The sequence below is a fragment of the Coregonus clupeaformis genome, chromosome 37, assembly GCF_020615455.1.
Source record: "Coregonus clupeaformis isolate EN_2021a chromosome 37, ASM2061545v1, whole genome shotgun sequence".
NCBI classification, from domain to species: domain Eukaryota; kingdom Metazoa; phylum Chordata; class Actinopteri; order Salmoniformes; family Salmonidae; genus Coregonus; species Coregonus clupeaformis.
Genome location: NC_059228.1, coordinates 14,430,587 through 14,574,765, shown reverse-complemented (window position 1 = coordinate 14,574,765; position 144,179 = coordinate 14,430,587). Strand labels below are relative to the sequence as shown.

Sequence of the window (144,179 nt, the reverse complement as noted above, 5' to 3'; positions counted from 1 at the left end):
CCCAAAGTACTACAAAAAACACGTTCCCCAAAGGCAGCTCTGAGCTGGAGGATGCACTTCCGGACAACACCATAGCTGTTCCTCTGAAGAAGATAAAGTTGGAGGAACCGTGGGTGTGGTCCATGGACCAGTCCTCCACCCCACTAGGGGGCGATGATGACGATGTCTATGAGGACGCTTTGTCCACGCTAGCAGCCGTGGTGTGTTTCTCTATCACAGACAGGAAGGGTCTGGAGGAGAAGTTGTGTAGCTCCCGTTCCCCGGTGCTACACTCATTCAAAACAGAGCCGGAGGACTTTAAGGAGGACTTTAAGGAGGACATTTGCCTGAAAAGCCAATCATCATTGATCAAGCCCATAAGTCCACGAAAAGCTCTCGACATTATTGTCAAACGAGAGCAACCCTCTCCAGATCTCTCTCAGCCAAGCATCCAGTCTTTGGTAGAAGAGAGGAATATTAGCAATGACCAGGCTATCGCTATCGAGGCGCTAACCTTACTGGCAGCTATACCACAAAACTCCCCAGAACCCTTTAGACCTGACGCACAGGGTGAAAACCCCACCACACCCTCCATGCACTTATCCAACAGAAACACCCTTCTCCAGGACTCCAACAAAGTTCTAGTGATCAGCTCCCCTCTGCACCAGACCTCAGTCATATGCTCCCCTCTACACCAGACCTCAGTCATACGCTTCCCGGTGGCCAGACAGGCTCATGTCATCCAGTGTCATTCCCATAGCCCCACTGCCACTGGCAACCTGTCCCTACAGGACCTGCTAGAAGCCAGCTCGGACTGTGACAGACTTCCCTACAACAGCACTGAGAGAGGAGGACAACACCTGTACAGGAGAGCAGACCAAGGCCTTGGTTCTCAACATAACAGGGGCGAAGGCACTTTCAGAGAACGGAAAGACATGGAGAAGAACAGCAAGGAAACAACAGAGAGGACGGTGGATAAGAGCGGGAGGAACAGGGATGAGGAAGAGGTGGCGGCTCAACTTGCCGAGTTGGGGTTCATCATCCAATCACGTCATAAGCAGCAGCAGGGTTTCCACCCCTCCCAGCACTCGGAGAACAACCCTCCCAGAGGAACTCCAGTCTCGGCCATCAAGTACAACTACAACTCCCAACATGCACCCCCCAACCACAAGAAGAACCCTGTGAAGAAACCCAGGACCACACTTTCCAAACCTAGGAAGAAGAAAGGGATGGAGGGGGTGGAAGAGGAGGGCTACAACCCCAACAACCATACCCCCCTGTCCAAACGAACACCCAACGGCAAGACCCCCCACAGAGCAAGGGTCCAGAAGGTTCTGCCCAAGCCGAAGGCATCATCGCTCAGCCACAAGAGGAGCCAGTTCCTGCCTCATGCCCAGATGGATCTGAAGAGGTACCTGACTGAGGCTCAGGAGGAACGACGGCAGCTCTTTTACTACAGTAACGCCCACAGTGGGGTCAAATACCACAAAACCTCTGGAGCCGTCGATCGTGGGCGAAGTCAAGGTTATGGTCATGACAACCAACAGTGGTCGCATTTCAACGGTCACCTGGACCCTTTACAAGGACAAGGAGTTGGACACGGACATGAGTGTGAAAGAGGATTGTATTCTCATGTATCGCAGCCCTATGTTGGGCAGCAGCACGGTGCTAACCTAAAGGCTAGCTCCACCAACCCCAGTTTCACCAGTTTAGATTCTAACAACCACAGATCCGGGTTGAACCATGGTTTATCCAACGGCTATTCCTCTGGGGGTCAACAGCAGGGGTATTACAAAGTGGAGAGGTCCGGTCCGGTCACCGTCTTGTCCACATCAACTAACGCCGATTTGGATCTATCGGAGGAGTCGACGCCCACCAAACACAACGTGAACAGCTTCCTGGAATCGCCCCTCAGGTTCCTGGACACGCCCACTAAGAATCTGCTCAGCACCCCCTCCAAGAAACTCTCTGAGATCCCCTCCTGTGGCTGCATGGGTGAGTCACCCTGATGATGATGATGAAGATGATATAATGGTGATGATGATGATGGTGATGATGATGATGGTGGTGATGATGATGATGATGATGATGATGATGGCTTTCTTTGTATCCTTTGGGAAATGATTTGGTGTAATACAGCATGCTACATACTCTACTGTGGTTAACTGGTGCTGTATTTGTCACATCTACCATTTGTTTGCCTGAAATCAGCTGAAGATGTGTTCTACAAACTACTCTTTCTCCACAGAGCACATCGTAGAGAAGGAGGAGGGTCCGTATTACACTCATCTTGGTGCTGGACCCAGTGTGTCAGCCGTCAGAGAGATGATGGAGAACAGGTAACAACAACAAATAAGACAAACTGCATCAGTTATTTTATTCCATTCCATAAACAAGCTTGGGGGTAAAACAAGTGTTTCTTGTTGCACAGCCATTTTACTTCCTGCATTCATAGTCCCATTGGGATGGCAAACCTGTGAGGTGCTAATCCACTTCTGTTTTCATGACAAATCTATTAGCTGTGTAATACTGATAAGATAATAGAGTTGATATGAAAACAGGAGTGGCTCAGTGCCTCACAGGTTGGTTTACCAGTAGGCTTATAGAGCTAGGCTAATCTGTATAACTGCCTGACTTTATTAACCTACTGTATGTAGCTGTATATTTTTCTAAATGTTTGGTACATGCCTTGCGATCTAGAGGGCGGCCTTTTGCATCCCTCCAGTGGTCCAAATGGGGAATAGAAGGGGTAGAAGGATTCCTTTATCCTATCCCAGGTATTCCTTAAAGAGGTGGGGTTTCAAATGTCTCCGGAAGGTGGTGAGTGACTCCGCTGTCCTGGCGTCGTGAGGGAGCTTGTTCCACCATTGGGGTGCCAGAGCAGCGAACAGTTTTGACTGGGCTGAGCGGGAACTATGCTTCCGCAGAGGAAGGGGAGCCAGCAGGCCAGAGGTGGATGAGCGCAATGCCCTCGTTTGGGTGTAGGGACTGATCAGAGCCTGAAGGTACAGAGGTGCCGTTCCCCTCACTGCTCCATAGGCAAGCACCATGGTCTTGTAACTTAGGTCATCTATTATGGCCTATGGAGTCCCTTGGGAAACCCAACTGCTGAACCGCCCAATGATGGGATTTATAAATAAACTATCTGGGCTCCCGAAAGGACTGATCTCTATAATATATAAACAACTTTAGGAAAGCTCATATTCTGAGCTAGCCATTAAAAATGTATGGTCCACAGATCTAATTGAATCTGAAAAACCCTTTAACCCCTTACTTTCGGGTGAATTGGCCTATATGGATAGGGCTAAATTGAAATGTTTCTTTGAGAAGAAATATGGAAAGCATAACCATGGTAGCAATTAAAAGGGAACAGTTTAGAAATTATGGAAAAATTATTAGACTAAGGGTGAGGACATAACAGTTCACCTGACACAACACTGAATCCAAACATTACACTGTTGATTTTATGTGCATTTGACATTTACTGTACTTTTCGCCGCATTTGTTGATAACAAAATTGGAAAATACTCTGGATACATTCAGTAACATGATAAGAATATTCCTGTAAAATGTGCAACATAAGACAAAAAAATTACAAGGGTTTGTTTGAGTGAGAGGACTAACTGGTGTCCCCAAGTGGCCACACACCTCTCCAAAGTGTGCACAGTTCCTAAGTCATTTCAATGCACTTTTATGACTCAAAGAGTCTTCAACTATAAGGTGCTTGTTTGAGCTCTCCTAGCTGTGCTGTTGAGGAACTAGAGCAGCACACTGGTAGTTGTTTTATTTGGAACACAGCCCTGCATCCCCTCCTTTACACAATTACTGGTGTTGTTTACGCAATCCAAAATGGTCCATTAGAAATCACAATCTGGGTCAGGTGGGCATGATTTGAAAGCTTATAGAGCCAACATGATTAGCTAAATGATATAAAATACGATCTTACAGTGTTAGGCTTTCACAATGCATTTCAGAGAAGCAGATTGTAATTTTGGTGCGCATAGAATGGAGTCATGAGTGCATTCAGATGCGTGGTCCGCAGCAAATGTTCTTCACAACAGACAAACATAAGGTCATTCTGTTTAGAACAACCCAGGGTATGAAGCTATGTCATCTTGTAACTATACATCAGTGTCCAAATCTGCCATTTTTAACCCGTATACGGGTACGATTGTAAAGGGCTACCTGGAACAGAATATGGATGTGGAAGTGCCCTGCAGTTAAATGCTTCTGGGGCAAAGTTAATTTAGAAGTGCATGAATGTAAATATCCAATGCTTTACATCTACTATGTTACTTAACGATGATAGCTCCTTGAATCTCTCAATCAATCAGAGATGATTACTGCTGCAGGCAGAACTGGCGCAAAAAAACATGTTGGCTCTTAGATGGCAATCACCCCACTCTCTCCCAATTCACCAGTGGATACTAATTTACTATTAGAAGTTCTAACATTAGAATTATCGACAGCGAGAATGAATGGTGCAAGTCAAGGAACAATTGAGGCCTGGACAAATATACTTGACTATGTTTGGAGGAATGGGATGGGAGGTTGGGTGTCGAGGCCCACTTCTTTTTTGTTTTATTTTCATGTTTGTACAGAATGTATTATTACTTAAACTTTAAAATATGATCAAAATGATCAATACTTTGTAGTTATGTACCTTTTGTAATGTTTTTCATTTGATTTTTCCCTTTTTTTTATTTTTTCTTCCGAGTGGCAGCCCACAGGTACAATATATGAAATAATGACGATATATGGAATATGAAATTATAGGAATTTAAATATTGTACCTGTAACCCCTCCAACGAAAAAATTACAAAATAAAAAATGTCGTAAAAAATATAGATATATAATTCTGGAACAGCCGGCTGTACAGTCGTGGTCAAAAGTTTTGAGAATGACACAAATATTAATTTTCACAAAGTCTGCTGCCTCAGTTTTTATGATGGCAATTTGCATATACTCCAGAATGTTATGAAGAGTGATCAGATGAATTGCAATTAATTTCAAAGTCCCTCTTTGCCATGAAAATGAACTTAATCCCCCAAAAACATTTCCACTGCATTTCAGCCCTGCCACAAAAGGACCAGCTGCTTTGCACAAAAAGGGCTTCACAGGCAAGGATATTGCTGCTAGTAAGATTGCACCTAAATCAACCATTTCTCGGATCATCAAGAACTTCAAGGAGAGAGGTTCAATTGTTGTGAAGAAGGCTTCAGGGCGCCCAAGAAAGTCCATAAGCGCCAGGACCGTCTCCTAAAGTTGATTCAGCTGCGGGATTGGGGCACCACCAGTGCAGAGCTTGCTCAGGAATGGCTGCAGGCAGGTGTGAGTGCATCTGCACACACAGTGAGGCGAAGACTTTTGGAGGATGTCCTGGTGTCAAGAAGGGCAGCGAGGAAGCCACTTCTCTCCAGGAAAAACATCAGGGCCAGACTGATATTCTGCAAAAGGTACAGGGATTGGACTGTTGAGGACTGGGGTAAAGTCATTTTCTCTGATGAATTCCCTTTTTGATTGTTTGGGGCATCCGGAAAAAAGCTTGTCTGGAGAAGACAAGGTGAGCACTACCATCAGTCCTGTGTCATGCCAACAGTAAAGCATCCTGAGACCATTCATGTGTGGGGTTGCTTCTCAGCCAAGGGAGTGGGCTCACTCACAATTTTGCCTAAGAACACAGCCATGAATAAAGAATGGTACCAACACATCCTCCGAGAGCAACTTCTCCCAACCATCCAAGAACAGTTTGGTGACGAACAATGCCTTTTCCAGCATGATGGAGCACCTTGCCATAAGGCAAAAGTGTTAACTAAGTGGCTCGGGGAACAAAACATCGACATTTTGGGTCCATGGCCAGGAAACTCCCCAGACCTTAATCCCATTGAGAACTTGTGGTCAATCCTCAAAAGGCGGGTGGACAAACAAAAATCCACAAATTCTGACAAACTCCAAGCATTGATTATGCAAGAATGGGCTGCCATCAGTCAGGATGTGGCCCAGAAGTTAATTGACAGCATGCCAGGGCGGATTGCAGAGGTCTATACTGCAAATATTGACTCTTTGCATAAACTTAATGTAATATCCAATAAAAGCCTTTGACCCTTATGGAATGCTTGTAATTATACTTCAGTATACCATAGTAACATCTGACAGAAATATCTAAAAACACTGAAGCAGCAAACTTTGTGAAGACCAATACTTTTGACCACGACTGTATATACACAGAGTATACAAAACTCCTGCTCTTTCCATGACAGACTGACCAGGTGAATCCAGGTGAAAGCTATGATCCCTTATTGATGTCACCTGTTAAATCCACTTCAATCAGTGTAGATGAAGGGGAGGAGACAGGTTAAAAAAGGATATTTAAGCCTTGATACAATTGAGCCATGGATTGTGTGTGTGTAAGTGTGCCATTCAGAGGGTGAATGGGCAAGACAAAATATTTAAGTGCCTTTGAACGAGGTATGATAGTAGGTGCCAGGCGCACCGGTTTGTGTCAAGAACTGCACCGCTGCTGGGTTTTTCATGCTCAACAGTTTCCCGTGTATATCAAGAATTGTCCACCACCCAAAGGACATCCAGCCAACTTGACACAACTGTGGGAAGCATTGGAGTCAATATGGGCCAGCGTCCCTGTAGAACGCTTTTGACACCTTGTAGAGTCCATGCCCTGACGAATTGAGGCTGTTCTGAGAGCAAAAGGGGTGGGGGGTGCAACTCAATATTAGGAAGGTGTTCTTAATGTTTTGTACACTCTGTGTATATTCCTGTGTGAACCACCTGCCCTGCCAAAGGCCTGGTCTCCCACAGGGCTCCTGGTGTTCATGGAATGAGGTGGGGCTTTCAGTAATAGTATAGCTCATATATTATAGAGGCTGTCGTTGAAGGAAAGCAGCACCAAGCTGGCAACACACACACACACAGAGATACATATTCACACATACAAAAACACACACACACCCTGCGTGTTAGAACAGGAAACCTCTAGGGCCGAGTCGATGTCCATGAGGAGAGTCTCTCTGCTCTGTAGTTTCTGCTGAATGACATCAGTGCCCTAGTTTTAAACAGTTTTTACTGGTTTTGAGTTATTCCAAAAACTATTTCTGCATTTTGGCTAGTAATGTAGTCCCACTGTCTTTTGCTAACGTTCTCAAAATGTGATTTGTGGCTGTATTGACAGTCATTATAAGATTTTAGTGTTGGGAGAGATTATGTTACTGAAAGGATTGTGTGTGTGTTCTAAGGTGAGAAGTGTGAAACGTCATTAATATATGATGCATGTTATTGCTGTGGGTGTTTAAAGGTATGGAGAGAAAGGGAAGGCAGTAAGAATGGAGGTGGTGGTGTACACTGGGAAAGAAGGACGCAGTTCCCAGGGCTGTCCCATCGCCAAGTGGGTAAGTACCTTGTGTGCGTGTCTGTCTGTGTGTGTGTGTGTGTGTGTATCTGCATGTCTGTGTAGTAACCCCTCTCTCTCCCAGGTGATCCGACGGGGCAGTGAGGAGGAGAAGCTGCTGTGTCTGGTGAGACACCGAGCAGGGCACCGCTGTGAGAGTGCTGTGGTGGTGATCCTCATCTTGGCATGGGAGGGCATCCCCCGGGGCATGGCAGACAGTCTGTACCAGGAGCTCACCCAGACTCTCTGTAAATACGGCTCCCCCACCAGCCGGCGCTGTGCCCTCAACGAGGAGTGAGTTACTGAAACAACAGACTTATACGTATTATTTATAACAGGCTTACACATAAACATTTACATTCATAGAACAAATTATTGTCATAACAATGGAGTGAGTTATTTTCTTTCTAGCATTTCTAGATAGTGACCTGTCTCTTTCCCGCTCTCTTCAGTTGCAATTGTGTGCCAGGATCTAAACTGATTGTCTCACGTCATCCTCCCCATCTCTCTCCTCCCTCTCCCCATCTCTCTCCCTCCCCATCTCTCTCCCTCCTCTCCCTCCCCATCTCTCTCCTCCCTCTCCCCATCTCTCTCCCTCCTCCTCTCTCTCCTCCCTCTCCCCATCTCTCTCCCTCCTCCTCTCTCTCCTCCCTCTCCCCATCTCTCTCCCTCCTCCTCTCTCTCCTCCCTCTCCCCATCTCTCTCCCTCCTCCTCTCTCTCCTCCCTCTCCCCATCTCTCTCCCTCCTCATCTCTCTCCTCCCTCTCCCCATCTCTCTCCCTCCTCATCTCTCTCCTCCCTCTCCCCATCTCTCTCCCTCCTCCTCTCTCTCCTCCCTCTCCCCATCTCTCTCCCTCCTCCTCTCTCTCCTCCCTCTCCCCATCTCTCTCCCTCCTCCTCTCCCTCCTCCCTCTCCCCATCTCTCTCCCTCCTCATCTCTCTCCCTCCCCATCTCTCTCCCTCCTCTCCCTCCCCATCTATCTCCCTCCTCCTCTCTCTCCTCCCTCTCCCCATCTCTCTCCCTCCTCATCTCTCTCCTCCCTCTCCCCATCTCTCTCCCTCCTCATCTCTCTCCTCCCTCTCCCCATCTCTCTCCCTCCTCATCTCTCCCTCTCCCCATCTCTCTCCCCTCCTCCTCTCTCTCCAGTCGGACGTGTGCTTGCCAGGGTGTGGACCCGGACACCTGCGGCGCTTCCTTCTCCTTCGGCTGTTCCTGGAGTATGTACTTCAACGGCTGCAAGTTCGCCCGCAGCAAGATCCCCCGCAAGTTCCGCCTGCTGGGAGACGTACCGCAGGAGGTTAGGACCAGGACACTCCAGTCAAACTGTGTCAAACTCCAGTCCTCTAGGGCCAGCCACAGTGGCAGCAGATTTTCATCCTTGCACTTATTTGCCTAATTAAAGATGCACTATGCAGAAATCGCTCTGCCATTTCCTGGTTGCTAAAATTCAAATCGTTCGCCTAATTTTAGTTTATGTGACAAAACAAGCAAGTATAGTGTCGAGAATCAATGTACCATCTAAACCGCTGTGAAATATATTTTCCATAACCAAAAATATTGTATTTTCAGCTGTTTGAAGCTGGTGTACAAAACCGAAAGTAAAAGACGCCAAAACGAAACTTAAGAATGGGAAGCATAGAAATACTGCACATAGAACAGATCTACCGCTTCTTAGACTTGCTTTCAATGAGACTGACAGATCTATAACTGACATTTCTAAGTGAATTTGGTCAGGTCAGAGCTATCTTAAGGTTAAGGGAAACAGCGATAAAGCAGCAGACAATGTGGCGCTCCAGGAATTGATTTGAGAGCCTGGTCAGAAAATAAACCCTAGCCCCTTCCCTATATGCCTAGACCCTAGCTCTTTGCTTTGCTAATCTAAGTCTTGTTCTAGCTTTACAAACAATGGTTTAGAATAGATATTCCTCAGTGAATAGTCTTCTTGGCATGTTAAAATGGTTAATAGACACCACCTAGTGGCCTCAGGTGGGTATGACAACCAAAGTCAGACGAGGACAACAGTGGCTGAAACATTTCTGGGATTCTCCTTTAACATCTGTTCCTATTCGTATTTGTCCCACTCTACCTCTGATCTGTGTCTGTCTGTGTGTTGTTCAGGAGGAGAAGCTGGAGCATCGTCTGCAGAACCTGGCTACAGACCTGGGTCCTGTCTACCAGAGACTGGCCCCGGAGGCTTTCCAAAACCAGGTGGATCTGGAGCAGGCGGGCCAGGACTGCAGGCTGGGTCGGAGGGCGGGCCGACCTTTCTCCGGGGTCACAGCATGTGTGGATTTCTGCGCCCACGCTCACAAAGACACACAGAACATGAACAACGGCAGCACTGTGGTAAGCTGCTCACATGACTTGATTCACATTCACATGCACACACACACACACATATTCTCTGTCAAACAAACAGAAACATAGACACAGATTAAATCAAATCAAAATTTATTGGTCCCGTATACAGTTTAGAAGATGTTATAGCGGGTGCAGCGAAATGCTTATGTTACTAGCTCCTAAATTCAGTAAAATGTCACAGATAATTAAACAAATTTAGAAAGAAAGAAATGTTGGAACGGATCCAATTAATAACCCAAATAACACTGTAACAGTAGTCCAAATGCAATCTTTAAGTATCTACACTGGATTAATTTATACAAGATATACTAAGAATGATATGTACAGCAGTAGATATATTAGAGTGAACTGCGGTGTGTATAAGGTGTCACTAAAATGCGATGTACAATAGTATAAATATTAGAATGAGCTACAGGTATGTCGAGAATACAGTATTTAAATACACAGTGTAAACCGGGAGTGTCCAGTGGTTTAATGTCTCTATAACATGGGACATTAGGCCTCTCGAGTGGCGCAGCGGTCTAAGGCACTGATCAGTGCTAGAGGCGTCACTACAGACCCGGGTTCGATCCCGGGCTGTGTCGCGACTGGGAGACCCATGAGGCGGTGCACAATTGGCTCAGCGTCGTCTGGGTTAGGGGAGGGTTTTGCCGGCTGGGATGTCCTTGTTCCATCGTGCTCTAGCGACTCCTTGTGGCGTTGACTACGGTCGCCAGCTCTACAGTGTTTCCTCCAACACAATGGCGGCTGGCTTCCGGGTTAAGCGGGCAGTGTGTCAAGAAGCAGTGCGACTTGGCGGGGTCGTGTTTCAGACGACGCATGGCTCTCGGGAGTTGCAGCGATGGGACAAGATGGGACAAGACTGTAACTACCTCTTGGGGAGAAAAAGGGGTCAAAAAAGAAATGACAAATAAAAAAGACCAAAGACAAAAATGAATAACAATATAAAAACATGGGACATTAGCGTTGGCTATGTGTGTGTGTTTGTGTATGTGTGTGTGTGTGTGTGTGTTTGATAGCTTGTGTGTGTGCGTGTTTTGTGTGAATGTGTTTGCATCACCTGGTAGACGGCCAGTGATGACTGTTCAACAGTCTGATGGTCTGGTGATAGAAGCTGTTCAACAGTCTGATGGTAATAGAAGCTGTTCAACAGTCTGATGGTCTGGTAATAGAAGCTGTTCAACAGTCTGATGGTAATAGAAGCTGTTCAACAGTCTGATGGTCTGGTGATAGAAGCTGTTCAACAGTCTGATGGTAATAGAAGCTGTTCAACAGTCTGATGGTCTGGTGATAGAAGCTGTTCAACAGTCTGATGGTAATAGAAGCTGTTCAACAGTCTGATGGTAATAGAAGCTGTTCAACAGTCTGATGGTAATAGAAGCTGTTCAACAGTCTGATGGTCTGGTAATAGAAGCTGTTCAACAGTCTGATGTTAATAGAAGCTGTTCAACAGTCTGATGGTAATAGAAGCTGTTCAACAGTCTGATGGTAATAGAAGCTGTTCAACAGTCTGATGGTAATAGAAGCTGTTCAACAGTCTGATGGTAATAGAAGCTGTTCAACAGTCTGATGGTCTGGTAATAGAAGCTGTTCAACAGTCTGATGTTAATAGAAGCTGTTCAACAGTCTGATGGGCTGGTAATAGAAGCTGTTCAACAGTCTGATGGTCTGGTAATAGAAGCTGTTCAACAGTCTGATGGGCTGGTAATAGAAGCTGTTCAACAGTCTGATGGTCTGGTAATAGAAGCTGTTCAACAGTCTGATGGTAATAGAAGCTGTTCAACAGTCTGATGGTAATAGAAGCTGTTCAACAGTCTGATGGTAATAGAAGCTGTTCAACAGTCTGATGTTAATAGAAGCTGTTCAACAGTCTGATGGGCTGGTAATAGAAGCTGTTCAACAGTCTGATGGTCTGGTAATAGAAGCTGTTCAACAGTCTGATGGGCTGGTAATAGAAGCTGTTCAACACTCTGATGGTCTGGTAATAGAAGCTGTTCAACAGTCTGATGGGCTGGTAATAGAAGCTGTTCAACAGTCTGATGGGCTGGTAATAGAAGCTGTTCAACAGTCTGATGGTAATAGAAGCTGTTCAACAGTCTGATGATCTGGTAATAGAAGTTGTTCAACAGTCTGATGGTAATAGAAGCTGTTCAACAGTCTGATGTTAATAGAAGCTGTTCAACAGTCTGATGGTCTGGTAATAGAAGCTGTTCAACAGTCTGATGGTAATAGAAGCTGTTCAACACTCTGATGGTCTGGTAATAGAAGCTGTTCAACAGTCTGATGGTAATAGAAGCTGTTCAACAGTCTGATGGTAATAGAAGATGTTCAACAGTCTGATGGTAATAGAAGTTGTTCAACAGTCTGATGGTCTGGTAATAGAAGCTGTTCAACAGTCTGATGGGCTGGTAATAGAAGCTGTTCAACAGTCTGATGGTCTGGTAATAGAAGCTGTTCAACAGTCTGATGGCCTGGTAATAGAAGCTGTTCAACAGTCTGATGGTAATAGAAGCTGTTCAACAGTCTGATGGTCTGGTAATAGAAGCTGTTCAACAGTCTGATGGTAATAGAAGCTGTTCAACAGTCTGATGGTCTGATAATAGAAGCTGTTCAACAGTCTGATGGCCTGGTGATAGAAGCTGTTCAACAGTCTGATGGTAATAGAAGCTGTTCAACAGTCTGATGTTAATAGAAGCTGTTCAACAGTCTGATGGTCTGGTAATAGAAGCTGTTCAACAGTCTGATGGCATGGTAATAGAAGCTGTTCAACAGTCTGATGGTAATAGAAGCTGTTCAACCGTCTGATGGCCTGGTGATAGAAGCTGTTCAACAGTCTGATGGTAATAGAAGCTGTTCAACAGTCTGATGTTAATAGAAGCTGTTCAACAGTCTGATGGTCTGGTAATAGAAGCTGTTCAACAGTCTGATGGGCTGGTAATAGAAGCTGTTCAACAGTCTGATGGTCTGGTAATAGAAGCTGTTCAACAGTCTGATGGTAATAGAAGCTGTTCAACAGTCTGATGGTAATAGAAGCTGTTCAACAGTCTGATGGGCTGGTAATAGAAGCTGTTCAACAGTCTGATGGTAATAGAAGCTGTTCAACAGTCTGATGGTCTGGTAATAGAAGCTGTTCAACAGTCTGATGGTAATAGAAGATGTTCAACAGTCTGATGGTAATAGAAGCTGTTCAACAGTCTGATGGTAATAGAAGCTGTTCAACAGTCTGATGGTAATAGAAGCTGTTCAACAGTCTGATGGGCTGGTAATAGAAGCTGTTCAACAGTCTGATGGTCTGGTAATAGAAGCTGTTCAACAGTCTGATGGCATGGTAATAGAAGCTGTTCAACAGTCTGATGGTAATAGAAGCTGTTCAACAGTCTGATGGTCTGGTGATAGAAGCTGTTCAACAGCCTGATGGGCTGGTAATAAAAGCAGTTCAACAGTCTGATGGTCTGGTAATAGAAGCTGTTCAACAGTCTGATGGCATGGTAATAGAAGCTGTTCAACAGTCTGATGTTAATAGAAGCTGTTCAACAGTCTGATGGCCTGGTGATAGAAGCTGTTCAACAGTCTGATGGTAATAGAAGCTGTTCAACAGTCTGATGGGCTGGTAATAGAAGCTGTTCAACAGTCTGATGTTAATAGAAGCTGTTCAACAGTCTGATGGCCTGGTGATAGAAGCTGTTCAACAGTCTGGTGGTAATAGAAGCTGTTCAACAGTCTGATGGGCTGGTAATAGAAGCTGTTCAACAGTCTGATGGTAATAGAAGCTGTTCAACAGTCTGATGGTCTGGTAATAGAAGCTGTTCAACAGTCTGATGGGCTGGTAATAGAAGCTGTTCAACAGTCTGATGGTCTGGTAATAGAAGCTGTTCAACAGTCTGGTGGTAATAGAAGCTGTTCAACAGTCTGATGGCCTGGTGATAGAAGCTGTTCAACAGTCTGGTGGTAATAGAAGCTGTTCAACAGTCTGATGGTCTGGTAATAGAAGCTGTTCAACAGTCTGATGGTAATAGAAGCTGTTCAACAGTCTGATGGTCTGGTAATAGAAGCTGTTCAACAGTCTGATGGGCTGGTAATAGAAGCTGTTCAACAGTCTGATGGTCTGGTAATAGAAGCTGTTCAACAGTCTGATGGCATGGTAATAGAAGCTGTTCAACAGTCTGATGGTAATAGAAGCTGTTCAACAGTCTGATGGGCTGGTAATAGAAGCTGTTCAACAGTCTCTCAGTCCCGGCTCTGATGCACCTGTACTGTCTCTGTCTGTCAGACGGTAGGCGAGTGAACAGTCCGTGGCTCAGGTGACTGAGGTCCTTAATGATCTTCTTGGCCTTCCTTTGACACCGAGTGCTGTAAATGTCCTGGAGGGCAGGCAGCGTACCACCAGTGATGCGTTGGGCTGACTGAGCCACACTCTGGAGAGCCATGTGTTCGATTGCGGTGCAGTTGCCGTACCAGGCAGTGATGGAGCCTTGACAGAATGCTCTCAGTGGTGCATCTGTAGAAGTTTATGAGGGAATTTCTTAAGCTGCCTGAGGTTGTAGAGTCACTGTTGCGCCTTGTTCACTGCAATGTCGGTGTGGTGAGACCAGTTCAGGTCCTCAGTGATGTGCATGCCGAGGAACTTGAAGCTTTTGACCCTCTCCACTGCGGCCCGTCGAGGAGGATGGGGGCGTGCTCCCTCTGCTGTCTCCTGAAGTCCACGATCAGCTCCTTTGTTTTGTTGACGTTGAGGGAGAGGTTATTTTCCAGGCACCACCGCCAGGGCTCTAACCTCCTCCCTGTAGGCTGTCTCATCATTGTTGGTATATACACACACTCGCTCACTCGCGCACACAGAGAGAAACACAGACACAGATACTTACACACACTTGCTTCTTGTGCCAGTATTTTAATGGACAACACCATTGAGAGTTAGTGTTGTGTTAATGGACAACACCATTGCGAGTTAGTGTTGTGTTAATGGGCAACACCAGTGAGAGTTAGTGTGGTGTTAATGGACAACACCATTGAGAGTTAGTGTGGTGTTAATGGACAACACCATTGAGAGTTAGTGTGGTGTTAATGGACAACACCATTGCGAGTTAGTGTTGCGTTAATGGACAACACCATTGAGAGTTAGTGTTGTGTTAATGGACAACACCATTGAGAGTTAGTGTTGTGTTAATGGAAAACACCATTGAGAGTTAGTGTGGTGTTAATGGACAACACCATTGAGAGTTAGTGTGGTGTTAATGGACAACACCATTGAGAGTTAGTGTTGTGTTAATGGACAACACCATTGAGAGTTAGTGTGGTGTTAATGGACAACACCATTGAGAGTTAGTGTGGTGTTAATGGACAACACCATTGAGAGTTAGTGTGGTGTTAATGGACAACACCATTGAGAGTTAGTGTGGTGTTAATGGACAACACAATTGAGAGTTAGTGTGGTGTTAATGGACAACACCATTGAGAGTTAGTGTGGTGTTAATGGACTACACCATTGAGAGTTAGTGTGGTGTTAATGGACAACACCATTGAGAGTTAGTGTTGTGTTAATGGAAACACCATTGAGAGTTAGTGTGGTGTTAATGGCCAACACCATTGAGAGTTAGTCTTGTGTTAATAGACAACACCATTGCGAGTTAGTGTTGTGTTAATGGACAACACCATTGAGAGTTAGTGTGGTGTTAATGGACAACACCATTGAGAGTTAGTGTTGTGGTTGTGTATTGTGCGTTAATGGACATACTGTAACTGGGCCATTGGGGGCAGAATTCTACTTTATCTTACACAAATGACAGTATCAAATATTTAAAGGTTTCCATAGCGGAAACACAAATGTCACTATCAAATCATTAAAATGTGTCCATAATGGAAACAAAAATTGATATGAGATGTCATGCCCTTTTTGGTAACCTCATGTGTTTTCACTTCAACCAAGATACTATAAACTCCCAGATATTGTGTTAGTCTTTTCCATTCATGTAAAATGTATTGTTGTCTGACCCTCCTGCAGGTTTGCACTTTAACCAAGGAGGACAACCGTGCGGTGCGTAACATCCCTGAGGACGAACAACTCCACGTCCTACCCCTCTATAAGATCTCACAGAGGGATGAGTTTGGCCGTGTCCATGGCCAGTGGGACAAGATCCAGACTGGAGCCCTGCAGGTGCTGTCAGCCTTCCCCAGAGAGGTAGGTTCCTACGCTTTCCTAAGTTCCCCCTAGATACAGATCTAGGAGCAGCTTCCTCTTCCCTAATCCTAACAGTAACCATTAGTGGAGAAAATGCGAAACTGACCCGAGAGATCAGCATCTAGGGACAACTTCACCCTAAATCGGTTCTTACCCCCTGTAGCGACCAGGAGAACCAGGAGGCTGGGGCTGTTACACAGGGTGGCCAATATTCCACTTGTAGTTACTGGGTATGCAGGCTTTTGTTCCAGCCCTGCTCTAACACACTTTATTCTACTAATCAACCTCCAGTTGCTCCCCAGGAGGAGGGTTGGTCACCCTTGCACGCTTCGGGATTTAAATTAGTTGGCGTCAAGGCCATGTCAATAGGAGAGTTTTGGGTTTGATCTTGCACGAGTCACATCCCACTGGGCAAAAACTGGTTGAATCAACGTTGTTTCCATGTCATTTCAACAACAAAAAAATCAATGTGATGATGTTGAATCCACATGGAAAACTGATTGGATTTGCAAAAAGTCATCAACGTAAAGGAATTCCGTATTTTTTTCACCCAACTTTTAACCTAAATGGTGAAATTCAACCAAATGTAAATCCAAACTAGACATTGAAATGATGTCTGTGCCCAGTGGTATGTGCTGTAAATGATGTCTGTTCCAGTGGGATGTGCTGTAAATGATGTCTGTGCCCAGTGGGATGTGCTGTAAATGATGTCTGTTCCAGTGGGATGTGCTGTAAATGATGTCTGTGCCCAGTGGGATGTGCTGTAAATGATGTCTGTGCCCAGTGGGATGTGCTGTAAATGATGTCTGTGCCCAGTGGGATGTGCTGTAAATGATGTCTGTGCCCAGTGGGATGTGCTGTAAATGATGTCTGTTCCAGTGGGATGTGCTGTAAATGATGTCTGTTCCAGTGGGATGTGCTGTAAATGATGTCTGTTCCAGTGGGATGTGCTGTAAATGATGTCTGTGCCCAGTTGGATGTGCTGTAAATGATGTCTGTTCCAGTGGGATGTGCTGTAAATTATGTCTGTTCCAGTGGGATGTGCTGTAAATGATGTCTGTTCCAGTGGGATGTGCTGTAAATGATGTCTGTTCCAGTGGGATGTGCTGTAAATGATGTCTGTGCCCAGTGGGATGTGCTGTAAATGATGTCTGTTCCAGTTGGATGTGCTGTAAATGATGTCTGTTCCAGTGGGATGTGCTGTAAATGATGTCTGTTCCAGTTGGATGTGCTGTAAATGATGTCTGTTCCAGTGGGATGTGCTGTAAATTATGTCTGTTCCAGTGGGATGTGCTGTAAATGATGTCTGTTCCAGTGGGATGTGCTGTAAATGATGTCTGTGCCCAGTGGGATGTGCTGGTGACCCAGGCACGGGTTGTGCTGGACTGACGACGCGCACCCCTGGCTTGGTGCGTGGAGGAGGAACGGGCCTTACCAGGCTGACGACGCGCACCCCTGGCTTGGTGCGTGGAGGAGGAACGGGCCTTACCAGGCTGACGACTCGCACCCCTGGCTTAGTGCGAGTGGCAGGAACAGGCCTTACCAGGCTGACGTCTCGCACCCCTGGCTTAGTGCGAGTAGCAGGAACAGGCCTTACCAGGCTGACGTCTCGCACCCCTGGCTTAGTGCGAGTGGCAGGAACAGGCCGGGCCGGGCTGGCGACGTGCACCGTAGACTTGGTGCGAGTGGCAGGAACAGGCCGGGCCGGGCTGGCGACGTGCACCGTAGACTTGGTGCGAGTGGCAGGAACAGGCCGGGCCGGGCTGGCGACGCGCACCGTAGACTTGGTGCGAGTGGCAGGAACAGGCCGGGCCGGGCTGGCGACGCGCACCGTAGACTTGGTGCGAGTGGCAGGAACAGGCCGGGCCGGGCTGGCGACGCGCACCGTATACTTGGTGCGAGTGGCAGGAACAGGCCGGGCCGGGCTGGCGACGCGCACCGTAGACTTGGTGCGTGGAGCAGGGACAGGCCGGACTGGGCTGGCGACGCACACCGTAGGCTTGGTGCGTGGAGCAGGGACAGGCCGGGCTGGGCTGTCGACGCACACCGTAGGCTTGGTGCGTGGAGCAGGGACAGGCCGGACCGGGCTGGCGACGCACACCGTAGGCTTGGTGCGTGGAGCAGGGACTGGCCGGACTGGGCTGGCGACGCACACCGTAGGCTTGGTGCGTGGAGCAGGGACAGGCCGAACCGGGCTGTGGAGACGGATAGGAGACCTGGAGTGAAGAGCGGCCACAACCCGTCCTGGCTGAATGCCTACCCTCACACACTCTGTGTGAGGCATCCGCACAGGACGTACAGGGCGGTGTATCCGTAACCTGGTGGCCTTCTGAATCCGCCCCTTTTTTGCCTCCGTCAGCCCCGTCGTCCATGCCGTGTGCCCCCCCCTAAACATTTTCTGGGGTTGCCTCTCGCCTGTCCGACGTTGACCCGTTTGGCGCCGCTGCTCCTCTCTACGGCGCCTCTCCACTGTCTCACTCCATGGCCGGCGATCCATCCCGGCCAGGATTTCCTCCCAAGTCCAGGACCCTTTACCGTCCAATATCTCCTCCCATGTCCAGGCTGCCTGCTCCTCTCTACGGCGCGCCTCCACCGTCTCTTCTCCCGGCGCTTCCTCCCATGTCCAGCCCAAGAGCTGCCCCTGGACACGCTGCTTGGTCGTTGCATGGTGGGTTCTTCTGTCACGATCGTCGTAATGAACAGACCAAGGCGCAGCGTGATGAACGAACATGTTTAACTTTATTATCTTTAGTGATAATAGAACACAATCAACAAAACAAGAAACGACTCGTGAAGTCCACGGTAACAATGACCGAACACGGAACAAGAACCCACAAACATAAAGGGAAAATAGACAGTATAAATATGGCTCCCAATCAGAGACAACCAACGACAGCTGACACTCGTTGCCTCTGATTGGGAGTCACTCTAGCCAACATAGAAATAAACACAACAGAATTACCAACATAGAAATAAACACATAGAATGAACACACCCTGGCTCAACATATAGAGTCCCAGAGCCAGGGTGTGACAGTCTGTTCCAGTGGGATGTGCTGTAAATGATGTCTGTTCCAGTGGGATGTGCTGTAAATGATGTCTGTTCCAGTGGGATGTGCTGTAAATGATGTCTGTTCCAGTGGGATGTGCTGTAAATGATGTCTGTTCCAGTGGGATGTGCTGTAAATGATGTCTGTGCCCAGTGGGATGTGCTGTAAATGATGTCTGTTCCAGTGGGATGTGCTGTAAATGATGTCTGTTTCCAGTGGGATGTGCTGTAAATGAAATATGTGCCCAGTGGGATGTGCTGTAAATTATGTATGTTCCAGTGGGATGTGCTGTAAATTATGTCTGTTCCAGTGGGATGTGCTGTAAATGATGTATGTTCCAGTGGGATGTGCTGTAAATAATGTCTGTTCCAGTGGGATGTGCTGTAAATGATGTCTGTTTCCAGTGGGATGTGCTGTAAATGATGTATGTTCCAGTGGGATGTGCTGTAAATAATGTCTGTTCCAGTGGGATGTGCTGTAAATGATGTCTGTTTCCAGTGGGATGTGCTGTAAATGATGTATGTTCCAGTGGGATGTGCTGTAAATGATGTCTGTTCCAGTGGGATGTGCTGTAAATGATGTCTGTTCCAGTGGGATGTGCTGTAAATGATGTCTGTTCCAGTGGGGTGTGCTGTATTTATGTGTTTACTTCAAACCACTTGATAAAAACATCTACTAAAAGCTTTTACTAAATGACCATGTCTATATCATCACCAGGTGCGTCTGCTGGCTGAGCCGGTCAAATCAGCCCGTAAGAGGAAGCAGGAGGCCAAGCTGAAGGCCCAGGCTGACAAACAAGCTGCAGCTCAGGACAGGAAGCCTGGACAGAGTCCACTAACCCCGGGCAAGGTCAAGACAGAGAGCACCAACAAAGGTAGAGACCTCTGGTTGGTTGGTTGGTTGGTTGGTTAATTGGTTGGTTGATTGGTTGGTTGGTTGAATGAATGATTAATCAGTTGGTTGGTAGATTAATTGATTTATTCATGATTTACTAATTGATTGATTGATTGATTGATTGATTGATTGATTGATTGATAAATTGGTTGATTGATTTTCTGAATTTCTCTTACAAGAAAAAGCTTGATCCTGGTTTGTATATTTCACCTTACAGGTACCAAAAGCACTTCTTCAGCGGATCAGTCCTCCTCCTTCAAAACAGAGCCTCAGTCCTTCTACAGCTCTTACACAACAGGAAGTGTGGGTGCCTATGCACCAGAGTCTAACTCCCCCAGCCCTTACCACCACAGCACCTCCACCTACCCCACTCCTCCAGGAAGATCCACCCCAGGGATAGAGGCTCTTTCCCCCCATCGTCCCGGCATGCCTGTCCCCCAGTACAGGGACAGAGGGCCACCAGGGGCCCAGTGCAATGGTTCCCCCCTCCATTACGAGGCAATGGGAGCGGCTGTAAATGGTTACTCCCCAGGACTCAGTAGAAAGCAGCTGGCGGACCCTGAGGGATGTGGGACCCCTGGCAACTACCCCCCCAGGAAGTTTGAAATGGAGCCCAACGAGGTGCACTGCTCCCCTCTCCTCAGACCCCCCCACGGCCACAACAATCCTCCTCCATCCTCCTCCTCCTTCTCCTTCCCCCTACCCCACCCAGAGGGCCTCCACAGCAGACTCAACGGGCTCCTCAGGGCGGCGGAGGAGATGGGGGTCAGGGACGGGGTTAAAGGTCATGGAGGTCATGACCTCCCCCACGGTGCCCCCCATCCCCCTCATCTCCCCCCTCAGGCCCCTCCCCCTCTCTTCCCCAACCCAGAAGAGGTCAAACAGGAACAGGAAGAGGTGTGGTCAGACAGTGAGCACAACTTCCTGGACAGTGACATCGGCGGGGTGGCGGTAGCTCCCTCCCACGGTTCCATCCTGATCGAGTGCGCCCGCAGAGAGCTCCACGCCACCACCCCCATCCTCCGACCCGACCGCAGCCACCCCACCCGCATCTCCCTGGTCTTCTACCAGCACAAGTCCCTCAACGAGCCCGACCACGGCCTGCACATGTGGGAGGCCAAGATGGCCCGGAGGGAGCGGGAGAGGGAGGAGGAGGCTGAGAGGCTGGGGATGGGCCTGGACCTGGAAGAGGTTAGCCCTGTCAAGAGGAAGAGGGAGAGGGGGAAGGGGGACGGGGGAGAGAGTGTGGAGCCTGAGGAGGAGGGAGAGGAGGAGGGCCCGGAGGAGAAGAAGGGGGTGTTGAAGGTTCCTACCCGGCAGGTGGTGACTGTCCCGCGGGATGGGGTGGTCACTGTGTCCCCTTACGCTCTGACACAGGTCACGGGCCCCTACAACCGCTGGACATGATACTGTTATGTACACACACGTACACAAGCACACACTCACACACAGACACATACAGCGATTACATTTGAACACACACACACACACCACCCTACACACACACACACCACCCTGTGCTACTGCCTTACCTCAATCAACTTTACACTTCTACTCTCGTTTTTATGTGTTATTTCGTTGTGTTACTTTTTCCAAACGTCTGTCTGTTTATTTTTGTTTCTCTTCGTCTCTGCTTTTAAAGTGATGAGGAAGACTATCGTTTGTGAGGTTTTAACTGTGAGTTTTAGTGTTTGATGATGATTTTTGGGGTCTGGTTTTTCATGTAAAGAGATGGTGCTCAGAACCAATTTTAAATAGGTTTTTTAATTGGTTTTAAATACAACTTGATTAATAAGAACAAACAAGATGTGATTATTTATTCTGATCATTTTTTTAAATATATTTTTTTATTTTATTTCTTGATGCAAGCCTGTTTACTGCAATGTTGCTGTCATCTAGCATTTTACACTAGTAAACACTCATGTCAAGTCTCTATGGTCTTTGTTTCAGCCAAGAGTGCTCTTTTAACAAAATGAGTTTTATCAATGATTGATCATATAATGGTGCCATTTGTAGCAGCAACTTTCGATAAACAGACCACATATTACACAGTATGTAAGACTAGACTACACACATTTACTCTAGTTTTATGTGAAAATAATGTACCCATGTAGCATGGTGCTTTTCCTTCTCTTTCCATTCCTCTATTGGTGGTCATGAAGGAACTTTACTACCTTGTTTTGGGCTGGATCATTTTTGTCTTTTTGTTAAGCGTACAGATATATGATGACATATTGAAAAAGCACTTTTTTATTTTTCATAACTTGAAAAAGGTCCCGTTCCAATATGTACAGATAGAGAGATATATCTGACAGCTTGTGTGAAACCTGTTTATTTTTTTTTGTAGAATGATTTAATTCAACAATGAATTTTTAACATTATAAATTACATATCAGTCTCACACAAAAAACAGGCTTACTAAGCAATTATGAAATGCTGCATATAAAGATTGTGGTGCTTGTTGTCAACGACACTTCATTTATATAAATCTGGATAACCATGTACGGTATGTTCACTGAAGACTTGGGTTCAAATACATGTGTATTTGAGTATCTGGTATTTAAAATGCTTTTTTCTGTGTATTTGAGTATTTTCAAAATACACAGCCCAAAATAAGTACTTTTATTTGAGTATTTGAATGGTTGATTGTAAAAAAACAAATAGTCTACCAAATTGTATTTGAGAGTATTTTCAAATACTTATGTAAAATACTATTTTCAAATACCTGGGTTAAATGCATGGGAATGTATTTGCGTCAGTGTATTTGAGTATTTTCAAATACTTTCCAAATTTCCAAATACAACTACTTGTCTTTTCAAAAAATTACTTTGAATGTATGTGAAAGTAATTGAGATATTTGAAATAGTATTTTAACCCAGGTCTGGTTCACTGTCTGAACTTCCAGAGTGTTTTAAATAGGACATGTCTGTTTTTGATACAGACACTAAAAAGACCACATAAAACCTGTTCAGAAATGGTGACTATATTACTGTATGTTTCTTACAGGCGCTAACAACATCTCTATCCTCTCTTTTTAACTGACTAGGGCATTGATTGACAGTTATGTTTGTCCTTATGCTGGGTATAAATACATTATACAAGTGGAGAGAAAACCAACCAAACCCTTTGTTGTTTCTCATTGCCTCATCTTTACTTTCTGGGTGAAGCTGCTCTGACAGAATACAACACTCCTCAGATCGTTTCTGGTGCTGTAACAGTTTTGAAACGTTGTTTACATACCATTTACATAACTGTTTCACATGGGGTTCTGAATGTGGCATACAGGGTTGGGGTCAACTCGTGTCATTTCATAAAATAACTGTAATATTCTAAGAGAATTTTCCAATTCAACCTTATTCATTCAAGTTCATTTTAAACCCTGGATAAAAGGCTGTTGAAATGGAATCGACCTCGATGCTTGTGGCATACTGTTTCAGTGTCGAATTTAGTTACTTTCTGATGGTGCTAACTCGTCAAAATGTGATACTGCACTGACAAAGCCTGTGTATATTCTAAGGGTGATGTTATGATGCTTTTTGCATGACTAGCATTTACTGTTTCCCTTCTAGATGGGCATGCCATAGCTTTGTGCTCTACCGTCTCTGTCCTGAATGCATTATGTACTACAGTACTTCAATTTTGTCATTGGTCAACTTGATCAGAGTTAGAGTAGCATCAATTCTCTGCATCTTTTCATTTACATTTTACATTTTAGTCATTTAGCAGATGCTCTTATCCAGAGCGACTTACAGTTAGTGAGTGCATACATTTTTCATCATAAGTTCTAGGTCTATCACGTATTGAGTCAGACAGTAGACCTCTTCAATATACAGTATAAACCTGCTTTTGATAGGGGCAACCATGTTGGGTATTCATCAATGCTCACGTTAGTCCATCATAACCATGTAATAATGGGCCCATTCACTAATATTACAATTGACTAGGTATCTGTTGTATTGATCTGTCTCAGTATAGGCTGGATCTAATGCAGCTCAATGCAGATAAAGCAAATGTCACTGGTGCTTTCATTTGACTAATACACAGATCTGGAGATATGTTTTTGTTTGACTTTTGTCATATTTTTTTCTGTTTTTTTTCTCTTTGTTTCTCAGGTGTGAGGTTGTTCATTTACCCAGGCTTCAACCCAACTAGGGCATACACAGTCTCCTAACACAACTCTCTTTCTTCCAATAATGTCGTCAACAGATTGACAAAGTCAAACCATATACTTAGATTTTTCCTCTGAGATAAACGTTGACACATAGATTGAATGCATTTTATACAAAGTAGCTGCAGTACATATATAGTCTATTACAATATATTGAATGTAGGCCGTTGAAAGTTACTGATGTGGTAGAAAACAGTCACTTTAAAACGTTTCCAGCTATACATAAGACAGTTTGTAAGATAATAAACTTTTGTAATTGCTTCACTTGAAGATTTCTTGGTTCTACCATTATGTGTGACTTGAAAACTGTGGTAACCTACGTGTAGATCAAGGAGGAAAAACTAGCACCAGCATTTTAAAACTCAATAGTTTTTATTGGAATAAAACTGTATAAAATACACATTTCATGTGGAATAAAACTGTATAAAATTCACATTTCATGTGGAATAAAACTGTATAAAATACACATTTCATGTGAAACTGACAGTTTTACTGTACTATTCATGGTTTGTAGATAACGAACAGTCTTGCTATTTTGAAACTGATTGACAAAATTACTGTACATAACTAAGATGTATATCAATTTTACAGTTTTGAGAAAATACTAAATTCAGCATTCCTGTCAATGGCTAGCTACCCCCTGGTGATTTTGAAATAAATATGTATTTATATTTTGGACTTGTTGTGTGTCTTTTTGCTTTATTGACAATAAACGACTTCAAAGTATATAAGCTATAATACGACGTGTGTGTGATAGAATAACTGCTTTAGACACAACAGATAACAGATGGCAAGACCCCTGATTAGATATGTGTGTAGACCCTCAATAATTTACTTTTGGGAATAGAAGGTAACCAGTAGAACAAAAAAAGATAGCTTACCTTATTCCCCGGGTCCATTCCTTTGTCACAGTGAAATATTTCGCAAATTAAATTTCATTTGTCACATATACGTGTTTAGCAGATGTTATTGCGGGTGTAGCGAAATGCTTGTGCTTCTAGCTCCGACAGTGCAGTAATATCTAACAAGAAATATCTAACAATTTCACAACATATACCCAATACACACAAATCTAGTAAGGAATGGAATTTAAGAATATATACATATATGGACAAGCAATGACAGAGCGGCATGGACTAAGATACAGTATAATATTATAGAATACAGTATATACATATGAGATGAGTAGTGCAAGATATGTAAACATTATTAAAGTGACTAGTGTTCCAATTCTTAAAGAGGCCAGTGATTTCAGTCTGCAATCAGTCTGTAGTGGAGATTGAAAGATTTGTATTATTATAATTGGAATTAATAGTGATAATAGACCTGCGTGCGAAAAGTCTACTGTCTGAGATAGTGGGCTTTTGTCGTAGTAAATATATTATGTTATAGCTTGGTCTGGCTAAAATTTTGTATCCAGCTCGCCTCAGGAAACTGATCTAGACGGCCGTCAATACAAAGGTAAGCAGAACCTGTTAAAACAAAATCTGCATATTGTATTGTAGGATAAACCCAAATTATGATCAGTAGTACTGGGCGTGAGTATGGATTACTGATAAATTTATAACATATCTATTATGACTCAAAAGGCACATATGTAAAGATATCTGAATTTTTTAGGTTCTTACTGTTGAAATGTGACTCTCTAGGGGAGGAGTCTAGTTACAGGTTGTGGTTCACGAGAGACGGACCCTTTTATTTTTTGCTGTTGATATCTGAAATCTTAGGTTTTTACTGTTGAAATGTGACTCTAAGAGAAGAAGTCTAGTTACAGTGGTTTTATTTCCTGTTGAAATGCGGCTTTCTAGTGAGAAGCCTATTACAGTTTTTGGTTCACAAGCGATGGACCCTTTTATTTGATCCACAAGAGAAGGATCTGGTGACTTGATAAAAAGATTCAGATAGTCGGGTTGAGTTAATTCCGTGAGAATCCAAGTCCAGAAAAGGTTCTCCCGACTAGACGCCAGTTGAATGGTTTAAACGACTGGGAGTCTCCTTGAGGAGAATCAAAAAAATAATAAAAATACAAGTTCAGATAGTCGGGCAATTTGGTTGACGTGGCACTCAACTATATGTACTGTGAGGAACTTAAACTGAATTTGTGTGTTGATGCTGATATGTAATGAAAAATGTAATTGTTGAAATGATAACCTGAATGTTGTGTAAGATTGGCCGTTTCATGAGACTAACTAGTTGATAACTTTTAAGAGGACCACCGAGTCCTATTTTGCCTGTTATGTAGCCGCTGCGCTAAAAAGCTGACTTGAACTTTTTCCTCTTGCGGTGTTGGTATTTCAATAATTCCTAGAATTAGATTGATAATTGTTTTGGAAGCGCTGAGTTTGCTAATATATTCTTCCAAAAGGGCGATTCTGATACCTTTTGGGAAAATATATAATAATTCGAATAATTGAAAAACAATAATAACTTTTGCTAAATAATTCCTAAAATTAAATTGATAATTATTTTGGGGAGCGCTTGAGTTTGTTAATATATTGTTCCAAAAGGGCGATTCTGATACCTTTTGGGAAAATATATAATAACTCGAATACCTGAAAAACAATAATAACTTTTGCAAAATAATTCCCAAAATTAAATTGATAATTATTTTGGGAGCGCTCGAGTTTGCTAATATATTGTTCCAAAAGGGCGATTCTGATACCTTTTGGGAAAATATATAATAACTCGAATACCTGAAAAAACAATAATAACTTTTGCTAAATAAATCCCTAGAATTAGATTGATAATTATTTTAGGAGCGCTTTGGGTTTGTTAATGTATTCTTCCAAAAGGGCGATTCTGATACCTTTTGGGAAAGTATATAATAGCTCGAGTACCTGAAAGACAATAATAACTTTTGCAAAATAATTCATGGGATTAAATTGATGATTGTTTTGGGAGCGCTCGGGTTTGTTAATATATTGTTCCAAAAGGGCGGTTCTGATAGGCCTACCTTTTTGGGAAAATATATAATAATTCGAATAATTGAAAAACAATAATACCTTTTGCAAAATAATTCCTAATAATAAAGCATTGAACATTTTTTGTGTACGAGGGTGGGACATCAGAGATAAATCTCAGTCAGCGCCAAGAATACATTGCTGGATTCGCCAGTGACGGGCTAAGAGCACCAAGATAGTCTAATAAACTGTATAACCATGGCAACCACTACCGTCCCAAAACTCAAATTTAATGAATATCTAGATCAAAGAATACAGGATAGAGCGGGAGGGAAAGAACAGTATAAGACAGTAAAGAAAGTGTGGGAGGGAGTGAGACTCAAATGGACACAGGCAGGTTACTTTTAGCGGGGGTGCCCCGTCTAAAGGGCAACTCATCTCTATGGAGATAGAGCTAGGGGAGGCAGTGAGGGAAGGAACAGAAAGTGAAGTGAAAAGGAATAAGTCTCACTTATTCAAGAAGGAAGGGACTAAACACAGAGAGAGAGCAGAGGCTGAGCTAAGGATAGGTACGTGGGCAATTGAGGAAACACGACGAGCACACCCATACAAGAAACCAGACATGATGGGTGTGGTGATTGAACCCACAACTGAGACAACACCAATAGTGGGGACACAGTCCATGAGTGACATACCAGCGCCCTCAGCACCACTGTATCCGACCCTGCCACAGGAAGCGAAGAGCACACCACCCGCATACACACCCACTCCTCCAACTAACCCTTATAACCCATTCCTAAGTCCTGCAGTGGTACAAGCGCCTGTGTTCGTGGTGCAAGGAGGACACCTAGTGGGGAACATGGCACTAAGACCATACCATTGCTCTTCCAATGGGGCCCTTCCAATTTGAAGCATCAATTCCTATATTGTCCCAACTGTCCAATCAACCTATTAGGAAGGGACCTATTGTGCAAACTGAAATGTTCAATCTACCTTACCGAAAAAGGGTGTGGAGGTTTCCATTGATCCCATTACCTCCACACCAGTTCATCCAGTTAGGGTGCTGATGCTACCCATCATCCCAACTCCAGTGCTCTCCCTGACCCAAGAAATATACTGGTTGAAGTGCATCGAATCCGGCCAAGGAACCCCTGAGGTTCAATTCAAGTTCAACCAGCTGAGACAACTCATTTACACATTTCACCCATACAAGACTCCTCAAGCTGAAATCCACTGTACACTTAATGTGACTGATAATGATGTCAACCCATATACCGATGACTGGGATGAAAACATGATGCACCTGACACCAACAATCAGATGTTGTACCATAGTGTGTGGACAGGAAGGAGTGGCTGCTCCGGTTATCCTACCTTCCCATTTGAAATCCTGGTACCTACTGGGCGAAGAATCTGCTCCCCATGTTACACTGGCAGTTGGAAACGGTTTTGAAGCAAGGAGCCTTGGGCCTATGATCAGAAGAGCATCCAAACTCCAGTGGGAAACCACCCAAACTCCAGGAATAACCAAAGCCACCACTGAGAACATGTGGAGGTTTATGACAGTTGACACAGAGGAACATTGCCTTCCTGAACGTTTGACTCTCCCAAGACACCATGGTAAACCTTACACAGACCACCCCTCATCACAAGCACTGCTTTCCACCATTGATGAAGGCATATGGACACACACCCCATTTGATGTTGGACAACTACAGGTGGCACCAGTCACCATCACCTTACTCAACCCTGATCAAATTCCTATCTACCGAACACAGTACCCGTCTGAAACCTGAACAGACCAGGGGATCAAACCAACCATAGATGGGTTGTTGGGAGCTCGTGGTCATATATCGCACTGTGTCTCCATGGAACACACCAATCTTACCAGTCTTGAAAACAGGAGGTGAAACATACCGGATGGTACAAGACTTCCGAGCAGTGAACGACGTCACTGCACCCATTGACCTACCTGTCCCTGACCCTCACATTACACTGAGTAATCTCTCACCAAAACACCAATACTTCACCGTTGTGGATCTGGCTAATGCCTTCTTCAGCATTCCACTGGATGAGGCTTCACAGCCTCTCTTTGCCTTCACATATGAACATCAACAGTATACGTATTCGGTTCTTCCACAGGGTTACAGGTGTTCTCCCGAATCTTCAATCATATCCTAAAGACACACCTGGCTGAATTGAAAATCCCCTGAAGGAGTGATACTCATCCAATATGTAGATGACCTTTTGCTGGGGGCTCCCACATCTGATCTCTGTCTACAAATGACAAAAACCCTACTTGACTTCTTTGGCTGTCAAAGGCTACAAGGTCAAAATGAGCAAAGTCCAGTCCTGTCGCAGAACTGTCCTTTTCCTTGGCAGAGAAATCTCAGGAGAAGGTGCTGGTCTCTCGAAATCCCACCGAGATTCCATACTCCATCATCCACGTCCCACCACAGTGTCAGGCATGTTGTCCTTCCTGGGGTTGACAGGGTACAGCCGTACCCACATCCCTGACTACACATCCAGGACTGAACCACTGAGAGAAATAGTGAGAGAAGCAGGACCAAGAAACTTACACTCCTCACTTACCTGGACACCTGAAGCATCAACAGCGTTTGCTCTCCTAAAAACCGATCTCTCGGTGGCAGCAGCTCTGACAGCACCCGACTACAAAAACAAATTTCATCTTGATGTTTCTGAAAAGGAGGGGTTCACTTCTTCCATCCTTTTTCAGAAACAAGAGGGGGAGAGAAGAGTACTGATGTATCATTCCTCTAAGTTGGACCATATTGAAGCAGGTCAGACAACATGTTCCAGGTACGTGGCTGCAGTGGCAAAAGCTATTGAAAAAACCGCCCACCTGGTAATGTGCCACAAATTGGAAATCCATACGCACCATGGGGTTGCAGCATATCTGATGAGCAAGGAATTCACGTTCAGCGCTGAAAGAAAGAACAAAATCCAGAATAAATGCACCCAATCACACATTACTTTTGTCAACACCGACAAAAACATGGCAGACGCACTCAATGCAGAAGAAGGGTTGGCACACTCCTGCGAAGAGAGGGCGGCACAGGAACTGAAACTGCGACCAGACTTGGGAAACGAACCCCTTACCAATCCTGATCTATGGTTGTACACCGATGGATGCTGCTATAGAGGAGAAGAAGGGAACATAGCAGCATATGCAGTGGTACAGCAGCTTCCAGACCGGGTCACACGTGACCCTGGAATCAGACATCATCCCACAACCTGCCTCAGCCCAACTAGCTGAGATCATTGGTTTGACTCAAGCCCTGGAAAAGGCTGAAGGAAAGACTGTGAACATCTACACTGACTCAGCATATGCTCATGGAGCAGTCCATACAGATGGACCACAATGGGTCAGACGTAACTTCACCACAACAGGAAACCTTCCGATCAAACACAAGGCACAAATGGAGAGACTGATAAAAGCAGTCTCACTACCTGAGCAGGTGGCCATCATGAAGTGCAAAGGACATCAGCAACTCAAGAACAAAGTCAGCAGGGAAATGACGCAGCTGACAAAGCAGCCAAGAAAGCTGGGGGCTACACTCCAAGACAGATGGTGCTGCAGACTCAACCAGCTAGAACAGAACTCACAGACCAACACATAAAGGAACTACAATTCACAGCGGGCCCGTATGAGCACTCGGTATGGGGACAGATGGGAGCCACCAAAGGACCTGATGAACTTTGGAGATGCCATGACGGCAGGTTGGTGGCCCCAGCTAATCTCTGTCCCGAGCTGATACGTGAGGCTCATGGGCCCACCCATGAAGGGAAACTCAAAACTTTACAGAAGGTTTCCCATATTTGGTGGCACCCACACATTAAGGACATGACAGACTTGTTTTGTGATGAGTGCAGCATTTGTGGCAGCCACAACCCAAAGAAACCTTTCCAAACACCCATGGGTTCATACCCAGTACCTAATGCATGTTTTCAGGACATTAGCATAGATTACACTGACATGGGGGGCTGATAATGTAACTAATGGGAAAAGGTACTTATTGGTAATGGTAGATCGATTCTCCAAATGGGTTGAGGCAATACCAACAGCACGTGAGGATGCTAGGTCAGTTATTAAGTGGCTGCAGACTGAACTCATACCAAGGTATGGGGTTCCAAGACAAATTCGATCCGACAACGGGTCCCATTTCAGTAACCAACACCTGAGACAGGTGGAGGAGAGGTTCGGCATTGTGCACAAGTTTGGGTCTGTGTACCGGCCGCAATCTCAGGGCCTCGTGGAACGCGCCAATCAAACTTTGAAGGCTAAGATAGCCAAGGTATGTGCAGGTTCAAAGTTGACGTGGGTTGAAGCTCTGCCCTGGCGTTGATGGCCATGAGAGCCTCTCCAGGAGCAGGCACCCATCTCTCTCCACATGAGATTATGACTGGTAGAGTCATGCCTGGTCCACCAAGGGAGGGAGGTCATATGCCCGCCCTTGATGTACAACAAATTGTAATGTCTGAATATGTGAGAAAACTAACGGAACTCTCTGCAGCTCTCTCCAAACAGATTCACAAGGTCCAAGAGGGGGAGCTGACGGGAGATCCGGCGCTGCTGAAGGTAAAAGTTGGCGACTGGGTAAGGATCAAGGTTCACAAGAGAAAGTGGCAAGATCCCAGGTGGACTGGACCGCACTGAAGTGAAGGAGGTTACTTCACACTCAGTCCAGGTCAAAGGTAAATCAGGCGCACCTTGGCACCACTTGACACATTGTACACCAGCACCAACTCCTTCCAGAACCCTGACTGAAGTCAGAAGTGATTTAATCACATTAAATTCGGATCAAATTCTTGACACCAACACTATCTGAATATGTGGAGGAGACTCCCATCTTCAGATACTGGAGGGGAAAGACAGAGGAGGGACAGACCACCATGGGAGAGACTGGGGTGCTCTGCTCCACTCCTTGTTTTGCTGATTGTAACTATTGGGGTTACTCTAGGAATCATACTCTGGTCAGTACAGCACATGACACAGACACCCATTACACCCACTAGTAAACCTAACGACACAATCAATGCCACAACCATACGTCCGATCAACCTGCACTCCGACACATTGAGCCCAGATCAGAATGTAAGCCACAGCCACCACGTAAATAAACGACAAGTTGTCTCTAACACCCCTTTCCTGTGGGCCCAGACAATTGTATAGAAGCACCACATTATGTATACCCTTTAATGTTACCACTACTGCGACAGTGCCGTGGGTAGACTTCAGAGACCTTTCCTACTACCGTGACTGGGACTGGTATATGACAGTGGGGGACACCCATAGCGATTGGACTTGGACAAACTTGGTATGTGAGACTAATTATGACTGGTCCAGTTGCACCTCTACTACATTAGGAAAACAATGGAGGAAACTCTTGACTTTGACAAAAAGCTCTAAAGGACTCAAATTTACTATCTATCCTGGTATTGCATTAGGCTGCCAGGACTTTAGACTTGCTCCTTATGTAAGCTGTACCACTGCACCAGTCCATTGGAATGTTCGAATTTGTCATATTAATAACACAAAAGCACAGGCTATTAATGAAAATGGTAATAAGAATAATTCTATTATTTTACTTACCACTCCACCTACTTTGGATGATGTAATCCTGACCGCTACAGGTGTCTCCGGCCTTTCTAACAACTGGCTCTTGTTGACTGAGGAAGCGGCAAAGGTGACTCATCAGAGTTGTGTGGTTTGTATGGGGGCACGGCCATTGCTTCGCATTATCCCTGCCGCCATTACGCCAGAATGCTTCCTGTCTGTCATGAAACATGACAACCCTTCCGCAATTGTACACTATGGGACGTAGTTCATCCCTTGGTTACTAAAGCAACTAAGAAACCAATTTTTTCCTATCAGGTGGCTAGAGCTAACTTTACCTGTGTTAATCTCACGAAAGGTCTACCATTGTTGGGTATGGTACCTGTTGGATGGTGTCGGTTTATCTATACGCCTAATGCTGAGTTTAAACCTGTTTCCAGGGCTGATGTCTGGTGGTGGTGTGGAGGCGTTCATCTGTTTGATGGACTGCCTGGAAATGCCACAGGCACCTGTGCACTAGTCTCTCTTTGCTACCAATTTCTGTGTATCCAACAGGTGTTCAGGAGCTGGTGACCCATGTGTCTGACTTAATTCCTACCAGGACCAGGCGCGCTGTGGGCCCTACTCATGGGGACCCAACCTACATTGATGCAATTGGGGTCCCTAGGGGGGTACCAGATGAGTATAAATTGATTGACCAAGTAGCCGCAGGTTTTGAATCTTCATTTTGCTGGTGGTGCACAATTAATAAAAATGTTGACAGAATCAATTATGTCCATTTTAATGTTCAAAAATTAGGCAATTGGACACAACAAGGTTTTGAGGCGGTGCATGGCCAGTTGGCTGCGACCTCTCTCATGGCTTTCCAAAATCGTATTGCTGTCGACATGCTCCTGGCTGAAAAAGGAGGAGTATGTGCTATGTTTGGTGAACAATGTTGTACCTTTATTCCCAACAATACAGCCACAGATGGCAGCTTGACTGTCGCCCTGGAAGGGTTACTGAACTCTTAATGGCAAAATGAAGAGCCACTCAGGGGTGGATACTTCAATGTGGGACTCTTGGATGGATGCGTTTGGTAAATATAAAACGCTTGTTTCTTCTATACTTGTATCCATCTCTGTTTTTGCTGCAATTCTAGTGCTTTGTGGATGCTGTTGCATTCCATGCATACGGACGCTGACAACCAGGATTATAACCACCGCTATTGATCCGCATCCTGCAGATAACGGTCAGATGTTTCCTTTGCTTGCTATTGACGATGCTGACCAAGGATATCTGGATGATGAATAGCATCTAAGCTTTTTGTCACGTCTCTTGTGAGACGTGAAGAGGGGGAATGTAAAACTTTATCTTCTGATAAAGTTTTCCCTATTTTGCCAAATTGCAGCATTTAAGCTTTATGTCACGTCTCTTGTGAGACGTGAAGAGGGGGAATGTAAAACTTTATCTTCTGATAAAGTTTTCCCTATTTTGCCAATTACACTGTTAGCTTGTGTCACGTCTTAAATTTTCCTTCTTTACTGTTACTTGGTCACGTCTCTGGGGAGACGTGGAAGAGAGGGATTTGTCGTAGTAAATATATTATGTTATAGCTTGGTCTGGCTAAAATTTTGTGCATGACCCATCTTGTGTTGGGCCTTCGGATTTAATACAATGGACAAAGACTTCTATCTTGTCGGCCTTGTCAGCAGGTGGCTAAGAACAACACCCACGCCATAGGTCTCTCAGTCCTTCCAACTCACGAGTTCTCCCATGACACACACAAACACAAACACACACACACACACACACATTATTACTGATAACACACGCACACACAAAATCCCCTCTTTCGGCTGAACATTTTCCCAAAACACACACACACACACACACACATTATTACACACACACACATTATTACTGATAACACACGCACACACAAAATCCCTTCTTTTAGGCTGAACATCTGAAGACAGACAACCCGACTCAGAGCCAATGCAATGGAAGTGACCTCGACCAACTCATCAGGACCAATCAGAAGATCAGAACTCCTAGAATCAACCTACTTTATTTTATTGTATAAAATGTCAGCACACAATGTTTAGGGCGCGCTCTCAGATATCTCCCTACGAGGTTGACGAACGGGTCCGTGCACGCGATTCTCAGATATCTTTACCTCTGAATAAACTGCCTTATATTATACAATTATCCACCTCGTCCAAAAGTCTCTACTTGGTCTCCGTTCTCCAGTAAACTTGTTTTATCAACACTTTCCGCCATTCACATGCTCTTGAACTAAAAAGGCTTCCGTATATTTTTGAGTGATTCGTGACGCACCAGCTCCGAACGGACAGGATAATTTTTACAGGCAAGATGGCGACTTCGGAGCCGGTAAGCGAGATCGAGGTATATGGACATTTCACGACTAAAAACTGAATGTAGAACCCATCCTGTTTTTACTTCGTTAAGTTTAATCTTATAGGGGTTAAATCTACCAGGTTTTAACGGAATATTTTTCTCCGGCATCTGTGAAAGCGCGGGTGTCTGGTTCCAACATGCTCAGCAATGCTAGCGATGGATTTGTGGGGTGGCATTGGAGACTGTTGGCAGGGAGTGACTGGACATTGCTAGGTAGTTCCCAATTGGTTCATTGATTCAATATATTACACTATTACTTTGTGTCCTTTCAAATATATTGATCTTATTTGTGATTGGTTTTATTTACACGATAAAAAAATTGTGACATCTGGACACGTGTGTCCGTGCTGTGTTAACTAGATTGTACGTTAACGTTACCTTACTACCTGTAGCTAGCTAGCTTGCTAACGTTAACTAACTTGCTGCCATGGGGCTTGCTCATTTGAATCTGCATAAATTGACCGAATTACTAGTTGTAATTAGTTAACTAGCTACGTTAGTTGCCTATATTAGCTATACAACAGTCGGACATTATTGAATTAGCTACTTAACTAGCTACTGTAGTGGTTAACGTCAAAAGGGGTTTAGTTAACTAGTTATTAGTGAGTGAGTCATCCTGTCAACTGAAGTAGTTAGCTATCTTCTTGGCATCCGCCCCATCCAGCAGGCGCATGACTTGCGGCGAATCAATTAATCAGAGATTAAGCATATGGACGGTCTAGCTAGCTAACTAACTACTTAGGAGCTAGCTACCGAGTAGTAGCTAGTTTCAATCACATGTGGCTCTCTAGTAGTAGTAGCAGCTAGTAGTAATAGCTAACTACACAAACGTTTGGCTTAGTCTCGGGTGAGCAGAAAACGTAGCTAACTAACCACATTGACAAAACACAGAGCCGACTAGCCAATGTCACCTCACATCACCAATGTCACCTCACATCACCTCACATCACAGATCTTTCAAAAGTGGAAGTCTAGCTAGATCTTCAGCATCTCCTACAGAGATGTTGGTAGATATTCAGTAGACATGTAGAGGCATTGAATGTATCATTCAGTAGTAGAAATGGCAGATACTGACCTTTCAAAGCTTAGTTTTATCTTTAATCAAAACGTTGAAATGTAGTCCGACATGGATAGAATACCTGCAAGTGTAGTATTGTTTTAGTGTCAGTAGTAGTTAGTATCCATGATTAGCCTTTATTTTGATATGATTGTGTATGTTAGGAGCTATTGGCAGGATGGGTCTAAGGATGTCAGATTTCCTGCAAACAGCTAATATTGTAACGTTACTGGTGAATGTTTTTGCTGTGTCATCCCATCCAGAAAGCACCTGAAACAGAAGAGCCCCAACCTGAAGTAATCCCCACTGCACCACCTGTGGTCACTGGTTCTGAGCAGTACATCAAACACCCCCTGCAAAACAAGTATGGATACTGTGTGTCTGTCTGCTTTTGTGCATTACAATTAGTAAATGTTCCCTTGAGACAACTTCTGGTAGTGTGGTAGTCAGCACATGCTACAATCAGTGACACAGGTAGCCTGAAACATAGGCTATTACTTTGCAGAATTCCAGGTTTATATAGCATAGCAGATAGGATTAGAAGAGATAATGTCTCCTCATTGAATCTACTCTGCCTGTGATTGCCATATTATTCACCATAGGTGAATACAGAGAGGCTACTTACTCTGCCACTGTAGCCCATTACTTACTACAGTGGAATCTCCACCAAATAGTTGAGACTTTCTCTCTGCTGTGTAAGACTTGTAGATGACTTATAAGTCTGTCCTTTAGATGTTTGGGCTGGAAGCAGTGCTTGTTTGGTACAATATTTCCACTTTCCTGACAACTGGCTGCTGATTACAACACATCTGCTGCTCAGCGTTGACACCAGGGGTATATTCACAAGGGGGAAAACGGAACAAAACAGGGAGGGAGCTGCCTGAATTTGTCCAATTGAAACACTCGTTTTCGTTGAAAAACGCAACTGTTTGGACTGATGATTACATCCCTGGGGTACTTCAACGAAAACTAGAGTTTCTATTAGACAATTTCAGGTAGGTCCCTCCCCCGTTTCGTTCTGTTGGCTTCCGTTTGGTTCCTAGTGAATAAATCCCAGGGTCATGTTCATTCATTAGGTACCAAATGTAAGGGAAATGACTGAAACAGAACTGGACTTCTGTTGCGAAACCTTTTAAAACATGTTATTATTGTGTGCCCAAATGAACACAACCCAGATGGGGATACTAAGGTCACGCTCACTAGGCCAAAAACGCTTTGGTGCTTCCCAGAATGTTTCCATCCATATTTCTATTCACATGCTCACAGCTAGCTTTAACCCTAAACCTAGATGAAGAACAAAGCTGATCAAACTTGCTCTCTACAGATGTGACATTGACATTGTGATGTCACCACTTTTGTCTGTTCTGGCACATCCCATCGAGTGGCTGTCTATTCAATAGGGAGCCAGGCCATACACTACTGTAGGCAGTACACTGGGCCGGGTAGAACTGCTGACATAAAACACTGCCTCGTAGACCCACTCTAGACCTTTCTGTCTGTCCTTTCCCTGCCTCTCAGGTGGATGCTGTCCCTCCCTAACCACCGATTCTGGGTCATTCTGATGCTTTAAAACTCCATAGTTCTGGTATTTTTTACTGTTTGAAAAACTTGATCCTAGACCAGTGGATTTCAGATTCTGTTTCTGCCATTGACATCCTTGGGCTAAGCTTTATTCTGGGCCACCTAAGTCCACAGTTAAAAAAATAATATATATATATATATACACACAGCTGTGGAAAAAATTGAGACCACTGCAAATTTATCTTAAATCAGCATCTCTACATGTATGACAGCCATTCCATTCCAGTGTCTGTTGAATTCCAACACAGGCACACCTCATTCTACTGAATTAGGTACTGATTAGGTGATCACATGAACCAAATCTTATTTAATGAGGAAAAGTATAAAAACCACTGCTGTGGTCATCACTATCCTCTTGCAATAGGACCAGCTGGATGGCAAAAACATTGCTAATAGTACCTCAAAAGTAATATTAATCAAAAAATAACTATTGACCATGCCAAAAGAGTTGAAAAGGAAAGTTTTGAGTGAGGAAAAGAAGGGTTCAATTTTGGCTTTACTGGCAGAGGGATACAGTGAGTGTCAGGTTGCTTCCATCCTTAAAATTTAAAAGACGGCGGTTCATAAGAACAAGGTCACGCAGCAGACATTGGGGACAACAAAGCTACAGACTGGCAGAGGGCGAAAACGACACTCTACTGACCGGGATGACCGCCAACTCATTCGAATGTCACTCAACAACCGTAGGATGACATCAAGTGACCTACAAAAATAATGTCAAACGGCAGCTGGGGTGAAGTGCACGGCGAGGACGGTTCGAAACAGGCTGCTAGGGGCAAGGCTGAAGTCGTCGTGTAAAGCTAGAAAAAAGGCCTTCATCAATGAGAAGCAAAGAAGAGCCAGGCGGAGGTTTGCAAAAGACCATAAGGATTGAACCGTAGAGGACTGGAATAAGGTCATCTTCTCTGATGAGTCCAATTTTCAGCTTTGCCCAACACCTGGTCGTCTAATAGTTAGACGGAGACCTGGAGAGGCCTACAAGCCACAGTGTCTCGCACCCACTGTGAAATTTGGTGGAGGATCGGTGATGATCTGGGGGTGCTTCAGCAAGACTGGAATCGGGCAGATTTGTCTTTGTGAAGGAAGCATGAATCAAGCCACGTACAAGGTTGTCCTGGAAGAAAACGTGCTTCCGTTTGCTCTGACATTGTTCCCCAACTGAGGATTGGTTTTTCCAGCAGGACAATGCGCCATGCCACACAGCCAGGTCAATCAAGGTGTGGATGGAGGACCACCAGATCAAGACCCTGTCATGGCCAGCCCAATCTCCAGACCTGAACCCCATTGAAAACTTCTGGAATGTGATCAAGAGGAAGATGGATGGTCACAAGCCATCAAACAAAGCCGAGCTGCTTGAATTTTTGCGCCAGGAGTGGCATAAAGTCACCCAACATCAATGTGAAAGACTGGTGGAGAGCATGCCAAGACGCATGAAAACTGTGATTGAAAATCAGGGTTATTCCACCAAATATTGATTTCTGAACTCTTCCTAAGTTAAAACATTAGTATTGTGTTTAAAAATGAACATTAACTTATTTTCTCTGCATTATTCGAGGTCTGACAACACTGCATCTTTTTTGTTATTTTGACCAGTTGTCATTTTCTGCAAATAAATGCTCTAAATGACAATATTTTGGGGGGGGAATTTGGGAGAAATGTTGTCAGTAGTTTATAGAATAAAATAAAAATGTTATTTTTACCCAAACACATGCCTATAAATAGTAAAACCAGAGAAACTGATAATTTTGCAGTGGTCTCTGAATTTTTTCCGCAGCTGTATATAAATACAATGTAGACGACTAAAAGCAGATATAAAGTATATAGAAAAGATAATGGACCTATAGTTTTTTAAATAATATAATCTTTGAGAACCAACAATTACCTAAATAAAAGATACAGGGAGAATTGGAAAGCAAAATAACACTGCATTAGCCATGGCAAAATACATAGAATTGCAGGAAATTAGCTTTAAAACGGCAAAACATGCTCAGCTCCATGGAGACATTTTTATAATTGCAGGAAATTGGCTTAAAAATCCTTTACACTGCCAAGATGGGGTCCTCCAAAATTCAGCCGTGCCTACGCCGCCTGCCATGCCCACCACATCAGCCTCTTTTTGATCTGCATTGGTTTTGGTGTTGGTACTTCACAGCTCTCTGAATGTTACGCCGCTGCCAGAGAAAAAACAAACCGAAACCTTGCGCAACCTCTTCCTCCTTTTTGTTTTTCTGGGTGATACTAGGGACTAGGAAGTCTGGAGTCACTCAATACACACACACACACTGTATGACTCTGTTGTAGGGAGTTCTGGACTTCAACAGACTGTGTTTACGGTACGTGGCTCAACATCCCGTTTGTTTTGTATGTTCTTCAGGACCCCAACAACAATAGTGTAGACCATTCCATAATCCACAGGCTTTACCTCAACTATGACACATTAGTGTTTGTTTACACGTCTATGACCTCACTCTGGTTCACCAGACGAGTCACGCCAGGTGTTTTCTCGTCTCAACACTGGTGTTGTGTAATAATAACATATTTATCAGTGGGGCAACACTAGAGTGCTTCCTCTAGTCAACTGCTCTACTGATAGTCAGTGTGATAACTAAGCACAGGTCTTTTCAGGAAGTGTCCAGGTGGGGCGTGGGTATAAATTTAGCATGGGGGGGGGCACAGGGTTCAGTCCATGCCCTATCCACCCCTCCCTATCTCCTACCATCCCTCCCTCCCCTACTACGCTATTCCCTTCCTGGGAAACAGATGAAATAATAATGGTAGGACTGGTGAAAAAGGGAAGTGTTTGTAGCAGGGTGGATGACTGCCTGGTTCTCTGTTCTTCTATTCAACATTTATATGCATGTTACTTATACTTATATTACTTACACTTGCTGTTGTACACAATGGGGAAAAGAACAAATAGGCAATAACATAGTGTATTCAGACCCCTTGACTTTTTCCACATTTTATGTTACAGCCTTATTCGGGATTAAATCGTTTTTTCCCCCTCATCAATCTACACACAATAATACCCCATAATGACAAAGCAAAAACTGGTTTTTAGACATTTTTGCAAATGTATTAAAAATAAAAAAACGGAGATATTACATTTGCATCAGTATTCAGACCCTTTAGTCAGTACTTTGTTGAAGCACCTTTGCCAGCGATTACAGCCTCAAGTCTTCTTGGGTATGACGCTACAAGCTTGGCACACCTGTATTTGGGGAGTTTCTCCCATTCTTCTCTGCAGATCCTCTGAAGCGCTGTCAGGTTGGATGGGGAGCGTCGCTGCACAGCTATTTTCAGGTCTCTCCAGAGATGTTTGATCGGGTTCAAGTCCGGGCTCTGGCTGGGCCACTCAAGGACATTCAGAGACTTGTCCCGAAGTCACTCCTGTGTTGTCTTGGCTGTGTGCTTAGGGTCGTTTTCCTGTTGGAAGCTTCATTAAATGTAGGTCTACTGTTGGAAGCTTCATTGGTTGTAGGTCTATTGTTGGAAGCTTCATTGATTTGTAGGTCTACTGTTGGAAGCTTCATTGATTTGTAGGTCTACTGTTGGAAGCTTCATTGATTTGTAGGTCTACTGTTGGAAGCTTCATTGATTTGTAGGTCTACTGTTGGAAGCTTCATTGATTTGTAGGTCTATTGTTGGAAGCTTCATTGATTTGTAGGTCTATTGTTGGAAGCTTCATTAAATGTAGGTCTACTGTTGGAAGCTTCATTAAATGTAGGTCTACTGTTGGAAGCTTCATTGGTTGTAGGTCTATTGTTGGAAGCTTCATTGATTTGTAGGTCTACTGTTGGAAGCTTCATTGATTTGTAGGTCTACTGTTGGAAGCTTCATTGATTTGTAGGTCTACTGTTGGAAGCTTCATTGATTTGTAGGTCTACTGTTGGAAGCTTCATTGATTTGTAGGTCTACTGTTGGAAGCTTCATTAAATGTACTGTTATGTTTTCTTAGAATTAATCCTTGGTTTGGCTGATGAACATCAATACATAACTTTCCATAACTGTTACTGCTGTTGACCGGGACAGACAGACAGACAGACACACACATTGACTGGTCACTCTGATAGGTGCAGAAGGTAAGATTCGCTCACTAAAGACAAATAGAAGCCTCTGTCTGTCTGTCTGCGGACCGGGGAGTGCGATGGGGAATCTCTGACTGTGTCCTCTCACTTCAGATGGGCCCTGTGGTATTTCAAAAACGACAAGAGCAAAAGCTGGACAGAGAACCTCCGTCTCATCGCAAAGTTTGACACAGTGGAAGACTTCTGGGCGTGAGTACTCTTCCTCTTTCTCTCTCTTCCTCATCATCCTCTTCCTCCACCCCTTCTTCCTCTCCATCCTATGATGTTATCGTGACAATCGGTGTGGGAAAAAATTGACAATTTCTGTTCAGCAGGGCATAATGTTCATTTGTAGCTAGAAATGCATTCTACAGTATGGACATACGTTTCTGTTATGTGAAGTAAAGGACTGTGGCAGTTCTATGCCATATATTGCTATCTGTGCCCTGAATGTTGTGCCTCATGACTTCTCTCCAAAAAATAAAAATGGAGAATGGCATAGAACTATCAATTGTCTCACTATCATTTTATAATCATAGTGTGTAATATTCTTGTATATCTGAGGCCTGTGTTTAAGTGTGCCTCTTGGTTGTGTGTTGTAGATTATATAACCACATACAGCAGCCCAGTAAGTTAGGCTTCGGCTGTGACTACTGCTTATTTAAGGTAAGTGGACTTCTGAAACAAACAGTATCCCTTCAGAAGACATGTCGCTGTTCTGTACGTTGTCAAGTTAATAACATTAAATGAAAACATCAGGGCCTGTGTGCATAAAGCCTCTCAGAGTAGGACTGATGATCTAGGACAGGGTTTCCTAAACTCAGTCCTTGGGACCCCAAGGGGTGCCCATTTTTGTTTTTGCCCTAACACTGGACAGCTGATTCAAATGATCAAAGCTTGATGATTAGTTGATTATTTGAATCAGCTGTGTAGTGCTATGGAAAAAACCAAAGGTGCACCCCTTGGGGTCCCAAGGACTGAGTTTGGGAAACCCTGATCTAGGATCAGGTCCCCCTTATCCATATAATCTCATTCATTATGAGCTAAAAGGCTAAACTGATCCTAGATCGGCACTTCTACAGTAAGACACTTTATGAATACGGGCCCAGGATGTACAGTGCATTTGGAAAGTATTCAGACTCCATCCCCTTTTCCACATTTTGTTACATTACAGCCTTATTGTAAAATGGATTTTTTTAAATGCTCTCATCAATCTACACCAATACCCCATAGTGACAAAGCAAAAACAGTTTTTTTGATTTTTTTTCTAATTAAAAATAAAAAATAAGCTGAAATATCAAATTTACATAGGTATTCAGACCTTTTACTCAGTACTTTGTTGAAGCACCTTTGGCAGCGATTACAGCCGCCAGTCTTCTCGGGTATGACACTACAAGCTTGGCACACTTGTATTTGGGGAGTTCCTCCCATTCTTCTATGCAGATCCTCTCAAGCTCTGTCAGGTTGGATGGGGAGCGTCGCTGCACAGGTATTTTCAGATATCTCCAGAGATGTTAGATCGGGTTCAAGTCCGGGCTCTGGCTGGACCACTCAAGGACATTCAGAGACTTTTCCTAAAGCCACTCCTGCGTTGTCTTGGCTGTGTGCTTAGGGTCGTTGTCCTGTTGGAAGGTGAACCTTCGCCCCAGTCTGAGGTCCTGAGCGCTCTGGAGCAGGTTTTCATCAAGGATCTCTCTGTACTTTGCTCAGTTAATCTTTCCTTTGATCCTGACTAGTCTCCCAGTCCCTGCGCGCTGAAAAACATCCCCACAGCATGATGCTGCCACCACCATGGTTCACAGTAGGGAAGATATTGGCCAGGTGATGAGCGGTGCGTGGTTTGGCATTCAGGCCAAAGAGTTCAATCTTCTTTAAATCAGACCAGAGAATCTTGTTTCTCATGGTCTGAGAGTCCTTTAGTTGCCTTTTGGCAAACTCCAAGCAGGCTGTCATGTGCCTTTTACTGAGGAGTGGCTTCTGTCTGGCCACTTTACCATAAAGGCCTGATTGGTGGAGTGCAGCAGAGATGGTTGTCCTTCTGGAAGTTTCTTCCATCTCCACAGAGGAACTCTGGAGCTCTGTCAGAGTGACCATTGGGTTCTTGGTCACCTCCCTGACCAAAGCCTTTCTCCCCCGATTGCTCAGTTTGACCGGGCGGCCAGCTCTAGGAAGAGTCTTGGTGGTTCCAAACTTCTTCCATTTAAGAATGATGGAGGCCACTGTGTTCTTGGGGACCTTTAATGCTGCAGAATGTTTTTGATACCCTTCCCCAGATCTGTGCCTCGACACAATCCTCAACACAATTCCGTCAACCTCATTTCTTGGTTTTTGCTCTGACATGCACTGTCAACTGTGGGACCTTTATATAGACCGGTGTGTGCCTTTCCAAATCATGTCCAATAAATTGAATTTACCACAGGTGGACTCCAATCAAGTTGTAGAAACATCTCAGAGATGATCTATGGAAACAGGATGCACCTGATCTCAATTTTGAGTCTCAAAGCAAAGGGTCTGAATACTTATGTAAATAAGGTATCTGTTTTGTATTTTTTAATACATTTGCACACATCTCATCCTGTTTTCGCTCTGTCATTATGGGGTATTGATGAGGTAACAAAATTTGGAAAAAGTGAGGGGTCTGAATAATTTCCGAATGCACTGTACGTTGGGATCAAGCTTTGAGCTAACGTTCCCCCACCACTCTGTGTGTCAGGATGGGGTGAAGCCGATGTGGGAGGATGACAAGAACAAGCTGGGTGGGAGGTGGCTGATGACCCTCAGTAAACAGCAGAGACAAATCGACCTCGACCGCTACTGGATGGAGACGGTAAGCATCACTATCCCTAAACCTGGGTCATGTTCATTAGGAAGCAAACTGGACCGAAACAAGAAAGGCTCACTTTTGTTTTCCATTGCAAAATGTTATCGAATGTTTCCAGTTGTGTACCCTAATGAATTTGACCCTGGGCTGTGTAGTGTTCATTAAGGCACACAACAAAAACATTGCAATGGTCCAGGTTTTCCCTCCATCGTTCAGTCAGTGTTCCTCTCTTTGATGAACACAACCCTGCTGCAACTCTTCATGACTATACTACCGGAGTGTTGTCGAATAATCTTCTGTAAAGGATGGGTCGCTAGGCGGTGACTTAACAGGTAAATAACATGTTATTCATTCCAGAGTATCATGTACTAGATTTGTGTGTGTTGCAGCTGTTGTGTTTAATCGGCGAGTCGTTTGACGAGGCCAGTGAAGACGTCTGTGGAGCGGTAGTCAACGTCAGACCCAAGGGAGATAAAATATCCATCTGGACCGGGAATTGTCAGAACAAGGAAGCCATTGTGGCGATAGGGTAGGTCACATCTCTTGCCTTTTGTCAATTGGGTAAAAGTCCGTCCCCCACTCCTCCGTCCCCCACTCCTCTGTCACCATACAGTGGGGGAAAAAAGTATTTAGTCAGCCACCAATTATGCAAGTTCTCCCACTTAAAAAGATGAGAGGCCTGTAATTTTCATCATAGGCACACGTCCACTATGACAGACAAATTGAGAGAGAGAAAATCCAGAAAATCACATTGTAGGATTTTTTATGAATTTATTTGCAAATTATGGTGGAAAATAAGTATTTGGTCACCTACAAACAAGCAAGATTTCTGGCTCTCACAGACCTGTAACTTCTTTAAGAGGATCCTCTGTCCTCCACTCGTTACCTGTATTAATGGCACCTGTTTGAACTTGTTATCAGTATAAAAGACACCTGTCCACAACCTCAAACAGTCACACTCCAAACTCCACTATGGCCAAGACCAAAGAGCTGTCAAAGGACACCAGAAACAAAATTGTAGACCTGCACCAGGCTGGGAAGACTGAATCTGCAATAGGTAAGCAGCTTGGTTTGAAGAAATCAACTGTGGGAGCAATTATTAGGAAATGGAAGACATACAAGACCACTGATAATCTCCCTCGATCTGGGGCTCCGCGCAAGATCTCACCCCGTGGGGTCAAAATGATCACAAGAACGGTGAGCAAAAATCCCAGAACCACACGGGGGGACCTAGTGAATGACCTGCAGAGAGCTGGGACCAAAGTAACAAAGCCTACCATCAGTAACACACTACGCCGCCAGGGACTCAAATCCTGCAGTGCCAGACGTGTCCCCCTGCTTAAGCCAGTACATGTCCAGGCCCGTCTGTAGTTTGCTAGAGTGCATTTGGATGATCCAGAAGAGGATTGGGAGAATGTCATATGGTCAGATGAAACCAAAATAGAACTTTTTGGTCAAAACTCAACTCATCGTGTTTGGAGGACAAAGAATGCTGAGTTGCATCCAAAGAACACCATACCTACTGTGAAGCATGGGGGTGGAAACATCATGCTTTTGGGGCTGTTTTTTCTGCAAAGGGACCAGGACGACTGATCCGTGTAAAGGAAAGAATGAATGGGGCCATGTATCGTGAGATTTTGAGTGAAAACCACCTTCCATCAGCAAGGGCATTGAAGATGAAACGTGGCTGGGTCTTTCAGCATGACAATGATCCCAAACACACCGCCCGGCAACGAAGGAGTGGCTTCGTAAGAAGCATTTCAAGGTCCTGGAGTGGCCTAGCCAGTCTCCAGATCTCAACCCCATAGAAAATCTTTGGAGGGAGTTGAAAGTCTGTGTTGCCCAGCGACAGCCCCAAAACATCACTGCTCTAGAGGAGATCTGCATGGAGGAATGGGCCAGAATTCCAGCAACAGTGTGTGAAAACCTTGTGAAGACTTACAGAAAACGTTTGACCTGTGTCATTGCCAACAAAGGGTATATAACAAAGTATTGAGAAACTTTTGTTATTGACCAAATACTTATTTTCCACCATAATTTGCAAATAAATTCATTAAAAATCCTACAATGTGATTTTCTGGAAAAAGAATTCTCATTTTGTCTGTCATAGTTGACGTGTACCTATGATGAAAATTACAGGCCTCTCTCATCTTTTTAAGTGGGAGAACTTGCACAATTGGTGGCTGACTAAATACTTTTTTCCCCCACTGTATATAGGCGTGTGTCAGTATGTTAATAAGTGAGCTGAGGATTTTCTTTCTATCCTCGATTGGAGGATTCTCAAGTGTATCCTACCGCGGAAGAGGGTTTTTAAATTCAGATTCCTTTGAAACAGGTGTTGATTTTACATTTCAGTCATTTAGCAGACACTCTTATCCAGAGCGACCTACAGTGCATTCATCTTAAGATAACTAACTAGGTGAGACAACCACATTACAGTCATAGTAAGTACATTTTTCCTCAATAAAGAAGGGATCAGCAAAGAGTTCTAATAGGAAAAGAGAAGTGCAAGCTTAATTTTTTTCCTAGCTTCAGGGGGAAGATGGTTCCACCATTGGGCTGCCAGGACAGACAAGAGCTTTGACTGGGCTGAGCGGGAGCTGCCCTCCCGTAGGGGTGGGAGAGCCAAGAGACCAGAGTTGGCAGAATGGTGTGTTCGGGTTGGTTGGGATGTAGGGTTTGAGCATAGCCTGAAGGTAGGGAGGGGCAGTTCCTCTTGCTGCTCCGTAGGCAAGCGCCAGTCTTGTAGTGGATGCGAGCTTCGACTGGAAGCCAGTGGAGTGTTCGGAGGAGAGTGGTGACATGGGAGAACTTGGGAAGGTTGAACACCAGGCGGGCGGGAGGAGAAAGCATGCGCTACTTGTTTTATTTATTTTTTAAAAATTATAGTACAACTAGCTACATTTCTTTTTACATGTATTTTGGGATTCCACCCCGGTAAATGTAATTTGCCTGATGACATGCTAGTGTCATCATTTCACACAAGTGCATTTGTTTCCTTTTTCACCTCCTCTCCTTGCTTACTTTTGACCTTTTTCAAAAGGAGGTAAGGAGAGGACAGAGAGGATGCGAGGAGTCGAGAAAATCTCATTGAGAATCTCGCGTGCGCACACACAAAATGAAATTTGGGCACATTGAGAGAATTGTGAAGTTTGAAGGGACAATGAAAACACCAGGGCTTGTATACATAAAGCCTCTCAGAGTAGGACTGATGATCTAGGACAGGGTTTCCTAAACATTCATGGTCACAAGGTTTTCCTTCAAGTTACCCCGGGAGTGCAGAAAGGGTTTAGTTGGCAGAAATGCCATCTGTTTTGAGTACAGCACTGCAATGTTTCCAGGTCACCACTAGGTGGCAACAATGCATGTAAGACTGTACTGAGAACCAATTCATCATTCCCTCCCCCCTTTCTCTCTCTCTCTCTCTCTCTCCAGACAACAGTATAAAGAGCGCCTGAGTATCCCCATCAAGCTCCTGATTGGCTACCAGTCACATGATGACACATCTAGCAAGAGTGGTTCCACCACAAAGAACATGTACTCAGTCTGATCAACAGCACCCACCCCAACTCAACTACAAACCCTCTAGAGCTGGGTGATATGTACCAAAATACATATCACGATAAATTGACTGAATTATCACGATAACGATAAATTGAATAATAACTTTATAACATTAATGTGCACCACAGTTATTTTTTATATTACCCCTACAACTACTACTACTACTTTGAATGTTATAGCCATCAATTGTCCCATTAACAGTCACCCATATTAGCAAACGTATTTAATTTCAAACTTCACATTTCTCTAGTAGGGTCCTATAGGTTATCGTAATGAACGATATCGGCCAAATGTCCACGATAAGTGGTCGGTTTGGTCGGTGTCGATACTTTTCAGTTTATCGTCCCAGCTCACTGCACCCCCAACAGATTCATACTTTTCAGTTGTCAACTACTGTTAGTGTCCTTCCTCTTTACAGACGAGAGAATTGTTCAAACGTGTACGAAGTTAGAGCCGCCTCCCTAACACTTGATTGGCCGGCTGGCTAACTGACGGATCTTGTCCGGAGGAAAAGGAGATCAGCTGAAGCTGTTGGGATTTGAGCTAGAAGATCATTAACTAAATGACTTAATTTTAGAATTGGTGAGTATATGTGACTAATAATACCAGTGGCTTCCCCACTACTAGCGTAGCTGAGGAGAAGATATGTCGTTTAAGGCTTGGTTAAAAAACAGACACCTTCCTTCGCTGTAAACCCATTTCTTTTCTCATGCAGAGTTTACTATCACTTTCTGTTATGAAAAGCGTTTCTCACCAACCACCCACGATAGAAAAAGTAGACAAGATTAATTTACTCAGCAGATTTTAAAGGGCAGCCAGCGTTTTAACCTGCTTTACTTGGAGGTGTTTGGCATGAGAAGGGATTGCAGATGCACCTGCTACAGAAAAGACAACAGTATCAACAACAACAAAATGTTTGTAAAAGAATAGTAGTGGTCACACGGTCTTAAATGTGGATATTTTGGAAGAAAGATCTCGTAAAGTTCCAGCCATGCTGGGATTGAGGATTCTTTGCTTGTAAAACTATGTTGAGCTATAATTTCTTTCTGCCCCCCATTTCCCTATTTATTTATGATATATACATTGAGGTTGAACTACTTAGTTGGAGGGCAACCATAAAAAAACTCAATTTCCCTACAATATTTTTTCCGTTTTGTTATTGTTATTGAGGAGGTTAACGACATGGACTACTGCTTAATATAGAACATTTTTTACAGTTTATCATAGCAAGTAAAGATGCCTGGACAAGTTTTAGGTCTGCTTCTCACTGTTTTCTTCCTACGAAAAACGGTATAACATTTCGCACTACTCTCTGGAGCTGGTGCGAGTGGAGAAGAAAGGATATCTTCCTCTCTATCCATCGTTAAATGATTTTGCTCATAATGTATCTTAATGTATATTACCTTCTTTCAAGTAAAGGTTAAGTGCTTTGCATTAAAACCAGAACCACGCCGTCTCCTTTCCTGTGTTGTCAGTTTAGTGTCACTTTCTATAGTGTTATGGTGGTGTATTCAATATGCAGATAATGCACCGGTCAGCTCTGTATAGATAAGCAGATCTTTACAAAGCCTGGAGGAGTGTTTAATAACATCTTAGGAACCCTAATGTATGAACATCATACAGTATCTGCTCTTTCCCTGTGTTGAAATCCAGATGATCCTTAGCCCCTCCTACTTGTAGCTCTCAAAGGATAGGATATAGTACACTGCTCAAAAAAATAAAGGGAACACTTAAACAACACAATGTAACCCCAAGTCAATTACACTTCTGTGAAATCAAACTGTCCACTTAGGAAGCAACACTGATTGACAATAAATTTCACATGCTGCAAATGGAATAGACAACAGGTGGACATTATAGGCAATTAGCAAGACACCCCCAATAAAGAAGCGGTTCTGCAGGTGGTGACCACTTCTCAGTTCCTATGCTTCCTGGCTGATGTTTTGGTCACTTTTGAATGCTGGCGGTGCTTTCACTCTAGTGGTAGCATGAGACGGAGTCTACAACCCACACAAGTGGCTCAGGTAGTGCAGCTCATCCAGGATGGCACATCAATGCGAGCTGTGGCAAGAAGGTTTGCTGTGTCTGTCAGCGTAGTGTCCAGAGCATGGAGGCGCTACCAGGAGACAGGCCAGTACATCAGGAGGCCGTAGGAGGGCCGCTACCTCCGCCTTTGTGCAAGGAGGAGCACTGCCAGAGCCCTGCAAAATGACCTCCAGCAGGCCACAAATGTGCATGTGTCTGCTCAAACGGTCAGAAACAGACTCCATGAGGGCCCGACGTCCACAGGTGGGGGTTGTGCTTACAGCCCAACACCGTGCAGGACGTTTGGCATTTGCCAGAGAACACCAAGATTGGCAAATTCGCCACTGGCGCCCTGTGCTCTTCACAGATTAAAGCAGGTTCACACTGAGCACGTGACAGAGTCTGGAGACGCCGTGGAGAACGTTCTGCTGCCTGCAACATCCTCCAGCATGACCGGTTTGGCGGTGGGTCAGTCATGGTGTGGGGTGGCATTTCTTTGGGGGGCCGCACAGCCCTCCATGTGCTCGCCAGAGGTAGCCTGACTGCCATTACGTACCGAGATGAGATCCTCAGACCCCTTGTGAGACCATATGCTGGTGCGGTTGGCCCTGGGTTCCTCCTAATGCAAGACAATGCTAGACCTCATGTGGCTGGAGTGTGTCAGCAGTTCCTGCAAGAGGAAGGCATTGATGCTATGGACTGGCCCGCCCGTTCCCCAGACCTGAATCCAATTGAGCACATCTGGGACATCATGTCTCGCTCCATCCACCAACGCCACGTTGCACCACAGACTGTCCAGGAGTTGGCGGATGCTTTAGTCCAGGTCTGGGAGGAGATCCCTCAGGAGACCATCCGCCACCTCATCAGGAGCATGCCCAGGCGTTGTAGGGAGGTCATACAGGCACGTGGAGGCCACACACACTACTGAGCCTCATTTTGACTTGTTTAAGGACATTACATCAAAGTTGGATCAGCCTGTAGTGTGGTTTTCCACTTTAATTTTGAGGGTGACTCCAAATCCAGACCTCCATGGGTTGATAAATTTGATTTCCATTGATCATTTTTGTGTGATTTTGTTGTCAGCACATTCAACTATGTAAAGAAAAAAGTATTTAATAAGATTATTTCATTCATTCAGATCTAGGATGTGTTGTTTAAGTGTTCCCTTAATTTTTTTGAGCAGTGTAGTATGATTGACTGAGTGGCTTTTTCTTTTTGTTGCCTTATTGCTTACACACCTATCCCAACATGTAGCAGCTAAACAAGTGCTTAGGTACTAGGGGTTCATTTAGAATTCAGTAGTGAGCTAAAGGGTGTATTTCAGATACAGTTTTTCCAGATGGTCAAGTTCTTAATTCCCTGTAGGAGACTCGGGAACCACACCAACATGATACTGTATAAACATCATCTGTACTAAAATATGGATTTAGAATGCACGCTTTGTACATAGCAGGCAAATTAACATAAAGTAATCCTCTGTCAGTGCACACACCCAACAGTCCTTATTCCTTCAAAGCCCCTACATTCATGCAGCTATCCGTCCAAGGCTAGAGTCAACAACACTATGACAAGGTTTCCCAGACCTCTCCGGTTCAAACTCCACCTGACTTACCTGTTGACCTACAGTACACACTTGTCCTTATGCAAATACCACCTGGGAGCCAACGCCTGTCAACACCCCACAATGCCATGGTAATGGTGGGACAATACCTACTGTCTGCACTTAACAACACTGATATGAGTCATACCTGTGTTCTAAGAACACTTGATACTTGTGTTCCAGAGATATGCATTTGTTTTTTACATTATGTTTGCACATTTCCTCAGACAGTTGAGCAAGTGTGAAGAGACATCGGTACTTGTTTCCACATCTTGCCACTTATGAGTGAGGCAAGGGGGACGTTTTTGTGAACGCAACAAACTCCCCTGCCTTGCAACATTGATATACAGTATTAGGGTTGACCCCAACCCACAGTATATCTAAGGAACGACTATACTTCGAAGACTCCCTTGATTTACATTTACATTTTAGTCATTTAGCAGACGCTCTTATCCAGAGCGACTTACAGGAGCAATTAGGGTTAAGTGCCTTGCTCAAGGGCACATTTACGTCATTTAGCAGACGCTCTTATCCAGAGCGACTACAAATTGGTGCATTCACCCTATAGCCAGTGGGATAACCACTTTACAATTATACTTTTTTTTATTTTTTTTGGGGGGGGGGGGTAGAAGGATTACTTTATCCTATCCCAGGTGTTCCTTAAAGAGGTGGGGTTTCAAATGTCTCCGGAAGGTGGTGAGTGACTCCGCTGTCCTGGCGTCGTGAGGGAGCTTGTTCCACCATTGGGGTGCCAGAGCAGCGAACAGCTTTGACTGGGCTGAGCGGGAACTATGCTTCCGCAGAGGAAGGGGAGCCAGCAGGCCAGAGGTGGATGAACGCAATGCCCTCGCCTGGGTGAAGGGACTGATCAGAGCCTGAAGGTACGGAGGTGCCGTTCCCCTCACTGCTCCATAGGCAAGCACCATGGTCTTGTAACGGATGCGAGCTTCAACTGGAAGCCAGTGGAGTGTGCGGAGGAGGGGGTGACGTGAGAGAACTTGGGAAGGTTGAACACCAGACGGGCTGCGGCATTCTGGATGAGTTGTAGGGGTTTAATGGCACAGGCAGGGAGCCCAGCCAACAGCGAGTTGCAGTAATCCAGACGGGAGATGACAAGTGCCTGGATTAGGACCTGTGCCGCTTCCTGTGTAAGGCAGGGTCGTACTCCGAATGTTGTAGAGCATGAACCTGCAGGATCGGGTCACCGCCTTGATGTTGGCGGAGAACGACAGGGTGTTGTCCAGGGTCACGCCAAGGCTCTTCGCACTCTGGGAGGAGGACACAACGGAGTTGTCAACCGTGATGGCGAGATCATGGAACGGGCAGTCCTTCCCCGGGAGGAAGAGCAGCTCCGTCTTGCCAGGGTTCAGCTTGATCTATGTTGACATCCTTTTTTACTGACTTCTTCAGAGCTCTGTCTTTGAAGTTGTGTACATTAAGCTATAAGTACACAGGAGAAACCTTGCAGCGTTCCTACACACACCGTTATAACGGCCTACACACTATAGCACCATTTATATCTGCTGCTAACATGCGTCCTAATCTTGTCCGTTTACACTTATAAGATCTGATCACAATGCATCTTTTAATCAACTACACCTGTCTGAAAATGTGAGCACGATCCAGAATGTAGATATGATCAGGATGCATGTTAGCACCAGGTGTTAACAGGGTACTGTCTCCTAGCAACAGGTATTAACGGTACTGTCTCCTAGCATCAGGTATTAACAGGGCTGCTATCTCTTAGCACCAGGTATTAACAGGGTACTGTCTCCTAGCACCAGGTATTAACGGGGTACTGTCTCCTAGCATCAGGTATTAACAGGGTACTGTCTCCTAGCATCAGGTATTAACAGGGCTGCTATCTCCTAGCACCAGGTATTAACAGGGTACTGTCTCCTAGCAATAGGTATTAACAGGGTATTATCTCCTAGCACCAGGTATTAACAGGGTACTGTCTCCTAGCAATAGGTATTAACAGGCTACTGACTCCTAGCACCAGGTATTAACGGCTGTAGTTTTGTAGAAATTTTGAATAATAATCTACATTTATAAATCTGACTCCATTATTATGGGAATAAATGCAACAGGACCTGTTCATCTGGAGGATATAGCAAGATAGCGACTAATTGCATCATCGACTCAGTATGACTCTAATGAACATGTGTCTATCTTGCACTGTTGTGCAGTTATTAAGAGGCTAGATACGAAGCTAATCCTGGCGACTAATGTTCTAGCACTCATTTATTGAGGCAAGCAGATCAGAGATGTCAAGGTGGTATCCAAGTATGTGTATAGTGTAATTAACAATTTTTTTATTCTATTTTATTTCACCTTTATTTAACTAGGCACGTCAGTTAAGAACAAATTCTTATTTACAATGACGGCCTACCAAAAGGCAAAAGGCCTCCTGCTGTGACGGGGGCTGGGATTAAAAATAAATAAAATATAGGACAAAACACACATCACGACACGACAAGAGAGTTGTGTTTCAGACCCCTTGACTTTTTCCACATTTTGTTACCTTACAGCCTTATTCTAAAATGGATTTTTAAAAATGTTTTCATCAATCACAGAATACCCCATAATGACAAAGCGAAAACAGGTTTTTATAAATGTTTGCAAATTTATTAAAATAAAAAGCAGAAATACCCTTTGCTATGAGACTTGAAATTGAGCTCAGGTGCATCCTGTTCTCATTGATCATCTTTGAAATGTTTCTACAACTTGGTTGGAGTCCACCTGTGGTCAATTAAATTGATTGGGCGGCGCACAATTGGCCCAGCGTCGTCCAGGGTAGGGGAGGGAATGGCCGGCAGGGATGTAGCTCAGTTGATAGAGCATGGCGTTTGCAACGCCAGGGTTGTGGGTTCGATTCCCACAGGGGGCCAGTATAAAAAAAAAAGTTGTATTCACTAACTGTAAGTCGCTCTGGATAAGAGCGTCTGCTAAATGACTAAAATGTAAATGTAATTGGACATGATTTGGAAAGGCACACACCTGTTTATATAAGTTCCCACAGTTGACAGTGCATGTCAGAGCAAAAACCAAGCCATGAGGTAGAAGGAATTGTCCGTAGCACTCCGAGACAGGATTGTGTCGAGGCACAGATCTGGGGAAGGGTACCAAACATGTCTGCAGCATTGAAGGTCCCCAAGAACACAGTGGCCTCCATTCATAAATGGAAGAAGTTTGGAACCACCAAGGCTCTTCTTAGAGCTGGCTGCCCGGCCAAACTGAGCAATCGGAAGAGAAGGGCCTTGGTCAGGGAGGTGACCAACAACCTGATGGTCACTGACAGAGCTCCAGAGTTCCTTTGTGGAGATGGGAGAACCTTCCAGAAGGACTACCGTCTCTGCAGCACTCCACCAATCAGGCCTTTATGGTAGAGTGGCCAGGCGGAAGCAACTCCTCAGTAAAAGGCACATGACAGCCCGCTTGGAGTTTGCCAAAAGGCAACTAAAGGACTCTGACCATGAGAAATAAGATTCTCTGGTCTGATGAAACCAAGATTGAACTCTTTGGCCTGAATGCCAAGCGTCACGTCTGGAGGAAACCCGGCACCGCTCATCACCTGGCCAATACCATCCCTACGGTGAAGCATGGTGGTGGCAGCATCATGCTGTGGGGATGTTTTTTAGCGGCAGTGACTGGGAGACTAGTCAGGATTGAGGGAAAGGTGAACGGAGCAAAGTACAGAGAGATCCTTGACGAAAACCTGCTCCAAGGTGCTCAGGGCCTCAGACTGGGGGCGAAGGTTCAACTTCCAACAGGACAACGACCCAAAGCACACAGCCACGATAACGCAGGAGTGTCTTCGAGACAAATCTCTGAATGTCCTTGAGTGGCCCAGCCAGAGTCTGGACTTGTACCCGATCGAACATCTCTGGAGAGATCTGAAAATAGCTGTACAGCGACGTTCCCCATCCAACCTGACTGAGCTTGAGAGGATCTGCAGAGAAGAATGGGAGGAACTCCCCAAATACAGGTGTGCCAAGCTTGTAGCGTCATACCCAAGAAGGCTGTAATCGCTGCCAAACGTGCTTCATCAAAATACTGAGTAAAGGGTCTGAATACTTATGTGATATCTGGTTTTTTTTACCTGTTTTTGCATTGTCATTATGGGGTATTGTGTGTAGATTGATGAGGGGGGAAAAAAACAATTTAATCCATTTTAGAATAAGGCTGAAGTGGTCTGAATACTTTCCAATTGCAATGTAGTCAAAGAATGACTCTGTAAAACGAGGAATGCATCTACTCAGTTCAACTAATAATTTATTAGTCACTAAATAATTGACAGTCAAATAATTAGTGTTCATTAAATAAAATAACACAGCAAATGACTATAACCAATAGGCTAAGATTTAACGTGGTTACACGTGTCTTCAGTTCATAATAATCTGTAAAAAAATATACAGTGGTGTGAAAGTGTTTGCCCCCTTCCTGATTTTTTGCATGTTTGTCACACTTAAATGTTTCAGATCAAACAAATTTAAATATTAGTCAAAGATAACACAAGTAAACACAAAATGCAGTTTTGAAATGAAGGTTGTTATTATTATTAAGGGAAAACAAAATCCAAACCCACATGGCCCTGTGTGAAAAAGTGATTGCCCCCTACAACCTAATAACTGGTTGGGCCACCCTTAGCAGCAACAACTGCAATCAAGCGTTTGCGATAACTTGCAATGAGTCTTTTACAGCGCTGTGGAGGAATTTTGGCCCACTCAGCTTTGCAGAATTGTTGTAATTCAGCCACATTGGAGGGTTTTCGAGCATGAACTGCCTTTAAGGTCATGCCACAGCATCTCAATAGGATTCAGGTCAGGACTTTGACTAGGCCACTCCAAAGTCTTCATTTTGTTTTTCTTCAGCCATTCAGAGGTGGACTTGCTGGTGTGTTTTGGATCATTGTCCTGCTGCAGAACCCAAGTTCGCTTCAGCTTGAGGTCACGAACAGATGGCCGGACATTCTCCTTCAGGATTTTTTGGTAGTCAGCAGAATTCATGGTTCCATTTATCACAGCAAGTCTTCCAGGTCCTGAAGCAGCAAAACAGGCCCAGACCATCACACTACCACCACCATATTTTACTGTTGGTATGATGTTCTTTTTCTGAAATGCAGTGTTACTTTTACGCCAGATGTAATGGGACACACACCTTCCAAAAAGTTCAACTTTTGTCTCGTCAGTCCACAGAGTAATTCCCCAGAGGTCTTGGGGATCATCCAAGATGTTTTCTGCAAAAATGAGACGAGCCTTAATGTTCTTTTTGCTCAGCAGTGGTTTTCGTCTTGGAACTCTGCCATGCAGGCCATTTTTGCCCAGTCTCTTTCTTATGGTGGAGTCATGAACACTGACCTTAACTGAGGCAAGTGAGGCCTGCAGCTCTTTGGATGTTGTTGTGGGGTCTTTTGTGACCTCTTGGATGAGTCGTCGCTGCGCTCTGGGGGTAATTTTGGTCGGCCGGCCACTCCTGGGAAGATTCACCACTGTTCCATGTTTTCACCATTTGTGGTTAATGGCTCTCACTGTGGTTCGCTGGAGTCCCAAAGCTTTAGAAATGGCTTTATAACCTTTTCCAGACTGATGGATCTCAATTACTTTCTTTCTCATTTGTTCATGAATTTCTTTGGATCTCGGCATGATGTCTAGCTTTTGAGGATCTTTTGGTCTACTTCACTTTGTCAGACAGGTCCTATTTAAGTGATTCCTTGATTGAGAACAGGTGTGGCAGTAATCAGGCCTGGGTGTGGCTAGAGGAATTGAACTAAGGTGTGATAAACCACAGTTGAGTTGTGTTATAACAGGGGGGGCAAACACTTTTTCACACAGGGCCATGTAGGTTTGGATTTTTTATTTTATTTTTTTTAATAATAACAGCCTTCATTTCAAAACTGCATTTTGTGTTTACTTGTGTTATCTTTGACTAATATTTAAATGTGTTTGATGATCTGAAACATTTAAGTGTGACAAACATACAAACAAATAAGAAATCAGGAAGGGGGCAAACACTTTTTCATTTACATTTACATCATTTAGCAGACGCTCTTATCCAGAGCGACTTACAAATTGGTGCATTCAACTTATGATAGCCAGTGGGACAACCACATTTTATTTTTTTATGGGGGGGTAGAAGGATTACTTTATACTATTCCAGGTATTCCTTAAAGAGGTAGTGTTTCACGTGTCTCCGGAAGGTGGTCAGTGACTCCGCTGTCCTGGCGTCGTGGGGGAGCTTGTTCCACCATTGGGGTGCCAGAGCAGCGAATAGCTTTGACTGGGCTGAGCGGGAACTGTGCTTCCGTAGAGGTAGGGGAGCTAGCAGGCCAGAGGTGGATGAACGTAGTGCCCTCGTTTGGGTGTAGGGTCTGATCAGAACCTGAAAGTAAGTAGGTGCCGTTCCCCTCACAGCTCCGTAGGCAAGCACCATGGTCTTGTAGTAGATGCGAGCCTCAACTGGAAGCCAGTTTCACACCACTGTATATAAAAAAACAAGGCTATGTGTGTCTGATACATTTTAGTCATTTAGCAGACGCTCTTATCCAGAGCGACTTACAGTTAGTGAGTGCATACATTTTGATACATAAAGGAGCTTGGTAGCATTTTAACCAAATTCAAGCAGGAATGCACCCCCAACCTGAATTAACGTTTCTTAGCACTTTGCTAGTAAAACAAAAGGCAGGAACTACACACCCAGATTAGTATCTAATCAACTAAATTTGAATGTTATGACCGGACAACAGGAATGTGCCTGATAACCAGTCAACCCAACATACAATTTCAATCCAGTCACTTCAAAAATACATCAACCAGAAAACATACAATGCAATAAGACATATCAAAATTCAAAGCTCTTTATGAACTCTTGAAACAATCCAAACATGACAATTTAATTCACACAGTAACGTTCATTTCGTCAATTCAAGTTGTCATCAGTCACCACACCTCTCCTGGCATCAGTGACCCCAGGACTTCCGTGAGAACGTCTACTCCTGGAGATTGCCATGGGGATCATGTGGCTCTCCTGTGAGATGCAAATATACAGCCATCCATCCGGACAATGCCATATTGAATCAACATGCCAGGCTGGCGTCAACAAGTTACTAGACGCATCTTCCTCACTGGCCTTCATCATCGTTCACATTTGTTCACTCTATTTTTCCACTACAGAGCTACTGTCTCCTAGCACCAGGTATTAACAGGGTACTGTGTCCTTTGAAGCATTACATAAATAGGTCAGACCCTGGAGCGAGGTGTGTTGATGTGGAAACCAAGGTTATTTTAGTTTTGTGTTTTTATGTTTTTATTTCTGTTAGTTTTAAGATTTTATTTGAAATTCAGTTTAGTTTCAGTTAGTTTCAGATCCACTTCACTCATTTTTATTTTGTTTAAGTTTGATACAAATAAATATTTCGTTTTTTATATGATTTAGTTTCAGTTTTAGTGTTAGGGACAGAAAGTAGACTATGACTGGGATGCTAGGAGCAATTTATGTGTTTTGGGGATGTCACTTCTTGCAACTATGGGGCAGTAATGCATAAGGTGATGGGTCAGTTCATACGTAAAAATGTATGCACACATGATTGTAAGTCGCTTTGGATAAAAGCGTCTGCCTAATGGAATATTATATTATAGGTTAGGTTTAAAGGTAGACTCAGCGAGATGACGTAGATGCACGAACTAAACAGTAGTAGTGGGTCAATTTCCTCAACAACCAGGAGACGTTGAAACGTGAGGCTAAACTTCTCCCCTGTTTTGGTCCTGTAGCTCCCGCGTTGTAGCAGCGTGAAGCGCACCTGTGCAAATGATCCAATACTCTGTGTGATTGTGTATGAGCAAAATCTAGCAATGTGTACACATATAATATTAATATATTATGATTTCAGTTTGTGGGGGTTATAAACATGAACAGTATATAATCAAGAAAACCTTTTAATAAACAATGGCAACACTGCCATGTTGATCTGAGCCTTGCTGTTGGAAAACCACATTAGTGTCTGACTTTCGGCTGTCGCATGTGCACCCCCCCTGACTTTATTCTTCAACTTGAGCCTTACCACTCAAACACGCACAATATCTGAGGTGCTGATCTTGCTGAGTCTACCTTTAAATTGATAAAGTCAATCTCCTTCCAGATTCATAAGCTTGAAAACCCAATCAGAACCCCCCCCCCGCCAAAGAAAAAAACGAAAACGGAACATAATTCATATTGTTTATTTGTTCATTTTTTGTTCGTTTTGGAGTCAAAGATAATAGTATCATTTTAGTTTTAGCTTTTCAAACAGGTTTGTTCATTATTTTATTTAAGTTTACTAAAATGCCCAGTGGGAAATGCGAAGATGTAATCATGTAGTCCCATGATATGTTGTTGCACAAAAGCCCTGAATAGGACCACTGTAGAAAAGGACACCGATACATCAGTAAGAAAGAGGAAGAACAAAGGAACAAAGTATGACGCCTTGCTAAGACATATGTTATTTTCAGAATGATCTATCACAAATACAAAGACAGCTTTTCATTAATCAACGGCCACACCTAAAGGCCTGCATCCTTCCCACTACACCCCCTGTTCCATGGCAGGTTTAGAATCATCACTGGCTTCTCATCTTGCCACTCAGAAACAAATCAGCTATTTGATCATCTTTTTAATGTTAAGGCTGTCAGAAGAGATCACTGGGCTCAGATTCCATCGCAACATTACACTTCAGTACTTTACTATGCAGACAATTACATTTTTATACAACAAGTAATTATGTTGTTGTTACCTGGTATACTTCAATAGCACAGTAATGCCACCAAGATATCATGTTTAAACATATAGCAACATATTGAAAAAAGAGCTAACAACGTCATTGAACATTCTCCATGGCCCATCAAATGGGACATTTCACTTTGATCAATTCAGGACATGGGAACAGAAATAATGACTTTAGTGCTTACAGTGACTACTACTCAAATGCTGAGGTATTCTGGTATTGGTTCATCAGTGGCTAAGAAGATTGTAGGATCAACAGTTTTCCCTTTTGAAAGCATCCAGATATACTCCCCAAGACGAAGTACATTGATTTGGTGTGACAGGAAGAACTCCTTTTTCTGTTTGTCTTTAGGGGCTGCATAAGAACAATGTCAGCCCTGATAAAAAATGTTTTGATAAATAAATAATCCTAAAAAATGTGAGTTGGTCCAGGAGCAAAGTCAAAGATCAAATATATGATCCTCATGATGCCCCTACGTCAGTGTTTTCCAAACGGTGGGTCGTGGCCTATTCAGCTGATTTGTTTTTGATCGCAGTCAGACTGGGTCCTGGTTACAAACAATTGTTCCCTTTACTTGGTTGGTCCAATTCCACAAGCTTTAGATCTGTCACAACACAGAAAAGTTTGCAAACTACTGGGTCGTGTCATTAGGGCACACCATAACAAAATGTTTTAAAATGACAATGAAGTCCAGCTAGTCTCTCTCTGTTTCGGACTGTTTTTTTTTCAATTTCATGCCTAATGAACTAGACCCCAGTGTCTCTTACAGTAGCCAGCCCAGCAGCATCTTCTCTCCTCAGGCCAGAAGGATAGGCTTCTCCTCATCTCTCTTCCCCAGCAGCGTGGACAACATGGAGGAGGAGAAAAAACAGAACTCCACAGCGAAGCTGAGCTCAAACAGCTCCAGGTTAACACTCATTATCCACTCAAACACGGCCGCTGAGTGCTTGTACATGTATTCCTCCTGTACAAACAAGATGGTGTCTAGAGGGGTCAGAGGTCAAGGAAGGGGAACAGAAGTTGTTGGGTGACAGGTTATGGCATACCCTCATCGAGTTTATGTTTATAGGAACCTACGCATATGTTCCAAGGAACAAGGAAATACAATCTCTACAAGGCAAAAGACGTTGAAGAAATTAAAACATTTCGCATCAGTAAACAGATAAACACACAGATAGGCATCCTCACTGTTAAGGTTCAGTATCTTGTTATCCCCTACTACCTAGAACTGTGCCTTTCAGGGCCTGTTGAAGTTGAAGAAGTATGGAAGCGGACACTATTCTTGCATTGTGTTGTTCATATTATTTTCCTGAGTGTATGCACACCCAGCAGTTTAACAGGTTCAGGGGTTATAAGCAGTTATGTAGTGAAGGGTAAACCTTTTTTACCCACTTTTTGCGGAATAATGTATTGAAAGTATAGGGAGAGTTACTTTACTTTAGCATTTAAGCACCTTTTTTTTTTACCACAACATCGCTAGTTATAAAGGTCTGGGTTCAGGGGTTAGGGTTATAATGTTAATCAGTGCAGGTGAAAGGATACAGCCAATGGTGACGATGATCTGGACCCCAGTAGAGATGACCCGTGCTGGGTAGAGGAACCACTCCATCCGGGTCAGAACACACTTCCTTGTGAGCACCGTGAGGAGCAGACTGTAGAAACAGATACACAGGAAGCTCACCGCAGCCCCCAGGTAATGGGCCAGCTTCAGGTACTCGGGCTGGAGGAGAGAGGACAGACAGGTTACAATTAGTATCAGGTAATCAGTTACCCTGGCTGGAGGAGAGGCTTAAGACAAGTTAACGTTTAGCTATTCTAGGTAACTTGTTCCACTCGAGCTGCAAAACACAAAGCCAAAGCACTTGTCACACAATACTCAAATTCTTCAATGGTGGATATGTTTCGGTGACAGAGAACATTCTTTATTTTTACTATTTTTTACATTGTAGAATATTAGTGAAGACATCAAAACTATGAAATAACACATATGGAATCATGTAGTAATCACAAGAGTGTTAAACAAATCAAAATGTATTTGATATTCTTCAAATAGCCACCTTTTGCCTTGATGACAGCTTTACACACTCTTGGCATTCTCTCAACCAGCTTCATGAGGTAGTCACCTGGAATGCATTTCAATTAACAGGTGTGCCTTCTTAAAAGTTAATTTGTGGAATTTCTTTCCTTATTAATGTGTTTGAGCCAATCAGTTGTCTTGTGACAAGGTAGGGTTAGCCCTATTTGGTAAAAGACCAAGTCCACATTATGGCAAGAACAGCTCAAATAAGCAAAGAGAAACGACAGTCCATCATTACTTTAAGACATGAAGGTCAGTCAATATGGAACATTTCAAGAACTTTGAAAGTTTCTTCAAGTGCAGTCGCAAAACCATCAAGCGCTATGATGAAACTAGCTCTCATGAGGACCACCACAGGAATGGAAGACCCAGAGTTACCTCTGCTGCAGAGGATATGTTCATTAGAGTTATCAGCCTCAGAAATTGCCTGAGCAATTTTGACAAAAACGAAGGATACAGTGGGGAAAAAAAGTATTTAGTCAGCCACCAATTGTGCAAGTTCTCCCACTTAAAAAGATGAGAGAGGCCTGTAATTTTCATCATAGGTACACGTCAACTATGACAGACAAATTGGAGAAAGAAAATCCAGAAAAACACATTGTAGGATTTTTAATGAATTTATTTGAAAATTATGGTGGAAAATAAGTATTTGGTCACCTACAAACAAGCAAGATTTCTGGCTCTCACAGACCTGTAACTTCTTCTTTAAGAGGCTCCTCTGTCCTCCACTCGTTACCTGTATTAATGGCACCTGTTTGAACTTGTTATCAGTATAAAAGACACCTGTCCACAACCTCAAACAGTCACACTCCAAACTCCACTATGGCCAAGACCAAAGAGCTGTCAAAGGACACCAGAAACAAAATTGTAGACCTGCACCAGGCTGGGAAGACTGAATCTGCAATAGGTAAGCATCTTGGTTTGAAGAAATCAACTGTGGGAGCAATTATTAGGAAATGGAAGACATACAAGACCACTGATAATCTCCCTCGATCTGGGGCTCCACGCAAAATCTCACCACGTGGGGTCAAAATGATCACAAGAACGGTGAGCAAAAATCCCAGAACCACACGGGGGGACCTAGTGAATGACCTGCAGAGAGCTGGGACCAAAGTAACAAATCCTACCATCAGTAACACACTACGCCGCCAGGGACTCAAATCCTGCAGTGCGAGACGTGTCCCCCTGCTTAAGCCAGTACATGTCCAGGCCCGTCTGAAGTTTGCTAGAGTGCATTTGGATGATCCAGAAGAGGATTGGTAGAATGTCATATGGTCAGATGAAACCAAAATAGAACTTGTTGGTAAAAACTCAACTCGTCGTATTTGGAGGACAAAGAATGCTGAGTTGCATCCAAAGATCACCATACCTACTGTGAAGCATGGGGGTGGAAACATCATGCTTTGGGGCTGTTTTTCTGCAAAGGGACCAGGATGACTGATCCGTGTAAAGGAAAGAATGAATGGGGCCATGTATCGTGAGATTTTGAGTGAAAACCTCCTTCCATCAGCAAGGGCATTGAAGATGAAACGTGGCTGGGTCTTTCAGCATGACAATGATCCCAAACACACCGCCCGGGCAACGAAGGAGTGGCTTCGTAAGAAGCATTTCAAGGTCCTGGAGTGGCCTAGCCAGTCTCCAGATCTCAACCCCATAGAAAATATTTGGAGGGAGTTGAAAGTCCGTGTTGCCCAGCGACAGCCCCAAAACATCACTGCTCTAGAGGAGATCTGCATGGAGGAATGGGCCAAAATACCAGCAACAGTGTGTGAAAACTTTGTGAAGACTTACAGAAAACGTTTGATCTGTGTCATTGCCAACAAAGGGTATATAACAAAGTATTGAGAAACTTTTGTTATTGACCAAATACTTATTTTCCACCATAATTTGCAAATAAATTCATTAAAAATCCTACAATGTGATTTTCTGGATTTTTTTTCCTCATTTTGTCTGTCATAGTTGACTTGTACCTATGATGAAAATTACAGGCCTCTCTCATCTTTTTAAGTGGGAGAACTTGCACAATAGGTAGCTGACTAAATACTTGTTTTCCCCACTGTATATGTTGCCTTAAGAGTTATGCAAAGTTGGTAGAATCTTAATGAAAAGGATTCACAGCTGTAATGGCTGCCAAAGGTGCTTCCACCAAGTTTTAACTCAGGGGGGTGGAGACCTATCCAATTATGATATTTCTGGAATGTTCTATAACTTTCTTTCACTTTGAAAATGTGGAGTAGGTTATGTAGATCTGTAGAAAAAAAATCTAATTTAATCCCTTTTTAGTTGAAAGTTTTAAGGGAGTTATTTAAAAACCTCCAAATAACCTATAATTTCAGTTCACAGAGCGTTAATAAAACCTCCCAGGAAAACTTTCAAGGAACCAGAGTAAAACGTTCTCAGAACCTCCCTGCAACCTAAAATTAAATGTTCCCAGAACAGGCAAAATTTGTACTTCTGTTCTCAGAACGTTTAAAAAACTTTCAATTTTCCCGGTCAGGAAACATATGGCCAACCAATGTGAAACCAAAAACATACGTTTCCACAACTTCCAAGGAACCAAATGTGCTAGCTGGGCTGTTCCCAAAGAAGAGACAAAAGGCAAGAGACTCCCTGCATGATCTTCTTCTGAAGAAAACATCTGACAATCTTTGATTTTGTGGTGAATTATCTGTCTACGTCTATGAAATAATGTCAAAAAGATACACATTGGCCTCCAGAGTGGCGCAGTTGTCTAAGGCGCTGCTTCGCAGTGCTAGCTGTGCCACTAGAGATCCTGGTTCGAGTCCAGGCTCTGTTGCAGCAACCGGGAGACCAAAAGGAGCGGCGCACAATTGGCCCAGCGTCGTCCAGGTTAAGGGAGGGTTTGACCGGCAGTGGAGGGGTTGATGTTCTTGTCCCATCGCGCACTAGCGACTCTTGTGGCGGGCCGGGCGCAGTGCACGCTGACTTCGGTCGCAAGGTGTACAGTGTTTCCTCCGACACATTGGTGCGGCTGGCTTCCAGGTTAAGCGGGCATTGTGTCAAGAAGCAGTGCGGCTCGGTTGTGTTTTGGAGGACGCACGGCTCTCGTGTCCGTACGGGAGTTGCAGCGATTGGATACCACGAAAAAGGGGGTAAAATACCCACACACAAAAAATATCAAAAAGGTACACATTGACATGTCTATTGTACTTTTCCACTGATGTTCTGCCATCCGTAGGTATGTCTGCACACATTAACAAACCTACCAAACGTGTCATAGATGTTTGTTTGCTTTGCTGCCACTCCTCTCTTTGTTCATAATTCAAGATTTAATTGAACCGCACCTCAGGAGATATTGTTAACACACCTTGTCAGTGTCAGTAGAGTGCCAATTCAAAGTACACTTTAAACTTGATAGACCTTTTTGTCTTTCCCTAACCTACTCCTGGATTGAAGTTTTTTTTTTTCATACCTGTGAAGTTCGGTTTAACCTCGCGTGCCAGACTCCTAAATGTGTCCTTACGCTTCACTCACTCTCTCCCTGTCGACCAAGACGACAGACACCCTGAGGGGACTCTGTGTCAGAGAGTTTACTTTACTTGCTCGATGTCTCTGTCTACGAGCAGAATTCGTTTTGGCAGTATCATGTACTGTACACCCTCGTTTGCTCTTTAAAACACATATACTTGTCAAAGCTCACCCCAATATTGTATTGCATGACACCCCTGCATGTGCAGGAAGTACTTACGTTGCAGTTCCCAGCCACAAAGGCCCCGACGGCTGCCACTCCACCAAACACCAGGGCGATTCTACTGAGCATGGAGTGGACACTGTTCCTCTCCATGATGTGAGCATGGTGGAAGATACAGAACACCATAACTAAAAAAAGAGTTATTATAATGCATCTATAACATAGTGTAATTGATCAAATGTTCATAAGATGTTTATTACATGTATAAACAATAGGTGCAACATCACATCTGATCTAAAACAATGTGATTATATGATTATAATTAAATGACACAACAATAACAATCAACTTGTTAAAACTTTAGTTTTGGTAGATGTTTCCTCAGCAGGACAAACAACACGTTTGATAGGAAATCTGACATACCAAACCGTTTTAAGGGTGACCTTGGGGTAAAATTACATCTAAGTATATTATGAGTACATATCCTTAATACTGTCATCTTTGTATCAGTACAGACATCTGCATAGTGCATTGAGATCCAGTAGGACCTGTGTATGTACACTACCGGTCAAAAGTTTTACAACACCTACTCATTCAAGGGTCTTTATTTATTTTGACTATTTCTACATTATAGAATAATAGTGAAGACATCAAAACGATGAAATAACACATATGGAATCATGTAGTAACCAAAAAAGTATTAGGCAAATCAAAATATATTTTATATTTAAGATTCTTCAAATAGCCACCCTTTGCCTTGATGACAGCTTTGCACACTCTTGGCATTCTCTCAACCAGCTTCAAGAGGTAGTCACCTGGAATGCATTTCAATTAACAGGTGTGCCTTCTTAAAAGTAAATTTGTGGAATGTATTTTCTTCTTAATGTGTTTGAGCCAATCAGTTGTGTTGTGACAAGGTGTGTGTGTGTGTGGGGGGGTATACAGAAGATAGCCCTATTTGGTAAAAGACCAAGTCCATATTATGGCAAGAACAGCTCAAATAAGCAAAGAGAAACGACAGTCCATCGTTACTTTAAGACATGAAGGTCAGTCAATACAGAAAATGTCAAGAACTTTGAAAGTTTCTTCAAGTGCAGTCGCAAAAAACATAAAGCGCTATGACGAAACTGGCTCTCATGAGGACCGCCACAGGAATGGAAGACCCAGAGTTACCGCTGCTGCAGAGGATAAGTTCATTAGAGTTACCAGCCTCAGAAATTGCAGCCCAAATAAATGCTTCACAGAGTTCAAGTAACAGACACATCTCAACATCAACTGTTCAGAGGAGACTGTGTGAATCAGGCCTTCATGGTCGAATTACTGCAAAGAAACCACTACTAAAGGACACCAATAATAAGAAGAGACTTGCTTGGGCCAAGAAACACGAGCAATGGACATTAGACCGGTGGAAATCTGTCCAAATTGGAGATTTTTGGTTCCAACCGCTGTGTCTTTGTGAGACGCGGTGCGGGTGAACGGATGATCTCTGCATGTCTATTTCCCACCGTAAAGCATGGTGGAGGAGGTGTGATGGTGTGGGGGTGCTTTGCTTTACTTAGAATTCAAGGCACACTTACCCAGCATGGCTACCACAGCATTCTGCAGCAATACGCCATCCCATCTGGTTTGGGCTTAGTGGGACTATCATTTGTTTTTCAACAGGACAATGACCCAACACACCTCCAGGCTGTGTAAGAGCTATTTTCCCAAGAAGGAGAATGATGGAGTGCTGCATTAGATGACCTGGGTTCCACAATCCTCCGACCTCAACCAAATTGAGATGGTTTGGGATGAGTCGGACCGCAGAGTGAAGGAAAAGCAGCCAACAAGTGTGGGAACTACATCAAGACTGTTGGAAAAGCATTCCAGGTGAAGCTGGTTGAGAGAATGCCAAGAGTGTGCAAAGCTGTCATCAAGGAAAAGGGTGGCTATTTGAAGAATCTAAAATATTGTCACACCCTGATTGGTTTCACCTGTCTTTGGGATTGTCTCCATCCCCCTCCAGGTGTTGCCCATCTTCCCCATTATCCCCAGTGTATTTATACCTATGTTCTCTGTTTGTCTGTTGCCAGTTCGTTTTGTTTCGTCAAACCTACCAGCGTTTTTCCCCTTGCTCCTGTCTTTCTCAAGTTCCTGTTTTCTAGTTTTCCAGGTTTTGACCATTCTGCCTGACCCTGCCTGCCGTTCTGCACCTTGTCACACCACCCTGGATTATTGACCTCTGCCTGCCCTGACCCTGACACTGCCTGCCGTTCTGTACCTTTTGGACTCTGATCTGGATTACTGACCTCTGCCTGCCCTTGACCTGTCGTTTGCCTGCCCCCTGTTTTTGTAATAAACTTTTGTTACTTTGACACTGTCTGCATCTGGGTCTTCTCCTGAAATGTGATAAATAGAAAATATATTTTGATTTGTTTAACCCTTTCTTTGGTTACTACATGATTCCAAATGTGTTATTTCATAGTTTTGATGTCTTCACTGTTATTCTACAATGTAGAAAATAGTAAAAAATAAAGAAAAGCCCTTGAATGAGTAGGTGTTCTAAAACTTTTGACCGGTAGTGTATACTGTAGGGTGGGCAATCTGTACAGCTACAAACTTACACAGAAATGAACCAGCATTAAAGGTGGCTGTGAACAATGAGCTTTCTGGTAAGCTTGTTCCACTCGAGCTGCAAAACACAAGGCCAAAGCATGAGTAAGAAACCATTATTTCACACCATACTGAAATTCCCCAGTGACAATAATATTAAGATGACAGAGAACATTCTAGGAATGTCTGTTGAAAGCTGACTAAGTGTTCTGATGTGAATTGAACAGAGTTAGTTCAAAGTATAATTACATTTCAAATTCCATGTGAACTCAGTAAATTCTCAAACTTCAAAATGGAGGTCCAATTAAAATTTTAGACTGGAATTTCAAAAAACGTTTCTTCATTTTCTTAACTGAATGAGATGAAATACTGTTAGTTGACCCTAACCTTGATTTAAGTGGTCTATGGTTACCTTATGGTTGGAACTTGACAACATGCTATTGATGTATTGTCTCTGCAGTGGTTCCCAGGGGCCCTGAAAACAGAGGATGGAAAATAATCATGGTTCCTGACCTTCTCTTTATCTATAGTGGTCTTCATCCCTGGTCTTGGAGGGTACAGGGTGTTGCGTGCAGCCTTTTATTACAACCCAATAGCAGCAACACACCTGTTTCAGTTAATCAAGTTGATTACTGCACTGTCGGAGCTAGAAGCACAAGCATTTCGCTACACCCGCAATAACATCTGCTAAACACGTTAATGTGACAAATAAAATTTGATTTGATGATTAGTTTAATCAGGTGTGTTGGTGCTGGGCTAAAACAAATAGGCTGCATACCCTGTGGATCTCCAGAACTAGGGTTGAACAACACTGCTTTAGAAATACAAATGTAGGATCTTAATTTGAGCCAGTTTGCTACAGCAGGACATTTATGTAGGGGTTGATACATTTTTCATAAGGGAAAATGACATACTTCAAAAGCCTATTTATACCTCAAATACACTACAAGTTTAACATGTCCTGCCCTGCAGGAAAGTTATCCTGCAAAAGGGTGATCAAATTAATATCCTACATCTGTATGCTTGTGTTACATTAATGCGATGTATTTCATTGACATAGAATTGGCTGAAAGAACCAATCACAATGGTCTGTAGGAAATCTCACAAACAGAACACAACGCACCAGTTGTTGAGGGAACACACATGGTCATAGCTGTATGCCAGGCCATACCTGAAACAACAAAACAAACACACTCATTTGATATGATTAAAGTGCCTAATTCTCTTAGGATGTATGGTTTTTAAATGTATAATATGATATACAGTACGCTCCCATTAATGAACACTGATAACCTTGAGGTTCAATAAGTAACCAGGAACTGATGTGGGTGACTAAGCAAAAGTACACAGATGGAGGTGGTTAGAATATTATTAGCAGCCCTGTTACCAAGCCACTCCATCCATATCTGTGTTGCCTTTACAGGCAGTCAACCAGAGTCAATAAGAAAGTACCCTGACAGTGCCCTCTGAGGCTAAACAAAGGTTGAATCAAATGTCTCAACATGAACGCATAGAACCCTTTCCTTTATGCTTCACATCTAGAGCGATCAACAAGTAACAAAATACAGAACTGTGTCCTCTGACTATGAAGGTTAAATCACGTCTCACAATGTACTAAATGAAACAATTGGTTTATGTTTTGCACGTTGTAATGTGGGGTCTAAGGTGTTGGCTCTGACTCTACATTTACATTTACATTACTTAGCAGACGCTCTTATCCAGAGCGACTTACAGTTAGTGAGTGCATACATTTTTCATACTTGCCCCCCGTGGGAATCGAACCCACAACCCTGGCGTTGCAAGCGCCATGCTCAACCAACTGAGCTACTGAGCCCCCCTTCTACAGGTATACTCTGTGTTCTTTCTTGAAAGTTCTGTTTGTCACATGCAGCACATTCTGTGACAGAGCACGGGGATGGTTGCAAGGTGGTCTAAGGGTATTATTACTTGTTTGTTGTATTTTACCAGCTTTTTCGTGATATCCAATTCGCTTCGCTGCAACTTCCCAACGGGCTCGCGAGAGGCGAAGGTCCAGTCATGCATCCTCCAAAACATGACCCGCCTAACCGCCCTTCTTAACACCCACCCGCTTAACCCGGAAGCCAGCCGCACCAATGTTTCGGAGGAAACACCGTTCAACTGACGACCGAAGTCAGGCCGGCCAAACCCTTCCCTAACCCGGGCGACGCTGGGCCTATCGTGCGCCGCCCTATGGGACTCCCGGTCACAGCCGGTTATGACACAGCCTGGGATCGAACCCAGGTCTGTAGTCACTGCGATGCAGTGCCTTAGACCGCTGCGCCACTCAGGAGGCCACCACTGTTACTTTTGATGGAAACGCATCTCTGGTGGGAAAATGCGCGTATTATTTTAATACAGATTTTATAATATTCGCATGCAAATCTGTCGCCAATTGGATGGAAACCTAGCTATTGACACAAAAAAAATCAGAAATGTAAATCTGAGAAGAAAGTTTTGAGCTGTATCAATGTTCAGCTCATACTGTATTATTGCTTGTAATAAAAGTGAGTTTTTCAATAGCTAGGTTTCCATCCAATTTCATGTGAATACTCTAAAAACAGCATGTGCATTTTCCCACCAGAGATGTTTCCATCAAATGTACTTGTTGCAGATAAAAGGCTGTGCGTGAGGACGTAGTGCACATAAACAATTATTTTGCTGTTAAATTCCCATGTACTGAATGACAAATACAAGTTAAATGGGTTTCCATCGCATTTTCAACTCTACTGATGGTTTTGTCACAAAAACTGTTGCATTATATAACAAATGTGTCCACTCTGGGTTCGGTAAACTTTCCAAATGTTGACTAAACAAAATATGCTAGACAAGGTGGGATCTTGTGTGTAGGTAACATTAATTAAGTCTCTGGAAACGCTTGTATGCGCAAATATTGTTATAATAACCATCATATCGAAGTAAACTTGGAGTCAAGCGATAACGTGTTGTGTGGTCCTACCACTACGACTCCTCAGGAAAGCACGCAGTTTATGCTACATATTAAAGAAATTATGATTAACTAACTTCACAGGGTGGTTAAAGTGCAAAGTGATGAACTTGATGCTCCATTCCAATAAATAGCGATGTTTTATTATTATGGTGAATCATCGATGCTTGGCTGCCATTTGACAAGTAAAAAAGAATTTTGCTCTTTAGTCCATCATAATCTCATAATGTAGGCTATACGTATGCTGTTGGTTGGAGCACAGGTTCCAATACCGGAGTGGGCACACTCGCTATATATATATATATATATATTATTTTTGGAAAATAATTTTTATTTTCATTTCACATTCAAATACAAGTTCAGTGCATAACGTTGTACATAACATGGATTTATAAACACAGTATCAAACAGTACCTTATCAAAATAGCAAAGCTCCTCAAAAAAAGTGCTGTTCTGCAGAACCTGACCAGTTTATAGGCCTACATTCAAGAGAAGCGTGTAAACATTTGCCACTAACAATCTCCAAAAGCTGATCTTTTAAAAGAATAAAAACTGTTATATAAATAAAAACATACACATATACCAAAGTGAACTCTGAATAAACCTCAGTGTACATCAAATATTTACAAAGGCTTAGCTTACATTTCAATTTAAATTGCAGAATACAATTATATATAGGCCTATATATAGGCTATAAAAAACGTTTACATTGAAGGGTATATCCCTTTCCCTCTGTTTAGCTGATGTGATGCCCCACTTATCTATTTGTAATTGTATCCCCCCCCAACAATTTTTGTGAGAATACCATCAGTAGAGTTGAAAATCCGATGGAAACACATTTTACTTGTATTTTTTATTCGGTAGGCCCTACATGGGAATTTAACCGCAAACGTTGTTTTTATGTGCAATACGTCATCACACACAGACTTGTATCTGCAACAGGTCAATTTGATGGAAAATGCGCATATTATTTTCATGTAGATGTTTTAATATTCGCAAGAAAATCTGTCGCCAATTGGATGGAAACCTAGCTATAGTCATCAGGAGACCATGTGAATGATGAGATTAATGGAAAAACATATACTGGCATATTAATTGCACTTTAGAATTATTTTATTTTATTTGACACAATATTTACATGTGACAGAAATCTAAGTCAAGTAGCTCAAGTACATGTTATCTATGGTCTTATAAAAGATTAGAAGGAAAATATAGATATATTATTGTTTAACTTACGTCACCCAGGTTCCAATGAGAGACACCAAGGAGAGGGAGATGGGGAGTAGACTCCAGAGGACCATGTCTTGGTAGTTCGGTGAGAGAGACCAGCAGCAGTAGAAGTACAGTGGGGACGCTCCGGGCCCAGACACTGTCGGTCTCAGTCTGGCACTGTGAAGATCTCTGCCTCTAGATTCTTCCACAGCAGAGTCAGTCATCCACACACCTGGCTCCTCATCTTCACTGTGGAATCTCAAGTTTATCCAGCAGTCTTCAGTTGCAGCAGTTCGGCTGTGTATTATTCCACCACCCAGGCAACATTCCTGTCTTTTGAGAGCAGCAGAGGAGACTTATTATGTCATGGTTTACTCACTTAAGGCACTCCTTTTGGAAGGGAGCACCACCTTGTCCTGACAGAGGGCAGATGTGAGGAAACACAGGGTGGGCCCTCTTGACACTATGTCACTGTTTGTTTTAAGTTACATAGCACACCCTGCACAGGCTGCATAGCTGTCAAACTCATGTTCCCCCAGTGGCAGTGCAGAGCTCTCTTATACATTTCTTAGATTCCTTTACTGAACTTGAAACTTAAACTAGAACTTTAACTTTCAGAACCCATTGTCCTTTACGGTTGTGAGGCCTGGGTCAGCTCACCAACCAAGAATTCACAAAATGGGACAAACCCCAAATTGAGACTAAGCATGCAGAATTCTGCAAAAATATGCATGTACAATGTAAAACACTAAATAATGCATGCAGAGCAGAATTAGGCCGATAACCGCTAATGATCAAAATCCAGAAAATATCTGTTAAATTCTACAACCACCTAAAAGGAAGCAAATCCAATTTTGATAAACTCACATATCTACTGGGTGAAATACCACGGTGTGGCATCACAGCAGCGAGATTTGTGTCCTGTTGCCACAAGAAAAGGGAAACCAGTGAAGACAAACACCATATTTATGTTTACTTATTTTCCCTTTTGTACTTTAACTATTTGCACATCATTACAACACTGTATATAGTCATAATATGACAGCTGAAATGTCTCTATTCCTTTGGAATTTTGTGAGTGTAATTGTTTATTTAACTTGTGTTTTTTATCTATTTCACTTGCTTTGGCAATGTAAACATGTTTCCCATGCCAATAAAGCCCTTTGAATTGAATTGAGAGAGAGAGAGACAGAGAGAAAACTGCAGCTTTGTTGGACATGGGTGTGTAAATCATGCCTTGAATGCATGTCTTGTCATCCCTGTGTGTGTCTAACATCTTGGTGTAAATTCCCTGAACTGTAGTGGCAAATTTGAATGATGCAAAATACAGCCCCAAATACTATTTACCCAATTTAGAGATTCTTATTTATATGACCTATCAACCATAGGCCAACTTCAGTGATAATTTACATGAAATACTTACAAAATAATGAGATAGGCTATGTTTTGCTCTAGTAGCAGCAACAAAATCCCAATACATTTTCGTGCAAGAATTCTGATTTACTTTTATCATTGCATACAGCACAAACAGATCATTGATTCGTTCTCAGTAGTGGCTGGCCGTTTAGATGCCAATATTCGTACTTCAAGAGTATATATAAGCTATATATAGAACTTATGTTTGTTTATTGTAATGAATAAGAATATTTACTTATCAAACTAACGATTAATAAGCAAATTGTGGCGCAATTGTAATCTATTTAAAATAGGATATGTGAAAACAGCTCTGTCTTGGGTCCTCATTTTCAAAACAAATGAAATGGCTGCCCGCATAAGATGGAGTCTTCAACGGTTGATTCAGTCACGAAATACATCACATTTTAGGTTTGAGTTTCTACTAACATAACATTTCTCATTGGGTATATCAACGTAATGAAGGTATTGCTGTGAATTCACCACGATTGGCTGTCAATTTTCTTTAGGAATCGAAGGTTGACCTAGCTAGTTAGCCAAGCTAACTGCGACATCATTGTCAAACCTACTGTAGTGTAGCCTAATCGCATCATGTTGCGCAGCAGATATTTCCCAAATTGTATACATATTAAAGTCTACAATCACGATCGGCCATGAAGTAAAGCATTTTATAACAAAAACTCAGTTTGCCTGGCTCTTGTTGTGCTTGCTAAACCTGTCATCAACAACTCGATTGCGTAAAGTTTGCAGTAGCTAGCTAACTTTCTGAGAATCTAGCTAGCTAAAATCTTTCTCAGTTTTGCAGTTTGGTCATTGAGGCATCACCAAGCCTAATCAGTGTCATTAAACAACCATCGGTAGCTAGCTAGATGCTTTATCGTTTTTTCTTTGCTTGTTGACAAGGTCGCAAGTTCATGTCGTTAAGGCCATCCCGAAGTGACATGTTTGTAAGGACAAACCTGCGATAAACCCACTCTGTTGAATTAATGTCGGACCATCTAACTACATGACTTGACATGTACTGTCTGTTCTAGGTTTCCAATCAAGACGAGAAACCAGTTCCACACACAATGCATTGGCCCGAACTACAGAAAAGTTCAACTTCTGCCTCGGACTGGACCCACGCAGTTCGTAGGTGAGAAACTGGCCTAAAAAAACAACAACCTCATTCACATTTACTTACTCCATAAGAACCACATTCAAAGGCTACAGTTGTCATGTTTTTCTGTAGTATATTCAGAGTAGGCCTATAAACTTACTAGTGGAACGATATGCTCGAAAGATGACCATACCATTATGTTTCAGTGCGACACTTGTCCATTCAGACACAGGACACTCCAAACCCACGGAGCTTGAAGTTCCTCCCTGGTAAGCCTGTGTTGGGGGTGGGGACCCTGGATTTCCCCTCTCCAAGCTCTGCAGAGTGCTCCTCCTTAGCCAGGTTAGTACTGTTGGATAAAAGGGGAATTGTATTTTTATGAGCTATTGAAATATGACAGTAGCAAGAATCTAAACAATGAGCAGTAACCATGACGAAACCAGACAGTGTGAATAAGCTAGATTTTAAAACATTAGCTTGTTTGATTTTCAGAGCGTGTGAGAACCAGTGACGCTTGTACATGAACTGCTGTACAATAACTTGAGCTGAAGATAATCATGTGTATTCTAGGCAGGGTTGGGGTCAATTCCAATTTAATTTGACATTTCAATTCAAATCTTGAATTAACTCATGAAGTGGAGAATTTACATTGAATTCAATTCAAATTTCAACAATCTTCAAGTTATGGAATTGGAATTGAATTAGACTGTTTGGACTGTTTGAATTGGAATTGAATTGAACATTTCCCAGTTAATGTAATTAATGCACTTAGTATATAAAATAGTACTGCAGGATTTGTTTTAAATCATTTCAACTTGTATTTCTATATTTCCAGTATAATTAGGCTGTCTTAACAGTGACATGGTCAGCCTGAAAGCCTAAGGGAATTTAATTCAAATAGGAATTTGTGGAATTGTTGCGTATTGAATTGGGAATTGAATTCTTTGAATTTACCTAACATTGGAATTGAGAGGAATTGAATTATCTCGGAATTCAAAGACTGACCGGGAATTTAAATGAAAATAAATGGAATTTACAAGGGAGAGGGAATTAAATGAAATTTGAGGAATTAAGCTCATTTCTGAATGTATTTCTTAGTTGTTATGGTTTACTGTACTGATTAGCCTAAGTTACAGTTCTTTGCGTGCCTCAAGTCAAAATCAATAGCAAAGTGCAATGAGCCTCTCCACCTTGTTCTGAGCACACCATGAGGATTATAGGTCATAGATATTACTGTACATACTAACATCATGAAATGTTTATGACATGGAACACTCTTGGTTGCTGCTCCATGGTTTCACAGGGACCTCTTTGGAATCGAAGGAGTGAAAAGTGTGTTCTATGGTCCTGACTTCATTACGGTGACCAAGGTACCCAATAAAGAAACTTTAAAGTTTAAACCCTCATCTACCTTCCATTTCCTTTTACCAACCCTATCCATTTGCTCTGGGATATGGTGTGCCATCATAAGACCATAATGACTGTGTCACAAATAAAAGTTATGAAAACTTTCTGATTCAATACATGGGCTACATTCCAATTCTCAACCCTTCTCCCAAAGTGTGCACTTGCACACTCCTTGTCATGGATTTAAAAGCATAGGATTAGTATAAGCATTGGCAGGAGGGAGTTTTCACCATTGCTAAATCCATGCAAGAAAGTGTGCAAGTGCACATTTTGGGAGAGGGGTGGGGAATCGGGGCCCAGCCATATTAATTTACCAGGCCTTTGCATTTTTTGTGTTGCCCTTGCCAGGCAGATGATGATGTGGAGTGGACGGACATCAAGCACCATGCCATGGATGCCATCACTAAGTTCTTTGACAGTGGAGACCCCATAACCACGGGGGTGACCCACCATGAGAGCAGTGAGTATGACAGGAACAACACTCTTCTTCATATGAGTGTTTGAGGGTAGAGTGCTGCAGTGGTCCGTTTTTTGGAGTCCCACCCGCCCCGCGCCAGTCCCACCCAATATCCAACATCATAAAATATTTTTCTCCGCCACCTGCATTGAATTATTCCGAGAGCCGATCCGTGACCCACCAAAAAACATCAATTTATTGAATAGTTTTTATGACTCTAGAGTAGTAGGCTTTAAGGCTATTACCCTCCCTGCGTGAATTCATTTGTCTGCATGTCTATTCAACATTTGGATAAAAGGGAACCATGCCATGAATTAAGAACGATAGGCCTATCTTCTCATTTTCACTATGCGACGCAGCACATTGACAACTCAAATCGCGTTAAAAAAAGAGCCTTCTAATTAGTCTCCTTACCTAATGGAAGCCTATAGCCGACATAACAAAACAATTCCTTAACATTCAATATTGTTTCAATCATCAAATACTTTAATTAAAACTTAAACAATTCCCAGAATTGAGTAGGCTATAGGCTGCAAAAATATGTTTATTTAGTAGGCTATTGGCTACTCAAACTTTTAAAAGCTGCACTGGATTAAACTTGATATGGCCTGCGTTTGGTCTAAATCAACGGATGCCTGAATGAATGTAATGATTAACATAATTATTGTAAACAAATACATTTACGTCAAATACCTGCTTGCACTTTTGCAGGCTGTGTATCCATCTACCGTGTTGTTGTCGTCCTTGTCCACGATGACTACAAAATCCTTCCAAACCGTGGATTTCACTCTCGCAGCACCTGTTTCCACAATGGTGTATTTCATCATCATAAACGTTCTTATTATTTCTCCTGTTAGGTTAGCCATTTTCACGTGAGCTAGGAGTCAGGGAAAATTAACTTGGCAACGTATTGTCGTGTGGCGGAAGGGAATATAAAATCTGCACATGGACAAATTATGTTTCAGCACCACACAAATAGGCTACTAATGGACAGTTCTCTGCTCCACTGTCTCGCTGCGTGGCTGGTAGCCTTCGCTATGTCTGCCTCACTTTTCACATAGCCCAATTGAATTCACAACACAATTCAACACAATAAGCTCCTGGGTTTGTAAAAAAAGATAGTATCTTGATTTCAAATGTTTCCGACCCGCAATATAATTGTTCTGAACCGCGAGGCGACCCGCGGGTTGATAGAATGTTTTCATTCCACCCGCCAGCTGATTTTTTTTGCGGGTAACCGTGGGTATTCAATCCGATGCAGGACTCTATTTGAGGGTCAATCTGTACTGTATTGTCATCTTGATAAACCATGTACATATCATTAAAATATGTTTGTTTTTTGGAATGATGAACATGGCCTAATAAGGTTGTCATGGTGTTCCTGTTTTAGGTCACTCTGAAGATGATGATGAAATTGTTTCAATGATAAAGGAGCTTTTAGATACACGTATCAGGTAAAATCCCCACATACTATTAGTATGATGAATGTGTCACTCTCATGATGTTTTGCTGTAGATACAGTGGGGAAAAAAACTATTTAGTCAGCCACCAATTGTGCAAGTTCTCCCACTTAAAAAGATGAGAGAGGCCTGTAATTTTCATCATAGGTACACGTCAACTATGACAGACAAAATGAGAAAAAAACCCCCAGAAAATCACATTGTAGGATTTTTAATGAATTTATTTGCAAATTATGGTGGAAAATAAGTATTTGGTCAATAACAAAAGTTTCTCAATACTTTGTTATATACCCTTTGTTGGCAATGACACAGGTCAAACGTTTTCTGTAAGTCTTCACAAGGTTTTCACACACTGTTGCTGGTATTTTGGCCCATTCCTCCATGCAGATCTCCTCTAGAGCAGTGATGTTTTGGGGCTGTCGCTGGGCAACACGGACTTTCAACTCCCTCCAAAGATTTTCTATGGGGTTGAGATCTGGAGACTGGCTAGGCCACTCCAGGACCTTGAAATGCTTCTTACGAAGCCACTCCTTCGTTGCCCGGGCGGTGTGTTTGGGATCATTGTCATGCTGAAAGACCCAGCCACGTTTCATCTTCAATGCCCTTGCTGATGGAAGGAGGTTTTCACTCAAAATCTCACGATACATGGCCCCATTCATTCTTTCCTTTACACGGATCAGTCGTCCTGGTCCCTTTGCAGAAAAACAGCCCCAAAGCATGATGTTTCCACCCCCATGCTTCACAGTAGGTATGGTGTTCTTTGGATGCAACTCAGCATTCTTTGTCCTCCAAACACGACGAGTTGAGTTTTTACCAAAAAGTTCTATTTTGGTTTCATCTGACCATATGACATTCTCCCAATCCTCTTCTGGATCATCCAAATGCACTCTAGCAAACTTCAGACGGGCCTGGACATGTACTGGCTTAAGCAGGGGGACACGTCTGGCACTGCAGGATTTGAGTCCCTGGCGGCGTAGTGTGTTACTGATGGTAGGCTTTGTTACTTTGGTCCCAGCTCTCTGCAGGTCATTCACTAGGTCCCCCCTTGTGGTTCTGGGATTTTTGCTCACCGTTCTTGTGATCATTTTGACCCCACAGGGTGAGATCTTGCGTGGAGCCCCAGATCGAGGGACATTATCAGTGGTGTTGTATGTCTTCCATTTCCTAATAATTGCTCCCACAGTTGATTTCTTCACACCAAGCTGCTTACCTATTGCAGATTCAGTCTTCCCAGCCTGGTGCAGGTCTACAATTTTGTTTCTGGTGTCCTTTGACAGCTCTTTGGTCTTGGCCATAGTGGAGTTTGGAGTGTGACTGTTTGAGGTTGTGGACAGGTGTCTTTTATATTGATAACTAGTTCAAACAGGTGCCATTAATACAGGTAACGAGTGGAGGACAGAGGAGCCTCTTAAAGAAGAAGTTACAGGTCTGTGAGAGCCAGAAATCTTGCTTGTTTGTAGGTGACCAAATACTTATTTTCAAATAAATATATTAGCAAATAAATTCATTAAAAATCCTACAATGTGGTTTTCTGGATTTTTTTTCCTCAATTTGTCTGTCATAGTTGATGTGTACCTATGATGAAAATTACAGGCCTCTCTCATCTTTTTAAGTGGAAGAACTTGCACAATTGGTGGCTGACTAAATACTTTTTTTCTCCACTGTACATGGATCAGGTAAAAATCCCCACATTCTCTCAGTATGATGAGTGTGTTACACTGACAACATTTTGTTAATCTAGTACAGTGTTTCCCAACTCCAGTACCCACAACAGCACACATTGTTGTTGTAGCCTGACACTCACCTGATTCAACTCACTGAGGGGATTCGATTCATCTGGCCCGGGCGACCGGGTAGGCGTGTTTTGCACCGGGTGAAAGTTGATTGCATTTGTTTTGGAACCGGGCTGCCTCCAGGTGCAGCGTTCAAAGCCCTCGGCGAAGTCGGTTCAAAACAAAAGTTACAGTGCATTCGGCAAGAATTCAGACCCCTTGACTTTTTCCATATTATGTTACGTTACAGCCTTAAACATTTATTTAATCCATTTAAAATAAGGCTGTAACGTAACAAAATATGAAAAGTCAAGGGGTCTGAATACTTTCCTAATGCACTGTAAGTCATTAAGCACGTGGAGTAATGAGTAGGCTTCTGTGTTTTCACATGCAAAAGTGATTGCTTTTGATAAAAACACTATCTGTCTTCCCAATGAAAACCAGAAAATTCAAACATACAGTGCCTTCAGAAAGTATTCAGACCCTTTGACTTTTTCCACATTTTGTTAGGTTACAGCCTTATTCTAAAATGTATTAAATCGTTTTCCCCCCTCATCAATCTACACACAATACCCCATAATGACAAAGCAAAAACGGGTTGTTTTTTAAAAACTGAAATATAAGTATTCAGACCCTTTACTTTGTTGAAGCACCTTTGCCAGCGATTACAGCCTGGAGTCTTCTTGGGTATGACGCTACAAACTTGGCACACCTGTATTTGGGGAGTTTCTCCCATTCTTCTCTGCAGATCCTCTCAAGCTCTGTCAGGTTGGATGGGGAGCGTTGCTGTACAGCTATTTTCAGATCTCTCCAGAGATGTTAGATCGGGTTCAAGTCCGGGCTCTGGCTGGGCCACTCAAGGACATTCAGAGACAGGTGAAGAGACAGGTGAACCTTCGCCCCAGTCTGAGGTCCTGAGAGCTCTGAAGCAGGTTTTCATCAAGGATCTCTCTGTACTTTGCTCTGTTCATTTTTGCCTCGATCCTGACTAGTCTCCCAGTCCCTGCAGCTGAAAAACATCCCCACAGCATGATGCTGCCACTACCATGCTTCACCGTAGGGATGGTGCCAGGTTTCCTCCAGACGTGACGCTTGGTATTCAGGCCAAAGAGTTCAATCTTGGTTTTATCAGACCAGAGGATCTTGTTTCTCATGGTCTGAGAGTCTTTAGATGCCTTTTGGCAAACTCCAAGCGGGCTGTCATGTACCTTTTACTGAGGAGTGGCTTCCGTTTTTGCTCTGACATGCACTGTCATCTGTGGGACAGGTGTGTGCCTTTCCAAATCATGTCCAATCAATTGAATTTACCACAGGTGGACTCCAAGTTGTAGAAACATCTCAAGGATGATCAATGGAAACAGGATGCACCTGAGCTCAATTTCGAGTCTCATAGCAAAGGGTCTGAATACTTATGTAAATAAGGTATTTCTGTTTATTTTTAATACATTTGCAAACATTTCTAAAAACGTTTTCCGCTTAGTCATTATGGGGTATTGTTTAGATTGAGATTTATTTATTTAATCCATTTTAGAATAAGGCTGTAACGTAACAAAATGTGGAAAAAGTCAAGGGGTCTGAATACTTTACGAATGCACTGTATGCATCAATCAACAAATGTATTGTTGACTCAATGAAAGACTTATTGCAATTTCTACGTGTTTGTGTACCCCGTCTCTTCAGCAACAAAATAAGGCTGTAACATAACAAAATGTGGAAAAAGTCAAGGGGTCTAAATACTTTCCGAAAATAGATGTTGTATGTTTCTGGACTGTGCACCATGCTGCCTTGTTGACAACATGACCGAGCGGTGCAGATTACTGTTCCATTTGAGCAGGGCGCCCCTCCCTCACCACTTTTCCTCACGTCATCGGCCGTAGACCGGTGCACCGCGGCTCAGTATAATCGAATCCGCCATTTGAGGGCTTGATGATTAGCTGACAAGTAGAATCCGGTGTGCTTGTCCAGGGCTACAACAAAAATGTGTACTGTTGGGGATACTGGAGGACTGGAGTTGGAAATCACTGATCTAGTACAATATGACTCATTTGTGAAATCTGAGCCCTAGAGGCATCCTTGGAATGTTTTGTTGACAGTCTTGATAAAGATGTTTTGGCTCAGAAGCTCTTCAAGCAAAATGCAATCTGGCAGATTGTTTGGGCACTGAAGTTGTTCCACAAACAAATGATAGAAGTGATGTTGATATGAAATATAGACTATCGTTATCGTCAAGGATTTCTCCCCTCCCCTCCCCTCCCCTCCCCTCCCCTCCCCTCCCCTCCCCTCCCCTCCCCTCTCTTAAACTCCTCCCCTCCCCTCTCTTAAACACTTTGTCTTCTTCTTCCTCTCCTTCTCTCCCTCCTAGTTTTTAATAGCAATTGTAATAATACCTGTTATATTGTTGAATAACAAACTAAACTGATAAACCCTCCCGTCTCACACAGGCCCACGGTGATGGAGGATGGCGGTGATATCATCTTTAAGGGCTTTGAGAATGGCACGGTGAAGCTGAAGCTGGTTGGCTCATGCACCGGCTGCCCCAGCTCCACTGTCACCCTGAAGAATGGCATCCAGAACATGCTGCAGTTCTACATCCCTGAGGTGGATGACGTGGAACAGGTGAGAGGCAGAAAGGAGAGGATGAATGGAGAGAGAGCAGTAGAGAGAAGGAGTTAGAAGGGAATGTAGAGAGAGAAGAGTGGAGAGAAGGAGTTAGAGGGGAATGGAGAGTGAGGAGTAGAGAGAAGGAGTTAGAGGGGAATGGAGAGAGAAGAGTAGAGAGAAGGAGTTAGAGGGGAGTAGAGAGAGGAGAGTAGAGAGAAGGAGTTAGAGGGGAATGGAGAGTGAGAAGTAGAGAGAAGGAGTTAGAGGGGAGTGGAGAGAGAAGAGTAGAGAGAAGGAGTTAGAGGGGAGTAGAGAGAGGAGAGTAGAGAGAAGGAGTTAGAGGGGAATGGAGAGTGAGGAGTAGAGAGAAGGAGTTAGAGGGGAATGGAGAGAGGAGAGTAGAGAGAAGGAGTTAGAGGGGAGTAGAGAGAGGAGAGTAGAGAGAAGGAGTTAGAGGGGAGTAGAGAGAGGAGAGTAGAGAGAAGGAGTTAGAGGGGAGTAGAGAGAGGAGAGTAGAGAGAAGGAGTTAGAGGGGAGTAGAGAGAGGAGAGTAGAGAGAAGGAGTTAGAGGGGAATGGAGAGAAGGAGTTAGAGGGGAGTAGAGAGAGGAGAGTAGAGAGAAGGAGTTAGAGGGGAGTAGAGAGAGGAGAGTAGAGAGAAGGAGTTAGAGGGGAATGTAGAGAGAGGAGAGTAGAGAGAAGGAGTTAGAGGGGAATGGAGAGAGAAGGAGTTAGAGGGGAATGGAGAGAGAAGAGTAGAGAGAAGGAGTTAGAGGGGAGTAGAGAGAGGAGAGTAGAGAGAAGGAGTTAGAGGGGAGTAGAGAGAGGAGAGTAGAGAGAAGGAGTTAGAGGGGAGTAGAGAGAAGGAGTTAGAGGGGAATGGAGAGAGAGAAGGAGTTAGAGGGGAGTAGAGAGAGGAGAGTAGAGAGAAGGAGTTAGAGGGGAATGGAGTGAGTACTAAAACATGAAGTTGGAACAGCATCTGCTTTGTTATGTCAAATCTAAGTTGATTGGTCGCGTACACAGATTAGCAGATGTTATAGCGGGCGCAGCGAAATGCTTATGTTACTAGCTCCTAACAATGTAGTAAAATGTCAAACAAGTACAAAAAGTACCTAAAAAATCCTTAAAAAATCAAGAAATGTCAGAAGAATCCAATGAACAACCCAAATAACACTATAACAGGAATCCAAATTCAATCTATACGTATCTACACCTGATTAATTTATACAATATATACTACGAATATGTACAGCAGTAGAGTGAGCTATGTCAAGAATCCAGTATATAAATAAATATGCAGTATGTATAAACAATGTCACCAAAATGTGTAAGTTATAGCTGTTCTTTTTGTTTGGTTTCTGTAGGTGGAAGATGAAGTGGATCATGTGAATGCAAAGGTTTTCACCGAGTTGGAACGCAAGTTAGGAGACATATAAAACTTCTGTCAGCCCCCATGCCTATAGATAAACAGCCTCTTGTATAGATAGATGCCTTGCAAACCAGCTAGATACTGCTTCCACTACCCTAGTGCAATATTCATGATTTAAAATAATATTCAGCATTGCACTTTCAAAAGACCAACTGTAGTGTTCTGTAGGCTGTTGTTTCTGTCTGTCCTTTACTCAAATACGGTATATGCACCTGTTCCAATGAAGCAAGGCTACACACTGACACTTATACTGCATCTCTTCCATTGGGAAGGCTGAAAACTCTGAAGACGGCTGTCATGTTATATATTTGATATTTATTTCTCTGCAGGTTGATTTACAAATTGATTTACTTTACATGTTTTCGAAAAGAAATAGTAATTTCTGATGAGTTAAGGGAAATGGTTTGTATCTATCCCTAGGCCAAGCATGATAAATTGTTTATATGAAATGATCACAAGATATTGCACAGTTAAAACGACAAAAGGATTTAGCTGTATATATTTCTTTGTGAATGCATTGTTTAGGAATCTACACATAGTAATCACATTTCTGGCATGGGCACATGTTCATTCATATTGAATCTGTCGTGGACAGACTACGTAAACATAAATGGTATCGTAGATATGTCATGATATAACGGGATGCGTGAGGTGATGAGCAGCATTAGTTCCAGTGCTTGGGTTTTTCCTCACTGGTTATTTAGACAGATCACAATTTCGCAGGTGTTGGCATCTTTTGAATTTCGGAAGGAGAGGGGACATTTGGCCCATTTAGACTTGCCCGTAAATTGCAAGCTCTTCATTCCGATTCTCGTTCTGTCTCTTCTCCTACTATGTATGGACATGAACTTAGTCGAGCATCTGACCAATTACACAATACTTTAGTTATGGGTTAACCAAGATTAATTTATATTCATCATATAGATAGCAGTACATATACTCCCAAAGAAAGCTTTATGTGAAATACTGTGATAAATGTTGTGCAGTGATTAAAGTTCTTTGAATGGATACTATCACCCATTCACTTGTATAACCATTGCAATTGTAACAGTTCCAGCTGCAATCTCATATTGCCGATACAGAAGTCAGAATCATACTAGTATCACAAAGGAAAATGTAATGGTTATTTTGTCCCATTCATGGAATCATCTCGTTGTATTATTGTATTGCTCTCGTTTTCAGAAACCAACACTGGTGGAAATACCTATTGATATTACTTTGCTGTCTTTATTGAGTTGTTGGAAACAATCAGATTTATCAAATCAAATTGTATTGGTCACATACACATAAACTCAGCAAAAAATGAAACGTCCTCTCACTGTCAACTGCGTTTATTTTCAGCAAACTTAACATGTGTAAATATTTGTATGAACATAACAAGATTCAACAACTGAGACATAAACTGAACAAGTTCCACAGACATGTGACTAACAGAAATGGAATAATGTGTCCCTGAACAAAGGAGGGGTCAAAATCAAAAGTAACAGTCAGTATCTGGTGTGGACACCAGCTGCATTAAGTACTGCAGTGCATCTCCTCCTCATGGATTGCACCAGTTCTTGCTGTGAGATGTTACCCCACTCTTCCACCAAGGCACCTGCAAGTTCCCGGACATTTCTGTGGGGAATGGCCCTAGCCCTCACCTTCCGATCCAACAGGTCCCAGACGTGCTCAATGGGATTGAGATCCGGGCTCTTCGCTGGCCATGGCAGAACACTGACATTCCTGTCTTGCTGGAAATCACACACAGAACGAGCAGTATGGCTGGTGGCATTGTCATTCTGGAGGGTCATGTCAGGATGAGCCTGCAGGATGGGTACCACATGAGGGAGGAGGATGTCTTCCCTGTAATGCACAGCGTTGAGATTGCCTGCAATGACAACAAGCTCAGTCCGATGATGCTGTGACACACCGCCCCAGACCATGACGGACCCTCCACCTCCAAATCGATCCCGCTCCAGAGTACAGGCCTCGGTGTAACGCTCATTCCTTCGACGATAAACGCGAATCCGACCATCACCCCTGGTGAGACAAAACCGCGACTCGTCAGTGAAGAGCACTTTTTGCCAGTCCTGTCTGGTCCAGTGACGGTGGGTTTGTGCCCATAGGCGACGATGTTGCCGGTGATGTCTGGTGAGGACCTGCCTTACTACAAGCCCTCAGTCCAGCCTCTCTCAGCCTATTGCGGACAGTCTGAGCACTGATGGAGGGATTGTGCGTTCCTGGTGTAACTTGGGCAGTTGTTGTTGCCATCCTTTACCTGTCCCGCAGGTGTGATGTTCGGATATACCGATCCTGTGCAGGTGTTGTTACACGTGGTCTGCCACTGCGAGGACGATCAGCTGTCCATCCTGTCTCCCTGTAGCACTGTCTTAGGTGTCTCATAGTACGGACATTGCAATTTTTTGCCCTGGCCACATCTGCAGTCCTCATGCCTCCTTGCAGCATGCCTAAGGCACGTTCACACAGATGAGCAGGGACCCTGGGCATCTTTCTTTTGGTGTTTTTCAGAGTCAGTAGAAAGGCCTCTTTAGTGTCTTAAGTTTTCATAACTGTGACCTTAATTGCCTACCGTCTGTAAGCTGTTAGTGTCTTAATGACCGTTCCACAGGTGCATGTTCATTAAATGTTTATGGTTCATTGAACAAGCATGGGAAACAGTGTTTAAACCCTTTACAATGAAGATCTGTGAAGTTATTTGGATTTGTACGACTTATCTTTGAAAGACAGGGTCCTGAAAACAGGGTTTCTTTTTTTTGCTGAGTTTATTTAGCAGATGTTATTGCGGGTGTAGCGAAATGCTTGTGTTCCTAGCTCCAACAGTGCAGTAGTAGCTAACAATTCACCACAATACACACACATTTAAAAGTAAAATAATGGAATTAAGAAACATATAAATATTAGGATGAGCAATGTCAGAGTGGCATTGACTAAAATACAGTAGAATAGAATACAGTATATACATTAAATGAGTAAAGCAGTATGTAAACATTATTAAAGTGACCAGTGATTCCATGTCTATGTATATAGGGCAGCAGCCTCTAAGGTGCAGGGTTGAGTAACTGGGTGGTAGCTGGCTAGAGATGGACACATGGCTAGTGATGAACACAGGCACTGTATATTATGCAATATTTTCCATATATTATTTCTCACACAGTATATTATCACACACTGTATTTAATATTTTCTCCAAGTTGCAACAGAGCAGCAGTGATATTTCAAGCTTTTCATTGTTCGTGTTTAGGCACGGGTCTATGATGAACCTTGTTACCGTGACCGTAAATGACCCCTACACCTGCACATATGACCAGAGAGGAAGAAGCGAAGCGAGAGAGTCCACTCGTTAAATTGTGTCCACGCGGGAATATAGTGATAATTGGGACAACGGCTCCCATTTTTAGGGGGGACACAAGAACATCTCATCATTATATACAGTTTCTCTGATATGAAAAAAAGTACCCGTATGGAGCACGCGTGCGCAGTGACAGTTTTGGATCTATCTCCGCCAGTGAACAGAGCAGGACAGAGGTAAAGCAGTGAGGACAATTTGTTTCGGTAACGTTAATGCCATTAGAACTTTACATTTACAGATACAGTTCGGATGGTTTCCTTATTGCAGAATGCAATTATTGGTGCAAAATTTGAATTTCCATCAGCCTTGCTGTTTGCTAACATTTCAGGCAGCATCGTGTGTGTTGCCTTGCTTAGCTTAGGCCTCGTTATATCAAGCTAGCGACGTTGGTCAACGTTGCTTTGAAAACAAAACCCACGAGTCATCATTATAGCTAGGTAGCTAGCTAAGTTAAAAATGTATTTCCGTTAACAAGCCAACCCAGCCAAAGTAAACATGTTGTTAGCTAGCCTGTGGCTATTTATAGCTAAAGGCTAACAGGTAGCTAACGTTATCTAATATCGGCAAGTGTCTAACAAATGCATTAGTTAGCTAACGACGTTAGTCATTGTTGTTTTGAAAACAAAACCCTTGAGTCGTCATTATAGTTAACTAGCCATCTAGTTAGCAAGTTAGGTACCTAGCTAACTATTTATCTCCGTTAGCAAGTTAACCCAGCCAAAGTAAACATGTTCGCTAGCCTATAGCTATTTATAGTTAACGTTAGTTAATTTCTGCAAGTGTCTAGCGAATGCATTAACTAACATAGTTAACTCACGTTAGCAACAAGTGAAGTACGTTTATTCAAGTCTACAGGGATCTAAACTAGAGCTAGCTCGCCAAGTTCATTAAGTCTAATGCTTTCTAATCATAAAAAAAAGTAATATCATGAATTTGGCGTACTATTTATAGGGCTAACTTAGTTACGGTTAGCTGGCCAACTAACAGTAGTTTCTAGCGACATTTGCCAACATCTAAAGTTTTTATTTTTACGAATTGCTTGTTTACCCATTCTGTTGTTGCCAGTCCCATTACTATCCTGCTGATTAAAGGAAGCTGTTAGGAGGCCTAACGTTGTTGTCGTTTTAGCCAAGGAGGTAACGTTATATTAGCCAGGCTAACGTTGGCTGCGTGGTTATGTGTTGCTAGTTAAGTATTGTATTAGCTGCAAGTAAATCTGTAACAATCTTCTCCTGGTATTGTTTGTTTTTGTTGCTAGCTGTCAATGTTTGTGTTCAAAGCAAAGGTAAATGTCAAATGAAGAATCCTTATATTAACAGGCCCATTTCCTGTTGTATTGACAGAATATAAACTTAAATTGGTTCCGTCAATACACCTAAACTCGAGCATTGACTCATGGCCCAGTTTGGGGGTCAGAAGAACCCTCCGTGGGCGGCCCAGTTTGCTGCCACAGTGGTGTCCCAGCCCAGCCACTCAGGACAGTCCCTGGACCTCAACAGCCTACACTGTGAGTATGACACTTTGCTGGATAACTGTATTTTATTTTATACTCTGTGCTCATTGGTGGGATAAAATTAAAGGGGTTGAGGGTACAGTGCTTGAAGGAAACTGTGCGTCTCGGATCTGTTTGGCAAAGTTTGTGATGGAGGGGATTCAGTGGTCAACTGGACATTCAACGATGTTAAAAGTACTGTACTTTTTATTTCTCTCTCCTGCCATTTTTTCCTCTTGTTTCTCGTTCTACCCGTCTTTCTATCTCTCCATTCCTCTCGCTTGCCCTACCTCCTCACTCCATCCTCTTTCGGAATTATTATATTCCACACCCCACTCTCCCCTGCAGCTCTAGGTGTGCAGCAGCCATCTCTCTTGGGTGCGTCTCCCTCTATGTACTCCCAGCAGTCAGCCATGGCTGCAGCCTCCCTCAACTCCCAGTCGGCTGCCGCTAACTACCAGTTGTCCCAGCAGACTTCAGCCCTGCAGCAGCAAGCTGCAGCCGCCGCAGCTGCAGCACTGCAACAGGTGAGCTACACTAGGATCAGCAGGGCAGTGTTCAGTTAGGCACAATGTAGCTAAACGTTCTCAAACAGAATATGATAATATTTGTTGTTATTGTATAAGCTCAGGTAGTAACTCCAGTTTCGTGCCAAGTGAACACAACCCATAGTCTCCAAAATGGTGGGGAGATTCCCCATTGGTTGGTCACGGCTAATTTCACTTAAAGTTTTTAAAATGTTGTTTACTGAAGAAACATTCCCAATGAGAAACATTATTTGGGTCAGACAAACTGGTTTGGGAACCACAGTTACAGAGCTTGGTGAGAGGCCATACCTCACTAGACTTGAAGAAGCTGTGTTGTTGGAAAACCTGTTCTGATTTGTGAGTGAGTAATGAAATGATTCAACTTATAAAATCCCCCCACCATCAGACAGACCACTTTCTTTAGATGCTGAGAAAAATACCCCTTTTTTCTTCACTTGTCTCTAGTTGAGCATGAAGTCACTTTAACTGTTCAGTAAATAGTCTTCCCTTCAAAGTGACATCACTCATATAAACCGCAACAGAACTCAATGACCAAGGGCCATTTCCTGAAATTTCATTCAAAAGAAAAAGATGACACATTTCGACTAGCTAGTATCTTTGTCGACGTATCACCTGCCTCAAACTAACATCTGAGTCGTACCTTACGCGCTTGAGTCTGTCTATCCAGACAGAGCATCAACATTTTACATTTACATTTTTGTCTTTTAGCAGCCAATCTTATCCAGAGCTTCTTACAGGAGCAGTTAAGGTTTAGTGCTTTGCTCAAGGGGACAGACAGATTTTGCACCAAGTCGACTCAGGGATTCGAACCAGCGACCTTTCGGTTACTGGCCTAACTCCCTTAACCGCTAGGCTACCTGCCTCCCCTGTCATTTAACTTTTTCTCTCTCTGGCTCGTCTCTCCTATTGTTTCAGTCTCAAATCAACTCGGCCCTGCAGCAGTATCAGCAGCAACAGCAACAACCTCCTCCACAGCAGCAGCCGCCTCCTCAGCAGCTCTACAATGTAACCCATCAGGTGAGACACATTGCCAATACACCACGTGAAATATCCTGTTCTAGGTTGAGTAGGATGAAGTTGCACTTAGAAGCTATTGATCTAATGTGCGTTTTGAGTTTTGCCCCTAATGGCTATAGTTGGAGGAAGATGTCATATGACAATCAATCCAGAATTCCTAATTTCATCAATCTCTGTCCTAATGATCACATCTTGCCTTTTTAGTTGTACAAAATATTCTGTTTCCCTGTCATGGAGTCAGTAATGTAATGTGATGTTCTGTGGTGGACATTGGTACTGTTTTAAAGGCTTTGAGAATGCCACTGGGTCTTATCTGGTGTAGTGCTCTGTTGCTTGGTAGTTTGTTACATGTTTTTGTTGCTTGGATTGTAAATGAATTAGAGCTCGTCAGCAAAACTGGCAGAGTGTCAGAACTTTAAGAACGCTGTGTGTTCTAACCCAGAGCAGCCAGTTCATATCACGTAAGGTAGACCACTCACTCAATGGGTTTCACTTAAGTAAAATACATTTGCCTCACTGTTTGTCAAATCAGATTTGTTAGATGCTAGACGCTGCTGCACAGTTTTCCCTCTTATTCTCTTTGACCTCGTCCAATGTAGTATTTGTCTTATATGTTATATAATTTTTTTGGTGCAAATTATTGATGTACATCTCTCAATCACCCACTTATCATGAAAAAGACCTTGCTAATGCTGGTCGCTTGATATGTATCAATCAACAAATATATTGTTTACGCAATTAAATACACTACGTGACCAAAAGTATGTGGACACCTGCTCGTCGAACATCTCATTCCAAAATCATGGGCATTAATATGGAGTTCTTCCCCCCTTTGCTGCTATAACAGCCTCCACTCTTCTGGGAAGGCTTTCCACTAGGTGTTGGAACATTGCTGCGGGGACTTGCTTCCATTCTGCCACTGATGTTGGGCGATTAGGCCTGGCTCGCAGTCGGTGTTCCAATTCATCCCAAAGGTGTTTGATGGGGTTGAGGTCAGGGCTCTGTGCAGGCCAATCAAGTTCTTCCACACCGACCTCGACAAACCATTTCTGTATGGACCTTGCTTTGTGCACGGGGGCATTGTCATGCTGAAACAGGAAAGGGCCGTCCCCAAACAGTTAACACAAAGTTGGAAGCACAGAATCGTCTAGAATGTCATTGTATGCTGTAGCATTTAGATTTCCCTTCACTGTAATTTAGGGGGCCTAGGCCGAACCATGAAAAACAGCCCCAGACCATTAGTCCTCCTCCACCAAAATGTACAGTTGGCACTATGCATTGGGGCAGGTAGCATTCTCCTGGCATCCGCCAAACCCAGATTAGTCCGTCGGACTGCCAGATGGTGAAGAGTGATTCATCACACCAGAGAACGCGTTTCCATTGCTCCAGAGTCCAATGGCGGCGAGCTTTACACCACTCCAGCCGATGCTTGGCATTGTGCAAGGTGATCTTATTTCATGAAGCTCCCGACGAACATTTATTGTGCGGACGTTGCTTCCAGAGGCAGTTTGGAACTCGGTAGTGAGTGTTGCAACCGAGGACATATGATTTTTACGCGTTTCAGCACTCAGCGGTCCCATCCTGTTAGCTTGTGTGGCCTACCACTTCGCGGCTGAGACGTTGTTGCTCCTAGACGTTTCCACTTCAAAATAACAACACTTACAGTTGACTGGGGCAGCTCTAGCAGGGCAGACATTTTACAAACAGACTTTTTGGAAAGGTGGCATCCTATGATGATGCCACGTTGAGCTCTTCAGTAAGGCCATTCTACTACCAGTGTTTGTCTATGGAGATTGTGCTCGATTTTATATACCTGCCAGTAACGGGTGTGGCTGAAATAGCCAAATCCACTAATTTGAAGGGGTGTCCACATACTTTAGCGTATATATAGTGTACTTATTGCAAATTATTATAGTACTTTTTTGTTTGTACTTTTACCCCCTTTTGTGATATCCAATTGGTAGTTACAATCTTTTCCCATCACTGTAACTCCCGTACGGACTCGGGAGAGGCAAAGGTCAAGAGCCATGCGTCCTCTGAAACACGACCCTGCCAAGCCGCACTGCTTCTTGACACACTGCTCGCTTAACCCGGAAGCCAGCCACACCAATGTGTCGGAGGAAACACTGTACAACTGGCGACCGAAGTCAGCTTGCAGGCGCCCGGCCCGCCACAAGGAGTCGCTAGAGCGCGATGGGACAAGGACATCCTGGGCCGGCCAAACCCTCCCCTAACCCGACAGACGCTGGGCCAATTGTGCGGCGCCTCATGGGTCTCCAGGTCACGGCCGGCTGTGACAGCCTGGGATCGAACCCGGGTCTGTAGTGATGCCTCAGACCGCTGCGCCACTCGGGAGGCCCCACTTATTGCAATTTCTGCGTGTGTACCCCGTCTCATCAGCAACATACAGACTCATACGGGGGTAAATTATTGATTTGCAACTCACACAGACAACTCTGAATCGCCTTGATTTGAGAAAGTTCAAAGTCATGTAGGGCTGGGGCGGCAAACTGTAAAAGAAAACCCGATATACCGGTATTCATTCAGACCGGTTTGGATTTTTACTTTACCTAATCACTCAAAAAATGTATGTCAATCATCCGTTTTTATCGCCAGTAAGAAACTTGTAACAGCTGCGAACTGCTGTCTAACTTTCTAGCACAACAATTCAACAACTTCGGGAGGGCAAGCTTGCCAGATATACCCCCGGAAAGCCACCCCTAGTGGCGAAAGTAAGAACTGCAACTGAAGCTGATAATACAGTCAAAGATGATAATAATTATTCTCATAAAGGGCCTCCCGAGTGGCTCAGCGGTCTAAGGCACTGCATCGCAGTGCTTGAGGCGTCACTACAGACCCGGTTTCGATCCCAGGCGGTGTCATAACTGTCAGTGACCCGGGAGTCCCATAGGGCGGTGCACAAAACCACTCAGTTGTCATCTCCACCACTGACCACCCGCTACCCTTGCTTAACCTACCCAAACCTATTAACCTGATGCGAGTCGGAGTAAAACAAAGAAAAACAAAACAACAGCAACCTGCAAAACAAGACATATAGACGTACAAGACATTCAACAGGTACTGGTAGGGACAGCTAGACAGGACAGGACTGGACAGTTACAAGAAAACATATAATATAACAATTTGGTTGCATTTTGGTTAAACATTTTAAAGCAATCAGAATGGAGAAAGACCATTAAAACTACTTAGAATTAAGAAACATCAAATACATAAAATACCGTCAAAAATACAAAGAATATAGTGATATGATATTTTGGACATATCGCCCAGCTCTACCTGTAGGAACCTGCAATTTACCACAGGTGAGATATATTACCAGTCAAACCGTCAAAAACATTTTTTTTACTTTGAAGTGAAAAATCTAAATTTCTGTAGATTTTCTTTTCTTGGTCCTGTACAGTTAACTTTATTTTTTCAAATTCTTAACTTATTTGAGAAGAAATTGTGAATGGTGCAACTGTGCCAATATATATTTTATCGCATCTGTGTATTTTAGTGTCATTGTCAGGTCTGTATTACCCATAATGCATATTTAGAACTTTTATTATTCTGAAAACATCAAACAGTCAAAAAGAAGAACATTCCAGTGATATGATATTTTGGCCATATGCTCATATGTATCAATCAACTGTACTGTTTACTCAATGAAATACTTATTGCAATTTCTACGTGTTTGTGTACCCTGTCTCTTCAGCAACATCAACAACATACAGACTCATACGGGGTAAATTATTGATGTTTGCAACTCACAGACAACTCTGAATCGCCTTGATTTGAGAAAGGCCATACTCATTATGTATCAATCAACGCATTCGGAAAATATTCAGACCCCTTCACTTTTTCCACATTTCGTTACGTTACAGCCTTATTCTAAAATGCATAAATCTACACACAATACCCCATAATGACAAAGCAAAAACAGTTTTTTATAAAATGTTGCAAATGTATTACAAATAAAAAAACGGAAATATCACATTTACATAAGTATTCAGACCCTTTACTCAGTACTTTGTTGAAGCACCTTTGGCAGTGATTACACCCTTGAGTCTTCTTGGGTATGACACTACAAGCTTGGCACACCTGTATTTGGGGAGTTTCTCCCATTTTTCTCTGCAGATCCTCTCAAGCGCTGTCATGTTGAATGGGGAGCGTCGCTGCACAGCTATTTTCAGGTCTATCCAGAGATGTTCGATCGGGTTCAAGTCCGGGCTCTGGCTGGGCCACTCAAGGACATTCAGAGACTTGTCCCGAAGCCACTCCTGCGTTGTCTTGGCTGTGTGCTTAGGGTCGTTGTCCTGTTGGAAGGTGAACCTTCGCCCAAGTCTGAGGTCCTGAGTGCTCTGGAGCAGGTTTTCATCAAGGATCTCTCTGTACTTTGCTCCGTTCATCTTTCCCTCGATCCTGACTAGTCTCCCAGTCCCTGCCTCTGAAAAACATCCCTACAGCATGATGCTGCCACCACCATGCATCACCGTAGGGATGGTGCCAGGTTTCCTCCAGACGTGATGCTTGGCATTCAGACCAAAGCGTTCAATCTTGGTTTCATCAGACCAGGAAATCTTGTTTCTCATGGGCTGAGAGTCCTTTGGGTGCTTTTTGGCAAACTCCAAGTGGGCTGTCATCTGCCTTTTACTGAGGAGTGGCTTCCGTCTGGCCACTCTATCATAAAGGTCTGATTGGTGGAGTTCTGCAGAGATGTTTGTCTTTCTGGAAGGTTCTCCGATCTCCACAGAGGAACTCTGGAGCTCTGTCAGTGACCATCGGGTTCTTGGTCACCTCCCAAGGCCCTTCTCCGCCAATTGCTCAGTTTGACCAAGCGGCCAGCTCTAGGAAGAGTCTTGGCGATTCCACCCTTTTCCATTTAAGAGTGATGGAGGCCACTGTGTTCTTGGGGACCTTCAATGCTGGATAAATTTTTTGGTACTCTTCCCCAGATCTGTGCCTCGACACAATCCTTTCTCGGAGCTCTACGGACAATTCCTTCGACCTCATGGCTTGGTTTTTGCTCTGACATGCACTGTCAACTTGTATATTGACAGGTGTGTGCCTTTCCAAATCATGTCCAATCAATTGAATTTACCACAGGTGGACTCCAATCAAGTTGTAGAAACATCTCAAGGATGATCAATGGAAACAGGATGCACCTGAGCTCAATTTCGAGTCTCATAGCAAAGGGTCTGAATACTTATGTAAATAAGGTATTTCTGTTTATTTTTAATACATTTGCAAATATTTCTAAAAACTTGTTTCCGCTTAGTCATTATGGGGTATTGTTTAGATTGAGATTTATTTATTTAATCCATTTTAGAATAAGGCTGTAACGTAACAAACTGTGGAAAAAGTCAAGGGGTCTGAATACTGTACGAATGCACTGTATGCATCAATCAACAAATGTATTGTTGACTCAATGAAAGACTTATTGCAATTTCTACGTGTTTATGTACCCCATCTCTTCAGCAACATCAACAACATACAGACTCATACGGGGTAAATTATTGATATTTACAAATCACACAGACAACTCTGAATCGCCTAGATTTGAGAAAGGCCATACTCATGATATGTATCAATCAACAAATGTATTGTTGACTCAATGAAAGACTTATTGCAATTTCTACGTGTTTGTGTACCCCGTCTCTTCAGCAACAACAACAACAACAACATACAGACTCGTACAGGGTAAATGATTGATGTTTGCAACTCACAGACAACTCTGAATCGCCATGATTTGAGAAAGGCCATACTCATGATATGTATAAATCAACACTACTGTTGACTCAATGAAAGACTTATTGAAATTTCTACGTGTTTGTGTACCCCATCTCTTTAGCAACAACAACAACATACAGACTCATACGGGGTAAATTATTGTTGTTTGCAACTCACACAGACAACTCTGAATCGCCTTGATTTGAGAAAGGCCATACTCATGATATGTATCAATCAACACTGTACTATTGACTCAATGAAAGACTTATTGCAATTTCTACGTGTTTGTGTACCCCGTCTCTTTAGCAACATCAACAACACACAGACTTGTACGGGGTAAGCAGCAGCAGTTCACAGACGCAGCACAGTCAAATCACAAGGCCATTTATGCTTGGTGCTGGTGTGTGGAATGTACTCTTCTACAGACACTGTCAGTATTAACTTCTCTACTTCTCTCACCCTCTCTCCTCTGTCTCTCACCCTCTCTCCTCTGTCTCTCACCCTCTCTCCTCTGTCTCTCACCCTCTCTCCTCTGTCTCTCACCCTCTCTCCTCTGTCTCTCTCTCCTCTCTCCTCTTGTCACTCTCCACAGCTCCCCCAGCCCCAGCAAGCGCTGATTTCACAGGTAGGATAATTAGGAACAAACTAGTTTCTGGTACATTTAAATAACCTTTTAGCTAAAGTAATGCAACTGAAGTCAGCTTGTCTTGAGGATAATTATTTAGTCCAACATAATAGGTCTAAGAAGATGCCATTTTGTCATGAAAATTCCAAGAGCTCTCTGGTTATACGGAGGTGGTGATTTTGGAAGCATGCGGTACAATACAACCCAAAGATATTGGGGAAAGAATTGTGATTACATCCTAACGCGGCCTTGTCTCCTTTTCTGCCGCCTGCGCTGATGTTGAAAGAACTGGAGTGGTGAAAACAAATTCCCGGTAGGCATTCCCGCCTTATCACTTTACCTATACAAGTTTCAGTTTTTAACCTTCTTCATAGCATACAGCCAAATACAATGTGACGTGTATGGCCACAATGAGACAGAGTAATAATCAACACCTCTGGTAAATGAGGACATTTGATTCCAATAAATCCCAAATAACATGATCGGCTCCGTATAGACACTTCCAGCAGTTAGATACACATGTTTTGAATTTAGTGGGCTTGATTAGGGTTACAAAATTCCAGTTACTTTCCCAAAATTCCAAGGTCTACCAGAAATCCTGGCTGGAAGATTCCAGCTTTTCTGCCTATTCCCTCCTGATTCCAGGAATCCTCCAACCAGGTTGTCGGAAAATCGAAACAATTTGGGAAAGTTACCAGAGTTTTGCAACCCTAGGCTTGATACAATCCACACATTTAGGACTAATAGAGAAGGTAGGAGTAGGATGAAGTTGCTGACCTATAACTTTCCTCCTCCTCCCCAGCCCCCCGTGGCTCTCCCCACCAGCCTCTCTCTGTCCAACCCCCAGCAGACAGCCCAGATCACCGTGTCCTATCCCACGCCTCGCTCCAGCCACCAGCAGCAGAGCCAGCAGCAGAGCCAGCAGCAGAGCCAGCCCCAGAAGCAGCGCGTCTTCACTGGCGTGGTCAACAAGCTTCACGACACCTTTGGCTTTGTGGACGAGGACGTCTTCTTCCAGCTCAGGTAAGTGTCCAGTCTCTGCCTCTCTAGCCCAAGCCCTCTCAGATCTCCACAAGTACATAGGGTCTAGGAGTCCATTTGGGATTGGGCCACAGAAGACTTAGCTAGATGTTTTACATCAAGTGTCTTATTACATCGGACCAGTACCTTTTTTCCATGGGTTTTCTATATTTTGCTGGTCGCATCCCTGATTTGTGTACCATTATTCTAAAGCAGAAATGTATTTTTCAAGTCTCCATATATTGCAGTTTCTAAAGCATTTCCAAGTGGGTGAATAATGGGTGTTGTCTCCACAGTGCAGTGAAAGGGAAGACCCCCCAGGTGGGCGACAGGGTCCTAGTGGAGGCCGTGTATAACCCCAACATGCCCTTCAAATGGAACGCCCAGCGCATTCAGACCTTACCTCAGCTGGCCAACCAATCGGTGAGCCTCACCTAGCCTCCACAGACACCTGGGGTCACATTCAGTAGACATGAAGTGAAACTGAAGAAAATATTTGTCTCCCCACTGAACGTGATCCTGGTGGCCCTTACCCAGTGACATCTTAGACCTCGATTTGAGTTCTTCCAGGGTTTGGTTCCAATTTGATCATTGTCTCTCTCAGGGACTCGTCACTTTTCGGCGATATTCGCCGTTTTGATTTCAAAATGGGTAATCTGCGTAGATCCGAAGAAAATAAAATGTTGGTGGGAGGTGTATGTTTCTCATATCGAAATCATTGACTAAGCACAGAATGCTTCCCTGCGCTTCCTACAATGAGAATATCAAACCGAGTTCAGAGCGTGATGTCAGATATGCCATAGTGCTTCATCCATTATCATGTGTGACAGCTTGTGTGATCAGCTGCATCACCTAACCAGCCATTAGCATCACGGCTAAATTCCATTTTAAAGCGGATGGAGATGTGCAGAAAGAGCGGGCGGAGAGAAATTTGCACATTCGCCTTCTCATCTGCTTCTCGCCATCCGCATCTCCGTCAATTTTAAAATGTAATTTAGCCGTGATGATGATCTGGGGTGTGCAGACAGTGATGAGGCTTCTGTTACATGTTATTATTGGAGCGATGTAGATACACGTATCTTTTAATTCCGCCTGTAAGAACAAGAACAAGAGCACAGTCCAGTCTGACTAGGCTTCGCTGTCACGCAGCCTCTGAGTGCCACTGCCATAGAGGAAGAACGGAGCACAGTGACAGTCACGCCTGCGCCTTTACATCGCTGAAAACCGTGTGTCTCTAGACCAAACCACTCAAAAGTTATGCCCAATATTACCGGAGATAATCTTCCCTTTCTACCACGAGTTGATGCGCATTTTATATAATTCCATAAACCATGTCGCGGGCCGTTTTTAAACTACTCGTGCGCCGTTAGTTTTTTGTTTGATAACAAACAAGCTTGTTTAGTCATGTTACCTAGATAGCTAACAACCTGGTAACTTGGCTATGCATAGGACAGACAGCCTAGTCAAAGAGACGCTTCAAAGGTAGGATGCCTAATCAATGTCATTCTAATCTATATCTAAATAAAACATCTGTATATTTTTCTGGTGTTCCTTAAATTCAGTTTGGTGCCTAACTTTTGGGAGCTGTGTGTGTGTGTGTGTGTGTGAGAGAGAGGTTGTGTGTGAGGGAGGGAGGGAGGGAGAGTGTGTGTGAGGGAGGGAGGGAGAGTGTGTGTGAGGGAGGGAGGGAGAGTGTGTGTGAGGGAGGGAGGGAGAGTGAGGGAGGGAGGGAGGGAGGGAGAGTGTGAGGGAGGGAGGGAGGGAGAGTGTGTGTGTGTGAGGGAGAGTGTAGGCTATTTGTGTACAGTTGTCTGACGAGTAGGCTAATTATGGTTTCATATAGTGTGTTTTCCTCCTTATTGCTTCAATGAAAATGCAGATTATGCATTTCTATTCCCTCCTGCCCAATCACAGCTAGGCCTTTGGATATGAACAGTAGCTTTATCTATTATACAGTAAACCGTGTGAAGTTAAATTCAATGTGTTGTATTGAGTAGAGGTGTGAATATCAGGGACAGGTTTTTGTGTCGTACACATGCAGAACGTATAAAAAAACGGGATTGTGACATTGTACCTTGTATCACATCGTTAGTAAAGTGTTGGTAACGTGACAACCCCTCTCTGAGCATAAGCACATTTCCTTGCAGTTTACACAGAATTTTCCCATGTTTCCATGTCAACTTTTTGGGCCCTCGCCAGTTTGCATCCTTGTCTCTCTTCCCGTCTGCCCTGGTTGACTCACTCTCTCAGATTTAAAATGTAATGTAACCCTACAAGAAGTATAGATGGAGCCATTTCCATATTCACCCTCCGATCTTAGAGGGGGCCTCAATTAGTGCAGAAGTGAAGTTTGAGAGTGATCAGATTGGAACAGATGGTTGTGTATCTGTTATTAACTACTTTGTTCTCCACCCTCCTAGCATCAGCAGCAGCCCCAGTCCTTACCTCCAGTTCCCCCACAGCTGAGCAGCTTCTATGCTGACCCGGGGATGCAGCAGCGCTACTCAGATATGCACCCCGTCGGCATGGACAGCAGACAAAATGTAACTCTCTCTCTCCGCCTTTCTCTCTCTCTCTCTCCGCCTTACTCTCTCTCTCTCTCTCTCCCTCTCTGCCTCTCTCTCTCTCTCCCGCCTTTCTCTCTCTCTCTCTCCGCCTTACTCTCTCTCTCTCTCTCCGCCTTACACTCTCTCTCTCTCTCCGCCTTACTCTCTCTCTCTCTCTCTCTCTCTCTCTGCCTTACTCTCTCTCGCTCTCCGCCTTACTCTCTCTCTCTCCTTCTTACACTCTCTCTCCGCCTTACACTCTCTCTCTCTCTCCGCCTTACTCTCTCTCTCTCTGCCTTACTCTCTCTCTCTCCGCCTTACTCTCTCTCTCTCTCTCTCCGCCTTACTCTCTCTCTCTCTCTCTCCCTCTCTCTCTCTGCCTTACTCTCTCTCTCTCTCTCTCCGCCTTACACTCTCTCTCTCTCTCTCCGCCTTACTCTCTCTCTCTCTCTCTCTCTCTGCCTTACTCTCTCTCTCTCTGCCTTACTCTCTCTCTCTCTGCCTTACTCTCTCTCTCTCCGCCTTACTCTCTCTCTCTCTCTCCGCCTTACTCTCTCTCTCTGCCTTACTCTCTCTCTCAGCCTTACTCTCTTTCTCTCTCAGCCTTACTCTCTTTCTCTCTCAGCCTTACTCTCTCTCTCTCTCAGCCTTACTCTCTCTCTCTCTCAGCCTTACTCTCTTTCTCTCTCTCCCCGCCTTACTCTCGCTCTCTCTCTCTTTTCTGTCCTTCTTTCTTCATACATCCTCCTGCTTCTTTCTGATGCCTGTGCTTCTCCCTCTTCTTCTCTCCTGTTCTCTCTCATCTTTCTCTTCCTTCTTCACTCTGAGGATTCATTTGTGTTTTTGACCAAAATGGCTTCCTGATCAATTAAAGCTCGTAGGACATAGCGTTGAATACTTTTATAAATACATTTTTATCTATGGTCTTTCCGAAAAAAATTCAGAAACACCAAAGAATGCCATCTACATTTCTCTTTACACTTATTTTTTGGCCTTCTCTAACGGTGAAATCCGTCAATCTCTCAACGGGGGGAATGTGCTTTTATAGGTGCTATCCATAAGATGGCCTGTCATTGTTCATTTAGGCTAATGAGAGAGTCCCATTGAGATAGTCATGCGTTTTGTGTTTTTCTCTTACATTTTTTGAGACATTACAGTAGTTAAATGAACAAATACTTGGATGTCTAGGATTTCTTACAGAATGCACTTTTGACACTTTTTCTTCACTTCTAACCCTTTCTTTTTCAATGTTATGATGAATACATGATTTTCATACATGATATGCACTTTTTCACCATACAAACAGGTTAGGAACTCTCCATACACTTCTCCATACATCTCACAGAAAGCCATACACCGATTATTCCAGAGTTTTATAACTTGACCTTTTTGTAGTTGTCCCCTACCATGAAATCGGGAGGGGACAGTGGATCGGTCTCCGTCCATACGTTTGTTTGTATGTTAGTCACACGCGATATCTCAGACAGCACTGGACAGATTTTGATGAAACTTGGGTGAATGAAGCGTCTTGCCATAGAGATCCGGCATTTAAAAAAGTATACTGACTGGCCAGATAGTGGCGCTATAACAAGAGATTGAAAATGCAAACTTTGAAAGGTCACGCCCTTCACCCCGTTTAACCTAAAGTAATGACATTCGGTACATAGGTCCCTCTCCTCACAAGGAACATTTTGCCTCAGGATTTTCCACCATTTAGAATCTTGCGAAAAACACTTAAAACGCTACACTTCTGACACCGAATGACCGATCTGCACGAAACTTGATATGTGGCATCTACGGACAAAGGTCTCTCGACTCAATATTTTCCATACTAGTACCTAAAACAACATGGCTGCTATTGACCAATAAACATTCACGTGGGCGTGGTCTGGCATATACATTTGTCAAGGGTATTCGTATTGTAACACAATTTGGTACACATGTTGCAAACACAGTCAATACTCAACATTTGAAAGAACATTCATATCAACCACATGGTGGCACAATAAGGGGCACATGATTATATCTCTTGAACTGTTTGACTCGGAGTGCTGAAATTTGGCACACATGCAATTTGAGTATTGCTAACCCACACGATATCTGACACCACTTTTGACGAAACTTGGGTGAATGATGAGTCTTGCCATAGATATCCGCCATTTACAAAATTACACTGATAGGCCCAAGGGGGGCGCTATAGTAATCAACGTAAATTCTGAAATTTGAACAAGCATATCGCCTGTCCCGTTTGTCATCATTCGTGGGGGACAACATGTTTACTGTTGCCTTGTTTCTTTGTGGAACTTGTCCTTGTCTTTGCAGATAATGCTGACTGAATATATGCTACTTCGGCAGTAGTTTTCTTGTTTTTTTGACAGAATTGAGTCCCTGTACCTGATTGACACATAGCATGACTGCACCAGCTCCCCCCAAAAATGTTGCTGAAAAAAAGACGTCTAACCAAACCTTACTCCTCTAGTTCTGTTTTGCTTTAGCACACGGTTACCTGTTGGCAGCGGCACAAACCTCTGGTTAATTTGGTGGATGTCCTCTATGCATAATTAAGCACATTTCTTAAACTAAAAGCTCCTACAGTACCAGTCAAAAGTTAGGACACACCTACTCATTCAAGGGTTTTTCTTAATTTTTACTATTTTCTACATTGTAGAATAATAGTGAAGACATCAAAACTATGAAATAAGACACATGGAATCATGTAGTAACCAAAAAAGGTAGGGGGGTGGTATACAGAAGACAGCCCTGTTTGGTAAAAGACCAAGTCCATATTATGGCAAGAACAGCTCAAATAAGCAAAGAGAAATGACAGTCCATCATTACTTGAAGACATGAAGGTCAGTCAATATGGAAAATGTCATGAACTTTGAACGATTCTTCAAGTGCAGTCGTAAAAACCATCAAGCGCGATGATGAAACTGGCTCTCATGAGGACCACCACAGGAATGGAAGACCCAGAGTTACCTCTGCTGTAGAGGATAAGTTCATTAGAGTTACCAGCCTCAGAAATTGCAGCCCAAATAAATGCTTCACAGAAGTCAAGTAACAGACACATCTCAACATCAACTGTTCGGAGGGGACTGTGTGAATCAGTCCTTCATGGTCGAATTGCTGCAAAGAAACCACTACTAAAGGACACCAATAAGAATAAGAGACCTGCTTGGGCCAAGAAACCCGAGCAATGGACATTATACCGGTGGAAATTTGTCCTTTGCTCTGGAGTCCAAATTTGAGATTTTTGGTTCCAACCGCCGTGTCTTTGTGAGATGCGGTGTGGGTGAACGGAAGATCTCCGCATGTGTATTTCCCACCGTAAAGCATGGAGGAGGAGGAGGTGTTATGGTGTGCGGGTGCTTTGCTGGTGACACTGTGATTTATTTAGAATTCAAGGCACACTTAACCAGCATGGCTACCACAGCATTCTGCAGCGATACGCCATCCCATCTGGTTTGGGCTTAGTGGGACTATCATTTGTTTTTCAACAGGACAATGACCCAACACACCTCTAGGCTGTGTACGGGCTATTTTACCAAGAAGGAGAGTGATGGAGTGCTGCATCAGATGTCCTGGCCTCTACAATCCCCCATCCTCAACCCAATTGAGATGGTTTGGGATTAGTCAGACCGCAGAGTGAAGGAAAAGCAGCCAACAAGTGCTCAGCATATGTGGGAACTCCTTCAAGACTGTTGCAAAAGCATTCCAGGTGAAGCTGGTTGAGAGAATGCCAAGTGTGTGCAAAGCTGTCATCAAGGCAAAGGGTGGCTATTTGAAGAATCTCAAATATAAAATATAATCTGATTTGTTTAACACTTTTTTTGGTTACTACATGATTCCATATGTGTTATTTCATAGTAAAAAATGGTACAAATAAAGAAAAATCCTTGAATGAGTAGGTGTGTCCAAACTTTTGACTGGTAGTGTATATAGATAGGACAAGAAATCAAAAGAAAAAAAACACTCTGATAACATACTTCATGGAACGGCCCTGGGATAATGCTAACCTTTCCCCTCTCTCCCCCCTCCCCAGAGCCAGCCTCCAGGCACCAACATGATGAAGCCGGGCCCCAACATGCTCCAATCTCTGCCTCCCCCCAACACTTTCAGTGTACAGGCCCAGGGCCCCCCTCCTCCCCTGCTCCAGGCCCAGCTCTCTGCAGCCTCCCTGGCCCCGCTCCTCAAGAACCCCCCTCCGCCTCTGCTGTCACAGCCACCACCCAAAGGTAGGGGGCGCTATGATGGTGATTTGTGTTTCTCTGATGCTTTTGGTTTGAGTTGCTAACGTGCTACTTCTGCAGAAAATAAAGAAATGATGATTTGTTATATCTGTCTGTCTGTGTGTGTATTTGTCTGTCTCTCTCTCTCTGTGTGTGTTTCCCCCTCCCTCTAGATGTGTTCTCAGGTGGTCTGCTTCAGCCCCCAAGGAGGATGATGCCTCAGCCCGTCAGGCGTCTGGACCCCTCCCCCCGCTTTCCCAACCGCAACGACCGCCCTGAACTCATCCTCAGGACCAAGGATGAACGCAGTCGTGAAAGAGACCGTGAGCGCAGGAGGTCCAGAGAGCGCTCTGTCACACGTAAACGCTCCAGGGACCGTTCTCCGAGACGTGACCGCTCCCCCCGCCGCCCTCGCAAGGTGGTGCCTCGCTATACCGTGCAGTTCTCCAAGTTCAGCCTGGACGGGTGGGTCAACGATTCATTATGATGATTGATCCGTTTCAGCTTTTGATTGATACGATCTCTGGGTCAGGGGTCAGTTGACTTTAGAACTTTGTGTGTAGTGGACTGTATATATTCATGGGGTATTGGCATCCTCTCTGGGCCTCTTACAGTTTTCATACATCCTTCATTCTGTCCCTGTTGTTTCTGATAGTTATAAAGAAAGTCCATATGAGGAGGTCAATTGAGTTTGTATAAAATATGTTTGGTAATTGATTGAAAAACCAATGTGTGTCGTAGCTGCATTGAAGTGGATCCCAGGTGTCCTTCATCCATTCTAGAACCATTTGCAGTGACTGTACATTTGGTAGAACGGTACTATTTTCTCTGACAGAAGCATTTCTCTCCCCTCCAGTTCTAACTGTGACATGATGGAGCTGAGGAGACGCTACCAGAGCCTGTACATCCCCAGTGACTTCTTTAATGCTGTGTTCACCTGGGTGGATGGCTTCCCCCTGCAACGACCCTTCCAGTTCGGCAACTACTGTAACTTCCACATCATGCACAAGGAGGTAGACTCTCTGGTCAAGAACACTGCGGTGCTGGACCCTCCAGATGCCAACCACACATACAGTGCTAAGGTGGGGTATACACACAGACAGGCTGCATGCACATGTACACACACACACCAGGGTTTCCATTTTTATTTACCCGACATTTGAGAAATGTACCAGACCCATATGCGCATCACTAGCCTATGTCAATCTACTATAGTAGAAAAGTTTAGGCTACCTATTCTATTGGCCAGCTTGTCGAGAAAGAAATTGCCTATTCCAAACAGACTCTGGGATAGTTGTGAGATGATAGATCCCAAATTCATACAACCAGTAGGCCTCGGCTACATAAAAAACAACAACGTTAAAACGCATTGAATCACAGCATTTAGCAAAAAATTTTCAGAAACTATTATTTCTTCACATTATAAGCTCAGCAATGCACACAAGGCAGTAGGCTACGCGTGAATGTTCTTTCGATAATGCAATTAGCGATGAAAATATCCTTTAGAAATGTAGAAAGCGAGGAGATCAAATAGTCTATTTTGACGCAAGGTAAGACATTTTCAAAATGCATACTGCCTCCATCTCATTGCAAAGTGGTGTGTGACGTGCTGATGAAGCCTGCCTTCCGTTGTTGTTTGATGCCGCGTTCAAAACAACTGGGAACTCTGAAATCTCTGACTTCAAGACAATTGGGAACTGGAAGAAAAACGAGCTCCGACTGGGGAAAAATTGGTTTGAGCGGTCATCCAACTCGGGAACTTGGGCCTCTTTCTAGAGCTCCGACTTTCCGACCTGAAGATCACTGACGTCATGATTTGATCTTGTATTTTTCAGAGTTCCCAGTTGTCTTGAAGGCACCACAAGATGCTGCAGCAGCAGCTCTTGTGCTGTCTGACAGATTTTCCACTAAAAGTCTCTGTATCTGTATGCTGTACGTGTGTGATAAATAAGATACATAACGAATAGACTGTACACAAGCGCCAATTTAATTCCACTAAATTATGCAAATTAACCTATAGACCGATAAGCATGACCAGTCAAATGTATTTCCATCCATGAATAGGCTAAAAAGCATTATTTCGCAATGGGATTTTTTTCTTCTTCTACCGAACAATTGGCCGGCTGCAATTTAATTTATTGGCTTTTCAATTTTTTTTATCTGACAAAAGACTGCTATTACCAGCTGACGGAAACCCTGACACACACACACACCTGTACAGCGCTATGTTGTGATACGCACACCTACTAATACCACATACAGCACTAAGGTAGTCCACACACACAAACGTTCACACTTTGTCCTGTCCTGTCTGTTGTCTTGTGTTAAATAGGTGATGTTGCTGGCCAACCCCAGTCTAGAGGAGCTCTACCATAAGTCCTGTGCTCTGGCTGAGGACCCCCAAGAACTTAGAGACTCCTTCCAGCACCCCGCCCGCCTCATCAAGGTCAGTTAGGTGTCAACCACTCTGGTTTGTACAGTACGTTGTAGTTATGGAGTTAGTCCCATGGCTTAGGCTTGTTTTTTGACTTCTCTTGTTTCTCTTTTCAATTTATCTCTATCCTTCTCGCTCTCACTCTCGCTCTCTCTATCCTTCTCGCTCTCTATCCTTCTCGCTCTCTATCCTTCTCGCTCTCTCTCTGTATCGCTCTCTCTCCTTCTCGCTCTCTCTCTCTCTCCTTCTCGCTCTCTCTCTCTCTATCCTCGCTCTCTCTCTATCCTCGCTCTCACTCTCTCTTTAAAAAAAAATATATATAATCAGTTCCTAGTGGGGATGCGGGGTAAGGACGAGGCCATGGCTATTGGGGGTCACTGGTCCCCCTCCCTGGATGGAGCGGAGCCTGAGAAGGACCCGGCTGTGCTCATAAAGACAGCCATACGCTGTTGTAAGGCCCTCACAGGCATAGACCTGAGTCTCTGCACTCAGTGGTAAGTCCTGCTCTTTTCCTCAACCTCCTTTCTCTCTTTTCTGTCTCGATGGTGTTTCTCTATATAACTAGGCCTGTGGTAATATTATTACAAAAAAATACAAATTGCGACGGTCCGTGATGGTTTTCTTACCTTCCAACACTTAATATCGATCTCTGACACTTTGGATGGGTGCTTTTTTTTTTTGGGGGGGGGGGGGTTGTTTTTTGGACATTAATTACTATGATTCTGTCATTTGATTTGCCTGTTAATCATTTTTTGTTTCGCAATATGTCCCTTTGGCTTCCGTATGATGCCGTCCTGATTTTCAATATCTTTGTTTATCTATGTGGTGGATGAATGAGTGAATGCATTGATTCTGTGGCTTGAAGAGCAGTCTCCCGGACCAGAAGACGCCACAATTACTTTTTCGGGTTTATTTTTTTCCCCCTTTTATTCTGTTAAATATCTTACATATTTAACTTCTTGCTTTCACTGTCCTGTCCTCTGATTCTGTGTCTTCTCTCAAACTCTCCCGTCCGTGAGGTCGTAATGCAGAAATACTGAGCTTTAATTGGCTGAAGGCGAGGGTTGGGGCGGTTTTGGGGGTGTTACCAGGGGTAATGTTTTTCTGTCAAATTTCCCAAAATGGCCACCGTTACCCCTGACAACCAATGGAGAGCTGTGGACTGGGTTCCATTATGCTAATTGTGTGTTCTGTGTGTTGGGGGGATACTGTAACAATTTCAAAAGTCATTGGGGGGGAATGTAGCCTAGGCTAGCCCTAGCCCTGTTTTTAAGAGATGTGTGTCCCTGACCCGAATGTTTCTTTCCAATGCGCCTTCTTCCTTTGCGACAGGTATCGTTTTGCAGAGATTCGCTATCATCGCCCTGAGGAGACTCACAAGGGGCGGACAGTGCCCGCACATGTGGAGACAGTGGTTTTGTTTCTCCCGGATGTTTGGCATTGTCTTCCTACCCGCTCAGAGTGGGAGGGGCTGTCGCGGGGACTCCGGGAACAGCTGGCTGAGAAGCTGTCCGCCGAGAGGAAGGAGGCTGATGGAGAACAGGCACTGAACCGCTAATCCTTCTCTTCTCATTTCCCCCGCTTCTCACAGGACGAACACAGCCACAGGATATTCACTAGACACAACAACCTCAGATACACACACTACATATGTTATACCCACCTAAATACACACAATACAGGCAGAATACTGAACTACCAGACCCCCTTTAGGTTCAGTTCCTCTCCTACCGTCCTGCTACCTGCTCCTACCCCCACCCTCCCTGCTCTACACCCCCACCCGCCCTCACACTCGGCAGACACACAGTGGAAGGAGACTAGGTCGTATCTGAATGATACAGCCGCAACTGGCCAATCAGCTTCCAGCTCTAGAAATGACTCATAATTCGGTACCAAACTGGATATAGCTTAAGTTTTAATTTACTTCATTTGCTTGTGTTATTATCACAATTAATCAAAAATGAACCTGCTTGGAATTGTCTACTTGCATGTGGGGTGGATAAAATTACATTTGATTCTTTGCTTGGAACCACTGAGGATTCTAAAAGAGAATGCTGGAACCTGCAGAGCCAGTTGCGTTGACATGTTTGTGTGTTCTAGATTTTGATTCCTTTTTATGATAATTTGTTTACTTCAATATCTGCTGAATTCGAAAGGAGAGAAAAGCCCCTCTAAGTTCTGTCTCTTGTCTGTCCCTGTTTTTGATTGGACTGTATCTAGAGCTTGGTTTGTTCCAGGGCAGTTGGTTGGACAGAAGGTCTTCTATGATCTTCTAGAACCTAAACAAAACCAAAAGAATGCAGAATCCAGAACTATCCTGAATCAGAATCCATGCTAAATTAGGATGGCTAGCTAGACAGTTAGGCTATATGCTGAGTTTGGGGGCACCAGCTTTGAGCTGAACCTGATGTACCTACCACTACACAGACCACACCCCCTTTGGAACCCACTGTCATTGATTTACCTTTTTGTGTTCCACAGAACGTGATTGATTGGCCGCTGGGGGGCGGGGCATTGGTTTTCCGTGGGTTTGATAAAGGTTTTATTATAAAGAACTAGAGGGTGGTATCCCTGTGTTACCTACCTACCCCACCCTGCAGTAGCAGAGGACTACTTTATCATCTCAGAGCAACTCACTAGGACCAGAGAAACTATCAGAGACACAGGATGTGAACCTTGCTCCTTGCACGGATCAACTTTTTTTTTTACTAGTTAAAACGGCAGAAGAAGTGTTTTAATGGTCCCTCTCTCTTTCTTTCTGTCTTGGTTGGATGGGTCTTTCTCAAAGGAGGAAGAGGAGAAGGATGAAGAAGATTCGAAGGAGGTGACCACTCCGACACACTGGGCTAAGCTTGATCCGAAATCAATGAAGGTAGGATACTCATGGATTTGATTGTTGAATAGCCTATACTTGAGAAATGACTGAATACTACTCAGTCAGTACAAAGTTAACTACTTTGACTTTCAAAACCACTTAGCAGATACTTTTATTCAAACAGTTTTACAGTACAGTGAGTGCATAGTCAAAAGAAATGTATGTGTATGGTGATGAGTGGCGCAGTGGTCTAAGGCACTGCATCGCAGTGCTAACTGTGCCACTAGAGATCCTGGTTCGAATCCAGGCTCTGTCGCAGCCGGCCGCGACCGGGAGACTCATGGGCGGTGCACAATTGGCCCAGTGTCGTCCAGGGTAGGGGAGGGAATGGCCGGCAGGGATGTAGCTCAGTTGATAGAGCATGGCGTTTGCAACGCCAGGGTTGTGGGTTCGATTCCCACGGGGGGCCAGTATAAAAAAATAAAAAATGAAAAATATTTTAAAAAATATGTATTCACTAAAACTGTATGTCGCTCTGGATAAGAGCGTCTGCTAAATGACTAAAAATGTAAATGTAAAAAAAATTATCACTGCAGGAAATGCCACAACCTTGGCACTGCTAGCAAGTCAGGCAGGATACTTTTTTCTTCTGACGTACTATTAGCGGTTTTGGTTTAGTCAGTTCCCCACGTCCTCGTCTCCCTAGCCACGCAACATCACAACCATCCTAACAATAGACTAATCACAAGTCATGACAGTGCATTCCTATCTATAATTAGCTCCTCCACAGGGCTTGGATTTTGCTGTAGTTTCCTGGTGTGCTTATTTTTTGTTATGTACTTATGTATTGTTTGGCTCATTCCTGTGGTGATGTAGTTATGTGGTGTGTTGACTGATGTGTTGCTGTAGTGATGTGTTGATATATTGATTTCTGTGTTGCTGTGTAGTAAAGTGATACAAAAGAAGCAGCTTCCACAGTCTCCGTACTGCTCACTGCGTACTGCTTACTGCGTACTGCACACTGCATACTACTCGCTTGCAACGTTTGTTCAGCACAAAATAGTTTTAAACAATGTGACAGGAGCTTCCACTTTTGAATCACATTGCATATCCAATCCTAACACGAGACATTCTAGATGTGCGAGTTCCTAACTTTTCAAAATGTGTAATAAAATCATGCTTAATGATGAACTGACCAACCACCTCTCCTCTGTAGGTGAATGACCTTCGTAAGGAGTTAGAGTCCCGCTCCCTGAGCTCTAAGGGGTTAAAGTCCCAGCTGATTGCCCGTCTCACCAAGCAGTTGAAGGTGGAGGAGCAGGTGGAGGAGTCCAAGGAGCCCGAGATACCGGAGAGCCAGGCCCCGGAGGAGGAGGCGCCTCAACTCATGGAGGAGGACAGAGAGGTACAGTACAGGAAGTTAGGGTACTTAAGACTAGGACACTTAAAACTAGTTCACGTACTTATAGACAGAAGTACCAAAGCTGGACAGAGGTATGCTTTTAGTGCACTTAGCTCCCGAGTGTCGTAGCGGTCTAAAGCACTGCATCTCAGTGCTTGAGGCGTCACTACAGACCCCCTGGTTCGATTCCAGGCTGTATCACAACCGGCCGTGATTGGGAGTCCCATAGGGCGGCGCACAATTGGCCCAGTGTCGTCCGGGTTTGGCCGGTGTAGGCCGTCATTGTAAATAAGAATTCGTTCTTAACTGACTTGCCTAGTTAAATAAAGGTAAAATAAATAAAAAACTTAGGTACAGGTAGCACACTTACCAACATCATCACCATGGATGGCTTACTAGAATGGATCCACTGATTACTTGTTTCTGATTATCCATCTCTCCATCTCTCTCTGTCCGTCCGTCCGTCCATCAGGAGGAGGAGAGGAAGAAGCAGGAGGAGTTGGAGCGCCAGCGCAGAGAGAAGCGTTACGTCCTGCCAGACGAGCCCACCATCATCGTACACCCCAACTGGGCGGCCAAGAGCGGAAAGTTTGACTGCAGCGTCATGTCTCTGAGCGTGCTGCTGGACTACAGACTGGAGGACAACAAGGAACACTCCTTCGAGGTGAGACAACACACACACATTCAGGACATACACACACACACACACTTTTACACTCATGTGGTCCTCTGTAGCTCAACTGGTAGAGCACGGCGCTTGTAACGCCAAGGTAGTGGGTTCGATCCCCGGGACCACCCATACACAAAAAAAATAAAAATGTATGCACGCATGACTGTAAGTCGCTTTGGATAAAAGCGTCTGCTAAATGGCTTATTATTATTATTATTATTTAGATGCCTAGAAGTACAGATTTGCATCAAATATCTCTGTCTCCTCTTCTCTCCAGGTGTCTCTGTTTGCAGAGCTGTTTAACGAGATGCTACAGAGAGACTTTGGCTACAGGATCTTCAAGGCCCTGGCCTCTGTGCCCTGCAAGGACGACAAGAAGGACAAGGCCAAGAGAGAGGCGGGGCAGAGAGAGGCGGGGCAGAAGGGGGAAGTGAAGAAAGACGAGGAGAAGAGTGGAGAGCCGGCTATGAAGAAGGCAAAAGAAGAGGAACCGGAGAAGAAGGTGGGTGGTTCATAGCTCTTGAAGGTGAATTGTATTCATATTGACAGTTTTACTAGATCATGAAGCAGTTTACAGTTTAAGTTTACTCCATGATTCAAATGCTCGGTTTTTCAAACGGCCTGCTAGTTCTAACTGTCATTTCCTTTCCAAACCCAGGAGGAGGGTGAGGGAGAGGAGGAGGGTGAGAAGGAGGGTGAGAAGGAGGGCGAGAAGGAGGAGGAGAAGAAGAAGAAGGAAGAGGAAGAGAAGGTGCTGAAAAAGGAGGAGTCTATAGAGGAGAAGGAGGAAGATGAGAGCAGCAACAATAATGCTGAGGAGTACGACCCTCTGGAGGCCGAAGACGACGACGATGAAGATGGTACATATGATTCTGCACTGACACTCCTGTCCTGTCCTCTCATTCTGCACTGACACTCCTGTCCTGTCCTCTCATTCTGCACTGACACTCCTGTCCTGTCCTCTCATTCTGCACTGACACTCCTGTCCTGTCCTCTCATTCTGCACTGATACTCTCCTGTCCTGTCCTCTCATACTGCACTGACTCTCCTGTCCTGTCCTCTCATTCTGCACTGATACTCTCCTGTCCTGTCCTCTCATTCTGCACTGACTCTCCTGTCCTGTCCTCTCATTCTGCACTGACACTCCTGTCCTGTCCTCTCATTCTGCACTGATACTCTCCTGTCCTGTCCTCTCATTCTGCACTGACACTCCTGTCCTGTCCTCTCATTCTGCACTGACACTCCTGTCCTGTCCTCTCATTCTGCACTGACACTCCTGTCCTTTCCTTTCATTCTGCACTGACACTCCTGTCCTGTCCTCTCATTCTGCACTGACACTCCTGTCCTGTCCTCTCATTCTGCACTGATACTCTCCTGTCCTGTCCTCTCATACTGCACTGACACTCCTGTCCTGTCCTCTCATTCTGCACTGACACTCCTGTCCTGTCCTCTCATTCTGCACTGATACTCTCCTGTCCTGTCCTCTCATTCTGCACTGACACTCCTGTCCTGTCCTCTCATTCTGCACTGATACTCTCCTGTCCTGTCCTCTCATACTGCACTGACTCTCCTGTCCTGTCCTCTCATTCTGCACTGATACTCTCCTGTCCTGTCCTCTCATTCTGCACTGACTGTCCTGTCCTCTCATTCTGCACTGACACTCCTGTCCTCTCATTCTGCACTGACACTCCTGTCCTGTCCTCTTATTCTGCACTGACTCTCCTGTCCTCTTATTCTGCACTGACTCTCCTGTCCTGTCCTCTCATTCTGCACTGATACTCTCCTGTCCTGTCCTCTCATTCTGCACTGACACTCCTGTCCTGTCCTCTCATTCTGCACTGATACTCTCCTGTCCTGTCCTCTCATTCTGCATTGATACTCTCCTGTCCTGTTCTCTCATTCTGCACTGATACTCTCCTGTCCTGTTCTCTCATTCTGCACTGATACTCTCCTGTCCTGTTCTCTCATTCTGCACTGATACTCTCCTGTCCTGTTCTCTCATTCTGCACTGATACTCTCCTGTCCTGTTCTCTCATTCTGCACTGATACTCTCCTGTCCTCTCATTCTGCACTGACTCTCCTGTCCTGTCCTCTCATTCTGCACTGATACTCTCCTGTCCTGTCCTCTCATTCTGCACTGATACTCTCCTGTCCTGTCCTCTCATTCTGCACTGATACTCTCCTCTCCTGTCCTCTCATTCTGCACTGATACTCTCCTGTCCTGGCCTCTCATTCTGCACTGATACTCTCCTGTCCTGTCCTCTCATTCTGCACTGATACTCTCCTGTCCTGTTCTCTCATTCTGCACTGATACTCTCCTGTCCTGTTCTCTCATTCTGCACTGATACTCTCCTGTCCTGTTCTCTCATTCTGCACTGATACTCTCCTGTCCTATCCTCTTATTCTGCACTGACTCTCCTGTCCTATCCTCTCATTCTGCACTGATACTCTCCTGTCCTCTCCTCTCATTCTGCACTGATACTCTCCTGTCCTGTCCTCTCATTCTGCACTGATACTCTCCTGTCCTGTCCTCTCATTCTGCACTGATACACTCCTGTCCTGTACTGTCCTCTCATTCTGCACTGACACTCCTGTCCTGTCCTGTCCTCTCATTCTGCACTGACACTCCTGTCCTGTCCTGTCCTCTCATTCTGCACTGACACTCCTGTCCTCTCATTCTGCACTGTCCTCTCATTCTGCACTGACACTCTCCTATCCTCTCATTCTGGACTGACACTCCTGCCCTGTCCTCTCATTCTGCACTGACATTCCTGTCCTGTCCTCTCATTTTGCACTGTCCTCTCATTCTGCACTGACACTCTCCTGTCCTCTCATTCTGGACTGACACTCTCCTGTCCTGTCCTCTCATTCTGGACTGACACTCTCCTGTCCTGTCCTCTCATTCTGGACTGACACTCTCCTGTCCTGTCCTCTCATTCTGGACTGACACTCTCCTGTCCTGTCCTCTCATTCTGGACTGACACTCTCCTGTCCTGTCCTCTCATTCTGGACTGACACTCTCCTGTATCTCTCTTCCAGTTTATGCGGTGTGATTTCAATAGAAGGGCCAATCTGATCGACTTCCCTCCTTTTTCTCTCTCCTCTGTTATGATCTATTTCTCTCCATCCCTCTCAGGTAAAGACGATGAGGACAGGAGAGACGACAGGAAGTCCAAAGAGGGGTCCTCTAAAGACAAGGAGAAGAAGCAGATGGTGACTTACAACAAGGACCTGCTCATGGCCTTTGTCTACTTTGACCAGAGTCACTGTGGCTACCTGCTGGAGAAAGACCTGGAGGACATCATGTACACACTGGGGTTACATCTGTCCAGAGCTCAGGTATATACAAACACACACACACACACACAGGGGCTTATACCTGTCTAGAGCTCAAGGTTACATACGCCCGTCTTACCCTTTTTACATTTGTCACAATATATGTGATTGATAATTAGTTAGCCCTACTTATAACGTTGATTCATTTGCAGGTAAAGAAGTTGTTGAACAAGCCGGTGGTGAGAGAGTCGTGTTACTACCGTAAACTGACGGACGCAGCTAAAGACGAGGCTGCTCCTTCCTTCAGTGAAGCCCTGCTGGACAACCTGCTAGGTGAGTGAAGGAGACACTGGAGTGGGTTATTAATTCTCTTTTTGACTCGTCTCAAAGCATTTTAAAGCTTCACTAATGTTGATCAGAATAATCTATTCTTTCACCAGTGATTTAGGTGAATATCTAACATCATAGTAAGAACTGACCTACTGTGGTTTATTTTGAGTCCAACACTCTCTTCCCTCTCTGTCTCCACCTCTCTGTCTCCACCTCTCTGTCTCCACCTCTCTATCTCCACCTCTCTATCTCCACCTCTCTATCTCCACCTCTCTATCTCCACCTCTCTATCTCCACCTCTCTATCTCCACCTCTCTATCTCCACCTCTCTATCTCCACCTCTCTCTCCCTCTTTCTTTACCTCTTTCTACCTCTCCCCTCTCTTTCCCTATTTCCCTCTCTCTCTCCTCCCTCCTCAGGTAACCGTGCATTGCTGCCCATGCTTGTGTCTCGTGGCCAGGCAGCGCCAGCGGAGGCTAGTGAGTCAGGAGGAGGCAGCAGACTGATAGTGTATAATGGAGCCATGGTGGACGTGGGCAGTATGATGCAGAAACTGGACAAGAGTGAGAAGGCCAGGGAGGAGATAGAGCAGAAACTCATGGTGCAGGACTCCAAGATGGGTAGGACAATCCACTTACCTCTCCAATTCACATAATCCTAATTTAAAAACACCAAATTCAAACTTTAATGAAACTCCCCTATTGATATCAACACACAACTGTGTTTACCAGTGTGTCTCAAGTTAGGATTCAGACCTGATATTTGTAATAAAGGTTCAACTTGAAGTACAGCATTTTGTTCCTTTATTCAAGGTGGTGGCAATCTCTCTCTCTCTCTCTCTCACTCCCTCTCTCTCTCTCTCTCTCTCTCTCTCTCTCTCTCTCTCTCTCTCTCTCTCTCTCTCTCTCTCTCTCTCTCTCACTCCCTCTCTCTCTCTCTCTCTCTCTCTCTCACTCCCTCTCTCTCTCTCTCTCTCTCTCTCTCCCTCTCTCTCTCTCTCTCTCTCTCACTCCCTCTCTCTCTCTCTCTCTCTCTCTCTCTCTCTTCACTCCCTCTCTCTCTCTCTCTCTCTCTCTCTCTCTCCTCCCTCTCTCTCTCTCTCTCTCTCTCTCTCTCTCACTCCCTCTCTGTCTCTCTCTTCTCTCTCTCTCGGAAAACATATTGTACAAATGTCTTGAAATGGAAATAACATTGACAATGCATAAGGTTATTTTTCATACATTTTATCATTAATTTGTGTGACCTGTAGCTATATATGTGTGTGTGTGTGTGCGTTCCAGTGGAGGACACCAAGCAGATCTTCCAGCTGGTATCTGCTAACAGAGTCCTGTCTAAAGATCTGGAGGTGGTGAAGGGAACCCTGGGCCAGACAGAGAACAACCTCAGGACCACAGAGGAACAGAACACGGTCTACCACTACCAGCTTAGCAAGACACTCAACAACCTGGGCAATGCCATGAAGGAACTTCAGGGAGTCCTCAAGAAGGTACGATTGATTGACTGGTTGATTGATTTATTCGTAGACATGAGTTGGTTTTAGATTTGTGATAATTCGTTACGTAAAAGAGAGAAGTTAGAAAGAACATACCAGTTGCTGGTGGATCGGGTTAGTTGGGAGATTTGCGGATCTTGAATTGAATTTATTTGGGTAAAAACATATACAGCAAGATGTATACTGAACAAAAAATATAAATGCAACATGCAACAATTTCAAAGATTTTACTGAGTTACAGTTCATATAAGGAAATCAGTCAATTGAAATGAATTCATTAGGCCCTAATCTATGGACTTCACATGACTGGGAATAGAGATATGCATCTGTTGGTCACAGATATCTTTTAAAAAATGGGCCTCAGGATCTCGTCACGGTAACTTTGTGCATTGAAATTGACATAGATAAAATGCAATTGTGTTCGTTGTCCGTAGCTTATGCCTGCCCATACCATAACCCCACTGCCACCATGGGGCACTGTTCACAACGTTGACATCAGCAAACCGCTCGCCCACACAACGCCATATACGTGGTCTGCGGTTGTGAGGCCTGTTGGACGTACTGCCAAATTCTCTAAAACAACGTTGGAGGCGGCTTATTGTAGAGAAATGAACATTACATTCTCTGGCAACAGCTCTGGTGGACATTCCTGCAGTCAGCATGCCAGTTGCACGCTCCCTCAACTTGAGACATCTGTGGGGTTGTGTGACAAAACAGCACATTTTATAGTGGCCTTTTGTCCCCAGCACAAGGTGCACCTGTGTAATGATCATGCTGTTTAATCAGCTTCTTGATATGCCACAACTGCCAGGTGGAAGGATTATCTTGGCAAAGAAGAAATGCTCACTAACGGGGATGTAAACAAATTTGTGCACAACATTTGAGCGAAATAAGCTTTTTGTGCTTACGGAAAATGTCTGGGATCTTTTATTTCAGCTCATGAAACATGGGACCAACACTTTACATGTTGCGTTAATATTTTTGTTCAGTATACATTGTATATCCAGAGGAAAGCACTTCAACTTATTAATTAAAACACTTGTTTCCAAAGTGGTCCTCTATGGTAAAGTTTAGGATTTGTGCTATAATCAGCTGTGTGATAAGACAACAATGTACTTGTCTTACAAGTTCGAAGTTTCACTATCTTACATAATGAATTCATAAGCAGTACAGTTATAATATGGACTGTTCATAAAGAAATCATTAGTTTGTCCAACCGTCTAAGGTTGTTCTGTTTTTGTATGTTGAAATTAACTGAGCAATTCTTGTTTCTCTCATTCCAGGAGGTTCCCACAGAAGCCGCCCCTGACCAAATATCCCTAACAACGAATGGCTCGGACGAATTAATGAAGGAGTTGGACAGTGAATGAGTTGTCTAATCGGACACGTTTCTTACCAGCCTTGTTAATATGCACTAAAAGCAAGCATCATTTGATTGAGTTTCATTTGGACCTATGGTTGTTGTTTTTCCCCTCCAGGACCATGTATAGATTCTCATTGGATTAATCCTAAGTGGCACTCTATTCCCTATGTATTGCACTGCTTTTGATTGGAACCCATAGGGCTCTAGTCAAAAGTAGTGCACTATATAGGGAATATAGTGCCATTTGGGACGGGCATTCACTTAATTGATTCTAATGTTTTCATGTAACCTCACTGTTTCCACCTGAAAATAAGAAATTCATTTCATTGGTTTGATATCCATTAGTTTGATTATCTCTCCGTTTATTATGACACATTCTAAAACTATTAATGACTGAATAGAAGTTTGATATTTAAAAAAGTATTTTTGTTAGAAATTGTGTGCATGGCATTGTGAAGTGCTTCTTTGTTTACGGCATTGGTTTTAGATTTCTGTAGCTGCCTCAATTGATGATGATTTAAATGTTTTGTTTTATTCTGTATTGGTTTGCCTATTCATTGCCTTGCCCAAATAGTACCACGACGTTGATTCCAGTATGTGTGATATGTACAGGGTTCTCCCCAGGATTTTTTAACACGGTGGTGCTGCTGAGTACAGCGGTGGGCCTTAAATGATAACAAATAAAGATAACAATTTACATAGTGGTGCAACCAGTCCACAAGGTGGCACAGCACCCCTCTTACATGCTTAGGGGAGAACCCTGATTGTACTTAATCAGATCATTCTAATGCGCAATAATGGTGTTATTTATGTTCAAGTGGATTCATAAAAAATTATATATAAAAAAAAAAGAACAATTATATTTGAAGGGGAGGGATCAGGGATTAGGACCTCAAAGAAGCTATGTTTTTGATGAGTCAACAGAATTGCTTTATCACGTTCCTCTTCTCTCTTAACTCTGTTCTACTGAGAGCTGATCATACACTGCATTAGTCATTTTGTATTTCCTACTATTACTCTTTCAAACTGACTGGCTGCCACTGTTCTGACTGAGACATGGGTCGTATTCATTAGGGAACAACGTAACGAAGTGTTTTACAATGGAAAACAAGAATGAGTTTCTTATTGTACATGTTCAGGTAGTACCTCCCCGTTTCGGCCCGGTTGCTTCCGTTTGGTGGCCAATAAATACGACCGTAGGTTTGCATGCAGCTCCTTATGTGAAACCTCAGTCTCTGAGGCCTATTCCAGTAACAAGCTTGTTTTATCCCAGGAGTTGTGAGACCATGATAGTCAGTCAGTCTGGTGGTCTATGTTATGTCTATCCATGTTGGGATTGTTTAGCGTTGAGTTTTTGTTTATTGTAAAGGGAAGTAATTACATGGCCAAACCATGAAATGGAATGTCTCCACTAACACCAAAGGAACTGGAGCCTCAGGTCTGGTCCTGCATTTTGACCACAGATATAATGGTTCTGATTCTAGACTAAAACCACATGAGAATACTACTGGAGTTCTGTTGTAGAATTCTGGATGTTCTAGAAGTGCTGTTTTTTCTGTTCTTGGGTTGTTGTAGAACTATGAGGAGCTATTCTGTCCCTCTTCTCAGATGAAGGCTGTGCACCAGGGGTGATGAGTTCTTAGATGAGAGCCAAACTTGAGAAATGAGCCCAAAGCAGCCTAGTGCATTTTATTTTTCTATTGAAAATTGACTCTGTGGTTGTCCTGTGCAGAATTAAAGTGGTCCATTTTATTGTCTTATTGCCTTTTTGTCCTTTGTTTTTAGAGCCATTTTGTTTGTAAAAGAAAATGTGTACAACATATTTTAGTTAACATTGATATAGAAATGCTTATTAATATTGCAATGAAAGATAGAAACTTATGGAAAATGCTTATTGGATAGAAGTGTATTTAAATATTATATATGTGTACAATTCTGCATGTGAGGTCTGTGTTACAGATGTAGAATCTAGAAAGATGTAATAGACTGAATGAACCACCAGGGGGCAACAGTAGATAATCATAGATGGTTTTCCCCTATTGAACCATGTGAGCAAGTTTACAGTGGCCCATCCTACAGCACTGCTTCAGCAAGGAGAGACAAGGACACAGCTGACGCTTAAACCAACCCTTAACTTAACCTAATTTTAATACATTCGGAAATTAAATATCGGTTTGGGTGTCAGACGTGTCCTTATAGCGTTTTAGACAAATGAATCAGAAATGGTGTCTTGGAGGTTAGAGGTCAAGACTCCAGGTTTAAAAGAGAACACTTGAACAAGACATTGGTTTCAGCTTCATTGTCTATGGCAGAGTTTCCCAAAACTCCAGGGGTGCACTTTTTCAGTTTTTGCCCAAGCGCTATGTGACTGATTCAAATAATAAGCTTGATGAGTTGAATATTTGAATCAGCTGTGTAGTGCTAGGGCAAAACCAAAATGTGCACCTCTCGAAAGCCCCAGGACTGAGTTTGGGAAACCCTGGTCTATGGTTAAGTCTACCTCTAGGAATAGACAATACAGTGACACTTGTAGGGTTATTTCCTGTCTTTAGGCACTCTCTGGGAAGGTTGTGGCTAGAGTTCATCTCTCTGGGAAGGTTGTGGCCAGAGGTCGGCTCTCTGGGAAGGTTGTGGCCAGAGGTCACCTCTCTGGGAAGGTTGTGGCCAGAGGTCATCACTCTGGGAAGGTTGTGGACAGAGGTCACCTCTCTGGGAAGGTTGTGGCCAGAGGTCACTCGGACCACTGGCCAAAACCTTCCCAGAGAGCTGAACTCTGGCCACAACCTTCCCAGAGAGGGCTCTGGGAAGCCTGTGAGACATTTCTGAACTTCTCTCTGTCCACCATTCACAAAGGTCACCTCAAACCTCTCAGGTATTTAACATTTCAGGGGTCCACTGTTAACTGAAACTATGGCCTTTTTAATGTTTCATCTCACAGACGTTTAGTATCACAGATATTTACACATATAAAACATTTTCAGATGCTCAGGATTTCAGAAAATTCTCTCTGTACTGTGTAAGCTCATATTGTATGAAGGATTTCACCCAATGTTTCCCAAATGGTGGGAAGGGACCACTGGTGGTGGGTTGCAGCTGACTCCTTTTGAGTCACAGTTGACGACTGGATCCTGGCTAGAACAGTTGTATTCCTTACATGGTGGGTCACAAGAAGATAGACATGTTTGTGTGAACTTCTGACTTAGCAGGAAATGTCTCTACATTTTGTTGACATTTATTCGACAGCTCTATGTATGTAATTTCCTAGGGCACAGTCAGAGGAACAATGACTATCCTAAATCCATCAGTATATTATGTGACTGCCTGTCAGGGCTTTTGTCCCGTCTATCCTGGTCTGAATGGGTAGCACACAAACCCCATTCCCCCTAGGGACACCCCCATCACATCCAGTTTCCGTGCATGTGTGCATGTTGTGAAATCAGACCCCTGCCACAGAGAGTGATGCAGATAACCTCACTCCCAGACTCAGACAGAGGACCTTTGTGGCCTCCTCCCCTCCCTCCTCTTTAACCCCCTGTATCAAAGGGCAACACACACAAGCTAGTCTGTGGACAATCAGTCCATTTCAATGCAGGGGTGGTGTTTTTAGGGTGGTGCCAGGTTGCGTTTATAAAGGGAGAGTTTATAGCTACAAACATGCAACAGTTACAGTGGTTGGCAAGCCGGTAATAAGGAGATGACATGCCTGAGGTAAACAAGGCTACAAGCTAATGGCATTACCAATAAATTACACATTTTGCAAAATAGCAACCAGTAGCAATGTAATTAGGCCACTTAACAGCATAATACATCCCCAACAATACAAAGCCCAACTTACGTTGCTGTAGGGTCAGAGTTCTCTTCCCTCCCGGCAGGGTCAGAGTTCTCTTCCCTCCCTGCAGGGTCAGAGTTCTCTTCCCTCCCGGCAGGGTCAGAGTTCCCTTCCTTCCCGGCAAGGTCAGAGTTCCCTTCCTTCCTGGCAGAGTACCTTCCTGGCAGGGTCAGAGTTCCCCTCCTTCCTGGCAGGGTCAGAGTTCCCTTCCTTCCCGGCAGGGTCAGAGTTCCCTTCCTTCCCGGCAGGGTCAGAGTTCCCTTCCTTCCCGGCAGGGGCAGAGTTCCCTTCCTTCCCGGCAGGGTCAGAGTTCCCTGCCTTCCTGGCAGGGTCAGAGTTCCTTCCCTTCCTGGCAGAGTTCCCTGCCTTCCTGGCAGGGTCAGAGTTCCCTCCCTTCCTGGCAGGGTCAGGGTTCCTTTCCTTCCCGGCAGGGTCAGAGTTCCCCTCCTTTCTGGTAGGGTCAGGTTTAGAGTTCCCTGTCTCCCCCGTAGGTTTTACCTGTGGGGGAACTAAGGGGACTGTGAGGGTAAATTAGGTAGAGAGGAGGGGAGCAGGTTGGCTTTTTTTACAGATCAAGTTGCATTTTCTTCTCCCTTGGTGTTTGTTGGGATTGTGGAGGTTAAAAACACATGTTGATCTGGATATGGTGCTACCCTGGTTCCATTGATGGTTGGATATAGTCAGAACATGCTTTACAAAATTTGACCTCTCACCTTGCAGGTATTGACCTCTGATCTGCCTATCATTACCCTTTATTTTGTCTCTGTTCAGCTCAGTCGGAGTTCTTATAGATGTGATAGTAACTAGCTGGTTGTCTGTAGGGGTTGATGGCCGTCCTCCAGCTATCCTGTGTAGAGTTGTATGGTCTGATGGGGGTCCATTGTCCTGTGGCAGTGGGGGCATTCTCTGTTCAATCTCTCCTCTGTGTCAGTCTGGGAGTCCAACACATCCCCTGTCTACAATCACCATCAACACCTCCCCCATCTTAGGGAGAACCATTGATGCATGCACACACATAATGCAACAGTTGTAGGAGGTGTTTCCCTCTCTCAACTCTTGATCTCTCTCCCTGACTCCCAAAGCGTCCCATTCTCTGTGTCTGTCAAAAGTTCAGTGTTGTGATTATCATGACAAAGCCTGTTTCCCCCAGCTTCGCTCACAGCCGTTAGTGATCTGATGTCTGCTTTTCGTAACTCGCCCCAACTTTCTGTCTGTTTACTTTGGGTTGTTGTCTTGATTTCTTGCCAGTAGTTAGTTGGGGAAGTCATCTAGCCAAACCAGACGAGTGTGTCTGAATATTTCATGTTAAACCTGGCATGCAAGATTAGGAGGGACGAGACTCCATTAGGTTGACAATGGAAGTTTGGTGTGCCTCAGAAGACTCCTTGTAACAGCCCTGTATAGGTAAAATTTGCACCATATATTGCCTGCTTTAGGAAATGGAAACCATATTCACATAGAATTTTGTTGGAGCATGTTACCTATAGTGGAAAAGGAGGGAACACGCTGTTCTGGGTTCTCTCTCTCTATCTCTACCTCTCTCTCTCCCTCTCACCAGAAGATGCCTGTCCACCGTAGTCAAACAGGCAAACCGCCCACTTCAGTGCTGTTTGATACTTTAGGTAATTGATACATGAGTGGTCCCATTGATTTAGTCCTCCCTGGCCTCTCCCTGTCCTATCGACACCCCCGGCCCCCTGCACCCACACCCACACACCCACCCTTATGTATAAGGGCCCTTATGTTCAATGTTCAGGGCCTCCGTAGCCGATACGGTACCCATGGTTTCTCCTGAGCGGGGTAGAGTGGTGTGGTTGTTGAGGAAATGATCCTCTTTCCTGGCCTGGAGGACATGGGAATACTGGGAAGACTGGGTTACAGTGTGAGAACCTTTCACGGCTGCTTTTGACAACATTCCCTCTAGGGGCATAGAATCCCACTGGGAATGTCGGAACGCCCCTGAGTCGTCGTCTGGACGACCTCTACCTAAATAACAAGCTGTCTACACAGGAGTGACTTCATTATGTGTGTGTGGACCTGCATGTGTGCATGCATCTATCCACAACTGATTCTTATCCACAACTAGGCATGTTATAATCTCCTTCAAAAAGAACTCCAAGTCAAACCTGACACAAAGCGCTAATATTGGATATAATAGCGTGTTTCAGATTTCACAGACAATATGCACATGAAGCATAGCATTCATCTGCGCTTGGCATATACACTTTGGGGCAAAAGCAGATTTTAGTTTAATTGCGCTGCAGTAAGCTGGCCTGAAGGAAAGCATTTCACTCAATAAGATAATCATACGGTGAGCCAGTCCCAGCCTGCAATTTGGAAAAACAAACAACATCTCCATTGTGAAACTACATAGCTGTCTTTGGCTTTGTCTTAGTCGTGGTGGTGCATGCAAACGGGTCAAAACATACAGCAAGCAACATTTATGAGAAAAAGCGCAGGAAAACACACAGACAAACACATTTCCGTTCGTGCCAGTTGTTACAATGTCATTCACAAGTCTTAGAGCCGCATCATCTTGCCATGAGCCTCTACAGATGAAAAACAACCTGCAGCTCAGTCATCTCTTCAGATTTCACTTGTCTTCTATCATTCACAGCTCAAGCTGGTGTAATAATGCAAATACAGCTCATTCTCTCTCTCTCTCTCTCTCTCTCTCTCTCTCTCTCTCTCTCTCTCTCTCTCTCTCTCACTCATCCCCCTTCTCTCTCTCTCGCTCTCTCTCCTTCTCACACCATGTCCCTCCCTGTCTCCGTCATTGAAGTGTAAAGCTCTAAACCAGAACCAGGAAGTCACAGCGAGGTATTTCCTGTATACTTCAGGTCACCTTGGTGCAGGGGTCACTGGGAAAAGTGGGAAGGTTCTCTTCTCTGCCAGTCGGTGTGTGTGTGCGTGCGCATGCGTGTGTGTCAGGACGTGTGTGTATTTGTCCCCTAATGAACCTCATGTGGCTAATGTTTGACATCGCTCTGCCACAGCAGTTTTCAGACTGGTTGTACAAAGCCTTGGTCATTGTTACGTTCCCCAGCAAGAAAACCAAAACTGTCGCTTAAACAGAAGGGGGAACTAACAAAGAGTCACTGGCAACAACCAAAACGAAACAGGAGGGGTTTTAGGAGGGGTTCTGAAAGACACTCATGGGGGGTGTCCACTGTAAGTTGACTAGTAACAACTGGGACCTAAAAGACACCCACCATGAGCACCCACTACATTTGCCCACTAAGAGGCAAACAAAAGAAGGAACCCACAACAAACATAAAGACACAAAGCAAACCAAAAAGTAGAGCAAAACAAAAAAACGAGAAGATGAGATAAAGGATGTTTTTCTAGAAATCAAATAGGGAGAGCCAACTAAAGGTGTTGACCCTCCACATCTCTCAAGACAGCTGGAGCACTGGGCCAGCCACTCTTAAATATCACCTGGGCCAGTACAGTACTATCACCTGGGCCAGTACCTCCGACTAATGAGATGGACAAGCCAGCACAGGTGTAACACATACTGACTAACGAGGTGACACCAATCGGTGTGCCCTAAGTACTAACATGCTATACGTGCTAAAGTCCAAACTCGAAATATAAATGGAAAAACCAAAGCCTGTGACAGTCATTTAGACCTGGGCTGTAATGTAGTTAAGGCTCTGCAGTCGGCCCTGTGTTAACATGGTGACAGGTGATGGAGATGACAGGTAATGGAGAACAGCTCTACTCAGGGCTGATTTACAGTTCATATTTGTGTAGTTAGCCAATCACTCAGATGTCTTCAGGTTTCAGTCATACTGAGACGGATGTATATTTATAAAACATTTATAAAACGTTTTCATTCCAAGTACACATTGGCAGAAGGACCACATGTGAATATTACCATATTACTGTGATTCCACATATTGAATCCTCCTGTCCTGCTTCATGTCACTAATCCAAAAAGTCAGTGTATCATTCAAACCCTCTCGACTAGACTGGCCACCCCTTGGAGCCAGGTTTCTTCCTAGGTTCCTGCCTTTCTAGGGAGTTTTTCTTACCCACTGTACTTCTACATCTGCATTGCTTGCTGTTTGGGGTTTTAGGCTAGGTTTCTGTATAAGCACTTTGTGACAACTGCTGATGTAAAAAGGGCGTTATAAAATACATTTGATTGATTGAGTACTGAAGCACAGTACACAGACTAACAGAAGGCAACTTAATAACATTGAGTAACTAGACGTTGTGAAATCACATTTTATTGTCTGCACGGCACCACCTGAATGAGTGCACCTGTGCTGTGAGCTCCACAATGGTGGTTTCTGATTGATGGTTTCAGTGCACACTGTTGCCCATGGCGATGAGAGAAAGGAAACCCACCCATCTCACACTCTCACACTGTGGAGACATCACACTCTCAGCTGTGGACACCTCACACTAGACTCTCAGCTGTGGACACCTCACACTAGACTCTCAGCTGTGGACACCTCACACTAGGCTCTCACCTGTGGACACCTCACACTAGGCTATGAGCTGTGGATACCTCTCACAAGGCTCTGAGCTGTAGAAACCTCTCACTAGGCTGTGAGCTGTGGACACCTCACACTAGGCTCTGAGCTGTGTGTGAGCTGTGTGCGTAGGAGTCTGAGGTGGTATGGCCCTTCTTTGTGTGAGTGACTGTAAAGATTGTCAGGAATACTGACAGGAATCTGACAGGAATACTGACAGGAATCTGACGGGAATACTGACAGGAATCTGTTGGGAATACTGACGGGAATCTGACGGGAATACTGACAGGAATCTGACGGGAATACTGACAGGAATCTGATGGGAATACTGGCAGGAATCTGATGGGAATACTGACAGGAATCTGACGGGAATACTGGCGGGAATCTGACGGGAATACTGACAGGAATACTGACAGGAATCTGACGGGAATACTGAGGGGAATCTGACGGGAATACTGACAGGAATCTGACAGGAATACTGACAGGAATACTGACATGAATCTGACGGGAATACTGACAGGAATCTGACAGGAATACTGACGGGAATACTGACAGGAATCTGACATAAATACTGACAGGATTGGAATCTGACGGGAATACTGACAGGAATCTGACGGAAATCCTGACAGGAATACTGACAGGAATCTGATGGGAATACTGACAGGAATACTGACAGGAATCTGACGGGAATACTGACAGGAATACTGACAGGAATCTGACGGGAATATTGACAGGAATCTGACAGGAATACTGACAGGAATACTGATAGGAATTTGACGGGAAGTTCATAGCTTTTCTCAGGGAACGTTGTCAACTCAACAGTTATCTGAGAGAATGCCTGGCTTCTGCTTTCTGCTCAGTATGGACCTTCCTGAATCTTCCTTACATGCACACACACACACATACACAGACATACACATACACACATACACAGACATACACATACACACATACACAGACATACACATACACACATACACAGACATACACATACACAGACATACACTAATCCCTCAACACACATTATAGATCTATGCATCGACGCAACCGTCATAATCCTTTTCCTATTGAGTCTATTTCCTTAATGGGCCGTATATCCCCATGTGTAAAAACCACCCTGGAAAATCTAAAAGCAGGGATAACTTTCACATAATGCTCTGAGAGTTCAGTGCTGTTTTGGAAACGTTCTCCTCCTATCCACAAGTTATTAAAACAAGACAACCCAATTTAGGATCTGACTTCAGCAGTCAAGTTTTACGACCTGTCTGTGGCTGTCTGCACCCTATGTGTGTGTGTGTGTGTGTGTGTGTGTGTGTGTGTGTGTGTGTGTGTGTGTGTGTGTGTGTGTGTATGTGTGTGTGTGTGTGTGTGTGTGTGTGTGTGTGTGTGTGTGTGTGTGTGTGTGTGTGTGTGTGTGTGTGTGTGTGTGTGTGTGAATGGGACGCTTTGGGTGTCAGGGAGAGAGATCAAGAGTTGAGAGAGGGAAACACCTCCTACAACTGTTGCATTGTCTGTGTGTGTATGTGTGTGTGTGTATGTGTGTGTATGTGTGTGTGTGTGTGTGTGTGTGTGTGTGTGTGTGTGTGTGTGTGTGTGTGTAATAAGATGAAACAAAGCCTCATCCAGGCTTGAATTAGGAAGTGCATAGATTTTATCCACTAAAGCACTCGTCATGCGCTTGTTTCTGTCTTATTAACATCAGGATTGAACAGGAACCAGGTCCAGGCTGCTTTGATCTTGGTAGCAGAGGGGGTGGGCTGGAGGAGTAACCTCTCATAAGAAGAAAACTGTAGTAAGAGAATAGAGAGGGGGTTGGGAGACATAACCTCTCCTCTCAGGCTGATACATCACACAAAAATATAAACACTGAAATATGAAATCCAATTTTCTATTTGAAGAAGCCTGGTGAAAATGTGAAGGCATAGTGAAACGACTTTAGTATGAAGTGAATGTGAAATACTTTTCTATACTAATTGAGGGACAATTCAACGTCTAAATGTACATGATAATCTAGTCAACCCTGTCTGATTTCCAACCTACATGATGTATGTGGTGATGACTCACCACATTGGATCAAGCTTGTTCTTTCTTACATTTAAACAATAAACTGTTAAAACATGACTGATTCCCCACCAGCCTCGCAGTGTTGTGTCCAGCCTGTAAAGTGATGAATTCCGGGTCATTTTCTCCACAGGAAGTCCATCTTCAAATGTATAGAACCCCTCTGGAAGGATATAGACCACTATAGGGTGTGTTCGTGGTGATGTTACATACTACATACGTTTATGTTGACCATTTCTCATTATCGAATTTGGTCACTATTACAAAGGTATATGCCTGTGGTCTCCTGTCAATAATGTTCTGTAAATATCTAGTAGTAGTAAATGCATTTGGAATCTCTGTTCTGATTGGTTGGGAAGGGAAAGATAGAGTCAAGGGACACTGACCATGTGTCCCGACTAGGAAAAACTCCAGCCCCGCAGACAGACATATCCTGCTATCTATCGTGGACTTTGGCAGCAGTATTGGCAGGCAGGAGAATGGATTGCTTACACCAGACATTCTAATCCTCACCCTGACCTCTTCTGGCCCGACCCCTCTCTTCTATGGCCCATTCCAATTAACTATAACATTCCGATTCTGACAGCTCCCTTCCATCCAGGTCACTGCTCACGACAAGAGCTGGGTCAATCCTGATTCATCCCGAGACAACCCAACCAGCTTGGAGAGATTTGGAATGAAGGAGTCCAATTAACAATAAATAGGTTGACAGTGCGCCAAATGGCTCCCTATTTCCTATGTAGTGCACTACTTTTCCCTGTACTAAAGTAGCTCTGGCCAAAGTTAATGCTCTGGGTACCATTTCAGCTTGACTCGCACTTGAGTGTCTCAGTATTGCTATAGTTTTGTGGGAGGGAGCTCCATATGTGTTGAGTCCTGCAGTGGTTTTGGAATTAATCGGGTCAGGGAGGGACAGGGGATTCGGGAAAGCCTTTCTGGGGTTTAGTCCGAATCTGTCCCAAAGCCAGAGCAGCTGTAGTGGTAACCAATGTATTGGCATGAAGGGGGAAATTCAGACGTTGTGGTTAAACATTCACTTCATTGACATACAGTGGGGGAAAAAAGTATTTAGTCAGCCAACAATTGTGCAAGTTCTCCCACTTAAAAAGATGAGAGAGGCCTGTAATTTTCATCATAGGTACACGTCAACTATGACAGACAAAATGAGAAAAAAAAATCCAGAAAATCACATTGTAGGATTTTTAATGAATTTATTTTAAAATTATGGTGGAAAATAAGTATTTGTTCAATAACAAAAGTTTCTCAATACTTTGTTATATACCCTTTGTTGGCAATGACACAGGTCAAACGTTTTCTGTAAGTCTTCACAAGGTTTTCACACACTGTTGCTGGTATTTTGGCCCATTCCTCCATGCAGATCTCCTCTAGAGCAGTGATGTTTTGGGGCTGTCGCTGGGCAACACGGACTTTCAACTCCCTCCAAAGATTTTCTATGGGGTTGAGATCTGGAGACTGGCTAGGCCACTCCAGGACCTTGAAATGCTTCTTACAAAGCCACTCCTTCATTGCCCGGGCGGTGTGTTTGGGATCATTGTCATGCTGAAAGACCCAGCCACGTTTAATCTTCAATGCCCTTGCAGATGGAAGGAGGTTTTCACTCCAAATCTCACGATACATGGCCCCATTCATTCTTTCCTTTACACTGATCAGTTGTCCTGGTCCCTTTGCAGAAAAACTGCCCCAAAGCATTATGTTCCCACCCCCATGCTTCACAGTAGGTATGGTGTTCTTTGGATGCAACTCAGCATTCTTTGTCCTCCAAACACGACGAGTTGAGTTTTTACCAAAAAGTTATATTTTGGTTTCATCTGACCATATGACATTCTCCCAATCCTCTTCTGGATCATCCAAATGCACTCTAGCAAACTTCAGACGGGCCTGGACATATAGTGGCTTAAGCAGGGGGACACGTCTGGCACTGCAGGATTTGAGTCCCTGGCGGCGTAGTGTGTTACTGATGGTAGGCTTTGTTACTTTGGTCCCAGCTTTATGCAGGTCATTCACTAGGTCCCCCCGTGTGGTTCTGGGATTTTTGCTCACCGTTCTTGTGATCATTTGGACCCCTCGGGGTGAGATCTTGCGTGGAGCCCCAGATCGAGGGAGATTATCAGTGGTCTTGTATGTCTTCCATTTCCTAATAATTGCTCCCACAGTTGATTTCTTCAAACCAAGCTGCTTACCTATTGCAGATTCAGTCTTCCCAGCCTGGTGCAGGTCTACAATTTTGTTTCTGGTGTCCTTTGACAGCTCTTTGGTCTTGGCCATAGTGGAGTTTGGAGTGTGACTGTTTGAGGTTGTGGACAGGTGTCTTTTATACTGACAACAAGTTCAAACAGGTGCCATTAATACAGGTAACGCAGTGGAGGACAGAGGAGCCACTTAAAGAAGAAGTTACAGGTCTGTGAGAGCCAGAAATCTTGCTTGTTTGTAGGTGACCAAATACTTATTTTCCACCATAATTTGCAAATAAATTCATTAAAAATCCTACAATGTGATTTTCTGGATTTTTTCCCCTCAATTTGTCTGTCATAGTTGACGTGTACCTATGATGGAAATTACAGGCCTCTCTCATCTTTTTAAGTGGGAGAACTTGCACAATTGGTGGCTGACTAAATACTTTTTTTCCCCACTGTATTTGGTTGAAAACATACAGTAGGCTATAATACAATCTGGGATATCTGGCATGCACAAACCTGGAGAGACAACTGACTGCCTCAGGCTAGATTGTTTCAGATTAACACACACACGCACATGCACACACACTGATGCACCCACCCACGTAGTATTTCAAATAATTATAGTAACTTGCTGAAGTATACGTTGTGATAATCAGTTCCACCGGTAGACTAAACTTCTAAATAAGAATCAGCAGGGGCTTCCAACTACCATTGTTACCTTCTCACAAAGTTACCCACAGTCTGCCGACTAACTTTATCAGGCAATTCAACAACATCTACATATTTTTTTACGCTACATAATAACTGTCCTTCAGGGATTCTATTAAATTGGAATGACAATGGTGACATTTTTGTAAAAAACAAAGAAAAATGTCAGTTAAATGAAAATAAAGTTTTTATGTTTCATTCTAGGGTCAGCCAGAGAAGCATTTCAGATACTAAATCATGGGTTAATGACTGAGGGGAAAATATGGTTTCAATTAACATTCCTATTTCAGCTGGTATTTGCCGGCTGTTTTCTAAAATGATCTGGTAGCAGTGAATTAGCTACTTCAAATAATTCAGGGTAATCGGTAACTACCTGTTACCAAATGGTAATGCTGCTTGTTTTCAGAAGTCCCAGAAGAAACAAAAGAGTAATCATTAGGTAATTACATCTTACCATGTCAATACCAAGTGAATAACAGACCCCTCCCCTCCCCTCCCCTCCCCTCCACCGCCGGTTAAACACAGCACATAATTCATCATGTAGTCTGGGTGATGTATTATTTTCATGTACGGAGGAAACGCAATATCCTGTTCAAGCACTGGGCTTAATACCACAAGGAGTCAGGGTGGCCCCTCTACTTGTACAGGGCTCTGAGTGCCCCTGAAACTATAGACCTGAGGGGCTCTCTGAGACTGTGATATATGAGCTGTCTGTCTGTCTGTCTGTCTGTCTGTCTGTCTGTCTGTGGCTCTGACTGGGCCTTTAAAAGGCTGGAGAAAAAGCCTGGCCTAATGGGGTGTCTGTAGTAAAAACATATGGGAGGGAATGGTTCTCAATGTAGCTATCTATCTATATAGGGCAGTGGTTACTGGTTACCAAACTTTCATGAGAGCCACTGAGCGAGTGTTTGTTTTTCCTGTGCCCTGTGGCATTGCATGTAAGTTCCATGTACCACAACTAAAGAACTATGGCACCCTTTTGCGAAAATGTTCTTATTGGCATCAAGTTATTTGGCTGTTGGAAGAAGTAACCCAGAGCAACACAGTCTAGTGAGAGAGGAAAGAGGTGCCCTCATTTAAAAGGCCTAGCCCTCAACAAAAGTTGCTTTCAAGCCTGGCGCTATGAGCTATCCTGTGTGCTTTTCTGATGTAGGAACCATTTATAAGAGAAACCTTGAACAGGAACCTTGAAGCTGGTCTGATTCCAAACCCTAACCTGCTACTATTGATGTATACTGAACAAACAACATCTGTCTTGTGTTTTCTGTGAGCAAGGGCATTTGCACATATTTTTTCTTGCATGAAGTCTTGCATTCATGATATAATTACGGAGCCTACAGAATGAAATGGCTAGGCCTATCTAATTTCTACATGCCAACTAAGAACTGTTGGAGATTATTGACTTTAGAAAAGCCCATCGGTAGGCCCATGTGTATTTCAATGTCATCCAGAATATCATTTTGATACCAGCCCTAATTAAATAGACATAGTCTACATGTGTTACTATGTCACACGTGTTAAATAATTAAATGGTTTATTTATTATATGCAACATGGCAAGTGTATTTGGGTTTAGAGTGCGGTTGGTGTATAATTATAACCTTGCATAATATGCATATTATTATGCTTGAATGGCAATGCGTCAAAATCATAGACCGTAGTATACTCTAAAAATTAGGGCTTCAACAAGGGTTCTTCTAAGATCCTCAAAATTATTCGAAGAACCTTAGGGTTCTTAGCACTGAAAATTGCCCCCAAAAGGTACTTCCAAGAACCCCATAGGAGGTGGGGTTCATCGAGGAACCTCATTAGTTGGTGGGGGTTCTTGCAGGAACCTAACTGCCCAACTGAAACATTCGGATTTGAATTTGAAAGGACAGCAGGTGCAGGCACTTAACAGAAAAATATAAAGACCTCCACAATTTAAGGTAAGGTTTGTCTCTTGTATGTCCTAAATTGATATTGTTTTATGATGATACCATCTATCTTTTCATCTTTGTGCAAATCTTTCTAAAACAGAAAATGGACACAATTCAATGGATATCAATCAACAAAGAGGTAAGAATATGTATGCTATAAGAATATGTTTGAAGGCTAGCTGTATTGGGTGCAGATGACTGAACTGCTCACTTTTGTGTCTGTGTCTGCAGGTTTACAGACGAGGAGGTATACAAAGGTATTTCAATTGGTATTGGTATGTTATGCATACATGTACAATCCTCCCTTACCTCTTCAAGGAAAATCCCATAGGCCTCTACATTATGGACAAGGTATGTGTATGAAAACCATTATCAAAAGAGTTTTATTCATCCACATTTACCACAAAAACCAAGGTATGAATACTGTCGTGTGCATGTTTTATTAATCATCTGTATAATTACTATTTTTTGGATTCACAGACTTCACCCTCCCTACACCTCTGATGAACTTAAAAGGAAACCTGTTCGATCACCATGCACTGAAAAATCATTCTGGCTATGGATACGGAGAACATCAACATATTAACATCCACATGCCAGAGGATATACCTATTGGACATGGGGCTCTGCTGGGAGTTTACCTTATATTTAGATTTTTTTATTCTGCTTTGCCACTAAAATCCTAATAAACACTGACAACTAAAATATTGTGTTATTGTTGTTATTGTTAAGAGTATTACTAATAATAAGAGGGGAGGGGGGAGTAGTTACAAAATGTACCCCAAAATGTTATTCAAAAGGTTCTTCGGGGATCAATTAAAAGGGGTTCTTTGAAGAACCCTTTTAAAGAGTTATTTGAAGAACTTATTCCCCCACAGTTTCAATTTGAAGAACCCCTAAAGGACCCTCCATGAACCTTTACTTTTGTGTAGGCCTATAGGTAACAGTCGAGATTCGCACCTGTCTGTCAGGTTCCAGTTGAATGGCTATTCAATAGGGTTAGTGATATATTGTATCCTTGGGACGTCATTGCCCCTAAACCCTACCCTAACCCTTACCTACCCCTAACCCTTACTTTAACCATTTGAACTTAAATGGGGTAGGGACGTCCCGACTCCCAAGGATCCCGGATAGCAAGGGCCTATTCAATAGCCAACCTGAGACTAATTTTATTGGCCCTGTCACAACTAGCTGATTATCAGCATCCTCCGCCTCCTCTGCCCGTGTCACCACCGGTTACCTTGGAAGCAGGAGAAACTACCCCAGTCTGCGCTCCTCTAAATTACAGGCACAGCTCACAGCCACTGTCGGAATGTTTTACAAATTCTAGCGTTCAAAGGAGAGTATGGGGGAGTAGCATCACTTTATGAGTTGGAAGAAGAGCTTCGATCTTTGATGGTGCCTGTAGCATGATATTTCTCACCTGGAATCGAGCAAATCCGACATAACAACGAAAATGTCACAACAACAGCGGATCGTCCAACTGTCGACCGCCTCGCTCGCGCTGGTCTTCTGCAATGACGAGGAGTGCTCGATAGCCACGGGTGGAGGGAAATACAACGCTGCAAGCGGGCAGGAGATTTTTGCGGATTTTAAAGCGCAAAATCTGCGCAGTTTTTGGAATAAAAGACTTGTGAAAGCTATAGCTGAAGTTTACTTTCAAGGATGGATGGAGAATTTGGTGTTGTTCGTCCATGGGAATGCCAACAACATAGAGGTGCTGAGGGAAGCTTGGATGCGCAGAGCGCTGAGGTCACCCAAAGGGTTTGTCATCAAAGCAGTGGGTATGCACCCGAATTATTATTCTACCATCACTATTTATCATTTTTTACGTGTTTATTTTTATTGACATGTCTGAGAAAACATGTTGCCTGTGCAACAAAAAAAAAAATGAATGGACATTGCCATCTTGGCGCACAATAAATGATGGTTTTCTTTAATAAGAAAATGATCAAACCCCATAATGGGTTTAAGTATTGATAAGTATTGATTTGAGTCCCCACTCACCAGAATTTCTAGGGACTCTTTGGGAAATGCTTTGTTTACACAGCACTTCGCAGCCTCGAGAGAGAAAATGTGTCGGATAATGAAAATAAAAGCCTGAAAAAATGTCAATGACATGTGATCTGCTCCTGTCGTCGGGGCGGACTTTTTGTTGTTGTGTTGTATTGTTCAGATAGGCCTACTTGATGTTCCTGAAGAATGTATACATTTTTTGAAGCTTATTGCATTGGACACTTGAAGACCAACATTGAGATTGAGCATGCACTGCTCATAATCCCTCTAGAAAGAATAGCCTAAAGTTATTTTATTCTATTCTATATTATATTATGCAGTTAGGCTATTGGTCCTCAATACCGTATTTAGAGGTATATTACTCAGTAGGTCTATTAACAGGATAAGAAATAGGCCTGGCCTACCATACCAATTATCCAACAAAAAGAGAACGTTGGCTTCAGTGCTAGAGGATGTTCACGTCTAGGCTTCTATACCCTGCCTGTTTCATTCATGTGGTGATTGGTGTAGAAGTCAAAGCTTTGAAATGCAGGCCATGGCAAACTATCTATTGGATCTGTCACAAAGCTTCAGACGCGATGTCCAATAAACGTCGGCTTGCTCAAACATTTGCCTGGTGGTCTTCCGCAGGCATTTGACTGACCAATCAGTGTTTTCTTTCATGTTGACACGTTCTGTCAGTTTGGCAAAGCCTGTTTACAAACCTCTGAACAACTATAATTAGACCTCTCTCTTCTTCTTCTTCTTCTTCATTTGCTCAATTCAATTCAAAGGGCTTTATTGGCATGGGAAACATATGTTTACATTGCCAAAGCAAGTGAAATAGATAATAAACAAAAGTGAAATAAACAATAAAAAATTAACAGTAAACACTCACAAAAGTTCCAAAGGAATAGAGACATTTCAAATGTCATATTATGGCTATATACAGTATTGTAATGTTGTGCAAATAGTTAAAGTACAGAAGGGAAAATAAATAAACATAAATATGGTTTGTATGCACAATGATATTTGTTCTTCACTGGTTGCCCTTTTCTTGTGGCAACGAGTGAAAAATATTGCTGAAGTGATGGCACACTGTGGTATAGATATGGGAGTTGATAAAAATTTGAGTTATTTTCAAATTCTTTGTGGGTCTGTGTAATCTGAGGGAAATATGTGTCTCTAATATGATCATACATTTGGCAGGAGGTTATGAAGTGCAGCTCAGTTTCCACTTCATTTTGTGGGCAGTGTGCACATTGGTGTAACAAATATTAAGTAGCCAAATTAAATGAAAAACAGGTGTTGAAATCTCATTTTGTACTTATTTGTAATTTGTCAATATTCAGAAAGCCCTTATATTAGTTTCAGAAAGCTATCATTTTATCCCTTTCAGGCAGCTATATTGTGCATGGTGTTTTGAACATCCATTCCATATCTATGACAACATGATCTCATGGGTTTTACAATGTCAGAAAATATTGGTTCTAGGAGGTGTAAATGACAGCTCTGTGTGGATTTTAGACCTAATAATAGTATTCTCAGAAGACGAGAGAGAGAGAGAGGTAGAGAGAGAGAGAGGTAGAGAGAGAGAGAGAGAGGTAGAGAGAGAGAGGTAGTGTAATGACGCTCCAGGAGAGTGAGGATCCATTTGCAGTTTTATTACAATCTGGGTCGTACAAACAGGGTCAATCGCCAGCAGACACAGCAGTAGGGATAAGGCAACTCGTAATCCAGGTACAGGCATAAGGTCAGGGCAGGCAGCAAGCTTACAAAAATCAGTCCAGTAAAGAATATAGTCCAGGGCAGGCAGCAAAGAATCAAGGAGGGAAAACAGTCCAGAGTAAATCCACGGGCAGACAGACACAGGTGAAAACGCTCAGAAATGATCACCAGGGTAAACAAGACTTCGCAAAGAGAGAGAGTTTGAGAGCACCTAAATAGTCTACTGATGGGAGTCAGGTGCAACGGTAATCAGAGCCAGGTATGTGGGAAATGTAGTTCAGGGGTTTAATACTCAGGAGAGGGTTCCCTCTGGTGGTGAGCAGGAGGAACAGCGGAGTCTCGTTTGTGACAGAGCCCCCTGCGAGCGGCTCCTGACGCAAGAGGCGAACGACGCCGGGGTCTTCCTCGAGGTCGGGGGCCGGTTTCTCCGGGTGCGTCCTATGGAACTCAGTCATGAGTGCGGGGTCGAGTATGTCCTCTGTATTAACCCAGGATCGCTCTTCCGGTCCGTACCCCTCCCAATCCACCAGATATTGGAGGAGCCTGCCCCGGCGTCTGGAATCGAGTAGATCTCGAACCTGATATGCCTCCTCGCCGTCCACCAAGATGGGTGGGGGCCCTGATCACTGGTCTGCTCCTCCTCCTCCGCTCTCGGACCACCAGCGGGTTTGAGAAGTGATACATGAAAAGTGGGAGAGATACGATAATTAGAGGGTAATGCCAAACGGAAGGAAACTGGTGTAATCTGTTTAACAATTTGGAAGGGACCTACATACCTGGGACTGAGTTTCTTGCAAGGAAGTCTGAGGCGTAGGTCTCGAGTGGATAGCCAGACCCATTGACCTGGAGTATATTCGGGATTGGGGCGACGGTGACGATTGGCCTGCAACTTCTGTTTCCTGACAGCACGTAGCAAGTGGGTGTGAGCCTGACTCCAGATGTCCTCGCTTCTCTGGAGCCAGTCGTTGACAGAGGGTACCTCGGTGGGTTCCCCTGACCATGGAAATAGGGGAGGTTGGAAGCCCATGACACATTGGAATGGAGTTAGACCGGTGGAGGGTTTCTGGAGTGAGTTCTGTGCATACTCCGCCCACATGAGGAATCGACTCCAGTCTGCTTGGTTCTGATGACAGTAGGCTCTGAGAAACCGGGTGATCTCCTGATTGAGGCGTTCTGTCTGACCATTAGATTGTGGGTGATATCCTGAAGTGAGGCTAATGTTGATGTTGAGTTGTTGGAAGAATGCTGACCATACTCTGGATGTGAATTGGGGCCCCCGGTCCGACAGCCATAGAAGGCCATAGAAGCGAAACACAAGGTTGCACATGAGTTCGGCTGTTTCCAATGCTGTGGGCAGTTTGGGAAGTGGAATCAACCGGCAGGCCTTGGAGAAGCGATCTATGACAGTGAGTATTGTGGTGTTCCCATTGGACTTGGGAAGATCGGTAATAAAGTCTATGGCAAGATGGGACCATGGTCGGTGGGGAACTGGCAGTGGTTGCAGTAGGCCCGATGGTAGTTGTCTGAGATGTTTGCTTGTGTTACAGGTGGTGCATTCGTTAATGAATTTTATTGTGTCTGCCCGCAAGGTTGGCTACCAAAAGCTGTTCTGAAGCAGGTGAACAGTGGCAGCGATTCCAGGATGACCGGAGCTGAGTACGGAGTGAACTTGCTGTAGCACTTTCTGACAGAGATCCTGAGGTACAAAAGTTTTGTTAGGGGGGCATTCGGGAGGAGGGGTCTTTTGTGAATTGGCCTGGGTGAGCTCTGTCATGATGTCCCACTGAATAGGGGCCACGATTAATGACTCAGGAAGCAGGGTTTCCTTGGATTCAGTGGGAACTACACCGTCGTGTTGGCGTGATAATGCGTCTGCTTTGGTGTTCTTTGAACCGGGACGATAGGTAACGGTGAAGTCAAATCGTGTAAAGAAGAGAGCCCACCTCGCTTGTCTGGGATTCAGTCTCTTGGCAGATCGCAAGTATTCCAGATTCTTGTGGTCAGTTAGAATCACAAACGGGTGTTTAGCTCCCTCCAGCCAATGACGCCACTCCTCCATAGCTGCTTTCATGGCCAACAGTTCTCGGTTTCCGGCGTCATAGTTCTGTTCGGCTGGACTAAGTTTGCGGGAGTAATAGGCGCACGGATAGAGCTTGAGTGGGGATCCGTGCCGCTGTGAGAGGATGGCTCCAATGCCCGTATTAGGAAGCGTCCACCTCAACTGTAAACGGGATTTCAGGATTAGGGTGGTGGAGGATGGGGGCAGATGTGAAACGTGACTTGAGTTCTGCGAAAGCCTCCTGTGCTGTAGTTGACCAGGTGAGGTGTGGTGCATTTCTCTTAGTCATAGAGGTTAAGGGAGAGGCTACCGAGCTGAAATTCCTGATGAAGCGTCGGTAGAAGTTCGCAAATCCCAAGAAGCGTTGTAACTCCTTTAAGGTTACTGGCAGTGGCCAGTCTAGAACGGCCTTGACCTTCTTCTCGTCCATGGCGACTCCCTCCTGGTTGATGATGTAGCCCAAGAAAGACGTGGAAGTCTGGTGAAATTCGCACTTCTCTGCTTTGGCGTATAATTGGTGATCAATGAGTCGTTGTAATACTGTTCTCACGTGTTGCACGTGTTCCTCATAGGTGTTGGAATAGACGAGAATGTCATCGATGTAAACAATTACCCAACGATTAAGCATGTCCCGAAAGACGTCATTGATAAACGACTGAAATACGGACGGACTATTGGACAGCCCGAAAGGCATCACCAAATACTCATAGTGCCCAGTGCTGGTAGAGAAGGCTGTCTTCCATTCATCACCGTCCCGGATGCGAATGAGATTGTAGGCGCTGCGGAGGTCCAGTTTGGAGAAGTACTTGGCTTTGCGGAGTTGTTCTAGGGCAGCTGGTACCAGCGGTAAAGGATATCGAAACTTGACGGTGATGTCGTTGAGACCCCGGTAGTCGATACAGGGGCGTAGGCCACCGTCTTTTTTTTTAACAAAGAAGAAGCCAGAGGCTGCAGGTGATGTCGACGTTCTAATGAACCCCTTCGAAAGTTCCTCCTCGATGTAGTTGTTCATGGCTTCTGATTCGGGTTGTGATAGGGGAAGATTCGGCCCTTAGGTGGTGTTGTGCCTGGTAATAGTTCGATGGAACAGTCGCTTGATCGGTGGAGGGGGAGTTCCATCGCCTTGGTCTTGCTAAAAGCTTCGATGAGGTCAGAGTATTCAATGGGAAGAGTGGGGAAAAGGACCGGCTCGTCCTTTAGCGTGACGGTCTGAATGGAGAGTGAAGGGCTGCCAGTTAAGCAGTTGGAGTGACATGACGGGTCCCATTTGATGATACGACCCTCCCTCCATGAGATGAGGGGATTATGTTGACGTAGCCAGGGGAGTCCAAGAATAACCGGGTTATGAGGTGATGAGATGACGTAGAAACGAATTACCTCAGTGTGAAGGGTACCGGTCTGTAGTTGAAGGTCCACGGTGGTGTGCAGGACCCTCCCATCGCCAAGAGGCCGTCCATCTAGCGCCTCCACTGCTAATTGAGAGTTACAGGAGATTAATGGGAGTTGTTGTTGTTGGGCAAACTCGTGAGACATAAAGTTCCCGGCTGCTCCTGAGTCTAATAGAGCTGATGTGGATATATGATTGCCCTCTAGAGATAATACTATAGGTACTTTGATGCAAGAACTGGAATGATGTGCTTGAACACAAGGACTCACCGAAGAGGGATTACGAGGAGGTGGTCTTGTGGGGCAAAACGCCCTCAGATGGCCCGGTTGACCACAATAGAGGCAGAGATGTTGACGTATGCGGCGTTCTCGTTCTTCCGGAGTCAGGTGAGTATATCCGAGCTGCATGGGTTCAGTTTGAGACAGAGTGACCGGGTATTGTGTGCTGGTGGGTACCGTTCTGAGTGGACGACGTGAACGAATCAGATTGTCAATCTGAATGGTTAGTTCGATGAATTGATTCAGCGATTTCCCTTCATCTCGGCAGGCCAGTTCGGATTGCAACTCCAAGCTGAGTCCCTTGCGAAAGAGCAGTTTAAGTGTGCTCTCCACCCAGTCGGTTTGAGCTGCTAGAGTGCGAAATGTCAAAGCATATTCTGCTGCGGTATTCCTGCCCTGGCTCAACGCAAGTAGTCGGTCATCAGCTCTCATACCTCCCTCCGGGTGTTCAAATATTTCCCGAAGCGTTGAAGAAAGGTACCAAACGATGGAAAAGCAGTGCCATCCTCTCTCCAAACCGCCGTCACCCACTCTAACGCCTTGTCAGCGAGGAGTGAGCATACCAAGGAAATCTTGCTGGCATCGGTGACATACATAGCTGGTTGTTGATCAATGAATAATGAACATTGCAGTAGAAATCCCTTACTTTTAGTTGGGTTGCCGTCGAACTTATCAGGGAGAGCCAGACGTGGGTTAACTGTGAGTGACGGTGGTGGAGAAGCGCCCACACTCGCGTTCGGTGGAGGAGGGGCTGGGTTCGTTAGCGACACCGGCAACCTCTGTAGCGTCCTGACGAGTTCCTCTGTTACTGTAGTTAAATGGGTTAGCTGCTGTTGATGAATGGCGAGTTGGTGAGCTTGAGTGGAGATCTCCGTGGACATCTGAACCAGAGCTGCTGGATCGTGTGTTGGCGAAGTCTTCTGTAATGACGCTCCAGGAGAGTGAGGATCCATTTGCAGTTTTATTACAATCTGGGTCGTACAAACAGGGTCAATCGCCAGCAGACACAGCAGTAGGGATAAGGCAACTCGTAATCCAGGTACAGGCATAAGGTCAGGGCAGGCAGCAAGCTTACAAAAATCAGTCCAGTAAAGAATATAGTCCAGGGCAGGCAGCAAAGAATCAAGGAGGGAAAACAGTCCAGAGTAAATCCACGGGCAGACAGACACAGGCGAAACGCTCAGAAATGATCACCAGGGTAAACAAGACTTCGCAAAGAGAGAGAGTTTGAGAGCACCTAAATAGTCTACTGATGGGAGTCAGGTGCAACGGTAATCAGAGCCAGGTATGTGGGAAATGTAGTTCAGGGGTTTAATACTCAGGAGAGGGTTCCCTCTGGTGGTGAGCAGGAGGAACAGCGGGAGTCTCGTTTGTGACAGGTAGAGAGAGAGAGAGAGGTAGAGAGAGAGAGAGAGAGAGATTTGAGTTTTAAATAATCTTTATTGGGTCTGGGAGCCCACCACACAATAAATACTCATACAAAACCGTAGTTACACATCAATTAAAAACACAACTCCAATTCCTCCTCCACAGTAACTAAACACAACAGCCTCTCAATACCCCATATACTCATAAACAGATCAATATTGTTGACAAGTTTATAATAGGCAAACTCAACCCTTAGTCTCGCTGCCAACATTCCCTCCAGCATTCCCACCACATCCACAGACCCCTGTCCCTGAATACTGTTCTCTCAGGTCTTCCATATCGCTAATTTTGCTGCCCCTAACACAAAATTAAGCAACACAACTACACCGTTTTGACTAAACCTGTACTTTGGCCCAAATATATACAGTTGGGAAGAGAAAACCTCTCCCAACGTCGAGAACCAATTAGTGATCAGGTCAATCATCCCGACCAACCTGGGACACTGTAAAAACAGATGTGACAGAGTTTCAGACTCAGCACAGAATGGACACCCCTCCCCAACAGTAAGATCCAGGTGTACCAGATACATGTTGGTGGCTATGGCTCCATGTATTATCCTCCATTGGAGGTCAGCTGTCATCTTATCAATAGGCAGTTTGTATAATGATCGCCAACAGCCTTTTGGGGAGGCACCTGGACCAAGCACAGCCGCCCACCTCGTCGATTTTACCCCTTCCAGGGAAGAGGCATGGGACACCTTTACACATTGTGATGTCACGAGAGGCTACACAGCTTTCAGCGGGATTGCTCAAGTAGTGCAAGGAGACCAGGTTCAACCAAAACAAGGATTTTATTAAAGGTCTTGGGAAACTAACGAAAGTATAACACAATTCTGTTCTCTGGTGGCTCTTAAGGGTTAACAGTTCAGGGATGTCTCTTCCACATCCAAAATCATAACTCTCCCCTCGCTCAAATAACTTTTCCCCAGTCTTACTGTATTCCACGTTGCAGCTAGTGGCCAACCCAGCAAAACGTCCTTCCAAATGTCCCACACGTATTTCCACAGGTGCATATATCCAAAGGTGAGTATTTCCCAAAGGTAAGTATCTCCAAATCCTTATATTCCTCATGGAAGTGGACGTGCAGCACTCTTGTCCTCCAGAGAGCCCAGCTTGGAGACTGTGTCTCTTCCCTTCCCAAACCTTCAGCTCATCAGCTCCTCATTTGTTTCAGCTGCGTGGGAAGATTGGCCATAGAGGGGTGGAGTTCCCGACCATACCAGCAGATGGAGCCATAGCTGTCTGG

The 144,179-nt window shown here is 43.9% G+C and overlaps 6 protein-coding genes across 10 annotated transcripts in view; 5 read left to right on the top strand and 1 right to left on the bottom strand.

Moving 5' to 3' along the window:
• Positions 1-24,710, top strand: part of LOC121553401 (methylcytosine dioxygenase tet3-B-like) — a 108,414-nt gene extending 83,704 nt beyond the window's left edge. For both annotated transcript variants that reach the window (XM_045211556.1, XM_041866479.2), the window contains 9 exons: positions 1-1,974; positions 2,228-2,318; positions 7,289-7,382; positions 7,467-7,675; positions 8,529-8,679; positions 9,501-9,728; positions 15,745-15,921; positions 19,688-19,844; positions 20,082-24,710. The exon at positions 1-1,974 is cut by the window's left edge and continues 418 nt beyond it. In XM_045211556.1, the coding sequence (XP_045067491.1) occupies positions 1-1,974; positions 2,228-2,318; positions 7,289-7,382; positions 7,467-7,675; positions 8,529-8,679; positions 9,501-9,728; positions 15,745-15,921; positions 19,688-19,844; positions 20,082-21,271 (4,271 nt within the window). In that variant the 3' untranslated portion in view covers positions 21,272-24,710. The remainder of the gene's footprint in view (positions 1,975-2,227; positions 2,319-7,288; positions 7,383-7,466; positions 7,676-8,528; positions 8,680-9,500; positions 9,729-15,744; positions 15,922-19,687; positions 19,845-20,081) is intronic.
• Positions 24,711-34,715: 10,005 nt separating this feature from the next.
• On the top strand, positions 34,716-49,455 carry LOC121553400 (eukaryotic translation initiation factor 4E). Of its 2 annotated transcripts, none has more exons than XM_041866477.2 (7): positions 34,716-34,882; positions 36,230-36,330; positions 41,729-41,824; positions 42,217-42,280; positions 44,328-44,441; positions 44,825-44,964; positions 47,871-49,455. In XM_041866477.2, the coding sequence occupies exons 1-7, from the start codon at positions 34,865-34,867 to the stop codon at positions 47,983-47,985; spliced, it is 648 nt and encodes a 215-aa protein (XP_041722411.1). In that variant the 5' UTR covers positions 34,716-34,864; the 3' UTR covers positions 47,986-49,455. The 2 variants fall into 2 exon arrangements, with proteins under 2 accessions (XP_041722411.1, XP_041722410.1); XM_041866476.2 differs by having other exon boundaries at positions 34,717-34,897.
• A 10,369-nt stretch (positions 49,456-59,824) lies between these two features.
• Positions 59,825-75,673, bottom strand: LOC121553771 (transmembrane protein 150A). Of its 3 annotated transcripts, none has more exons than XM_041867151.1 (8): positions 75,586-75,673; positions 72,905-73,213; positions 69,827-69,874; positions 69,116-69,178; positions 68,715-68,782; positions 66,169-66,299; positions 61,925-62,102; positions 59,825-61,366 (listed from the first exon to the last, which is right to left on the bottom strand). In XM_041867151.1, exons 2-8 carry the CDS (start codon positions 73,102-73,104, stop codon positions 61,179-61,181), a joined length of 876 nt encoding a protein of 291 aa, XP_041723085.1. In that variant the 5' UTR covers positions 73,105-73,213; positions 75,586-75,673; the 3' UTR covers positions 59,825-61,178. The 3 variants fall into 3 exon arrangements, with proteins under 3 accessions (XP_041723085.1, XP_041723084.1, XP_041723086.1); XM_041867150.1 differs by having other exon boundaries at positions 72,905-73,209; positions 75,586-75,661; XM_041867152.1 differs by having other exon boundaries at positions 75,553-75,632.
• On the top strand, positions 74,603-85,832 carry LOC121553772 (NFU1 iron-sulfur cluster scaffold homolog, mitochondrial). The gene is made up of 8 exons (XM_041867153.2): positions 74,603-74,704; positions 75,328-75,428; positions 75,599-75,734; positions 76,696-76,762; positions 77,148-77,259; positions 78,647-78,710; positions 82,930-83,104; positions 84,456-85,832. Exons 1-8 carry the CDS (start codon positions 74,640-74,642, stop codon positions 84,525-84,527), a joined length of 792 nt encoding a protein of 263 aa, XP_041723087.1. The 5' UTR covers positions 74,603-74,639; the 3' UTR covers positions 84,528-85,832.
• Positions 85,833-88,008: 2,176 nt separating this feature from the next.
• LOC121553773 (cell division cycle and apoptosis regulator protein 1) lies at positions 88,009-120,618 on the top strand. Its single transcript, XM_041867154.1, has 24 exons — positions 88,009-88,048; positions 89,216-89,379; positions 89,713-89,891; positions 90,828-90,929; positions 97,252-97,284; positions 98,087-98,307; positions 98,601-98,727; positions 100,725-100,847; positions 104,893-105,085; positions 105,253-105,544; positions 105,936-106,161; positions 107,412-107,525; positions 107,841-108,007; positions 108,846-109,056; positions 110,302-110,385; positions 111,545-111,733; positions 112,203-112,394; positions 112,678-112,902; positions 113,134-113,260; positions 115,537-115,739; positions 115,889-116,009; positions 116,426-116,626; positions 117,287-117,492; positions 118,782-120,618. The coding sequence occupies exons 2-24, from the start codon at positions 89,268-89,270 to the stop codon at positions 118,866-118,868; spliced, it is 3,735 nt and encodes a 1,244-aa protein (XP_041723088.1). The 5' UTR covers positions 88,009-88,048; positions 89,216-89,267; the 3' UTR covers positions 118,869-120,618.
• A 14,724-nt stretch (positions 120,619-135,342) lies between these two features.
• Positions 135,343-144,179, top strand: part of LOC121553542 (storkhead-box protein 1-like) — a 70,312-nt gene continuing 61,475 nt past the window's right edge. The window contains exon 1 of the mRNA XM_041866727.2: positions 135,343-135,843. Within this exon, the coding sequence (XP_041722661.2) occupies positions 135,516-135,843 (328 nt within the window). The 5' untranslated portion in view covers positions 135,343-135,515. The remainder of the gene's footprint in view (positions 135,844-144,179) is intronic.

Bases quoted from the DNA above. Each gene is read 5' to 3' on its own strand.
- LOC121553773 (XM_041867154.1), top strand. From the start codon at position 89,268: ATGGCCCAGTTTGGGGGTCAGAAGAACCCTCCGTGGGCGGCCCAGTTT. The intron at 97,285-98,086 runs GTAGGATAATTA...CCTCCTCCCCAG, and splicing joins AGCAAGCGCTGATTTCACAG to CCCCCCGTGGCTCTCCCCAC. The intron at 113,261-115,536 runs GTACATATGATT...CATCCCTCTCAG, and splicing joins AGACGACGACGATGAAGATG to GTAAAGACGATGAGGACAGG.
- LOC121553772 (XM_041867153.2), top strand. From the start codon at position 74,640: ATGGCTGCCCGCATAAGATGGAGTCTTCAACGGTTGATTCAGTCACGA. The intron at 75,735-76,695 runs GTTAGTACTGTT...ATGGTTTCACAG, and splicing joins GAGTGCTCCTCCTTAGCCAG to GGACCTCTTTGGAATCGAAG. The intron at 78,711-82,929 runs GTAAAATCCCCA...CGTCTCACACAG, and splicing joins CTTTTAGATACACGTATCAG to GCCCACGGTGATGGAGGATG.
- LOC121553771 (XM_041867150.1), bottom strand. The intron at 62,103-66,168 runs GTAAGTACTTCC...TCTCTCCTCCAG, and splicing joins TTGTGGCTGGGAACTGCAAC to CCCGAGTACCTGAAGCTGGC. The intron at 61,367-61,924 runs GTATCCTTTCAC...TGACCCCTCTAG, and splicing joins GATCATCGTCACCATTGGCT to ACACCATCTTGTTTGTACAG.
- LOC121553400 (XM_041866476.2), top strand. From the start codon at position 34,865: ATGGCGACTTCGGAGCCGGTAAGCGAGATCGAG. The intron at 36,331-41,728 runs GTATGGATACTG...CTCTCACTTCAG, and splicing joins AAACACCCCCTGCAAAACAA to ATGGGCCCTGTGGTATTTCA. The intron at 44,442-44,824 runs GTAAGCATCACT...TGTGTGTTGCAG, and splicing joins ACCGCTACTGGATGGAGACG to CTGTTGTGTTTAATCGGCGA.